The 140304-nt window shown below is 46.3% G+C and overlaps 1 protein-coding gene across 2 annotated transcripts; it reads left to right on the top strand.

Moving 5' to 3' along the window:
* The first annotated feature begins 30762 nt into the window (after nt 1-30762).
* uso1 (USO1 vesicle transport factor) lies at nt 30763-127939 on the top strand. Of its 2 annotated transcripts, XM_072495230.1 has the most exons (24): nt 30763-30907; nt 56205-56291; nt 57568-57632; nt 61503-61582; nt 68885-68988; nt 70125-70227; nt 73911-73966; nt 75474-75594; nt 79085-79263; nt 83396-83536; nt 90692-90780; nt 92288-92442; nt 94679-94884; nt 99173-99193; nt 103980-104090; nt 105801-105919; nt 107484-107665; nt 107759-107880; nt 111347-111482; nt 112608-112786; nt 119442-119519; nt 122738-122854; nt 124494-124709; nt 126723-127939. In XM_072495230.1, the coding sequence occupies exons 1-24, from the start codon at nt 30842-30844 to the stop codon at nt 126792-126794; spliced, it is 2805 nt and encodes a 934-aa protein (XP_072351331.1). In that variant the 5' UTR covers nt 30763-30841; the 3' UTR covers nt 126795-127939. The 2 variants fall into 2 exon arrangements, with proteins under 2 accessions (XP_072351331.1, XP_072351333.1); XM_072495232.1 differs by lacking the exon at nt 99173-99193.
* Nucleotides 127940-140304: the final 12365 nt, after the last annotated feature.

Below are 140304 nucleotides of genomic sequence, written 5' to 3'. Positions count from 1 at the left end.
TGGACTGTGAGCGTGGCCGTACAGTACCCCCGGATCGCTACGCAATGGGATCCGGAAGCCAGGGAGATTTTGTGGTTGGAGGGGTGCATCGTGAGGGAGCAGCGCCTTACCGTATCCGGGTGTATGAAGCTTTTGGTGCTCCCGGAGTCCAGCAGGCAGGAGGTTACATGTCCGTCGACTTTCACGCTGGTGGATGCGTTATCAGGTTATGCGGACGAGACTGGTCGATTGACATGGAGGCGAGTCTTGGTTGGTCGTCGGGCAATGGGACGGCTGGTGAGCCCGGGTCCTGGAATGCTGGTGGTGCCCATGTGCTGAGGGGTAGACAAGATGGCGGCGCCTGAAGATCTTGAGGGTTACAAAATGGCGGCGCCCATGGAACGCACGTTGTGGGGGTGGAACAAGATGGCGGCGCCCATGGAGGGGGGGATGGCGGTGCCCATTGTCCGTGACCGAGGGGGGTGGGGGCGATAGCGGCTACTGAGTGGGCCTGGCACACCGCGAGAAGTGGCCCTTCTTCCTGCAGGCTTTACAAAGGGCAGCGCGGGCCGGGCAGCGTTGGCGGGGGTGCTTCTGTTGGCCGCAAAAATATCATCGGGGGCCCCCGGCATTCGCTGGCTGGCGTGCAGTGCAGGCGTATTGGGTGGGCAGCGCCCCCGCTGGGTCGGCTGTCTGTGGGGTCCACAAAGTGTAGGAGGGGTGCGCCGCGTGGTTGGGGGTGTAGGACTGGACGTTGCGCAGGGCAACCGTCATGGAGAGCGCTAGCATTTTAGTCTCTGCGAGGTCCCTTCTAGGAGTCGCTGCCGTATGAGATCTGACCCAATTCCAGTCACAAAAGCGTCCCGCATAAGGAGGTCTGAGTGTTCCATGGCCATAACGGCCTGACAGTCACAGTCCTGGACTAGTGGGATTAGGGCCCGCCAAAAGTCTTCTATGGACTCACCAGGGAGTTGAGAGCGAGTGGCGAGTGCGTGCCTGGCGAAGAGCGTGTATGTTTTCTGTGCGTAGTTGTCCTTGAGTAGAGTCATGGCTTCGGAGTAGTGAAATGAAATGAAATGAAAATCACTTATTGTCACAAGTAGGCTTCAAATGAAGTTCCTGTGAAAAGCCCCTAGTCGCCACATTCCGGCACCTGTTCGGGGAGGCTGTTACGGGAATTGAACCATGTTGCTGGCCTGCCTTGGTCTACTTTCAAATCCAGCGATTTAGCCCTGTGCTAAACAGCCCATGTAGTTCGGCGCGTCCTGGATTAACGGAAAGACTTTGCAGCTCAACCTGGAATATAAAATCTGAATCTTCTGAGCCTCCGGAACAGGGGTTGGTGCCGCGTTGATATACGCCTCGAAGCAAGCTAGCCAGTGTTGGAAGTCCTTTCTGGCGTCGCTTGAGTGCGGATCCAGCTGCAGGCGATCCGGTTTGATACGGAGGTCCATCCTTAGAAACTGATAGCAATAAATTGAGGCACGATCAATTGGACAAAGACGATAGTTGAATCCAAACTGAGGCTTTATTGCTGTCAGATGTGTGGCCTCCCACAGCAGCTGGCGAAATGGCTACTGGCTGGAGGACACGCATATTTATACAGGCAGGGACTCCCGGCGAACCTGTAGTAGAGGTCCTACCGTACATCACCTAATGCAGGTGCAACAGTGGTTTACCACATCAGGAAATGCGTTTGGGCGGAGAATAGCTTCCAACGGCAAAATCGCAGCACGTGCTGATTTGGCGCCAAATCGCGATTCTCCATCATCTCGAAAACGGTGTCAATGCGTTTCACTCCGTACGTACAGTAGACACAGTGATGTACCGTCAATTACCACGAGACAAGAATGGTGAAACAATCGAGGCTTTATTGCACAAGATGTTGTGCCACCTGGAACCAGAATGGGGGCAGCACAGGAGAGCATACACTTTCATACACCGCCTGCTGGGAGGAGCCAGCAGGCTGGGATTTACTGTGGTACCTGTAATACAGTGGCAGTACCGTAATACATGCAATGTGTTGCTGGTGATGTTTACCACATTCACCCCCTGTTGAAAAAAAGAGTCTGGCGGGGGGTGAAGAAAAACATTACAGATTGAGTCTGTCGGGGGCTCTGACCCTCCGCTGCGATCGCCTCAGTCCTGGTGGTGGTGTGGGCGCCGACGTGGTCACCTGCGACTCAGGGAGCATGTTGGCCTCTCCTTTGTCACCCCTTAGTGGATCCAGTGAGGGGACGGATACTGCTGAGGTGGGGGCTGCGGTGAGGTTAACAGGTGGGAGGGTGGGTGGCGCAGGGGTGAATGAGGCTACCGGGCAGGGAGGAGCAGTGTCAGGTCGGGGGTTGTGGGTGGGGACCCAGCGGGTGCCAGGTCCCGGAGGGAGACTGTGTCCTCTCGCCCGTCGGGGTGTGCCACGTAGGCGTGAAGTGTTGGGTACTCTGATACACAGACGAACCAACACGGTTGCGAATGGTACAACGCAGTTTTATTTCAATTAAGTATTAACATATTAAACTCTGGTATTCAGCACATGGTGAACCTCTGAGTGGCTGGCAATGAGGTCTGTGCCCTGAGCCCGCTCCTGCTCCAGTCCCCAGGAAGTGTCGTGTTCCCTGCTTTGTACTGTGTATGCTCTTGTCCGTGATTGGCTGTCGTGTTTTGTGTGTTGATTGGTACGTTGATCTGTCCACCATTATGTGTGTATGTATGTGCTGTGATGTTCACTTGAATATCATGACAAGGCGTACTGCGGGGTTGCATGGAGAAGGTGGACTTTCTCAACCAAGGGATCCGATTTATGGCTCGTTCTCCCTCTCCACCTGCCCGTTTCCCCGGGGGTTGTAGCTGGTCGTCCTGCTCGAGGAGATGCCCTTGCTGAGCAGGAACTGACGCAGCTCATCAGTCATGAAGGAGGATCCCCGATCGCTGTGGATGTAGGTGGGGAAACCGAACAGAGTGAAGATGCTGTGCAGGGCTTCGATGACTGTGGCAGAAGTCATGTCGGAGCATGGGCTGGCGAAAGGGAACCGGGAGTACTCATCAATCACATTGAGGAAGTACATGTTGCGGTCGGTGGAGGGGAGGGGCCCTTTGAAGTCTATGCTGAGGCGCTCAAATGGGCGGGAGGCCTTCACCAGATGCGCTCTCTCTGGCCGGTAGAAGTGCGGCTTGCACTCTGCGCAGACCTGGCAGTCTCTGGTTACGCCCTGACCTCCTCAATGGAGTAGGGCAGATTGCGGGCCTTGACAGAATGGAAGAACCGGGTGACCCCCGGGTGGCAGAGGTCATTGTGGAGAGCCCGGAGTCGGTCCATTTGTGCATTGGCATGTACCGCGGGATAGGGCATCAGGGGGCTCAATGAGCTTCCCCGGGCGATACAAGATCTTAGTTATAGGTGGAGAGCTCGATCCTCCACCTCAAGATCTTGTCGTTTTTGATCTTGCCCCGCTGCGTATTATCGAACATGAAGGCAATCGACCGTTGGTCAGTGAGGAGAGTGAATCTCCTGCCGGCCAAGTAATGCCGCCAATGTTGCACAGCTTCCACAATGGCTTGGGCCTCCTTTTCGACAGAGGAGTGCCGAATTTCGGAGGCGTGGAGGGTGCGGGAGAAGAAAGCCACGGGCCTGCCCGCCTGGTTGAGGGTGGCGGCCAGAGCTACGTCTGATGCATCGCTCTCCACCTGGAAGGGGAGGCTCTCGTTTACTGCATTGTGGCCTTGGCGATGTCCGCCTCGATGTGGTTGAAGGCCTGGTGGGCCTCAGCCGTCAGGGGAAAAACTGTGGACGTGATGAGTGGGCGGACCTTGTCCGCATCATTAGGGACCCACTGGGCGTAATACGAGAAAAACCCCAGGCATCGTTTCAGGGCCTTGGGGCAGTGGGGGTGAGGGAGTTCCAGGAGGGGGCGCATGTGGTCGAGATCGGGCCCTAGGACTCCATTTTCCACTACGTAGCCAAGGATGGCTGAACTGTTGGTGCGGAACACGCATTTCTCCTTATTGTAGGTGAGGTTAAGGAGTTTGGCGGTATGGAGGAATTTTGGAGGTTTGCGTCATGGTCCTGCTGATTGTGGCCGCAGATGATGACATTATCTAGGTACGGGAAGGTGGCCCGCAGCCCGTACTGGTCAACCATTAGGTCCATCTCTCGCTAGAAGACCGAGACCCCATTGGTGACGCCGAAGGGAACTCTAAGGAAATTAAGTCACAAGTCGTGGTACACATCGGTACCAACGACATAGGTAAGAGAAGGGACAGGGATTTAAAACAGGAATTTAGGGAGCTAGGGTGGAAGCTGAGAGCCAGGACAAACCATGTTGTCATCTCTGGTTTGTTGCCGGTGCCACGTGCTAGCGAGGTGAGGAACAGGGAGAGAGTGCAGATAAACACGTGGCTGCAGGGATGGTGCAGGAGGGAGGGTTTCAGGTACGTGGATAATTGGAGCACATTCTGGGGAAGGTGGGACCTGTGCAGACAGGACGGTTTGCACCTGAACCAGAGGGGCACCAATATCCTGGGAGGGGAATTTGCGACCTGGCTTTTCGGGGGGGTTTGAACTAATTTATCAAGGGGTTGGGAAATGGTGCTGTGCTCCAGAGGCCAGTGTTGAGAGTAGTGAGGTACTGAGGAGGGTATCATGGTCGCAGGAGTGTACCGGCAGACAGAAAGGTGGGTTGAAGTGTGTCTACTTCAATGCAAGGAGCATCCGGAATAAGGTAGGTGAACTTGGAGCGTGGATTGGTACTTGGGACTACGATGTTGTGGTCATAACGGAGACATGGTTAGAACAGGGACAGGAATGGTTGTTGGAAGCTCCGCGGTATAGATGTTTCAGTAAGAGTAGGTAAGGTGGTAAAAGAGGTGGAGGAGTAGCATTGTTTTTAAAAAAAAATACATATTTTATTGAAATTTGTTTTCCCAAACAACAATTCTTCCTCTTACAAAACAAACGCAACAGTAACAATACAGAAATTTTTAACCATACACAAGTAACAAAACCCTCTTAACTATTGACCTAAACTAAACTAGTGGATGAAACTCTCTGTGCTCCCGGAGTCAAAGAGGCAGGTCGTCACGTGCCCGTTGATCTTCACCGTCGTCGTAGCGGTTGCGCGGTTGCAGGGCCGAGACTGATCCAGGGTGATGGAGGCGAGCTGCAGAAGATGTTGGGAGGTCCCGGGCTGATCAGCGGTGGCGGAGGTATCAGCAGGCAGAGAACGGCCAACCGAGCAGGAGTCCTGAGGCGCGGTCCAAAATGGCGCCGAAGATGGCGGCGCCCACGGGGAGCACATGGCTTGGGGTGGAGAAGATGGCGGCACCCCTGGATCACACGTAGGGGGTGGAGCAATGGCGGGCCTGGAAACAGCGGCGACCGACCGGGCCTGGCAAACGGAAACAAAGTGGCCATTCTTCCTGCACCCATTGCAGGTCGCGCTCCGCGCTGGGCAGCGCTGCCTGGGATGTTTGCTTTGGCCGCAAAAATAACACTTGGGCCCCCCCGGAGTTGGCTGGCTGCCACGCGGCGCAGGCTTGCGGTGTATTTGAGTCGGCAGCTGGTGGGGCCCACGATGCCCACGAGGGTGTCGCACGGTCGGGGGTGTAGGCCTCCAGATTACGGGAGGCCTCTTCAAGGGAATTAGCAAGCTGCCTAGTCCCTGCAAGATCGAGCGTACCTCCTTCCAATAGTCGCTGGCGAACGTACATAGACTTCATGCCCGTGACATAGATTGTCATAGAATTTACAGTGCAGAAGGAGGCCATTCGGCCCATCGAGTCTGCACCGACTCTTGGAAAGAGCACCCTACCCAAAGTCCACACCGCCACCCTATTCCCATAACCCAGTAACCTCACCCAACACTAGGGGCAATTTTTTGGACACTAAGGGCAATTTATCATGGCCAATCCACCTAACCTGCACATCTTTGGACTGTGGGAGGAAACCGGAGCACCCGGAGGAAACCCACGCACACACGGGGAGAACGTGCAGACTCCGCACAGACAGTGACCCAAGCCGGAATCGAACCTGGGACCCTGGAGCTGTGAAGCAATTGTGCTATCCACTATGCTACCGTGCTACCCACATAAGCGTCTCTGATTAGTAGTTCGGTGTGTTGGACTGCTGGAACTGCCTGCCAGTCACAGTTCCGACCGAGAATCTGTAGAGCCCACAAGAAATCATCCAGAGTCTCCCCCGGGAGTTGCCGTCTCGTGGCCAGGAGGTGCCTGGCGTACACTTGATTCACCGACATAACGTAATGTCCCTTTAGTAGCGTCATCGCTTCTGTGTAGGTGGGCGCATCCCGGATAAGGGGAAAAATTTCAGGGCTCATCTGTGAGTAGACGACTTGGAGCTTCTGTGGGTCCAAGAGGTCTTCAGTGGCTTTTCTGAGACAGCCTTCGAAGCAGGCTAGCCAGTGGTCGAAGGTGGACGTGGCATTGGCTGCGTGAGGGCTCAGCTCCAGGCGATCAGGCTTGATTAAGATGTTCATCTTTGCCGCTCCCGCCGGCACGGTACACCATGAGCCCGGTGGTGATGGCGGCATTGAAGATCTGGGGTCAGTGGAGAAGGCACAGAGGGGAGGTAGGGGCCTCAGTCTGGACCCCGATACGAAACAACCACAGGTTTGTTCCAGGTAGAATGGATGGAGGGTTTCTAAGCTGGCACAGAGCGGGTATCAAAGGGATGGGGGGCTTGTTTATAGATGGGACATTTGCTAGCCTGAGGGCGCTGGAGGAGAAATTCAGCTTGCCCCCAGGGAATACCTTTAGGTACCTGCAGGTCCGCGCTTTCTTGAAGAAGCAGGTAGTGGAATTTCCGCTGCTACCTGCCCACAGGATACAGGACAGGGTGGTCTCGGGCGTGTTCGTAGGAGACGGAAAGGTATCAGACATATACCAGGAGCTGCAGGAGGCGGAAGAGGCCTCGGAGGAGGAGCTGAAGTGAGGAGCTGGGTGAGGAGCTGGATGAGGGCCTGTGGGCGGACGCCCTGGGCAGGGTCAATTCCTCCTCACCTTGTGCCAGGCTCAGCTTGATTCAGTTTAAGGTGGTACACCGGGCGCACATGACAATGGCAAGAATGAGCAAGTTCTTTGGGGGTGGAGGACAGGAGTGTGAGGTGTTCAGGGAGCCCAGCAAATCATGTCCATATGTTTTGGGCATGCCCGGCATTTAAAGAATTCTGGCGAGGCTTTGCAAAGGCTCTGTCCAAGGTCTTGGACACTCGGGTAAAGCCGAGTCTGGGGATAGCGATATCTGGGGTGTCAGAAGATCCGGGAGTGCAGGAGCCGAAAGGGGCCGGAGTCCTGGCCTTTGCCTCCTTGGTAGCCCGGAGACGGATCTTGCTAATGTGGAGGGACGCGAAACCCCCGAGTGTGGAGACTTGGGTCAGTGACATGGCTGGGTTTCTAGGTTTGGAGAGGATAAAGTTTGCCTTGAGAGGGTCCTTGCTGGGGTTCTCCAGGCGGTGGCAACCGTTCCTTGACTTTCTCGTGGAACATTGAGTGAGGAGGTCAGCAGCAGCAGCAACCCGGGGGGGAGAGGTGGGGGGCAGTATGGGTTGTGGATAGATTTTTCTTGTAAATGGTAGTTATCCCACCTTGTTTTGTTAAGTTGTTAATTCTTTTTTTTTGTTTTTTGTTGCCTTCTTTTAGTAGTGGTTTTGTAAAAATTCTGTAAAATTTTTGAATAAAAACAAGTTTAAAAAAAAAGAAAACCATTTGCAAAAAGAAATGTTCCATTATTTCAGAGAAAAGGAAAGGCAAACCCCAAACCGGCCCATGGTGTACTTTATGGCAGTGTTAAAAATTACCTGCGAGTGGTTCAATATTTACTGTTGTAATTTACTCCAACCTTGAAGAAACTGATCAGAATGAATATGCCAGAGGGAGAAATAAAGTAATAATGAAAAGCAAAAAAAAAAATGTTCATCTTTTAAAATCTTGTGCAATAAATTGATGTACCGTCAATTACCGCGAGGCGAGAATGGTGAAACAATCGAGGCTTTATTGCACAAGATGTTGTGCCTCCTGTGATGTGTTGGGTGTTCTGGATCACAAACAGGTCACCAGCACTGGAAGTGGTGCAACTCTATTGTATTATAAGGTTAACTATATTAACATACTTGAACTGTGGGTAAATGCAATACCAGCTTTAACTGTTGACCCTTGCCTAGTCCTAACCAGGTGATGCACTCAGCACATGGTGAATGTCTGTGATGCAGGCTGTGAGCTCTGTGCTCTGAGCTGGCTGCTACTAGAATGAGTGGAAACTCTCCTGTCCCCTGTCTTTATAGTGCGTGTGCTCTCACTGGTGATTGGCCGCGGTGATGTGTGTGTTGATTGGTCCCACTGCATGTCCATCAGTGTGTGTGTTTATCTGCACCATGATATACTGTGTATATTATGACATCCCCCCTTTTATATAAAGCACATGTGCCTGCGTGACAATAAATATTGTGTAGTGAATGTCCCTGACTATGTGTGTGCGTGTTATTTACACGACTATGTACATGAAGCTAATCTATTTACACGGGAAGGTGCCTGGTGCAGAGAAACAGGGTGTCACACCAGCAACGAAATGAACATTATATACAAACTATTGAACGATGAAACAGGATAACAGAACAGATCAAAGAGTCCAACATCGTAAAACTCATAAGTCAAGTCTCTGAGGTGGGCGACGAATTCTGCTCAAGGGTGGGTCAGGAGCCACCGGCTGAGGAACGAGCTGGGCCACGGCAGAGTGAGGAGGATGCAGAGTATTCGGAATCTCCACATAGTCCAGGTTGGGGACAACAGGAGGGCGTGGCACCGGTGGTGGATCACGTAGTGAGGGTGTAACGAGTCGATTGCGGCCGCGAATGGAACCATCTGGCAGACGAACCAGGAACGAGCGGGGAGCGACCTGCCGAAGAACCACAGCAGTTGCAGACCAGCCACCATCCGGAAGATGGATGCGGACGTTGTCATCCGGCGCCAGGGCAGGGAGATCAGTCGCCCGAGCGTCATGCGCCGCCTTGTGTTGTGCACGAGACTGTTGCATCCGCTGAAGGACCGGAACGTGGTCGAGGTCTGGGACGTGAATGGACGGCACCGTGGTCCTGAGGGTGCGACCCATGAGCAGCTGGGCTGGCGACAGGCCCGTGGAGAGTGGGGCCGAACGATAGGCCAGCAAGGCGAGGTAGAAGTCAGATCCTGCATCGGCAGCCTTGCAGAGGAGCCGCTTGACGATGTGGACGCCCTTCTCCGCTTTGCCATTGGATTGGGGGTACAGGGGACTGGATGTCACATGCACAAAGTTGTACCGCCTGGCAAAGTTGGACCATTCCTGGCTCGCGAAGCAGGGGCCATTGTCCGACATCACAGTGAGTGGGATGCCGTGATGAGCAAAGGGCTCCTTGCAGGCACGGATGACTGCCGATGGTGTGATGTCGTGCAGGCGTACGACCTCCGGGTAGTTCGAAAAATAGTCTACAATCAGAACGTAGTCCCTGCCGAGCGCATGGAACAGGTCAACGCCTACCTTAGGCCAAGGGGACGTGACCAACTCATGGGGCTGTAGGGTCTCACGTGGTTGGGCCGGCTGGAACCGCTGACAGGTGGGGCAGTTGAGCACTGTGTTGGCGATGTCCTCATTGATGCCGGGACAGCACACAGCCTCTCGGGCCCTCCGTCGGCACTTCTCCACGTCAAGATGGCCCTCGTGTAGCTGTTCCAAAACGAGCTGGCGCATGCTGTGCGGGATCACGATGAGGTCCAGCTTCAGGAGGACACCATCGACTACTGCCAGATCATCTCTGATATTGTAGAACTGCGGGCATTGGCCCTTGAGCCACCCGTCCGTCATGTGGTGCATGACACGCTGTTGTAGGGGGTCAGCTGCAGTCTCACGGTGAATGTGGATAAGGCGTTCCTCCGTGGCCGGCAGATTGGAGGCCGTGAAGGCAGACAAACCCCTCTGGGTCACATGGGGTGTTGACTGCCCTGGACAGAGCGTCGGACAGAGCGGCGGATGACAATTGTCTGCATCCGGGAAATCGGACGTGCCTTCTGGAAACAGAGTGTGTACCCGCTGAACGAGGTGCAGGATCTTGACTCAGTGTAGGGGGGCTGAATCGCCCGCATGTCCCTGCGAGTGTGGCGGAATTGTTGGGAGTTGGCAGGTTGAGCTGCTCGACAGCAGGCAGCGTAGTGGCCCATCCTGCCACAGCGGAGGCACTGTCGCGCTTTGGCCGGACATTGCCGCTTTAAGTGGGCAGAGCCACAGTTGCCGCACGTCATGACGTCATGGCGTTCGTTGTGCCACCGCGCATGCGCGGTGCGGTCCTGCATAGAGCGCGCTTGCGCATCCCGTCCCTCTGCGTCGACATCCCCTCTTTTGCCGAGGAAAGCGCGTGAAAAGGCCGCCCTCGTCCGGGCCGCGGGCCGGGAGGAACCTGATCGACTGGACCCGCTCCGACTTGCAGGACCCGTGCCGTGCCGTTTCGGGCGCCTGGATTTGGGGGTACCGGCTGGTCGCTTTCTCATGGAGGACGCAGGTCTCGATGGCAGTCACTCAGGAGCTGCTGGCGTAGGGTGTCCGAGGTGACCCCAAAAACTATCTGATCCCGTATCATGGAGTCGGAGGTGGCCTCATAGCCGCAGGACTGCGCGAGGATACGGAGGTGTGTCAAGTAAGATTGGAAAGGCTCATCCTTACCCTGCAGGCGCTGCCTCGGCCAGGGCCGGGGGGAGTAGTGGGGGTTGGGGGAGGTGGGCTGTGGGGTCAGGTGGATGGGTACTGAACTCCATTGCCGCAGCCGGCAAGGCAGCCATGCAGCTGCGCACACCGCCAACAGCCCACTGTGAACTTAGGGCCACGGGTCATATTGGTGTCCCCCCAGGGCACCCCCCTGCGTGCCCTCTGGCCCCAACCAACCCATCAGCTGTATGGGCGCGTTTCAGCACACCCAGTGGTTGGCTGGGATGAGTGTGTGTGGGGAGTGCAGTGTGTGTGTGTGGCTGGGATGAGTGTGTGTGTGGAGCGTAATGTGTGTGTGCGGCTGGGATGAGTGTGTGTGGGGAGTGTAATGTGTGTGTGCGGCTGGGATGAGTGTGTGTGGGGAGTGTAATGTGCGTGTGCGGCTGGGATGAGTGTGTGTGGGGAGTGCAGTGTGTGTGTGTGGCTGGGATGAGTGTGTGTGGGGAGTGTAATGTGTGTGTGCGGCAGGGATGAGTGTGTGTGGGGAGTGCAGTGTGTGTGGCTGGGATGAGTGTGTGTGGGGAGTGTAATGTGTGTGTGCGGCTGGGATGAGTGTGTGTGGGGAGTGTAATGTGCGTGTGCGGCTGGGATGAGTGTGTGTGGGGAGTGCAGTGTGTGTGTGTGGCTGGGATGAGTGTGTGTGGGGAGTGTAATGTGCGTGTGCGGCTGGGGTGAGTGTATGTGGGGAGTGTAATGTGTGTGTGCGGCAGGGATGAGTGTGTGTGGGGAGTGCAGTGTGTGTGGCTGGGATGAGTGTGTGTGGGGAGTGTAATGTGTGTGTGCGGCTGGGATGAGTGTGTGTGGGGAGTGTAATGTGTGTGTGCGGCTGGGATGAGTGTGTGTGGGGAGTATAATGTGTGTGTGCGGCTGGGATTAGTGTGTGTGGGGAGTGTAATGTGTGTGTGCGGCTGGGATGAGTGTGTGTGTGGGTGTAATGTGCGTGTGCGGCTGGGATGAGTGTGTGTGGGGAGTGTAATGTGTGTGTGCGGCTGGGATGAGTGTGTGTGGGGAGTGTAATGTGTGTGTGCGGCTGGGATGAGTGTGTGTGGGGAGTGCAATGTGTGTGTGCGGCTGGGATGAGTGTGTGTGGGGAGTGTAATGTGTGTGCGGCTGGGATGAGTGTGTGTGGGGAGTGTAATGTGTGTGTGCGGCTGGGATGAGTGTGTGTGGGGAGTGTAATGTGTGTGTGCGGCTGGGATGAGTGTGTGTGGGGTGTGTAATGTGTGTGTGCGGCTGGGATGAGTGTGTGTGGGGAGTGTAATGTGTGTGCGGCTGGGATGAGTGTGTGTGGGGAGTGTAATGTGTGTGTGTGGCTGGGATGAGTGTGTGTGGGGAGTGTAATGTGTGTGCGCGGCTGGGATGAGTGTGTGTGGGGTGTGTAATGTGCGTGTGCGGCTGGGATGAGTGTGTGTGGGGAGTGCAGTGTGTGTGTGTGGCTGGGATGAGTGTGTGTGGGGAGTGTAATGTGTGTGTGCGGCAGGGATGAGTGTGTGTGGGGAGTGCAGTGTGTGTGGCTGGGATGAGTGTGTGTGGGGAGTGTAATGTGTGTGTGCGGCTGGGATGAGTGTGTGTGGGGAGTGTAATGTGCGTGTGCGGCTGGGATGAGTGTGTGTGGGGAGTGCAGTGTGTGTGTGTGGCTGGGATGAGTGTGTGTGGGGAGTGTAATGTGCGTGTGCGGCTGGGATGAGTGTGTGTGGGGAGTGCAGTGTGTGTGTGTGGCTGGGATGAGTGTGTGTGGGGAGTGTAATGTGCGTGTGCGGCTGGGGTCAGTGTATGTGGGGAGTGTAATGTGTGTGTGCGGCAGGGATGAGTGTGTGTGGGGAGTGCAGTGTGTGTGGCTGGGATGAGTGTGTGTGGGGAGTGTAATGTGTGTGTGCGGCTGGGATGAGTGTGTGTGGGGAGTGTAATGTGTGTGTGCGGCTGGGATGAGTGTGTGTGGGGAGTATAATGTGTGTGTGCGGCTGGGATTAGTGTGTGTGGGGAGTGTAATGTGTGTGTGCGGCTGGGATGAGTGTGTGTGTGGGTGTAATGTGCGTGTGCGGCTGGGATGAGTGTGTGTGGGGAGTGTAATGTGTGTGTGCGGCTGGGATGAGTGTGTGTGGGGAGTGTAATGTGTGTGTGCGGCTGGGATGAGTGTGTGTGGGGTGTGTAATGTGTGTGTGCGGCTGGGATGAGTGTGTGTGGGGAGTGTAATGTGTGTGCGGCTGGGATGAGTGTGTGTGGGGAGTGTAATGTGTGTGTGTGGCTGGGATGAGTGTGTGTGGGGAGTGTAATGTGTGTGTGTGGCTGGGATGAGTGTGTGTGGGGAGTGTAGTGTGTGTGCGCGGCTGGGATGAGTGTGTGTGGGGAGTGTAATGTGTGTGTGCGGCTGGGATGAGTGTGTGTGGGGAGTGTAATGTGTGTGTGCGGCTACAGCTTGTCAGCCTCCCGAGTGTCAGTCATGGTCCCGACAAATCCTGCACCGTTTTTCAGTGAAATTGATTGTGTTCCACGTGGCACTGTTGCTAGCCCCTTAAAGCTGGCGGAATCGGTCCAGGTGTGGGGCCAATTTTTCTGTCGTAAAAGTCCACAGATTCTCCGTTAGCGTCAACACTTAGTCTCAGGAAGGGAGAATCCAGCCCATTGCATTTACAATCAGTTTGTAAGTGAGCACAAACTATCAAGTGTTGCCATGAAAATGAAAAGAAAATCACTTATCGTCACAAGTAGGCTTCAAGTGAAGTTATTGTGAAAAGCCCCTAGTTGCCACATTCCGGCACCTTTGGGGAGGCTGTTACAGGAATTGAACCATGTTGCTGGTCTGCTCTTAAAGCCAGCGATTTAGCCTTGTGCTAAACAACCTCTGGAGGAGTGAATGTGCATTTCCGTCTCAAATCCTACCTGTCTCCATCTCGAGAGATTTATATCTGGTCTCACTTTGCCAAAGCAAAGTTTAAATGATTCTCTTCAGAAGATATCTACCAAAGATTGTTTTGAATGAATAGTACACGAGCCAATCTTAAACTACAGAGAAAATGTCTGAGATATCGGGTGGAATTTAATGGAAAAATTCAAAGTTAATTGGTGGAGGTTTTTTCAGGGAGTTTCCCGTTGGCTCAACAAGCAACTTCCCCATCGCTCATTCAATGACACTTAGTCACTTTTTGGGGCCCTGGGCAGTTTCTCACCGGATTGGCCACACTCTTTCAGTTACTTTCAGCACTGGGGAGCTGAATTCAGAGATTGGGCCGCCATTTTGAATGGGTGCCCCGATCTCTAAGTGAGATTGTGGGTCTCCCCACCCATTGGCAATGTCTCCCCATGGGCACTACCTCATGCCCCCAGGGTGAGGACACCCTGCTATGGGGTCCCTAGGAGTGTCCTCACCCTGGGGACAATGGAGGCCCCCCAGTCCCTTCAGCCCTCCACCCCCCCCTTCCAGGACACCCACCAGTCAATCTCCCCAATCTCCCAGAGGCCAGCTCTTACCTGTCCTGAACCTGCCAACCCTCCATTCATGGTCAATCCTTCCCCCACTCGGTTCCTGACCCTTGGCAGAGCCATCCTGGCACCTGGGCACCCGTGCACTGCCATCCTAGCATCCTTGCAGTGCATATGCCAGCTTAGCAGTGCCACGGTGCCTGTATTACAGTAAGAGGGCCAGGGAGCTACCCTGCACTACCCCTGCCCACCCACGGGCCTCCAATGGCCTGGGAGACCCCCCCCCCCCTGGGGACGTTTCGCCTGGTCCATGTTTGTGTGGAACAATACTGAACGGCGCCCGGCTGCAGCTACCCAGGGAGGCTGGTAGATCCCGGGTAAGTCTGCCTGTATAGGTTTGAAAGCTACGTGGATGTGCACCATCTGGTCACGCCCCTTTTGGGCGGGATTCTGATTCTGGCGCCTCCGGGAGTTGGGTATATCCCGTGAGACGTAAAGGCTACCGGGAAGGCCGCGGGAGGCCTCTAGCGGCCGCATTGTGCTCTCGCTCGAGCACAACACTCTGGTAAATCGCACCCAACATATATGAAATATTTATAGTGTGAGACAAGATGTTATTCTCATTTCAAGAGTTGTGTCTGTAATATATGTCATGGTCATCAAAATTATACTGTGTATTGCCTTTTTTAAATTTCCCAATTAAGGGGCAATTTTTTGGGCCCTGGGCAGTTTCTCACCGGATTTAGTGTGGCCAATCCACCTACACTGCACATCTTTGGTTTGTCGGGGGCAGACGCGAGAGGAATGTGCAAGCTCCACACGGACAAATAAACTATCATTTTTCCATTGGGAATACCATTGCCATATTATTCATGTACGGGAAGGCAAGCTGTTCGGGATTTGTGAAAAGGGTAATTGGAGTAAAAGAGTGTGATAATCTAAACTAAAATAAGAAGTGGATGACGGTTCAGCGAGTCAATTTAATGAGGATCTTGACAGATGTTTAATTAGTAATGGGTTAAAGGGTTATGGAGAATGGGCAGGAAAGTGGGGTTGAGGCCGAGAGGAGATTAGCCATGATCGTATTGAATGGCAGAGCGGGCTCGAGGGGCTGAATGGCCGACTCCCGCTCCCAGTTCTTATGTAAGTGGTTGATATGATAATAAACCTAGCGGGACTTCAAACAGATGTTTGCATAAGGCAATAACAGGAGTAGATTTGATTAAACTGATTTAGATTGGATGAAAACTGATTAGATTAAACTGCAGTGGTGATGTTGGGAATGACGTTAAACAGGAAATTAGAGATGCATGGGATAGGGGAATATTGGTGATCATAGGTGATTTTAATCTGCATATAGATTGGGCGAATCAAATTAGCCACAGTAACGTAGAGGAGGAATTCCTGGAGGGTATACGGGATGGTTTTCTTGACCAATATGTGGAGGAACCAACTGGAGAGTAGCGCATCTTAGACTGGTTATTGTGTAATGAGAAGGGAATCATTGCCAATCTGGCTGTACGAGACTCCTTGGGGATGAGTGACCATAACATGATAGAATTTTTTATCAAGATGGAGAGTGAAGTACATTCAAGGAACAAATGGAGGAACTGCTTATTCCTGTGTGGCACAAAAACAAAATGGGTAAGAGGGCCAATCCATGACTTACAAGGGAAATTAGGGATAGTATCCAGCCCAAGGAAGAAGCACACAGATTGGCCAAGGAAAATAATAGGTCTGAGGATTGGGAGCAGTTTATAATTCAGCAAAAAAGTATCAAGGGATTGATTAAGGAAGGGAAAATACAGTACAGAACTAAGCTTGCAGAGAACATAAAGACTGACACTAAGAGGGTGGCATGTGGAGCAGTGGTTAGCACTGGGAATGCGGCGCTGAGGACCTGGGTTCGAATCCCAGCCCTGGGTCACTGTCTGTGTGCAGTTTGCACATTCTCCCCATGTCTGCGTGGGTTTCACCCCCACAACCCAAAGATGTGCAGGTTAGGTGGATGGCCATGCTAAATTGCCCCTTAATAGGAAAAAAATAAATAATTGGGTAATCTAAATTTATTTTTTAAAAAGACTGATGCTAAGAGTTTATACAAGGACATGAGGAGAAAGAGATTGTAGACCCCCTACAGACAGAAACGGGGGAATATATAACAATGGGACAAAGAAATGGCTGAGCAATAATAATAATCTTTTATTGTCACAAGTATGAAGTTACTGTGAAAAGACCCTAGTCGCCACATTTCGGCGCCTGTTCGGGGAGGCTGGTTCGGGAATTGAACCCGCGCTGCTGGCCTTGTTCTGCATCACAAGCCAGCTGTCTAGCCCATACATACTTTGGTTCTCTCTTCACAAAAGAGGACACAAATCAGATACCAGAAATGTTGGAGAATGCAAAAGGGAAGAATTGAGGGAGACCAATATCAGTAGAGAAATGGTGCTAGGGAAATTGATGGGATTGAAGGCTGATAAATCCCCAGAGCCAGAAAATCTACATCCCAGGGTACTGAAGGAGATGGCTCTAGAAATAGTGGATGCATCGGTGGTCATCTTTCAGGATTCTATAGACTCTGGAGCAGTCCCTGTAGATTGGAGGGTAGCTCACGTCACTCCCAATATTCAAAAAGGGAGGTAGAGAGAAAACAGATAGATCAGAAAGCCTCGCGTTGGTAGTGGTGAACATTCTCAAGTCCATTATCAAGGACTTTATAGCGGGGCATTTAGAAAACAGTGGCGGGATCAGTCAGAGTCAGCATGGATTGATGAAGGGGAAATCATGCTGGACAAATCTATTGGAATTCTTTGAAGTGGTAACTAGTAGAGTTCATAAGGGGGAGCCAGTCGATGTGCTAAATTTGGACTTGAAATTAAAAATGAAAATCGCTTATTGTCACAAGTAGGCTTCCAATGAAGTTACTGTGAAAAGCCCCTAGTCGCCACATTCCGGCGCCTGTTCGGGGAGGCAGGTAGGGGAATTGAATCCGCGCTGCTGGCCTAGCTCTGCTTTCCAAGCCGGCTGTTTAGCCCACTGTGCTAAACCAACCCCGTGGCAGAAAGCGTTTAACAAAGTCCCACATAAGATATTATCGTCTAAGATTAAAGCGCTTGGGATTGGGGGAAGTGTATTGAGGTGGACAGAAAACTGGTTGGCAGAAAGGAAACAAAGGGTAAGAATTAATGGGTCCTTTTCAAATTCGCAGGCAGTAACTAGTGGTGTGCCAGAGGGATCGGTGCTGGGACCCCAGCTATTCACAATATATATTAATGATTTGGACGAGGAAGCAAAATGTAACATCTCAAAGTTTGCAGATGATACCAAGTTGGGTGGGAGGGTGAACTGTGACGAGGATGCAGAGATCCTATAGCATGGTCTGGACAGGTTGGGCAAGCGGGCAAATCAATGGCAGATGCAGTATCATTTGGATAAGTGTGAGGTTATTCACATTGGAAGCAAAAACAGGAAGGCCGATTACTACCTGAATGGCTGTAGATTGGAAGAGGGGATTGTGCAGCAGGATCGGGGTGTCCTTGTGCACCAGTCGCTGAAGGTAAGCATGCAGGTGCAGCAGGCGGTAAAGAAGGCAAATGGTATATTGCCCTTCATTGTGTTATGGGTCTGGGTTTACAGAACCCCAAAGTGTTTCATGGAGTTCAACCGGCCCACAACTTTTAATAGATTGTGGTATGGGAAGCACTCCCCAGGTGTGATACAGCAGAAATGGACAAGTGTTTTTTTAAAACAAAACAATGTTTATTCTATGAACTCAAGTTAACCTTTCAAAAACAAACATTGAATATCTTAACACCCATTACTTCAAAGATAACCCCCAAAGACTACAACACTAAATAATCCTTCAAACTGTTCCTTTAAACATTCAAAAGACTTCAAACCTTCAAAAATAAGAACACATCAGGTTACATTTAATATATTTATAGTCTTTGGATTGCAGAAATCAACAGACCAGCTCGGTGTTTCTCCCTGCAGCTCTCAGCAAAACACACAGGTACTCCCAGCTGCTCTCTCAAACTGAAACTCAAAAAAGCAGAAGTAAGCTCAGCTCCCCCCACCCTCTGACATCACTTCAGTAATATGATCAGCTCCATTTCTTAAAGGTACATTGCTTAAACATCCATTCCTTAAAGGTACTCTAACATGACAATTGCGAGAGCTTTCGAGTACAGGAGCAGGGATGCGTAGTTGCAATTGTACAGGGCCTTGGTGAGGCCACACCGAGAATAATGTGTGCAGTTTTGGTCTCCTTCTCTGAGGAAGGACGTTCTTTTTAAAAAATAAATTTAGAGTACCCAATTCATTTTTTCCAATTAAGGGGCAATTTAGCATGGGCAATCCACCTATCCTGCACATCTTTGTGTTGTGGGGGCGAAACCCACACAGACAGGGGGAGAATGTGCAAACTCCACACGGACAGTGACCCAGAGCTGGGATCGAACCTGGGACCTCGGTGCCATGAGACAGCAGAGCTAACTACTGTGCCACCGTGCTGCCCTGAGGAAGGATGTTCTTGATCTCGAGGGAGTGCAGCGAATGTTTACCAGACTGATTCCAGGGATGGCGGGATGTACAAGGAGAGATTGAATCGGTTAGGATTGTTATTGCTGGAGTTGGATGAGGGGAGACCTCACAGAGACTTATAAAATTCTAACTGGACTAGATAGGGTGGGTACAGGGAGGATGTTCTCGATGGTGGGTGTGTCCAGAACCAGGGGTCACAGTCTGAGGATTCGGGGTAGACCATGTCGGACAGAGATGAGGAGACATATCTTCACCTAAAGAGTGGTGAGCCTGTGGAATTCATTACTACAGGAAGTAGTTGAGGCTAAGACCTTGAATACATTCAAGAGGTGGCTGGATATAGCACTTGGGGAGAATGGGATCAAGGTTCCTCCAGTCCGGCCTTATCTCCTTCATCGAGCATTGGAAATTTCAATTCCTCAAAGGTCTTTTGCATATCACACTCACCCGGGGACCCTGTTCTGTACAAATTCATATAAAACTTCTCGAACACCTTATTCACCTTTATCTGTGCTGATACCAACCTCCCTGTTTCATCCTGGACCTGTATAATCTCTCTCGAGGCTGCCTGACCCCTAAGTTGCCCTGTCAACATCCGACCAGCCTTGTCCCCATATTCATACACTGCCCCTCTCGCTCGTCTTAACTGGCGTACAGTTTTCCCAATTGAGAGTAAATCAAACTTCATTTGAAACTCCTTCCTGCTGTTCAATAAGTCCGTTGTTGGTTTCTCTGCATACTTCCCATCCACATTCAAAATTTCATCCACTAACACTTGGTGTTCGTCCCTCACTTTCCTATCCATCTGTGCCTTGTATGAGATAATGTCCCTCTGCAGTACTGCTTTTAGAGCTTCCCAAAGCACTGAACACGAGACCTCCCCATTGTTATTATGCATAATATATTCACCGATAATTTCACTCATCTTTATCAAAAGGCCAAACCTACCAACAATTCCACATCCATCCGCCAAGCTGGTCTTTGAACTGGACCCTTCTCCAAGACTACTTCTACCAAGTGTGAGCACGGTCCGAAATAACGATGGCGGAATATCTGCTTTCCTCACCCTGTTTGAAACTTGATAATATTAATTTGTTGCATTATTGATTTTGTTTGTGCTTTTAAATTGTACGAAACTCCTTTGACGCTGTGCCTTTAAATTGTGCACACGTCTCCTTCGATACTGTGTCTTTAAATTGTACAAGACCCTATTGACGCTGTGCCTTTAAATTGTACAAAACTCCATTGACACTGTGCCTTTAAATTGTACAAGACTCACATGGACTTCTTTGAGAAAAATTAAGCTGTAAGTCCAGAGGTGACTATCTTTGGCATGTCAGAAGATCCGGGAGCCCAGGGGGTGAGAGAGGCCGATGTCCTGGCCTTTGCCTTCCTGGTGACGAATCCTACTAGGATGGAGGGACTCGGAGCCCCCGAAGTCGGGGGTATGGGTTAGTGACATGGCGGGGTTCCTCAGACTCGAGAAAATTAAATTCGCCCTGAGGGGATCGCTGCCCGGGTTTGTCCGGAGGCGGCAGCTGCTCATCGACTTCTTCGAGAAAAATTAAGCATTCAGCAGCGGACAGGGAGTGAGGGGGTGAAATGGGGGGTCGGGTAAGATCAGGAAAACCAGTGAAAAGGGGGCTGGGGAAGGAGGTCCTGTTTGTGGAAGCCATGTTGGCTTGGGTTTGTTACTGGGGGCGGGGGGAGGGGGAGTTGTTGGTTATATTGTTTTGTCGTGGTTGAAACATGATGTTTACAATTGTTAACATTATAAATGCCTTAATAAAATATTTTCTAAAAAAAGATTGCACAAGACTCCTTTGATGCTTAGCCTTTAAATTGTGCAAGGCTGCATTGACGCTGTGCCTTTAAATTGTAAAAGATTACATTGGCACTGTGCCTTTAAATTGTAAAAGATTACATTGGCACTGTGCCTTTAAATTGCGCAAGGCTCCAATGTTCGTGTGCCTTTAAATTGTACAAGGCTGCATTGTTGCTGTGCCTTTAAATTGTACAAGATGCATTGGTGCTGTGCCTTTAAATTGCTCAAGGCCCCATTGTTGCTGTGCCTTTAAATTGTGCAAGGCTCCATTGAGGAAAGAGGACCTGTTTAGAGATTATAAAGAGCTAGGATTCAAATTATAAAACAGGTCCTCAAGGGTCATAATCTCCGGATTACTGCCCGAGCCACGTGCAAATTGGCATAGGGAGGCAAGAATAAGGGAAGTTAACACGTGGCTGAAAGAGTGGTGTGGGAAAGAGGGGTTCCTTTTCATGGGACACTGGCATCAGTTTTGGGACAGGGGGGACCTATACCGTTGGGATGGTCTCCACCTGAACCGAGCTGGGACCAGTGTTCTGGCGAAAAGAATAAATAGGGTGGTCACTAGGACTTTAAACTAAAGATTGGGGGGGAAGGGAAAGTCAGGGAACCAAGAGGTGAAGTAATCAGTGGGAAGCGTAGCTGCTTAAGAATACAAAAAAGCACGAAAAGACAAAACTCAGGAGAGGTTACGATAGTCCCCATCCCACAAAATATGACACAGTGTATGGAAAGGCTCAGTAAACCAAGGTCCACCACACTAAGAAAACAAAAAGGGACGGTCAATAGAGAATTAAAGGTGCTATATTTAAATGCGCGCAGTGTACGGAACAAGGTAGATGAGCTTGTGGCCCAGATTGTGACTGGCAGGTATGATGTGGTAGGCATCACAGAGACATGGTTGCAGGGGGTTCAGGACTGGCATTTAAACATCCAGGGATTCACAACCTATCGAAAAGACAGGGAGGTGGGCAGAGGGGGCGGGGTTGCCTTGTTAATTAGGAATGAAATTAAATCAATAGCACTAAATGACATAGGGTCAGATGATGTGGAGTCTGTGTGGGTAGAGTTGAGGAACCACAAAGGCAAAAAAACCATAATGGGAGTTATGTACAGGCCTCCTAACAGTGGTCAGGACCGGGGGCACAAAATTCACCACGAAATAGAAAGTGCATCTCAGAAAGGCAAGGTCACAGTGATCATGGGGGACTTCAATATGCAGGTGGACTGGGTAAATAATACTGCCAGTGGACCCAAGGAAAGGGAATTCATTGAATGTTTACAGGAGGGCTTTTTGGAACAGCTTGTGATGGAGCCCACGAGGGAACAGGCCATTCTGGACTTAGTGTTATGTAATGAGCCAGACTTGATTAAAGATCTTAAAGTAAGGGAGCACTTAGGAGGCAGTGATCATAATATGGTCGAATTCAATCTCCAATTTGAAAGAAAGAAGGTAGAATCAGATGTAAAGGTGTTACAGTTAAATAAAGGTAACTACAGGGGCATGAGGGAGGAACTGATGAAAATCGACTGGGAGCAGCCCCTAGTGGGAAAGACAGTAGAACAGCAATGGCAGGAGTTTCTGGGAGTAATTGAGGACACAGTACAGAGGTTCATCCCAAAGAAAAGAAAGGTTATCAGAGGGGGGATTAGGCAGCCATGGCTGACAAAGGAAGTTAGGGAATGTATCAAAGCAAAAGAGAAAGCCTATAATGTGGCAAAGAGTAGTGGGAAGTCAGAAGATTGGGAAGGCTACAAAAACAAACAGAGGATAACAAAGAGAGAGATAAGGAAAGAGAGGATCAAATATGAAGGTAGGCTAGCCAGTAACATTAGGAATGATAGTAAAAGTTTCTTTAAATACATTAAAAACAAACGGGAGGCAAAAGTTGACATTGGGCCGCTCCAAAATGACACTGGTAATTTTGTGATGGGAGACAAGGAAATAGCTGAGGAACTAAATAAGTACTTTGCGTCAGTCTTCACAGTAGAAGACATGAGTAATATCCCAACAATTCCGGAGAGTCAGGGGGCAGAGTTGAATATGGTAGCCATCACAAAGGAGAAAGTGCTAGAGAAACTAAGAGGTCTAAAAATTGATAAATGTCCGGGCCCAGATGGACTACATCCTAGAGTTCTAAAGGAGATAGCTGAAGAAATAGTGGAGGCGTTAGTTATGATCTTTCAAAAGTCACTGGAGTCCGGGAAAGTCCCAGAGGATTGGAAAATCGCTGTTGTAACCCCCCTGTTCAAGAAGGGAACAAGGAAAAAGATGGAAAATTATAGGCCAATTAGCCTAACCTCGGTTGTTGGCAAGATTCTAGAATCCATTGTTAAGGATGAGATTTCTAAATTCTTGTAAGTGCAGGGTCAGATTAGGACAAGTCAGCATGGATTTAGTAAGGGGAGGTCGTGCCTGACAAACCTGTTGGAGTTCTTTGAAGAGATAACAAATAGGTTAGACCAAGGAGAGCCAATGGATGTTATCTATCTTGACTTCCAAAAGGCCTTTGATAAGGTGCCTCATGGGAGACTGCTGAGTAAAATAAGGGCCCCGCCGGACTCTTTTTTAACAGGGGGTGAATGTGGTAGTAGAGGTATTACGGCACCTGGTATGCTGGAGCACCATTGGTGGAACCTTATGCTTTCTATTGGTTAAGATGTATGGTAGCTCCACCCTGCTAGGTGGGGGAAAGAGCCTGTGCCGCCCCGGCAGCCCTCATTCTGTACCTGAGCTGCTGGGGGAAACATCTAGCTTATTAAAGCCTTCAGTTGGACTACAACCTCACTTTAGTGGTCATTGATCGTGCATCAATTTAATAAGCTAGTTTAAAAAATAAGGATGGAGCTCTGAATCAAGCCGGAGTGTCTGCAACTCAACCCCCACGCGGCGAACTCAGTGGCAATCTTCAAGCACTGGCTGGCGTGCTTCAAGGGTATCTCGGGACGGCCGAAAACACACCCACGGGAGAACAGAAAATGCAAGTCCTGCACTCAAGGGTGAGCCCAGAGATTTACACCCTCATCAAGGAAGCGGAAGAATTGACGCAGTAATAGAGCTGCTAAAAGGACATTATATTCGCCCGGTAAACCAGGTCTATGCCCGGCACCTGCTAGCAACGAGGCGACAAACCCTTGGGGAATCGCTGGAAGAAGTCTACCGTGCACTCCTGGTGTTGGGGAGAAACTGCAGCTGTCCCCAAGTTTCGGCAAGTGAACACACTGAACTCTTGATCCGGGATGCTTTTGTGGCAGGTATGCTATCCTCACAAATCCGCCAGCGACTGCTAGAAAAAGACACTCTAGGTCTCAAGGAGGCACGGGCCCTTGCAGGCTCCCTGGATGTGGCCTCCAGAAACGCCCGCGCTTACGTTCCCGACCGCGCGGCAGCCCCCTGGGCAGCGTGGAACCCCTCCACAGCCGAACCTGAGACATCCCCCATCCCCCCACAAGCCGGTGCTGCAAGGCGGCCTGGCAACCCCGGGGGGCCCCGCTGCTACTTTTGTGGGCAGGCCAAGCACCCCTGGCAGCGCTGCCCGGCCCGCGCATCCACTTGCAAGGGATGCGGTAAAAAGGGCCATTTCGTGGAGGTATGCCAGGCCCGTGCGGTTGCCGCGGTCTCCGGCGGCGAATGCTGACTGCCAACACAAACCTCTCCATGGTCCCTGTGCGGCCAGCGGGCGCCGCCATCTTCCTCCTCCAGGGCCACGTGCGGCCCCCGGGCGCCGCCAGCTTGCCCCGTGGACCCCACGTTAGAGGGATGGGTGCCGCCATTTTGTGCACCCCCAGCCATGTGCGACCAATGGGAGCCCCCATCTTAGATGAACCCCCAGGACCCCAGCTCGGCTGACCACACACTGGCCGAAGAGAACACGGCTGCGATTAGCCTCGGTGACTCTGGATCAGTCCCGGCCTCAAACACTCTCAACGGCTACAACGACTGTATTTATCAACGGGCACGAGACGTCCTGTCTAATCGACTCTGGGAACACGGAGAGCTTCATACACCCCGACACGGTAAGGCGCTGTTCTCTCCTCGTCCACCCCGTTAATCAAAAAATCTCCCTGGCCTCCAGTTCCCATTCAGTGGAGATAAAGGGGTTTTGTGTAGCAAATCTCACAGTCCAGGGAAGGGAGTTTAAAAATTACCGGCTCTACGTCCTTCCCCACCTCTGCGTGGCCACACTCCTAGGTTTAGACTTCCAGTGTAACCTCCAAAGTCTAACCTTCAAATTCGGCAGCCCTATACCCCCCCTCACTGTCTGCGGCCTTGCGACCCTTAAGGTCGACCCGCCTTCCCTGTTTGCGAACCTCACCCCAGATTGCAAACCCGTCGCCACCAGGAGCAGATGGTACAGTGCCCAGGACCGGATCTTTATTAGGTCACAGGTCCAAAGGCTACTGAGGGAAGGGATCATTGAAGCCAGTAACAGTCCCTGGAGAGCTCAAGTGGTGGTGGTAAAGACCGGGGAGAAACATAGGATGGTCATTGACTACAGCCAGACCATCAACAGGTTTACGCAGCTGGACGCGTACCCTCTCCCCCGCATATCCAACCTGGTAAACAGGATTGCGCATTACAAGGTCTTCTCCACAGTGGATCTTAAGACCGCCTAGCACCACCAGCTCCCCATCCGCACTAGTGACCGCAAATACACTGCCTTCGACGCAGACGGGCGGCTCTATCACTTCTTAAGGGTTCCCTTCGGTGTCACCAACGGGGTCTCGGTCTTCCAGCGCGAGATGGACCGAATGGTTGACCGGTACGGTTTACGGGCAACATTCCCGTATCTCGATAATGTCACCATCTGCGGCCACGACCAGCAGGACCACGACACCAACCTCCGAAAATTCCTCCAGACCGCAAAAATCCTTAACCTTACGTACAACAAGGATAAATGCGTGTTTAGCACCGACCACCTAGCCATCCTCGGCTACATAGTGCGAAATGGAGTTATAGGCCCCGACCCTGAACGCATGCGCCCCCTTATGGAGCTCCCCCTCCCTCACTCTCCAAGGCCCTGAAGCGCTGCCTTGGGTTTTTCAGTTACTACGCCCAGTGGGTCCCCAACTATGCGGACTAGGCCCGTCCCCTGATCCAATCCACAGCTTTTCCCCTGTCGATAGAGGCCCGCCAGGCCTTCAGCCGCATCAAAGCAGACATTGTAAAGGCCACGATGCGCGCCATCGACGAGTCCCTCCCCTTCCAGGTCGAGAGCGACGCGTCTGACGTAGCTCTGGCCGCCACCCTCAACCAAGCGGACAGACCCGTGGCCTTCTTCCCACGTACCCTCCATGCTTCTGAAATCCGCCACTCCTCAGTCGAAAAGGAGGCCCAGGCCATAGTTGAAGCCATGCGGCATTGGAGGCATGACCTGGCCAGCAGGAGATTCACTCTCCTCACTGACCAACGGTTGGTTGCTTTCATGTTCGACAATGCACAGCAGGGCAAGATAAAAAACGATAAGATCTTGCGGTGGAGGATCGAACTCTCCACCTACAACTACGATTGTACCCGGGAAGCTAAATTAACCTCCTGATGCCCTGTCCCGCGGCACATGTGCCACCGCACAAGTGAACCGCCTCCGAGCCCTCCACGAGGACCTCTGCCTCCCGGGGGTCACTCGCTTTTTCCATTTTATCAAGACCCACAACCTGCCCTACTCCATCGAGGAGGTCAGGACAGTCACCAGGGACTGCCAAATCTGCGCGGAGTGCAAACCGCACTTCTATCGGCCAGAGAAAGCTCATCTGATAAAGGCTTCCCGTCCCTTTGAACGCCTCAGCGTGGACTTCAAAGGCCCCCTCCCCTCCACCGAGCGCAACACGTACTTCCTGAACGTGATTGACGAGTACTCCCGGTTCCCATTCGCCATCCCCTGCCCCGACATGACCGCAACCACTGTCATCAAGGCCCTCCATAGCATCTTTGCACTGTTCGGGTTCCCCGCTTACATACATAGTGATAAGGGGTCCTCCTTTATGAGCGACGAACTGCGTCGATTCCTGCTCAGCAAGGGCATCGCCTCGAGCAGGACGACCAGTTACAAACCCCGGGGTAATGGACAGGTAGCGATGGAGAACGGAATGGTCTGGAAGACCGTCCTACTGGCCCTACGGTCCAGGAATCTCCCAGTCTCCCGCTGGCAGGAAGTCCTCCCGGATGCCCGCCACTCCATCCGGTCACTGCTTTGTACCACGACCAACCAAACACCTCACGAACATCTCCTCGTCTTCCCTAGGAAGTCCTCCTCTGGGACCTTGCTCCCGACCTGGCTGGTAGCACCCGGACGCATCCTGCTCCGAAAACACGTGCGGGCGCACAAGTCGGGCCCGTTGGTCGAGAGGGTCCATCTTCTCCACGCTAACCCCCAGTACGCCTGGCGTACCCCGACAGCCGACAAGATACGGTCTCCCTACGAGACCTGCTGCCCACCGGAGCCCCACGCACACCCCAGCCACCAGTCCCACCCTCCCTCCCACCAGGGCACCTTACAGGAGGATCGGTCCTTCCGCTGGCCCCGTCTAGGCCCCCCCCAGCCACCGACGCACCCCGCAGGCGCTCCCTTCCCAGGTCAACCGTTTTCCCCAGCAGCGCCATCTAGGGGTGTCGAAGCTGCCATGGAGACTATGATTTAGTGGCCATTACTGAAACATGGTTAAAAGATGGTCACGACTGGGAGTTAAATATCCAAGGGTATCAGACTATACGAAAGGATAGAATGGACGGTAAGGGCAGTGGTGTAACTTTGGTGTTTAAAGATGGCATCCGGGCAATAGTAAGGGATGATATTGGTGCTATGGAGGACAAGGTTGAATCAATTTGGGTGGAAATGAGGAATAGTAAGGCGAAAAGGTCACTGATAGGAGTAGTCGAGAGGCCACCAAATAGTAACAGGATGGTAGGGCAGGCAATAAGCAAAGAAATAACGGATGCATGTAGAAATGGTACAGCGGTTATCATGGGAGATTTTAATCTGCATATCGATTGGTTTAACCAGGTTGGTAAAGGCAGCCTTGAGGAGGAGTTTATAGAATGTGCCCGGGATAATTTCCTGGAACAGTATGTAATGGAACCTACAAGGGAACAAGCGGTCCTAGATCTGGTCCTGTGTAATGAGGCAGGATTGATTAATGATCTCATAGTTCGGGATCCTCTTGGAAGGAGCGACCACAATATGGTGGAATTTAAAATACAGATGGAGGATGACAAGGTAAAATCAAACACTAGTGTTTTGTGCTTAAACAAAGGCGATTACAATGGGATGAGAGAAGAACTAGCTAAGGTAGACTGGGAGCAAAGAATTCATGGTGAAGCAGTTGAGAAACAGTGGAGAATCTTCCGAGCGATCTTTGACAGTGTTCAGAAAAGGTTCACACCGACAAAAAAGAAAGGCGGTAGAAAGGGGAAAAATCGACCGTGGATATCTAAGGAGGCGAGGGAGAGTATCAAATTGAAAGAAAAAACATACAAAGTGGCAAAAATTAGTGGGAGACGAGAGGACTGGGAAATCTTTAGGGGACAACAGAAAGCTACTAAAAAAGCCATAAAGAAGAGTAAGGTAGACTATGAAAGTAAACTGGCTCAGAACATAAAAGCAGATAGTAAAAGCTTCTACAAATATATAAGACAAAAAAGAGTGGCTAAGGTAAATATTGGTCCTTTGGAAGATGAGAAGGGAGATTTAATAATAGGAGACGGGGAAATGGCTGAGGAGCTGAACAGGTTTTTTGGGTCAGTCTTCACAGTGGAGGACACAAATAACATGCCAGTGACTGATGGAAATAAGGATATGATAGGTGAGGACCTCGAGATGATTGGAATCACTAAGGAGGCAGTATTGTGCAAGCTAATGGGGCTAAAGGTAGACAAGTCTCCTGGCCCTGATGGGATGCATCCCAGAGTGTTAAAAGAGATGGCTAGGGAAATTGTAAACGCACTAGTGATAATTTATCAAAATTCACTAGACTCTGGGGTGGTTCCAGAGGATTGGAAAGTAGCAAACGTGACACCACTGTTTAAAAAAGGAGGTCGGCAGAAAGGGGTAATTATAGGCCGGTAAGCTTAACTTCGGTTGTAGGGAAAATGCTGGAATCTATCCTTAAGGAGGAAATAGCGGGGCACCTGGAGGGAAATTGTCCCATTGGGCAGACGCAGCATGGGTTCACAAAGGGTAGGTCGTGTCTGACTAATTTGGTAGAATTTTTTGAGGCCGTTACCAGTGCAGTAGATAACGGGAGCCAATGTATGTGGTATATCTGGATTTCCAGAAAGCTTTTGACAAGGTGCCACACAAAAGGTTGCTGCATAAACTAAAGATGCATGGCATTGAGGGTAAAGTGGTAGCATGGGTTGAGGATTGGTTAACTAACAGAAAGCAGAGAGTGGGGATAAATGGGTGTTTCTCTGGTTGGGGTCCCTCAAGGATCAGTGTTGGGCCCGCAGTTGTTCACAATTTACATAGACGATTTGGAGTTGGGGACCAAGTGCAATGTGTCAAAGTTTGCAGACGACACTAAGATGAGCGGTAAAGCAAAAAGTGCAGAGGATACAGGAAGTCTGCAGAAGGATTTGGATAGGTTAGGTGAATGGGCTAAGGTCTGGCAGATGGAATTCAATGTTGCCAAGTGTGAGGCTATCCATTTTGGGAGGAATAACAGCAGAATGGATTATTATTTAAACGGTAAGATGTTAAAACATGCTGCTGTGCAGAGGGACCTGGGTGTGCTGGTGCACGAGTCGCAAAAAGTTGGTGTGCAGGTGCAACAGGTGATTAAGAAGGCTAATCGAGTTTTGTCTTTCATTGCTAGAGGGATGGAGTTCAAGACTAGTGAGGTTATGCTGCAATTGTATAAGGTGTTGGTGAGGCCACATCTGGAGTATTGTGTTCAGTTTTGGTCTCCTTACCTGAGAAAGGACATATTGGCACTGGAGGGAGTGCAGAGGAGATTCACGAGGTTGATCCCAGAGTTGAGGGGTTTAGATTATGATGAGAGGTTGAGTAGACTGGGACTGTACTCATTGGAGTTTAGAAGGATGCGGGGGGATCTTACTGAGACATATAAAATTATGAAGGGAATAGATAGCTAGATGCGGGCAGGTTGTTTCCACTGGTCGGGGAAAGCAGAACTAGGGGGCATAGCCTCAAAATAAGGGGAGGTAGATTTAGGACGGAGTGTAGGAGGAACTTCTTCACCCAAAGGGTTGTGAATCTCTGGAATTCCTTGCCCAGTGAAGCAGTTGAGGTGCCTTCTTTAAACATTTTTAAGAAAAAGATAGATGCCTTTCTAAAGAATAAAGGGATTCGGGGATATGGTGTACGGGCCGGAGAGTGGAGCTGAGTCCACAAAGATCAGCCATGATCTCATTAAATGGCGGAGCAGGCTCGAGGGGCCAGATGGCCTACTCCTGTTCCTAATTCTTATGTTCTTATGTTCTTATGAGATCGAAGCCACGCTCCCGGAGTCACAGACGCCCGAGCCTCCACCGGAGTCGCCACCGAAGCTCCGATGATCACAGAGGACGACCAGGGCCCCCGATCGACTGATTGCTTCATTTTAAATTGTAAACTGTAAATTTAAATCTTCAATTGTAAATAGTTATTAGAATTGTAAATAGTTACAAAACAGTGTACGGAGGTATTACGGTACCTCCATAATTAATTCTACCACGTTGCCATGTTTGTAGTATCAGGCCACCACCCCCGCCAGACTCTTTTTTAACAGGGGGTGAATGTGGTAGTAGAGGTATTACGGCACCTGGTATGCTGGAGCGCCATTGGTGGAAACTGTATGCTTTCTATTGGTTAAGATGTATGGTAGCTCCGCCCTGCTAGGTGGGGTATCAGAGCCCGTGCCGCCCCAGCAGCCTTCATTCTGTACATGAGCTGCTGGGGGAAACATCTAGCTTATTGAAGCCTTCAGTTGGACTACAACCTCGCTTTAGTGGTCATTGATCGTGCATCAGCTCCATTGATGCTGTGCCTTTAAATTGTACAAGACTACATTGAACCTGTGGCTTTAAATTGTACAAGGCTGCATTGAAGTTGCGCCTTTAAATTGTACAAGACTACTTTGGCGCTGTGCCTTTAAATTACTCAATGCTTCATTGGTGCTGTGCCTTAAAATTGTGCGAGGCTGCATTGATGCTGTACCTTTAAAGAAATGTGCGCTGCCCCTTTAAGCAGCTGACGAGTCTGAGTGGCGACGTGTGCTGCCACGTCGCCGCGCAGCCGCAGTCGGGGTACCGGCGGCGCCGACACGGCATTTGGAGCGGTGCGCAGGCGCGGCTGCCGGCCGCCGGCCTTGGCTCGGGTGGTGACCGTTGGGCGAACATGAACTTCCTACGCGGGGTGATGGGCGGCCAGAGCGCCGGGCCCCAGCCCAGCGGCGCCGAGACGGTGAGTCCCTGCGGGCCGCCAACCCCGCCCGCACCCAGTCACTCAGCCAGCCAGCCCCTCCGGGGCCTCCCGGCGCCCGGCGCGCTTCACCTACACCCAGGCCCCAGGCCTCGGCCTGGATTTGCTGCTGAGGGAGCGGCTTCACCGCAGCCGGGCTCCGGACCAGCCCGGGCGGCAGGGCAGAGATATGGGAACAGATCCCACTGCGGAGATTAGAATAAACTCAACACGACAGACTGTACCGAGGGAGTGCTGCCCTGTCAGAGTGTCAGTACTGAGGGAGTGCCGCACTGTCAGAGGGTCAGTACTGAGGGAGTGCCGCACTGTCAGAGGGTCAGTACTGAGGGAGTGCCGCACTGTCAGAGGGTCAGTACTGAGGGAGTGCTGCACTGTCAGAGGGTCAGTACTGAGGGAGTGCCGCACTGTCAGAGGGTCAGTACTGAGGGAGTGCCGCACTGTCAGAGGGTCAGTACTGAGGGAGTGCTGCCCTGTCAGAGTGTCAGTACTGAGGGAGTGCCGCACTGTCAGAGGGTCAGTGCTGAGGGAGTGCCGCACTGTCAGAGGGTCAGTACTGAGGGAGTGCTGCACTGTCAGAGGGTCAGTACTGAGGGAGTGCCGCACTGTCAGAGGGTCAGTACTGAGGGAGTGCCGCACTGTCAGAGGGTCAGTACTGAGGGAGTGCTGCCCTGTCAGAGTGTCAGTACTGAGGGAGTGCCGCACTGTCAGAGGGTCAGTGCTGAGGGAGTGCCGCACTGTCAGAGGGTCAGTACTGAGGGAGTGCTGCACTGTCAGAGGGTCAGTACTGAGGGAGTGCCGCACTGTCAGAGGGTCAGTACTGAGGGAGTGCTGCCCTGTCAGAGGGTCAGTACTGAGGGAGTGCTGCACTGTGAGAGAGTCGGTACTGAGGGAGTACTGCACTGTCAGAGGGTCAGTACTGAGGGAGTGCTGCCCTGTCAGAGGGTCAGTACTGAGGGAGTGCCGCACTGTCAGAGGGTCAGTACTGAGGGAGTGCTGCCCTGTCAGAGGGTCAGTACTGAGGGAGTGCTGCCCTGTCAGAGGGTCAGTACTGAGGGAGCGCCGCACTGTCAGAGGGTCAGTACTGAGGGAGTGCTGCACTGTCAGAGGGTCAGTACTGAGGGAGTGCTGCCCTGTCAGAGGGTCAGTACTGAGGGAGCGCCGCACTGTCGGAGGGTCAGTACTGAGGGAGTGCTGCACTGTCAGAGGGTCAGTACTGAGGGAGTGCTGCACTGTCCGAGGGTCAGTACTGAGGGAGTGCCGCTCTGTCAGAGGGTCAGTACTGAGGGAGTGCTGCACTGTCAGAGGGTCAGTACTGAGGGAGTGCTGCACTGTCAGAGGGTCAGTACTGAGGTAGTGCCGCACTGTCAGAGAGTCAGTACTGAGGGAGTGCTGCACTGTCAGAGGGTCAGTACTGAGGGAGTGCTGCACTGTCAGAGAGTCAGTACTGAGGGAGTGCTGCACTGTCAGAGGGTCAGTACTGAGGGAGTGCTGCACTGTCAGAGGGTCAGTCCTGAAGGAGTGCTGCACTGTCAGATGGTCAGTACTGAGGGAGTGCTGCACTGTCAGAGGGTCAGTACTGAAGGAGTGCTGCACTGTCAGAGGGTCAGTACTGAGGGAGTGCTGCACTGTCAGAGGGTCAGTACTGAGGGAGTGCTGCCCTGTCAGAGGGTCAGTACTGAGGGAGTGCTGCACTGTCAGAGGGTCAGTACTGAAGGAGTGCTGCACTGTCAGAGGGTCAGTACTGAGGGAGTGCTGCACTGTCAGAGGGTCAGGACTGAGGGAGTGCTGCACTGTCAGAGAATCAGTACTGAAGGAGTGCTGCACTGTCAGAGGGTCAGTACTGAGGGAGTGCTGCACTGTCAGAGGGTCAGTACTGAAGGAGTGCTGCACTGTCAGAGGGTCAGTACTGAGGGAGTGCTGCCCTGTCAGAGGATCAGTACTGAGGGAGAGCTGCACTGTCAGGGGGTCAGTACTGAGGGAGTGCTGCACTGTCAGAGGGTCAGTACTGAGGGAGTGCTGCACTGTCAGAGGGTCAGTACTGAGGGAGTGCCGCACTGTCAGAGGGTCAGTACTGAGGGAGTGCCGCACTGTCAGAGGGTCAGTACTGAGGGAGTGCCGCACTGTCAGAGGGTCAGTACTGAGGGAGTGCTGCACTGTCAGAGGGTCAGTACTGAGGGAGTGCTGCACTGTCAGAGGGTCAGTACTGAGGGAGTGCTGCCCTGTCAGAGGGTCAGTACTGAGGGAGTGCTGCCCTGTCAGAGGGTCAGTACTGAGGGAGTGCTGCACTGTCAGGGGGTCAGTATTGAGGGAGTGCTGCACTGTCAGAGGGTCAGTACTGAGGGAATGCCGCACTGTCAGAGGGTCAGTACTGAGGGAGTGCTGCACTGTCAGAGGGTCAGTACTGAGGGAGTGCCGCACTGTCAGAGAGTCAGTACTGAGGGAGGGCTGCACAGTCAGAGGGTCAGTACCGAGCGAGTGCTGCACTGTCAGAGGGTCAGTACTGAGGGAGTGCCGCACTGTCAAAGGGCCAGTACTGAGGGAGTGCCGCACTGTCAGAGAGTCAGTACTGAGGAAGTGCCGCACTGTCAGAGGGTCAGTACTGAGGGAGTGCTGCACTGTCAGAGGGTCAGTACTGAGGGAGTGCCGCACTGTCAGAGAGTCAGTACTGAGGAAGTGCTGCACTGTCAGAGGGTCAGTACTGAGGGAGTGCCGCACTATCAGAGGGTCAGTACTGAGGGAGTGCTGCACTGTCAGAGGGTCAGTACTGAGGGAGTGCTGCACTGTCAGAGTGTCAGTACTGAGGGAGTGCCGCACTGTCAGAGGGTCTGTACTGAGGGAGCGCTGCACTGTCAGGGTCAGTACTGAGGGAGTGCTGCACTGTCAGAGGGTCAGTACTGAGGGTGTGCTGCACTGTCAGAGGGTCAGTACTGAGGGAGTGCTGCACTGTCAGATGGTCAGTACTGAGGGAGTGCCGCACTGTCAGAGGGACAGTGCTGAGGGAATGATGCAGTATCAGATAGAAAACTGGTTCGTGCACAAACTAAGCGTACCAATGATGTTTTTACCCCCCTGAAATTCAGGCAGTGATTATTGGGGTACCGCAGTGATTGGAGCTTGAACCCCAGCTATTTATAATATATATTAAGAATTTAACTGATGGAGCCAACTGTAATATCGCCAGATTTTCAGATGACACAATGCTGGGTGGGAGGGTGTGCTGTGTGGATGCAGAGATGCTTCAGTGTGATTTGGACAAGTTGAGTGAGATGGTAGATGCAGTGTAATGTGGATAAATGTGAGGTTATCCACTTTGGTAGCAAAAACACAAAGGCAAGTCATTATCTGATTGGTTGTAGATTGAGAGAGGGGATTGTTGGTCTGCATAGTGAGGGGATTCGAGTAAAGGAGCAGTGATTTCTTGTTGCAATTATACAGGGGCTTGTTGAGGCCATACCTGAATATTCATTGCAGGTTTGGTCTCCTTATCTGAGGAAGAATGTTCTTGCTCAAGCAGGAGTGCAGCACCGGTTTACCAGACTGATGTTTGGGCTGGCTGGATTAACGTACGAGGAGAAGTTGCTTCTGATTATATTCATCGGAGTTCAGAAGAATGGGCGGTGAACTCATAGAAACCTATAATATTCTAACAGGACTAAACAGGGTCGATACAGGATGGTTGTTCCTGATGGTGAGGGGTACAGAACCAGGGGTCACAGATTCAGGGTGGACCATTTAGGACTGACATGAGGAGAAATATCTTCACTCAGAGTGGTACGCCTGAGGAATTCACTACCACAGAAAGTAGTTGAGGCCGAACCATTGTATATTTTCAATAAGGTGTTAGATATCGCTCTTGGGTCAAAAGGGATCAAGGATTTGGGGGGGATGGCAGAGACAGGCTATTGAATTAGATGAATGGCGGAGCAGGCTCGAAGGGCCGAATGGACTCCTCCTGCTCCTGATTTCTATGTTTCTTTGTCAGTATTGAGGGAGCACTGCACTGTTGGAGTGTCGATACTAGGGAGTGCTGCACTGTCGGGACCGAAGGAGCGCCGCACTGTTGGGGGGGTCGGGACCGAGGAAGCGCTGCACTGTCGAGGGGGTCAGGCCTGGGGGAGTGTTGGAGTGTCGATACTAGGGAGTGCTGAACTGTGGGGACCGAGGGAGCACTGCACTGTCGAGGGGTCAGGTCTGAGGGAGGGTCGCACTGTCGGAAGGGTCGGGACTGAGGGAGTGCTGCACTGTCAGGAGGGTTGGGACCGAGAGAGTGCTGCACTGTCGGAGGGTCGGGACCGAGGGAGCGTCGCACGGTCGGGACTGAGGGAGGGTCGCACTGTCGGGACCGACTGAGCATCGCACTGTCGGGAGGGTTGAGACCGAAGGAGTGTCACACTGTCTGGATGGTCGGGTCCGAGGGTGTGCTGCACTGTCGGAGGGTCGGGACCGAGGGAGCGTCGCACTGTCAGGAGGGTCGGGACCGAAGGAGTGTCGCACTGTCTGGAGGGTCGGGACCGATGGAGCATCGCACTGTCGGGAGCGTCGGGACCGAAGGAGTGTCGCACTGTCTGGAGGGTCGGGCGCGTCGCACTGTCTGGAGGGGCGGGACCGTGGGAGCGTCGCACTATCTGGAGGGTCGGGACTGAGGGAGGGTCTCACTGTCGGGAGGGTCGGGACAGAAGGAGCCTCGCACTGTCTGGTGGGTCGGGACTGAGGGAGGACTGCACTGTCGGGAGGGTCGGGACTGAGGGAGTGCTGCGCTGCCGGGAGGGTTGGGACCGAGAGAGTGCTGCACTATCGGAGGGTCGGGACCGAGGGAGCGTCGCACTGTCTGGAGGGTCGGGACCGAGGGAGCGTCGCACTGTCGGGAGGGTCGGGACCGAAGGAGTGTCGCACTGTCTGGAGGGTCGGGACCGAGGGAGCATCGCACTGTCGGGACCGAAGGAGTGTCGCACTGTCTGGAGGGTCGGGCGCGTCACACTGTCTGGAGGGTCGGGACCGTGGGAGCGTCGCACTGTCTGGAGGGTCGGGACTGAGGGAGGACCGCACTGTCGGGACTGAGGGAGTGCTGCGCTGCCGGGAGGGTCGGGACCGAGAGAGTGCTGCACTATCGGAGGGTCGGGACCGAGGGAGTGTCGCACTGTCGGGAGGGTCGGGACCGAGGGAGGGTCGCATTGTCGGTAGGGTCGGGACTGAGGGAGGGTCGCACTGTCGGGAGGGGCAGGACCGAGGGAGTGTCGGAAGGGACGGGACTGAGGGAGTGCTGCACTGTCTGGAGAGTCGGGACCGAGAGAGTGCTGCACTGTCGGAGGGTCGGGACCGAGGGAGCGTCGCACGGTCGGGACTGAGGGAGGGCCGCACTGTCGGGACCGAGGGAGGGCCGCACTGTCGGGACCGAGGGAGCACTGCACTGTCGGGAGGGTCGAGACCGACGGAGCATCGCACTGTCGGGAGGGTTGGGACCGAAGGAGTGTCGCACTGTCTGGATGGTCGGGTCCGAGGGTGTGCTGCACTGTCGGAGGGTCGGGACCGAAGGAGCGTCGCACTGTCTGGAGGGTCGGGACCGAGGGAGCATCGCACTGTCGGGAGGGTCGGGACCGAAGGAGTGTCGCACTGTCTGGAGGGTCAGGAGCGTCGCACTGTCTGGAGGGTCGGGATCGTGGGAGCGTCGCACTATCGGGAGGGTCGGAACTGAGGGAGGGTCGTGACTGAAGGAGACTCGCACTGTCTGGTGGGTCGGGACTGAGGGAGCATTGCACTGTCGGGAGGGTCGGGACCGTGGGAGCGTCGCACTCTCAGAGGGTCAGTACTGACCGAGTGCTGCACTGTCGGGAGGGTCGAGATAGAGGGAGTGTCGCACTGTCTGGAGGGTCGGGACCGAGGGAGTGCTGCACTGTCGGGATGGAGGGTCGATACTAAGGAGTGCTGCAGTGTCTTTGTTATGATTTGGGAATGTGGCATTGTATCAGGTGGTTGTGCTGCGACTGGTGGAGGGATGGACAAGGTGGTGGAGGTATGAGTATTCTTTTGTGGTTGCTGAAGTGGAGATTCTGTTTTGCGTGGAATAAAATTCCTGTAACAACTATTCTGTCCAACTTCATAAGTTTTTTTTTTTTTAACACTTTTTTCTCAATCTTTAAAAGAAATATTGTAATTAAGCAAAGGTTTTCCAATATAAATGCCTTCACAACCATATTCTAGCAATTCCAATATTCCCCCCCCCACCCACCCCCGGCACAAACCTGACCTCAAAAAGAACAAAGAACAATTCCCCCTGATTTCTGCCCCCCCCCCCAACGTAATTTTTTCCAAATGTAAAAACTCCCGCCTGGTCACTTAATTTAGCATGGCCAATCCACCAGTCTGCACATCTTTGGGTTGGGGGGAGGCAAAACCCACGCAGACACGGGGAGAATGTGCACATGGACAGTGACCCGTGGCCGGGATCGAACCTGAGACCTTGAAGCCGTGAGGCAACTGTGCTAACCACCGTGCCGCCCTACAGTGGACACTCCTGTCTCAAGCCTCTCATCAGGTAGAAATCAAACTCAAAGCATTCGTATGAACGCTCGTGGCAGGGGCCCTATATAAGAGCTGCATCCAAGCTATAAATAGAGGCCCAAAGCCAAACCTCCTAAGGATCTCAAACAAATAACTGCACTCCAGTCTATCAAACGCCATTCCCGCATCTAATGAACTAATCATCGTCGGCTAAGGAGCTGGAGAGGGGGACCGAACAACATTAAGCAGCCTCCGCACATTGGCTGACAACTGCCTGCCCTCAACAAACTCCGTATACTCCTCGAATATAACCCTTGGGAGCAGGGCTCCAGACACATAGCCAAGAGCTTCGCCAACAACTTTGCATCTACATTCAATAACTAAATCGGGCGATACGACCCACCCTCTGCCGTATCTTTATCTTTCTTTGAGATCAACGCGACGCCTATGACAATGTGGCTGGCAAACCATCCAAGACATCCAATCCTTTAACATTTCTAACAGTAACGGGGCCAGCTGTCCCACAAACCTCTTGTAGAGTTCGATTGGGGATCCGTCCGGCCCTGGCGCCTTACCTGGCTGCATTAGACCCATGCAATGATAACCTCCTCTCAGATCAGAGGTGACTCCAGTTCCTCCCATCTCTCCTGTTCTACCACTTGGATAGATAAACTATGTGAGAACTCCCAACATTGACAACCCGTCCTTTGGAATCTCCTACTTGGAGAGGTCTCTTTCTCAATCTGACCAATATTTGCTCTCTTTGCTCATCAGTTGTCCAAGCCTTACTCCTCTTTGACCAAGCTCCTCAGAGCTTATGACTTTGAGCTGATAAACTTCCTGATCTATCACCATCCCTTATCCGGTGTCTTGCTTTAATTGATCTCTTCACCCTGACATTCTGTTGCTTTTTTCTCATGTGGGATCTCCTGCTGGGACAAGTCCCATTCCCCTTTTCAACCTTCTCCCCGAGTTGACTCTTCTTCCTCCCTAAGATCCCTTTTCCACATGCAGTCTTTTAAGATATCAATATCATCATCCTACAAGCTGAGACCCTGTAAATTCCTTCGGTAAGCTATATGGACTCTAATATTCCCCCCCCTCCCATGCCTTCCCTCACAATCTTAATAACCTGACAATGCTAGCAGACTTCAGCACTTGCTGCTTTCATTCTACCAAACTTTACACTGTGGAAATGCAGGATCTGCACTACTGCTGTCTGCAGAGACCTAATAATAATAATCTTCATTGTCACAAGTAGGCTTACATTAACACTGCAATGAAGTTACTGTGAAAAGCCCATAGTCAGCACAGAGGGGGCACGGCAGCACAGTGGATAGCACAGTTGCTTCACAGCTCCATGGTCCCAGGTTTGATTCCCGGCTTGGGTCACTGTGCGGAGTCTGCACTTTCTCCCCGTGTCTGTGTGGGTTTCCTCCCACATTCCAAAGACTTGCAGGTTAGGTGGGTTGGCCATGCTAAATTGCCCCTTCGTGTCCAGAAATGTTGGGAGGTGTTACGGGGATAGGGTGGAGGTTTGGGCTTCGGTAGGGTGCTCTTTCCAAGGGCCGGTGCAGACTTACTGGGCCGAATGTAAATTCTATGATTCCGGCACCTGTTCGGGTACAAGAGTTCAGAGTATCCAATTCACCTAACAGCACGTCCTTTGAGACTTGTGGGAGGAAACCGGAGCACCCGGAGGAAACCCACGCAGACTCCACAGACAGTGACACAAACCAGGAATCGAACCTGGGACCCTGGAGCTGTGAAGTAACAGTGCTAACCTCTGTGCTATCGTGCTGCCCACCTACTTCAATTCCCACTGCTGCCGAACACCTCTTCGTATTTTTCAGTCTTCAGGATTTTGGTTGCAATCTTAACAAAGTTAGAGACAAAATTAAATGTTTTTTGGTGAAAGGAGCATTTGATAAGCAAGGTAGCTTATTTGCACTGTCTGTGCATTATTTGCAAAATGTGAGCCCAGAGGTATTGTCTCAATGCTCTGAAATTGAAAGCGATGCCACTTTAACTGTTACCATAAACTGTGACCTCTAGGTTCTTCATTACATTGCACAATGTACTGTGGCCTCCAAATTGCTCTAAGAAACACTGCCCACCATTTTCTGAATTCCCTCCGACAGCCACAATGGAAACACTCTTTCTAACTATCCCGGTGTTGAGTTGGCCTCGAATTATCAGATGGGATAAACCTTCTTCTGCAGAGAAACTAAAAATAAATGATCCCACATGACCATTAATTGAACACTGGCCACTTGAAGGGGACTACTTCAGTCTTTAACACTCTTTGTCTGGTATGCATGGCATTTTTGTCAAATCTCTCCAATTTCCCACCTATCCCTGATGCTCTATATTGCTCCACCCTCTCTTTAAGAGTATAAAACCCATCACGTGTCTCCCCCTCAGTTCTGAAGAAGAGTCAGGTGGACTCAAAGTTAAATTTGCTTTTCTCTCTCTCAACAGATTCTGCCAGACCTGCTGAGTTTTCCCAACATTTTTTGTTTCTATTTCAGATTTCCACCATCCACAGTATTTTGCTTAGATTTTAAAGTTTACATGTGATTGATTTTGCACCCGTTTAGCTGATCAGATAACCTCTTTGCACAGTTTGTGCAGAATCTAAAACTTCTGAATGGGCAGAGGTTATTTAATTTGTCATGGTTTTCAGCACTCCATCAGTGAGGAAGACTCGTCCTGTCCTCACTGTCGAGGAAACTCTGGCTGAATGGTGATTTAAAATAAATTGTCATCAGTGGAATTTGAAAAATGGAGATTCCTTCCATCAGCGTTTTCGTCATCCTTATATTTTTAGGTATGATAGACCATATGTTATTTTCTAACTAAAGGGGTAGACAAATGACCTGCTTCCTTGTTAGCACCAAGTTAGCAACTGCACAGTTCACAGGCAGTTTATGCCTTTGGAAAAGTGCTTGATAACTTTCCTTACCCAATAGGATGGTAGCGCTTACAAAATCAGCAAGATTTGGCATGCTGTACTGTCCTTGTATTGACATGAGGACAAAGAAAGCATCCATGTACTTAAAGGACTGCATGGAGTTGTTTCAGAGATGTGGTTATTTCCTTGAATTTTATGACTCCTTGTTTCTTTACACAAATCGTTGGCATGATCCCTGAACCTGATGGTTGTTTCTTAATTCCTAAATGATCTCTAATTGCAGTTCAGGCATGAATTGAAAACTCCAATCTGTAGTACTCCAGCAATTATATTTATCGTCTCCACATGCACCCTGTCAATGACCCTCAGGATCTTTATACGTTTCAATCAAGTCACCTGCTACTCTTCTGAACTCCAGCAGATACAAACCAGCCTGTTCAACCTTTCCTCAAAAGTTAACCTGCCCTTTCCAGGCATTAGTCTGGTAAACGTTCTCTGAACAGCTTCCAATGCATTTACACGGTGGCACAGTGGTTAGTACTGCTGCCTCACAGCGCCATGGACCCGGGTTCAATTCCAGACTTGGGTGACTATGTGGCGCTTACACATTCTCCCCGCCACTGCGTGGGTTTCCCTCCGGGTGGTCCTGTTTCCTCCCATAGTCCAAAGATGTGCAGGCTACGTGGATTGGCCATGCTAAATTGCCCCGAAGTGTTCAAAGATGTGCAAGTTAGGTAGGGTTGCGGGTTAGGGTGGGGGAATGGATCTCGGTGGAGTGCTCTTTCAGAGAGTCAGAACGGAGATTTACAAAGAGCAGGAGCTGAGTCAGAGCGAGAGTGAGTCAGAGCGGAGATTTAAAAACTGCGGGAACTGAGTCATAGCAGAGGTTTAAAAAGAGCAGGAGCTACAGACGGGGGAAGCTGGTAGCACCAATAGACCTGGGAAAAAATTATGGAGAGCATCAGCTCCATGCAGGCGGGGAAGGCACCGGGACCCGACGGGTTCCCGGCGGACTTCTACAAAAAATTCACACCAGTCCTGGCCCCACACCTAAGGGACATGTTCGCGGACTCACTGGCAGGGGGCACCCTGCCCCCAACGCTAGCGGAGGCCACAATCTCACTAATACTCAAAAAAGATAAAAGAACTGACGGAATGTGGATCATACAGACCCATTTCCCTGCTGAACGTGGATACGAAAATACTCGCAAAAGACCTGGCCAAAGGACTGGAGGGCTGCGTACCAGAGGTGGTCGCAGAGGACCAAACGGGCTTTGTCAAGGGTAGGCAGCTCACAGCGAACATCAGGCGGCTGCTGAATGTGATAATGACCCCCCCGGGGAGAGAACACCAGAGATGATCGCCTCCCTGGACGCAGAAAACGCCTTCAACAGAGTCGAATGGAGCTACCTCCTCGAGGTACTGGAACGTTTTGGGCTAGGAGCAGGATTCACCGCCTGGGTGAGGCTCCTGTACAACGCTCCCAAAGCAAGTGTCCGAACTAACATCACCAGCTCCGAATACTTCCAGCTACACAGAGGAACAAGACAGGGCTGCCTTCTGTTCCCACTCTTGTTCGCGCTAGCGATCAAACCCCTGGTGTTAGCCCTGCTGGATGCAAAAAGCTGGAAGGGAATCCGGAGAGGAGACAGAGAGCACAGAGTCTCACTCTATGCAGATGACCTGCTCCTCTATGTCTCGAAGCCACAGGAGGGACTGAAGTCAATACTGCAAATACTGAAAGAGTTTGGAACCTTCTCGGGCTACAAACTAAACCTGGGTAAAAGCGAGACATTCCCAGTGAACCCAAAAGGGGGAGGGACAGAGCTGAAGGGGCTCCCGTTCAAAACGGCCCAGAACAGATTCCGTTACCTGGGGATCCAAATAGCCAGAGACTGGACACAGATCCACAAGTGGAACCTGACCAGCCTGGTGGAGGAAGTAAGAAAAGACCTTCAATGGTGGGGCTCACTCCCACTCTCCCTGGCGGGAAGAGTGCAGACGATTAAGATGAACGTACTGCTAAGGTTCCTCTTCCTGTTTAGATCCATCCCGATTTTCATCCCCAAGGCCTTTTTCCAAAACATAGACAGGGTAATGTTGGGGCAGCACGGTAGCGCAAGTGGATGGCACTGTGGCTTCACAGCGGCAGGGTCCCAGGTTCGATTGCCCGCTGGGTCACTGTCTGTGCGGAGTCTGCACGTTCTCCCCGTGTCTGCGTGGGTTTCCTCCAGGTGCTCCGGTTTCCTCCCACAGTCCAAATGCGTGCAGGTTAGGTGGATTGGCCATGATAAATTGCCCTTACTGACCAAAAAAAAGGTTAGGAGGGGTTATTGGGTCACTGGGATAGGGTGGAAGTGAGGGCTTAAGTGGGTCGGTGCAGACTCGATGGGCCGAATGGCCTCCTTCTGCACTGTATGTTCTATGTTCTAATCATGGTGTTTGTGTGGGGGGGGCAAGAATCCGAGAATTCCCAAAACGACACTGCAAAGAGGGAAAGTCAGAGGGGGCCTGAGTCTACCAAACGTACAATACTACCACTGGGCAGCAACGGCAGAAGAAATGAGGGGATGGGTACAAGAACCCGACACAGATTGGGTACAAATGGAGGGGGCATCCTGTAAAGGAACAACCCTCCGGGCCCTGGCCACAGCAGCACTTCCATCCTCCTCAACAAGGTACACAATGAGCCCAGTGGTAGCGGCCACGCTGAGAACATGGACCCAGTTGAGACAGCACTTCGGGATAACCAAAATGTCCCTTATAGCCCCCATCTGCGGCAATCACAGATTCCCCCAGCCATGCTAGATACCACCTTCAAAAAGATGGAGGCAGGACGGGGGCACATTGACGGTCGGGGACTTCTACATAGGGTGCAGACACTGGACGGACTGATGAAGTGGAAACTAGCAAGAGGGCAGGAATTGAGACACCTCCAAATAAAACACTTCCTCCGCAAAGAGACAGTAGGGTACCCCGGGGCCCCAGAAAGCACACTACTAGAGGACCTGATAGGCACAAGCAGCGAGAAGGGTGGGGGGGGGGGCTATGTGGGGAAAATATACGGACAGCTACAGGACAGAGTCCGAACACCTCTGGACGGGACCAGACAAAAATGGGAGGACGAACTGGGGACAGAGGTAGGATGGGGACTCTGAAGTGAAGCACTGAGCAGGGTGAACTTCACCTCCTCCTGCGCAAGGCTAAGCCTAATGCAGCTCAAAGTGGTGCATAGAGCGCACCTGACAAAACCCGAATGAGCAGGTTCTTCCCGGAGGTGGAGGACAAATGTGAGCGGTGCCAGAGGGGCCCGGCCAACCACACCCACATGTTTTGGGCTTGCCCCAAGCTTGCTGGGTTCTGGACAGCCTTCTCCGAGGCAATGTCCAAGGTTATGGGGATGAGGGTGAAGCCATGCCCAATAGTGGCAATCTTCGGGGTATCGGAGCAGCCAGAGCTACACATGGGGAAGAAGGCCAACGCCCTTACTTTCGCTTCCCTAATCGCACGCTGGAGAATCCTGCACGGCTGGCGATCGGCAGCACCACCCACAGCTGCAGACTGGCTCGCTGACCTCTCGGAATTTCTCCACCTGGAGAATATTAAGTACGCCATCCGAGGGTCAGAGGAAGGCTTCCTGCATACTTGGGGGCAGTTTGTCGGCCTGTTCCAAAACCTATTTGAGGTCAGCAGCAGTGAGGAGTAAGCCAGGGGGGAAAAAATGGAAGAACCAAAGGACTGCGCAACCCGGTTTGCGGTGCCGGGGGGGGGGGGGGGGGTAGGGGGGAGAAAAATGGGGAAACCGCAAGAGAAGAGGAAGGGTGCTGAAACCAATGGGGGGGGGCGTTGAGGAAGGGGGGGGGGGATATCATAGACCGATCCAGAGGGCAGCAAAATGTACGTACAGTTAGTCAAATGAAGGACTCTCTGTAAAATAAAGCAAATTAGCGCGGGCAAGAAAAATGTAATGTATATAAGTAACAACTGTTTATAAATATGAGAAAAGCCAATAAAAAGATTTTTCAAAAAAAAAGAGCAGGAGCTGGGAGTCACCGGAGATTTAAAAAGAGCAGAGCTGAGGGGGGTTGTTTGCTAATGCTGCTGGGAAGGGTTTAAACTAATGTGGCAGGGGGATGGGAACCAATGCAGGAAGTCAGAGGGCAATCAAGAGGGGATAGAAACAAAAGCTATAAGGAGAGGTTAGATAAACGTGGTCTGTTCTCAGTGAAATGCTGGAGGTTGAGAGGTGATCTGATAGAGGTCTACAAGATTGAGTGGCATGGACAGAGTGGATAGTCAGATGCTCTTTCCGAGGGTAGGAGTGTCAATACTAAGGGACATAGGTTTAAAGTGTGTGGGGAAAAGCTGAGAGATGTGCCAGGCAAGTTTTTTTACACTGGGGTTGGAAATATCTGGAACGCGCTGCCTGGGGAGGTGGTGGGAGCAGGTAAGAGAGCGGCATTTAAGGGGCATCTAGACAAATATATGAATAGGGTGGGAATGGAAGGATACGGACTCCGTAAGTGCATACGGTTTTAGTTTAGGCAGGTACCATGGTCGGCGCAGGCCGAAGGGCCTGTTCCTGTGCTGTATTCTTTTGAGAGTCAGCAGAGATTTAAAAAGAGCGGGAGCTGAGAGTCAGAGCGGAGATTTAAGAAGAGCGGCGCTGAGAGTCAGAGCAGGGATTTAAAAAAAGCAGGAGCTGAGAGTCAGTGCGGAGATTTAAAAAGAGCGGGAGCTGCGAGTCGGAGCGGAGATTTAAAAAGAGCGGGAGCTGCGTGTCAGAGCGGAGATTTAAAAAGAGCGGGAGCTGCGAGTCAGAGCGGAGATTTAAAAAGAGCGGGAGCTGCGAGTCAGAGCGGAGATTTAAAAAGAGCGGGAGCTGCGAGTCAGAGCGGAGATTTAAAAAGAGCGGGAGCTGCGAGTCGGAGCGGAGATTTAAAAAGAGTGGGAGCTGCGAGTCAGAGCGGAGATTTAAAAAGAGAGGAGCTGCGAGTCAGAGCGGGAGCTGCGAGTCAGAGGGGAGATTTAAAAAGAGCGGGAGCTGCGAGTCAGAGCGGAGATTTAAAAAGAGCGGGAGCTGCGAGTCAGAGCGGAGATTTAAAAAGAGCGGGAGTTGCGAGTCAGAGCGGAGATTTAAATAGCGCGGGATCTGAGAGTCAGAGCGGAGATTTAAAAAGAGCCGGAGCTGCGAGTCGGAGCGGAGATTTAAATAGCGCGGGAGCTGAGAGTCAGAGCGGAGATTTAAAAAGAGCGGGAGCTGAGAGTCAGAGTGGAGATTTAAAAAGAGTGGGGTTTGAGAGTCAGAATGGAGATTTAAAAAGTGTGGGAGCTGAATCAGTGGAGATTTAAAAAGAGCGGGAGCTGAGTCAACGGAAATTTAAAAAGAGCAGGAACTGAGAGTCAGTAGAGATTTAAAAAGAGTGGGGTTTGAGAGTCAGAATGGAGATTTAAAAAGTGTGGGAGCTGAATCAGTGGGGATTTAAAAAGAGCGGGAGCTGAGAGTCAGAGTGGAGATTAGAAAAGAGCGGCGCTGAGAGTCAGAGTGGAGATTTAAAAAGAATGAGAGCTGAGTCAGAGTGGTGATTTAAAAATAGCGGGAACTGGGAGTCAGAGGAGATTTGAAAAGAGCGGGAACTGAGAGTCAGAGCGGAGATTTAAAAAGAGTGGGAGCTGAGAGTAAGAGAGGATATTTAAAAGGAGTGGGAGCTGAGAGCCAGAGAGGAGATTTAAAAAGAGTGGAGCTGAGAGTCAGAGCGGAGATTTTAAAAAGGTGGAGCTGAGAGTCAGTGTAGATGTGAAAAGAGCAGGAACTGAGTCAGAGCGGAGATATAAAAAGTGCGGCTGAGAGTCAAAGCGTAGGTTTAAAAAGAGCGGGAACGGAGTCAGAGCGGAGATATAAAAGAGCGGGAGCTGAGAGTCAGAGTGGAGAATTAAAAGGAGTGGGAGTTGAGAGTCCGAACGAAGATTTAAAAAGAGCGGGAGCTGAGAGTCAAAGCGGAGGTTTAAAAAGAGCGGGAGCTGAGAGTCAGAGCGGGGATTTAAAAAGAGCGGAGAATTAAAAAGAGCAGAAGCAGAGGTTTAAAAAGAGGGGGAGCGGAGAGTCAGAGCGGAGAATTAAAAAGAGCGGAAGCAGAGGTTTAAAAAGAGGGGGAGCGGAGGTTTAAAAAGAGGGGGAGCGGAGGTTGAAAAAGAGGGGGAGTGCAAGTTTAAAAAGAGGAGCGCAGAGTCAGAGCGGAGATTTAAAAACTAATGAAATAAAATCGTGATGCAAGACCAGGCAATATGTTTTACCTGCATGATGTGGGAGCTGGTGGACCCCATTGTGGTTCCTAGTGAACACATCTGTGTTGGTTGCTTGATCGACTTCAACCTGAAGTTGATGAGCTCGAGTCTGAGGTTCGGACGCAGCGACACATCAGGGAGGGGGAGTGTTAGTGTTACCTGGATGTTGTGTTTCAAAAGACCAATTACCTTGAATTCAGCCAGTGGTCAGGGACAGATGGGTGTGACAATGAGTGTGGTAAGTAAAGGGATCCAGGAGGTAGGGTTGCAGGAGCCTCAGCCCTTGCCCTTGTCCAACAAGTTTGATATTTGTGCACCCCACGTGGATGAGAGTGTGGACTGAGAGGATGTGGGGTGGGGAGGAGGCGCGGCAGGAAGGTTACAACACTGAGAAGGGGGTGCTCAACGCAGGACTTGAGAGTGTAGTACCTAAATGCGCGCAGTATACGAAACTAGGTAAATGTGCTTGTAATGCACATTGAAATTGGTGGGTGCGATGTTTTGGGCATTACCGAGTCGTGGCTGCAAGGGGATCAGGCTGGATCTAAATATCCAAGGATATGTCTCCTATTGAAAGGACAAGCAGATGGGAAGAGGGAGCAGGAAATGAAATTAAATCGATAGCAAGAAACAATATAGGGTTGGAAAACATTGAATCTGTGTTAGGGGCAGCACGGTGGTGCAGTGGTTAGCCCTGTTGCCTCACAGCGCCAAGGTCCCAGGTTTGATCCCGGTTCTGGGTCACTGTCCGTGTGGAGTTTGCACACACTCCCCGTGTCTGCGTGGGTTTCGCCCCCACAACCCAAAAAGATGTGCAGGCTAGGTGGTTTGGCCACGCTAAATTGCCCCTTAATTGGAAAAAATGAATTGGGTACTCTAAATTTATTTTTTTTAAAGAATTTGTGTGAGTAGAGTTGAGGAATCATAAAGAAAACCCTGATGGGAGTTATGTGCAGGCCCCATAGCAGTAGTCAGGATTTGGGACAGAAAATAAATTAGGAGATAGAAAAGGCATATAAGAAAGGCAACATTACAATAATCATGGGGGCTTCAATATGCAGGTGGACTGGGAAACAGGTTGTTTGCGGATCCCAAGAAAAGGAATTTGTGGAATGTCTACGAGATGGTTTTTTTTTGAACAGCTTGTTGTAGAGTCCACTGGTGAACAGGTAATTCTGGATTGGTGATGTATAATAGAATTATGATGGAACAATATGATAGAATTCACTCTCCAGTTTGAGAGAGATAAGCTAGAATCAGATGCCAACAGTATTACAGTTGTATAAAGGTAACTACAAAGACATGAGGGAGGAGCTGGCCAGAGTTGATTGGAAAAGGAGCATAGCAGGGAAGACAGTGGAACAGCAATGGCAGGAGTTTTTGGGGGTTATTCAGGAGGCACAACAGAAATTCATCCCATGCTAAGGGGAGGACGAGGAAGCCGTGCTGACGAGGGAAGTCAGGGACAGCATAAAAGAAAAAGCATACAAAGTGGCGAGGATTGATGGGAAGCCAGAGGATTGGGAAGCCTTTAAAAGTGAGCAGAGAACAACTAAAAAAGTAATGGTGGGGGGGGGGGGGGGGGGAGAGAGAGAAGATGAAATATGAGTGTAAGCTAGCTAGACAGAAAGCAGAGGGTCGGGTAAATGGGTCCTCCTCTGGCAGGCGAACTGTAACCAGCAGGGTGTTGCAGTGGTCGGTCCTCGGACCTCAATATTTTACAGATGGGTATAGATAGGCTAGGAGATTGGGCCAAAATATGGCAGATGGAGTTTAATGTAGATAAGTGTGAGGTTATCCATTTTGGCTGAAAAAAATAGAAAGGCAAATTATTCTCTAAATGGAAAGCAGTTTCAAAATGCAACTGGGCAGAGGACCTGGGTGTCTTAGTTCATGAATTGCAGAAAGTCGGAATACAGGTACAGCTTGTAAATAAAAAGGCAAATGAAATGCTAGCATTTATTACAAAAGGATTGGAGTGTAAAAGTAGAGAAATGTTGTTGCAGTTGTATAGGGTGTTGGTGAGACCACATCTGGAGTATTGTGTCCAGATTTGATCTCCTTATTTGAGGAAGGATGTGGTGGCACTGGAGGCAGCTCAGAGGAGGTTCGCCAGATTGATTCTGGGGGTGAAAGGGTTGATGTACGAGGAGAGATAAGACCATAAGACATAGGAGTGGAAGTAAGGCCATTCGGCCCATCGAGTCCACTCCACCATTCAATCATGGCTGATTTCAACTCCATTTACCCGCTCTCTCTCCATAGCCCTTAATTCCTCGAGAAATCAAGATTGAACAGTTTGGGCTTATACTCGCTGGAGTTTAGAAGGATGAGAGGGGATCTGATCGAGGTCCATAAAATACTAAATGGGATTGATAAAGTAAACGTAAACCAAATGTTCCCCCTTGTGTGGGAATCTAGAATGAGAGGTCACAGATTTAGGTTGAGAGGTAGTAAATTTAGAACTGAGATGAAGAGGAACCAGGGGGTGGTGAATTTCTGGAACTCGCTGCCCCATAGTGCAGTGGAATCTGAGTCATTAAATGGTTTCAACAAAGATATATATTTTTGATTTTAAAAAAAAAAACATTTAAAGGGCTATGGGCAACAGGAGATGGATTTGAGACCAGGGACAGATCAGCCATGATCTGATTAAATGGCGGAGCAGGCTTGAAGGGCTGAATTGTCTACTTCTGCTTCTAATTCCTATGTAATATAAAGGAAGATTGTCAGAGTTTTTTTTGATATAAAAGATAAGACAGAGGCAAGAATGAACATTGGATCACTAGAAAATGAGTTTGGAGAAGTAGTAATGGGAACAAATGGCCGAGGAACTGAATAGGTACTTTACATCAGTCTTCACGATGGAAGACACCAATGACATACCAGAACTTCAGGAGAATCAGGGGGCAGAGGTGAGCGCAGTGGCCATCACTAAGGAGAAATTCTGGGGAAACTGAAAGGTCTGAAGGTGGATAAATTACCCGGACGGGAGGGACTACACCCCAGGGTTCTAAAAGAAATAGCTGGGAGATTGTGGAGACATTGGTGATGATCTTTCAGGAATCATTGGAGGCAGGAAGGGTCCCAGAGGACTGGAAAGTGGTTACTATAACACCCCTGTTTAAAAAGAGAGGGAGGCAGAAGACAGGACATTATAGGCCGGTTGACCTGACTTGGGTCAACCAACCGGCCAATCTTCGCGATATATGCCGGCCGACTTTCGCGACCCACCATTTTCCCTTACCTTTATTGCTTGGTTCTCGTGATCTCACTTGCTTTGTCATTCAATTTTACATTTCTGTATGGGTTGTTCATCAGAGGCCCTGGATCTCACACCAGCACTGCTTTGTCCTGTTGTGTATTCTCCTGAACTGCTCACACCACAACTGCTTTGTCCTGCTGTGCACTCTCCTGAGCCACGCTCTCCAGCAGGTTTAGTTGTGAGATCGTGGCCTGTTTGTGTCTCTGGCCCTCTCTTCCTTCTTACGAAACGATCCATTCTAAATTTTACAGTCCTGTTGCTGACAAAATGGAAGAATCACCGTCGGCTCAGAGCACGTGACGTCAGTGTTGGGACTCGTGACTTATTCTCTGCTACTTCAGGCAAGAAGACTGCATTGAATTTAAAAAAAAAATCTTCTCCTGGGTCAGTACATTGAGGTCAGGAGGAGGCCGTGTTTCTCGCTGGATTCCGGGTCTGCGCAGTGATGAGCGGCATGTGTAGCCTGCCCGCATTCTGAAAGTCGGTCACGGCCGGCATTTTTAAAATCCGGCTGTTGCGCATTAATTCCCGCGATCGGGAACGCTGCGATGGATGGCTTCGTGACCCTCCCGACACCAGCTCGTGACCCAACTTTGAAAATGACTGTTTTTGGATATATTGAGGATGAGATTGCGGAGTACTTGGAAGTGCATGGTAAAATAGGGCTGAGTCAGCGCGGCTTCGTCAAGGGGAGGTTATACGTCACAAATTTGTTAGAATTCTTTGAGCAGGTAACAAGGAAGTTAGATAAAGGAGAGCCAGTGGACGTGAACTATTTGGATTTCCAGAAAGTGCTGTACAGGCGGCCACTGAATTAGATAAGAGCCCATTGTGTTAGGGAAAAGGTGCTGGCATAGATAGAGGATTGGCTGACTGGCAGAAGGCAGAGAGTGGAGATATAGGGGTATTTTTCTGGATGGCAGCCGGTGACTAGTGGTGTTCCTCAGGGGTCAGTATTGGGACCACAACTATTCATGATATACATTAACGAACTGGAAGAAGGAACTGAGGGCATTGTTGCTAAGTTTTCAGATGATAGATATGTAGAGGGATAGGTAGTGTTAAGGAATTGGGGTGGCTGCAGAAGGACCTGGACAGACTAGAAGAGTGGGCAAAGATGGAATACAATGTGGAAAAGTGTGAGGTTACGCAGTCTGATACGAAGAATAGAGGCATAGACTCTTTTCTAAAGGGGGAAAGGCTCTGAAATCTGAAGCACAAAGGGACTTGGGAGTCCTCTTGAGTTTAACATGTCGGTTCAGTTGGAAGTTGGGAAGGTAAATGCAATGTTAGCCTTCATTTTGAGATGGCTCTAATATAAGGACAGTGAAATACTGCTGAGACTGTATAAGTCTCTGGTCAGACCCCATTTGGACTATTGTGAGCAGATTTGGGCCCCGTACCTAAGGAATCCCCTTATCTCCACTTGTAGGACAAACGAGAACTTGAGGGCACAGCCTCAGACTGAAAGGACAACCCTTTAAATCTGAGATGAGGAGGAATTTTCAACCAGAGGGTGGTGAATCTGTGGAACTCTTTGCTGCAGAAGGCTGTGGAGGCCAAATCACTGAGTGTCTTTAAGACCGAGATAGATAGGTTCTTGATTAATGAGGAGATCAGGAGTTGTGGGAGAAGGCAGGAAAATGGGGATGAAAAACCTATCAGTCATGATCGAATGGCGGAGCAGACCCGATGGATCAAATGGCCTAATTCTGCTGCTATCTCTAATGATCTTTTCTTCTTTTCTCTTTGGTGCCTGCTTATTGTTTGGTTGTTTCTTCCTGGTTGTTTCTGGCTCTTATTTTCTCACAGTATTCACTTGTCCAGCACCCCTGTGTTATGACCTATTGCTCCACGAAGCTGTGCAATTTGTCTTCCACCTCTCCTTGCCCCTGCATCCCCAATTCTTCCAAATCATCATAACTAAAAAAAACTCCCAACAGCTGCGGAATTGGCTGACACCACTATTTGGGGAAAAGAGCCTGCACCTGGAAAAATCTCCTCTTCCCTGTGAAGAGAATACTTGATTCTCTCTAATTGAACCAGTACCTTGCATTATGACCAGATCTTTGGAATGGTGCCTGTACTGTGGATGTTGATAAAACAGCTTTGTTCACCACTTCCTTCCCTGTAACCTGATGTTCGTCATCAAATTCTAGGGAAATCCCATCAACGCCTGCTTTGCCTGAATTGGTAGCCAGCAGATTGGTATCCGCTTCTCTTATGTGCAGGTGCTTGAGAAACCTATTTGCTGTGGGGCAGCCTTGAGAGACTGCATCAGGTCTGTTTTTACTGTTATTGTTTGTCTTCCCTGCTGACCGGTATCTTTTGAGTTGATAAATGGTAGAACTCTTGCGAGTACTGACAGGCAGAGAGATCTGGGCGTGTATGCCCACTGATCACTGAAGTGGCAACGTATGTGGATAAGGTGGTCAAGAAGGCATATGGCATGCTGGCCTTCATTGGTCGGGCCATTGAATATAAAAATTGGCAAGTCATGTTGCAGCTGTACAGGACCTTAATCAGGCCTCATTTGGAATATTGTGTACAATTCTGGTCGCTACACTACCAGAAGGATGTGGATGCTTTGGAGAGGGTACAGAAGCGGTTTACTAGGATGTTGCCTAGTTTGGAGGGCATTAGCTACGAGGAGAGGTTAGATAAACTCTGTCTATTCTCACTGGAACGACAGAGGTTGAGAGGCGATCTGATAAGAGTCTACAAGATTGAGTGGCATGGACAGAGTTCTCTTTCCTAGAGTAGGAGAGTCAAGTACTAGAGGACATAGGTTTAAAGTGCATGGGGAAAAGTTTAGAACAGATGTGCAAGGCAAGTTTTTTTTACACGGAGGGTGATAAATATATGGAACGCGCTGCCTGGGGAGGTGGCGGGAGCAGGTCCGATAGCGGCATTTAAGGGGCACCCAGACAAATATAAGAATAGGGTGGGAATGGAAGGTTAAGGACACCGTAAGTACTTACAGTTCTAGTTTAGGCAGTTACCATGGTCGGCGCAGGCTTGGAGGGCCGAGGTGCCTGTTCCTGTGCTGTATTGTTCCTTGTTCTACCTATTAGGAGTTGTGAAGTGGCAACATCGAGCTTCGGCTCTTGGCCACAAATGTGATTGTTGCTTTGCTGCTCAGAAGAGGCCTTTCACTTGAGGGCGAGTCAATATTCTCCATTGTTTTCCACCATCTTATGAGGAATTGGCTTTCATCAATGAACCCAAAACACTGTTGTCATGTGATCTCCATTTTCCCTGTTTTCTTCAAGGAGCTGATGTGTTGGGTGTTCTGGATCACATACAGGTCACCAACACTTGAAATAGTGCAACACTATTTTATTGAATCATTAACTGTTTAAACATACTCGGACTGTGGGTTAATATGATACTAGCTTTAACTAAAGACCTTTGCCTTGTCCTAACCAGTCAATGCACTCAGCACATGGTGAATGTCTGTGTTGCAGGCTGTGAGCTCTGTCCTCCTAGCTAGCTGCAACTCGAATGAGCGGGAACTCTGATGCCCCCTGTCTTTATAGTGCGTGTGCTCTCGCTGGTGATTGGCTGCGGTGTGTGTGTTGATTGGTCCCACTGTGTGTCCATCAGTGTGTGTCTGCATCATGATATACTAGTGTATATTATGACATCCCCCCTTTTATAAAAAATGTACCTGCGTGGCAATAAATAGTGTATGGTGAATGTTCCTGACTACGTGTGTGTGTGTGAAATATTTACAGGACTATGTACATAAAAACTAAGCTATTTACATGGGAAGGTGCCTGGTGCAGAAAAACAGTGTCACAAGAATAACGAGATGAACACTATATACAAACCACTTGAACGATTAAACGGAAGAACAGAACAAATTAGAAAGTCCATAAGTCCACAAAGTTCACAAATTAATTCTCTGAGGTGGGCAACGAATTCTGGTTGACCGTCAGGGTGGCACACCACTCATCGTCTGGATCGATGCTGTATACTGACAGCGGCTGGTGTCTTTGCTTCGGGGACAGCCTGTTTTTCGTTCCGACACCGACTTGAAAAGGCGCCTTCGGGTCCTCGGTGTCACTGCTATGTGGGAGGTCCGCATCAGACTCGGTGACCGTGGGTTGAATTGCCTGAACATTCCTGCGAGGCTGGCTGAAGCGAGATGAATTGGCAGGCTGAGCTGCTCGACAGAAGGCAGCATAGTGGCCAAGTCTTCCACATCGTAGGCATTGTCGAGGTTTTGCGGGGCATTGCCGCTTTAAGTGGGCGGAGCCACAGTTGCCGCACGTCGTGACGTCAGCACGTTCGTTGCGCCACCGCGCATGCGCGGTGCGGTTGTGCGTGGTGCGCACCTGTGCATTACGATCCTCAACGTCGCCGTCCCCTCGTTTGGTGCGTACAAGCGAGGGAGTCCGCGAAAAGCATGCGAAATGGCCGCCCTCATCCAGGCTGAGGCCCTGGAGGTGCTCAGTCACTTGGACCCGTTCCGCCTCGTGGGGACCTTGCCGCGCCGTTTCAGCCGCTTGTATATGGGATTACCGACTCGTGGCGTTTTCATGTAAGACACAGGTCTCGATGGCGGTCGCTAGGGTGAGTTGCTTTACTTTGAGGAGCTGCTGACGTAGGGGTCCGACTGAACACCGAAAACGATCTGGTCGCATATCATGGAGTAGGAGGTGGGCCCGTAGCTGCAAGATTGCGCAAGGATGCGGAGGTGAGAGAGGATTGGAAAGGTTCATCCTTACCCTGCAAACGCTGCTGGAACACATAGCATTCAAAACTTTCATTCACCTCTACACTGCAGTGAGTGTCAAACTTGAGGAGGACCGTCTTGAACTTCGTCTTATCTTCGTCATCTGCAAAGGTGAGAGAGTTGAAAATGTGGATGGCATGGTCCCCGACCGTGGAGAGGAGAAGAGCAATCTTTCTGGTGTCCGAGGCGCCCTCCCTGTCCGTGGCTTCGAGGAAGAGCTGGAAGCGCTGTTTGAAAATCTTCCAGTTGGCCCCGAGGTTGCCGGCGATGCGGAGCGGCAGCGGCGGGCTGATGTCCATGTTGCAGGATGACGGAATGCTGGCGGAAGGCAGATAACTTGCAGGTAGGTCTAAGAAGTGCTAATATCCCACCACTCCTGCTATCATGATGTGTTGGGTGTTCTGGATCACATACAGGTCACCAACACTTGAAATAGTGCAACACTATTTTATTGAATCATTAAGTGTCCATCAGGGTGTGTCTGCACCATGATATACTGGTATATATTATGACAGGAGCCATTCACTTTCTGTGGTTCAGCAGATGTTGAAAATTATTCTGTAGCCCCAGGAAGGAAATTAAGATGACTTCCAGATTGAGAAGTTGGGTAAAGCGGTAGCAGTTTTTGAGTAAGGATGGGATCCATTTATCTGCTGTCGGTATCCCAGTTGTCCTTTCACAGATTCTGGTGTGTTTTTGGCTTGGAGTTGATAGATGGTGGTTCAAGGCCGATGTCTGGGAGTGGGATAAGATGTCAGGAGCTCGTCATCAGTCAGCCAGTGCTGTTGAAGGTCATGCAATGTGCCAGATTCTTTTGCGTTGTAAACAAGTTTTCGGTCAGGCACAGAAGCCCAGTCTGACAGTTCTGTGTTGTTATTGAGGTACCTCAACATGTGATGTTGGCTGTTAAAGTCATTAACGTAGATGGTTTGATGTGCTGCAGACTGTATTACAATGTTGAACCACAGGTCATTTAGTGGCGTGTAAGACATTTGTGATGGTCAGATTATATACTTTGGAGATGGAGTCAGAGTTATCTGATTTTAAGTCTGCTGTGCCTTTGGTAAGACTTTTCTTGATGTAGATGGCTGGTCATATGTCTTGTTGTCCGTGTTTGCAATGAATCACCAGCCAGGATGTGGGCTAGATGGATGGAGCAGTTCACGAGGTGGGTTTCTTGCTGGATGACGTTCCTGTCGGAGAGTTCCTTTACAAGTAGCTGACATTTTGCCCAGGATAGGCCTTCAGTGTTGAGCTGCTCTATTCTTGTTGCTGGTCCTGTTTCTCTGCTTTGTTGTCTGAGAGTGCAGAATTCATTATCTGAAAAGGAAAGATTGGCAAGGGACATGGCAGTGTGTGAATTGCTCATTCAGAAAGACACCATTGACATGATGGACATCTCCTGTGCTGTAACCATTCTCTGATCCTATGACAGTCAAGTTATAGAAGCTAATCTTAACTGGATTTCAGCAAAGGCTTCCAATTCTTGAATTACATATGCAGTTAAACGAAAATGATTTTGTGATCTTGTCTATGCTTGATCATCACAATGTTATCCTTCCATTTTCTGGAACAGGTTCAGAAGCTGTGTGACAGAGTTGCCTCTTCAACACTATTGGATGACCGCAGAGATGCTGTCCGTGCACTCAAAGCTCTGTCTAAGGTATGCACTTAACTTTTCAGCTATTGGAGCTTTGGAGTCGGTGATTTGACCCCTTGAAATTGCTCCATCGTTCGGTTAGATCATGGTTGATTCTACCTTAATGTCATTTTCCTGCACTATCCCAAAAAATCCAGATTTTTGTTTAAGACAGGTCATTTTAAGGTAGTCTTTCTTGGTGGCCACATAGTTAGTTGCTGGCTTCCAGCAGGAGATGTTTCTGCAGTCTGCAATTTCAGCAAATACACATCACTCTAGGCATTTGATTTTGATCCAAATTGAGTAAAATATACATAATATCGAAATGTACCCCAGGTAATGTTGGTGGAAGTGGGGGAATGGGCAAATTAGCATCAATCATGGAGTGACATCTACTTAAAATTCTACTGCACAGAATCATAGAAGTTTACAGCATGGAAACAGGCCCTTCGGCCCAACCAGTCCATGCCGCCCAGTTTTTACCATTAAACTAGTCCCAGTTGCCCGCACTTGGCCCATAACCCTGTGGCCTGTGTGGCCCAATAAAGGTCTATTCTATGCCTTTATTTATGACTCACATGCCCGTCTCCCACCTTTCTTCCACTCAACCTTCTTTCTTTCTCCATGTCAAGATATTCTTCTATTCTTTTCTCCCACATGCTTGTTGAGATTACCCGTAAATAGCATGTGTGCTATTTAGCCAAACGGATCCATGTGGTACTGCATTCCCCACACACACTCCACTCTCTGTGTGAAGGAGAGTTGCCTAAGTTTCTGTAGGAGCTATGAATGACTATTTTCCTTATGACGCCTTGTTTTGAACTCCTCCATAAATGGAGACATATTCTCTACATCTTCCCTATCAAACCACTTATAATTTTAAAGACCTCTGTTAGGTCACTCCTCTGCCTTTTGTTTGAGCAAAGAGCCCTAGCCTGTTTGACCTTGATGGATGTACTCATTTCTGTTGTCATCCTTATAGTGATTCCGATATACGTATTGTGATGTAGGAAGCAGAAATGCCACAGATCTACATAAATTTAATATTTTAGGAATTCTGTCCTTGTAAATGACCTCCAGTGCTTTGTTTGCATTTTTATGGTTTTGTTAACATGCTCTGGCTTGTAATATTTCACTCTGTCCCCATGATCTCTTTTGTACCACCATCCCATTTAGACTCCTGCCTTCCAAGGATTATATGGCCTCCTCCTCATCATTAAAAAAGACATCTGGAGGAGGAAATGATAAGTGTTTAGATTTTGGTCCTCACAAATGCTTGTTTAATATTTTTGATTTTCAGAAATATCGCCTTGAAGTGGGCAGTCAGGCCATGGAACACCTTGTTAATGTGCTGCAGACAGACCGGTATGTATCTGTTCCTGTACATTACAAAAGCAATTAAATATATGAAACTTCTTGCCTCAAACAACAAGCATGAGCAGGGATGTGTTTAGAAATTGTGCCTTTTTATATTTGGAAGCTAATGAAATACAATTATCTAAATTCACCAGCAAATTGAAACTGGAGAAATACTGAGGGTTATTCTCATGCTTCTGAACAATTATTTGAGAAATGAGTGATGATATTGCTGCATTAACAGCTTGTTTTCTATGTAGATCATGTGCAATTCAGGATTGTATGGAAAGGATACTGCCTCTGATTCCAGTCACATTAACGAGACAAATTTTACAGCTGAGATGAGGGGGGGGGGGCTTTCCGTATAAAATGCTTGCTGTCTATTTCCAACATTTGGTGTGTTTTTGGTTTACTATTTTGCATTGATTTGTCTCCGTATCTTTCGGAAAGTTTTCTGTGGCATAAGTTTTCCTATCACTGCTGTTGTGACCTGTCTGGAAACCGTTACTGCCTACTTTGACCCGGTCAATTTTGAGCTTGGCATGGCATTCAAGAATCCTACCTGGGCACTGATGCACTGTTTTGTGGCTGAAGCAGCACGACAGAGGAGCAAACCAACACAAGCACTACATCACGGATAGTCATATTACTGTAGGAAATCTAAAGCATGTTGGTAGCAGCTGGAAATGTTAAGACCCTGATGTATTTACGTGGTGGTCAAATTAATCCTAATGCATTGCTTTCAAATTCCACCCTGGCAACAGTGGTAATCTCAGAATCTTTGGAATATATGGTGAAGCAAAATTAAAGTGTAGCCATTGACTTTATTATGATTCATTGACTATCTAAAAGTCTAAAGCACTTGATGGTTATCTTATTGTGCAGGAAAGTTGTCCATGCTGTACTGTTTGACAAAAAAATAATTTTATTAAATGAAAACTCGATTGTTTGCGTTTTTCCTCCTTTTTTGAGAGCAAACATAAAGAAATTTTAATGCTATAGTTATTTTAATCTTTTGTACTAACTGCTGTAAGGTAACTTTAAATGGCCAGTGTGAATGTAAGTGAAAGGATGAGTGTATGAAAGAGTGAATAGCTAGGTGGGTGAGTGGGCATGTAGGTTGGGAGAGTGGTTGGAGACTAGTCATGTTGGGTCAGGGGTGGTCGGGTGGTTGATTGGACTGGTCGGATTGTTGGGTCCGGCAGGTTGTTATGGGTCGGGAGGTGAGGTCAGTGAGAGTGATTGGGAGGTCAATTGTGTTGTTACCCTGGAGTTAGACTAGAATTTTTTCTTTCTTATCTTTTTCCTTTTTTCAAAATAAATTTAGAGTACCTAATTCTTTTTTTTCTAATTAAGGGGCAATTTTGCATGGCCAATCCACCTATCCTGAACATCTCTTTGGGTTGTGGGAGTAAGTCCTACGCAGACACGAGGAGACTAGGATTTTTTTTGTCTAATGTTCCCTTGGTAACCATCCAGCCAAAAAAGTCAGAACTGTCCAAAGCCTCTGACTCTTGCTCAAATTTGGAGACTTTTTTGGTAGGTCTCAGGAAGCATGGTAAACACCTTTGGAAATACAAACCTCTTTGGCAATTCCCACCGATCTCCAGTGATCCAGAGACTGGGAGATCTGGGCTATAACTAAGATCTAAGAGACCACCTCTGACCTAGGATTTAGATTAGAGATATGATTCCACAGAGCTGTACTTCAGCTCAGGTGTTCTAGTTTGAGAGGTTTCCAGTATAACTTGGCTACAGATTTTATAAGCAGACTACATTTCATAAACTGAAACTAATGTCTTTTATCCTCCTCAACGTTATGTTTAACAATGAACTCTGACCAGAGCTTTCTTCCAGATGGTCGCAACATCTGTCGGTCCAGAAGGTGGAAAATAGCAACATTTAGATTGTTTTACACAAGCCAAACGACTAACTGGATTTATTTCATAAAATCAAAAAATATCAACCAATATACTGCACAGTACATGAAATATTTGGAAGTGATCCGCAAGGGATTAATTTACATTTCAGAGCATCAGTTTTTCAGTCAAACAGCCCATTTCCGTACATTTCACTGGGGCATTGTTTTAAGATGAAGCAAATCAGTCTGTTGCAGCAGTCTGAAACAACAGTTACAAACTCTTTTCAGATAAAGTTGATGATAACTGACGGAAATGTGGACTGCAAAAAGATTCTATTGAAGATACGTTCCTCTTTGACATCACAAAATAATACCTTTGCAGATTGTACAGCAAACAGCATGTTAAAACAGTCTTAACATTTGGGTAAATAATGAGATATTTTGATTCAGGACTTGCCCCATCCTTGTGACAACTGTACATTTGCATTAGATGATGACGCTCACAGCAGTTAAAACACTAGCCTGCTGAATGCTGCATTTCTTTGCATTTTAATCACTTGCCCTCCTTTATTGTGATTCCTTTGGGAACTAAAATCCCTCCTTGATTCAAACGTTTAAAACCCAACAAAGGGACATTTTCTGTTTCAATCTTCGTTATTCTTGCTAGTTAAATAAAATTACAAACCAAAGGCAGAATTTAGCTGGACACAAATGTCTCCCAATACAAGGCAGCTCCATAGTTTTCCTTATTGCAAAACTATTTGAGTTAATGTTATCAATCAGGATGGGACTGTCAGTTTCTAATTATTAATGTGTTAGTACTGGGGTTTAAGTGATATTGAGGATGTACGATTGTCAAGCCTCATGAAATGTCCACATCCTGTTACTACTGGAAGTCCAAAGTGGAGGTAGAGTTCTGGTTAGACAGTTCTCCAGCCTGTCATCTTGGCACTTGGATTCTGATACAGAACAACAAGGACATAGAGAGATTTATCTCCACCCATCAGAAAATAACTTTGAAACTATTTCTGTTGAGACTTGCAGAATCAAAGACAACCAATGGAAAAGTTGATAAACTTGCTTCAACTACTGTATCCAGTGCCATAAGAAAGCAGGTCTGCTGGGAGGAATAATCTCCTATGCTATAAGCTTCAGTGGTTTGAAACCAAGTTTAAAAACTGCTTGCATTCGTGCTTGGATGTTTTTGATTTTGTCATTTTCTTTGCGTGTATTTGTGAAGTTAGTGCTTCTGTTTCAAAATAGGTCTGTGGAGCTGTTGGTAATAGCAGCCCTTGTACATGTCCATGCGTGGAGTTGTGATCCTTCTACAAACAGATGAATACTCTTGCTATGGTGCCCAGAAACAAAATATGAGATGCAACCTGCTTAATAATTGCAGCATGCATTATTTGAGCCAGTTCAAGCTTGTTATACCTTTGTACTTAATTATCCCACCTGAATGATGCAGATGGAAAGCAGGCCATGTGTTTAATTATTCCAGATAAATGCTTCCTGTATTTTCTGCAGCTGCTAAGTGACTCATTGTTATCTTGATATCATGGGTGGCTATGCATGCCCCTTGGCACCTTGTTGTGGCCATGTTGAGGTCAATATGCTGATGAGGTCTTGAACAGAGTGTTTTTGGTAAACTGTCGAGGAAGTATTTCTTTATAGCAACAATATTAACTTCTTCAGTAAGAAAAGGCTAAGAGCAGTAACTGTTCGTTTTTGTGGTATGAATGGGACATAACTGGCCATTCTATCATCATAACTGGACATTTGTGGATGTTTTCGGACAACATTTTATATATTAAGTACAAAGCAAGATTTAATAAAAAATAAATGGCTTATCAATAATACAAAACAGAAAATGCTGGAAACACTCAGCTGGTCAGGCAATATCTACAGAGTGAGAAACGGTTCACATTTCAGGTCGATGATCTATATTCATAAGTTACCAGTTTGGTTTTCTATGTCTGGGTTTGAAAATATATTTATACTATTTATTCCCTCTCCAGCTCAGACTCTGAAATTATTGGCTATGCATTGGATACTCTATGCAATCTGATCTCCAATGATGTCGAAGAGGAGGAACCAGGTACGGTGGAACATTTCAATACTCTTATCACTTTCCAGCTAACGTTTCTGTACACTGTATCCTTGTGTTGATCGTACCGAAACATTTCTTTGAATTCAATCTGTGCTTTGCTTTTCAACTTGCTTCATTATAAATCATTGACAATAGACCATTTCAAGAGCCTTGATTGAGCTAGGTCTGCCACATGAAAGGAGATTAATGAGTTGTGCATTGAGATTATTGACTAACGACCTTGTATCGGTGTCATGGTTGACTGAAATCAAGATGAGATTTAACTTGAAATAAAATTAGGTTATTTTTATCTCAAGTTAGCTGAAAGCTGTTTTATAACTTAAAATACTAGAGGAGAAGTGCTGGATGAAGTGTTGTTTCATGGGGCGATGGACATAATCATAGCGATATCGGAAATGTATGGCAACAAGAGGCCATTTGGCCCATTGTGTCTGGCAGACGAAAGAGCGACCCATCCCATTCTCACTTTCCAGCTTTTGGTTGTAGCTCTGTAGGTAATGGCATTTTAAGTGCGTATCTATGTTTTAAAAAAAATGTTATTTGGGTTTTTGCCTCTACCACCCTTTCAAACAGTCAGTTCCACAATGTTCCATTTTGCTGCACTTGCCCACAGGAGCACAAAAGGTTAGTTTAAAAAGAAACTTGCTCCTTTAAAATTATTGGGGCAGAACAAAAAGCTCTGAAAGTATTCCAGATCAATACTGTAACACTGTGTATATGGTGCACAAAGGCAGAATTTATCATGCTGTTTGCAATGATCAGGTTTAAAGATTTTTAGTTTTGTTTTTCATCAGTTTTTAAAAAACAGCAAAGCTCCTCATTGACAGAGACATTTAATGAGGTGACAATTATTACCTCAAGATGTAGTATTGTTCTGTGAATTATGGACTTTGTTAAAAGGCCTTTGTCATTGTTTAACTGGCACTAAACATTTGGAGACTGTGGGGAGAAGTAAGCTACAGATGTTTGACGAGATGAGTATGCAGTGTCGGGTGGGAGAGGGTTGCAACGTGAGATGGTGGATCACTAATGGGAGTAGAGTGGGAGACTGTACCAAGGCTGATTCAGTAACTGGGTTGGTGGGTAGAGCCAAGCACTGAATTTGAGGTAGGTCACGTAGGCTGGTGAGGACTGGGTAGGATGCAACCATCGGCCTGGAATGAGGTGGCTGAAAACAGATCGTCGGGAGGTGGGTGGGATCCTGAGATTAAAAGCAATGCACCAGGTAACATTGAAATTAGATCTTTCCCATTCTAAATAAAAACATACAGGTTTGGCAGGATTTTTTTCATTTAAACTTTGACATAAAACAATTACTCAATTGTGGCACAGAAAGTAAGGAAATTATTAGGAATCTTTATATGTCGGTCATCTTAAACAAACATAGATGTGTTTCAAAGTAGAATAACGATTATACACCGTATTATCTAACTACCTGTAAACACCATCGGACATATGCAAATATTCAGAGACTGATCTATTGGTGATTTTTCTCATGATCTCTGGAAAAGTCCCTATTCACCTCTGCCCTTTGCACTTTGAAGTCCGCTATATATTCAAATTCTGATTTGCTTTTGTTCATGTTTCTGTGCCTTTTTCCCCGTTACTTGCTGATACAAAATCTTGTCAAAAACTTGGGAGATGTTTTTCTGAATATATTTTCCTGTTGGTTGTGGCATTAATGGTTTTAGAAACTCAAATATTTAATTAAGTGGTGTATATTTGCTGAATCCATGCGAACAATCTGGGAGAACACAAATTTATTGCAAGAAATATTAAAGTTGCATTTAGTTAAGTAACAGGTATATTCATGAATATATCACTTTCGGTATACAGAAGGGAGATTGCTGCTATTGTTTGATATTGGAATTTCCACATCATAAAGTGGCAATCCAAGATCGATGAAGATGGAATAACAGAGGGCAGGTCCCGCCGCATATATACATGTAGCTTCTAACAAACGTTGCAAATCCGACTGATAAATCTTAAATTGATTTAGTGTACTTCTTAGCACACTCTGGATTGTTCAGCAAGTGCTGCCCAATTGCAGAATCACATCTAACATTAGACATTATGTTCTGAGATTTGCAAGCAGGGGTTGGTTGAGTTCAGTTAGTACTCTGCCTATTCTGAATAACGATGAGACGTGCTGTTTGATACGATCCATATCCAGTTTTGGGACAAATGGCCTACATACCTGACATCGCATCGGCATTGAAATTCATATCCCATATTACTCATTTGTGTGATCGGCAGAACACTTTTTAGGCTCGACAGCAGCATCTTGTTAGTGGAAAATACTGCTCATGTTGTCATTCCATATTAGCGGTGTGAAACAGCTTGAGAAACTTTACCCTCCCAGAGTAATTTGAGGCAGACTGGGCACTTTTCAGGTCCAGCAGTTGTGGCCGTGGGCCTATTCATGAGTACACATGGCACACAGCAAGCAATAATCTGACTGATTGGGTTAGACATTATCCTGCAGGATAGCTTTGATGTGCCCTATTTCAGCGTCGAGCTTGCACAGTGCGCCAATGGCTCGAGCCCTATTGCAAGGTTGCCGATAAGACCAATCTTGTAGCAAATGGAGCTGGAAGAATCCCAACGTTTATATTGACCAAATTTCCCTTTGAAATTTGGAATTCTTGCATCATCCTGAAGCGTGCTAGACTAAAAGCTTCAGTATGTACTTTTCAGCAGTATTCAAATCCTGTACTAAATAACTTGGGTGTTTTGTATGATTTCCGTTTGGTGCTGAGCATCAGAGGGTAATCATGTTGGGTAAGCCTGAAGACCTGAAGCATTTTTCTCCCCTCGACTAATCTTCGTCATTTGAAACACTATGCGCACAAATAGGAAAAATTTGGGAATAATGTGATCTTTAAAAGTAGCATGATTTTTTTTTTTCCCCAAAGTGCTTTTATTTCTAAATTTGTATTCTGGCATGCTTCATCGCCATATTTGTTTTGAGCATCAGTGCTTCAGCATGTCTGCTGCAAACAATTCTTTGCATTTGTGACAATCTGTTTTGTCTCAATTGATGTTTCTTCTCTTTCATGTATAATTCAGCAGATGAATCTGAAGGTAAAACTTTAATTTTGTACAGCGCTGCTTCAAATAAATTTGCAAATTAAAATTACATTTCAAGTTTAACAACCTGCACAAACCTTGAATGCGGACTTATTAGCTGGGCTAATGGCTTTTTGGTTTTTCTTTGAAGGTGAGGGTGCATCTAATCCTAATAGAAAAAGCAGCTAATAACAATTAGCAAAGATAACTAAATTTGGTCTGTGGGCCCATGCCCAACTCTTCTGAAAATGCATGTTTTTTTCTCATAAACTAATACTCTTGGTATGAAAGGCTAATCAGGTAACAAATTATTTAGAAATGTTGTCTTCAGAACCAGCTCAATCACTAATCTTAAAGTAGAACAAAGCTTTCGACATTAAGTAGGTATGTTTTGAGAATTTGGATTTACATGACTGTCAGTACATTGTGTGAGGTGACTAGCTAAACACTTTTCGATGGTGGATTTATATTTTTGGATGTATATGCACAGGATGGTAGATATTTTACGCACAAAATGAATTGAGCGATTTTGTTTTGGATTTGAATATTTCCTGGCAATCCAATATTGAAAGAGAGCTAGGGGAATTTGAGATTTAAAGCTTTTAAAATAAGTACTGATTTATATAGAAATCTGAGCAATCTGGTTGAGCATAAGTAACAATCTGTTTCTAGAACATAGAACATACCGTGCAGAAGGAGGCCATTCGGCCCATTGAGTATGCACCGACCCACTTAAGCCCTCACTTTCACCCTATTCCTGTAACCCAATAACCCCTCCTAACCTTTTTGGTCACTAAGGGAAATTTATCATGGCCAATCCACCTAACCTGCATGTCTTTGGACTGTGGGAAGAAACCGGAGCACCCGGAGGAAACCCACGCAGACACGGGGAGAATGTGCAGACTCCGCACAGTCAGTGACCCAGCGGGGAATCAAACCTATGACCCTGCCGCTGTGAAACCACGGTGCTATCCACTTGTGCTACCGTGCTGCTTCTATTGGACAAGAGCTTTTCATTTACAACCTTATTTTTCTCACCTGATTCTTTAATTTCCTCCTTTTTCGCTTAATTTCTTAATCTTTCCATGTTGAAGGCCTTTGCTACTGCTAGAAATACTGGGCTTGTCCAGACTGTATAGAATTCTGTCCTCTTTGTTTGATGTAGCAAAACAATAGAAATGCTGAGATTTACCGCTGCCTTGGCAGGTAACTGCAACATCATGATTCCGAGACAGGTAGTTGGCGCGATGCAATTTTGAGTCTGAGCCTCGCGAGTATTAGTTTAAATGCAGGAGAGTCAATAGACCTGTCTAATCCGGAGGAGATTGTACTAACACTGGTGAGACTGATCTGTACAAACCCATGTACAATTTTATACAAGAAAAGACTGCAGGTGCTAAATCTTTAAATACAATCAGATTTTATTGCCTCTCCGTTTGGTCAGTTTGAAGGTCAGGTCTGTTTTTACTTATTCGTTCATGGGACATGGGCGTTGCAGGCTGTGCCAACATTGATTGCCCATCCCTAATTGCCCTTGAGGGGCAGTTAAGAGTCAACCACATTGCTGTGGGTCTGGAGTCACATGTAGGCCAGACCAGGTATTGACGGCAGATTTCCTTCCCTAAAGGACATTAATGAACCAGATGGGTTTTTACAAAAATCGACGATGGTTTCATAGTCGTCATTAGACTTTTAATTCACGATTTTTATTGAATTCAAATTTCACCATCTGCAGTGGCGGGATTTGAACCTGTGACCCCAGAGCATTACTCTGGGTTTCTAGATTACTAGTCCAGTGACTGCAGTTGGTAGAGAATGAAAACCAGGGACCCCAACCGCGTAGTTGCCTTGGCTGGAGAGAGAGAGAATGTGATTGGTAGGAATGGAGAATGGAGTCCAAAGCCGTAGAGGGATATAAGGAATTGGGTGAGAATGCCATAGGAAGAACAGGATGGGGATGACATAGGGAAGGTGGGTGAGATGATGGAATTGGTCAAGTGTGGCAGAATGGCAGGGAAACCTTATTTGATACTCAAAAGCTATTCTTTTTGCAAAAAATGAAAATTCACTAGATTTGAATGTAAAACTTCCAGGAAGGATGTAAGATGAGTTAAAAGACAACATCAGCATTGATTCTATAATTGAAGAGGTTGGTAATAGTCTATACCTTCGAGCTTCTGTACGGTCGAATTCCAATGGGCATGTTACCACCCAGACTTAGATTTAAGGGGAGACAGTTATAATGTTGTGAAGGAATTTTGATCCTAACGAAGCACTTTGCTCAGGAGCAAGATTGGTAGGAAGCTTTTCTTTCAGGTGCTGAAATTCTAACAAGCAGATTGCAGTGAAATAGTGATTATTCTTCACATATCATTGAGCCCATCAGATGTAAACTTATCTTTTAAACTGTGGAGAAAACCGTTCCCAATTAAATTTCCACATTGTATAACTATAAAGTAGTCACAAGGCTAGACTCTTGTTAAAATTTTTATTTCTAAGTCTGTTTTTACATTCCTAGGTCTGTTTTACACATTGGACTGCTTTGTATAGCTTTTCCCAGAATGAGAACTTCTGACTCTGTTAAAGCTTTAATGAAAAACAAAAAATTCTGTGTGTAAAGAAAAACTGAGTAATGATACTAAGTTGACTGCAAATGTTATAATGGGTCGCTGCTAGTTTGAATAAAACACTGGGAAATGCTGGAAGCACTCAGAAGGTTAGTCAGTGTCTGTGAACCGAGGAAGGTCAGGTAAATCTTTTTGACCTGTTAATCAAAACTCAATTTTGGATGCAATGATAATTAGGGTCACATTCCATTGTCTTTCCTGCTGTTAATATATCTGCAATAAGCCAAATGTATAATAGAATCGAATTGCAGTCAGAATTCATTGGGAGTTAATGTAACTGTTTTGCTAAGAAATGAGGAAGATTCATAAACCTGTGTAAATCACTGGTTACGCTCCTGCTGGAGCATTCTCTCAAATAGGCGCCGCACCGTAGGATGTCCGGGTATAGGAGACAGTACAGAGGAGTTCTATTTGAATGATACCAGGGATGAGGGAATTCAGTTACCCGGAGACACTGGAGAAGCCGAGATTGTTCTCCTTTATAGCAGAGGAGATTAACAGGAGGTTAATAGTGGTGTTTGAAATTGAAGGATTGCAGTGACAAAAGCATTGACAGCCAAAGGACACAAGATGCTGGAGAAAAAACAGGGGTGGAAGAAAATATTGTTTACTGAGTGAGTTATGATCTGGAATGCGCTGCCTCTAAAGGCTGTGGGCAACAATAAATTTCCAAGGGGAATTTGGTGATTGACTTGAAAAGGGAAAAATTGCATGGCTCTGGGGAAAGAAGGTGGTGGGGAGTGGGACTAATCCGAGTTCTTGCAAAGAACTGGCACAAGCATGATAGACTTGGTGGCCTTGTTGTGTGCTATGATTCCGATTCTCCTCAACCTCAGTGCAGGTAATTGCTGTCTTTTCTTTTATTCATTCATGTGATGTCACGGACTAGGCCAGCAATTACTGCCCATCCCTGATTTGCCCTTGAGACGGTGGTGGTGAGCTGCCTTTTTGAGCCGCTGCAGTCCATGTGGCATAGGTATACCCACGATGCTGTTAGGGAGGGTGTTCTAGGATTTTGACCCAGCGACAGTGAAAGAATGGCGATTTCCAAGTCAGCATGATGAGTAGCTTGTCGGGAACTTGCAGATGTGTCTGCTGCCCTTGTCCTTCTCGATGGTAGCTTTCATGCCTTTGGACGGTGCTGTTGTGGGAGCCTTAATGGCCGGTTACTAACAATTAATCATTTTAAGGAGCGAAATCATGCTCTGGAAGTAGTCCCATTTGCAGGTAATACAAATTTGCACGTCGTGCACACCGCAAACTGAAAACAGTGTTTCTGTTACCTTTCTACCACTTTTTTCAAATACCATAGGGATGTTTTAACATGAATTTGAATTCTTCCCAAATTCAAAGACCTTGATTGTTAAAACCTGGTAAATTCTATTGTGTATTTACAAACCTTTTTGATCTTTAAATATTTAGCCTTTTTCATATTGCTGTGCTGTCCTTATTGTTTAATGATTTTCTATTATAACAGCTTCTTCCTTCTAATTGTACTTGCCTCATTTCTAAATTGTGGTGGTACCCAAGTCTAGTCCTCTGACTTGACGTCACACTTGATTTCTTTTCCCTCCTATTTTTTATCTTTTTGCAGAGGAGAATGCCCAGAAGACCAATTCTGATGATCTGGCTGGGCAGTTCGCAGAGATTTATATCAAAAACCAAGAAAATCTAACCCTACTGTTATCTTTGTTGGAGGTGAGTTTTCGGATTCCATTTTTAAGAAAAGTATTCCATCACACTCCTGACTTCAGCCTTGTAGATGGTGGACAGCGGGGGGAGTTACTCGCTACAGAATTCCCAGCCTCTGACCTGCTCTTGTAGCCACAGTATTTATATGGCTGGTCCAATTTAGTTTCTGGTCAATCGTAACCCCCCCCCAGAATGTTGATAGTGGGGAATTCAGTGATGTTAATGCCATAGCAAGGGACAATGGTTAGATCCTCTCTTGTTGAAGATTGACTGGCACTTGCGTGGTGTGAATGTTGCTTGCCACTTATCAGCCCAAGCCTGGGTATTGTCCAGGTCTTGCTGCACATGGGTGCAGTCTGTTTCATTACCTGAGGAATTGCGACTGATGATACTGAACATTGTGCGATCATAAGTGAACGTTCTCACTTCTGACCTCAATGATAGAAGGAAGTTCATTGATGAAGCAGCTGGAGATGGTTGGCCTCGAACACTTTCCAGCAGCGATGTGCTGGGGCTGATGAAATATATTGTATCATCACTTGGGCATTTAATTTAAAACGCTATGAACTAGTAAATTACTTTTCCCCTATTTTGTGCAATTCTAAGTTGCTGCAGTTTCATGGAATTTATTGATTGAATCAGTCTACAAATTTACTGTTAAACCAGGTGTAGAGAAAAGCAATTGCACAGTTTTGGGAGAAATGTGTTTCCTTTTCAGGAGAGAGAGCTTGGCTTTCTTACTGTGCTTGTAGAGTATGCATGTTAAAAGTTTGTCTTATGTGGGATAATTAGGTGACTTTTCCATCGATATTGCAATGCTGTCTGTAAACTTTGCAAACCTAAAGACGATTCACCATTTTTCTTTTGCTCCCATCACCTGCTGTTTCATTGCCACTACCTCTCTGTGTTTCCCAAACTCCACCCTCCACGGGTCCCACTCAGCAATCTGCTCAATTGGATGCAATGAAATGAGCTCTGGCACATTAGTCTGCAACTAGCCATAATATCAGACTGCTGACTGTCTATTTAGTGTTCAGTTTATCTCCTGACAGGTTTTTTTATGGCAGCTGCACTTTGTTATAATATATCGCAAACTTTTCATGGTTTTTAACATGTCAAACTCAACTTTTGTTTTGTTTCAGGAGTTTGATTTTCATGTGCGTTGGCCTGCAGTGAAACTTCTAACTGCCCTTTTAAAAAACCAGGGTCCGCAAGTTCAGCAGATTATCCTCGTCAGCCCATTGGGTAAGGGTCTGGTTTACTCTGAATAGTGCACAAGAGGTAAAAGTTGAACAAGCTGAAAGTATTGTATGAAAGAAACCTCATAAACTCAAAACAACATTAAACTCAGCAAGTGCAATTGTTAATGTCATCCATGTTGATGGCCCAAATCAAGATAAAGTTAAAATTCACTCCCATGTCCATTTGAAGTGTAATATTTTCGATTACTGACGCCAAAATTGTCATACTTTTTTTTTAAAAGGACGAAAATAATCAAATGGGGTGGCTTAACATTTAACAAAAAGAACACCGTCTCATTGAATCTTCATCAGAAAGTTGTATATTATAGATATACTGCCTGCTGATTTATTTTAATATTGGATTATTTTTCTTCTGCTAAATTATGTATAATTTGTTCAGTAACATAAATCTAAAACTTAGATCTTGGAACTTTGTGATTGTGTGAAAAGTTTAAGTTCTTGTCTACCCCACGGATTCCGTTGTTATCAACTCAATGCCCATGAAGAGAAAATGTTTCACCATCTAGTGTTAGAAACATAGAAACATAGAATTTACAGTGCAGAAGGAGGCCATTCGGCCCATCGAGTCTGCACCGGCTCTTGGAAAGAGCACCGTACCCAAGCCCACACCTCCACCCTATCCCCATAACCCAATAACCCCACCCAACACTAAGGGCAATTTTGGACACTAAGGGCAATTTGTCATGGCCAATCCACCTAACCTGCACATCTTTGGACTGTGGGAGGAAACCGGAGCACCCGGAGGAAACCCACGCACACACTGGGAGAACCCAAGCCGGGAATCGAACCTGGGACCCTGGAGCTGTGAAGCAATTGTGCTAACCAATATGCTACCGTGCTGCCCACATAGTTAGACATAGATGCGATATATGGGTAGATGAGGACTTGCAATTTGTCAACAAATCTGCCCACTGGAGATTGATCCGGATTCTCTTATTGAACTGGGACAGTTCCATTTAACAAATCCCGAATGGAACACCTGATTTACCCAACCTTTACGAAGCCGTACCTGGTTGTCACTTGAGCACGGCGGCACAGTGGTTAGCACAGCTGCGTCACAGCTACAGGACCCCAGGTTCGATTCCTGCTTGGGTCACTGTCAGTGCGGAGTCCCCACGTTCTCCCCGTGTATGCGTGGGTTTCCTCCGGGTGTTCCGGAAGTTTCCGCCCACAGTCCAGAGATGTGCAGGTTAGGTGGATTGGCCATGATCAATTGTCCTTAGAGTTGAAAAGGTTAGGTTGGGTTACTGGGTTATGGGGATAGGGTGAAGTCGTGGCCTTAAGTAGGGTGCTCTTTCCAAGGGCCGGTGCAGACTTGATGGGCAGAGTGGCCTCCTCCTGCACTGTAAATTCTATGAAATGGGTCTCCTGCAACAGCACCACGTTGGCCCTCATTCTTTAAATACGCAAAAGCTCTTGCCTGTTAGACTGGGCCTCCTAACCCATGGACAGTCATGTCACCAGCCGGATCGGGGGGCTCTCACCCCCTTGCCCCCAGTCACTGTCAGCCAACTGCGCTCTCCCCTTCCCAGAAACCTCCCAACCACTTCCTCTTGAAACCTGCCTCAACAGGTTCGTGAGCGGCAGCCCCCTCCCCCCACCTCGCTCCTATTACTCACCACTGCAGCCCCCTCAACCAGAGTTCCCCTCCCCCACTCAAACAAAAGAGTCAAAACATCTCCAACCACCCTACTGTCTCGAAGCAACCCCACTAAAACATAGCCCCCCCCCCCCCCCCCCGATCTACCATCCCCACCAAGTACCCATATGCAAATTCAGGGCATCAAAACATCTAGACTAATAAAAATAATACAGGAAAATACAACTTCATACAAGATTTGTCCCCCCCCACCCAACAGCAACAAAGTCTCTCTTCCACCATACTCAACCCAGTCCCAGTCCTTCCTCGGCATTTTCGCAAAACTCCATTGGCCTCGGGGGGGCCCCTTCACGCCCTCGGGCAGCCCCATAATACTCAAATTCTGCCGCCGCGATCTATTCTCACTGTCCTCCACCTTTGGGCTTTGATGCCCTTATTTTTGTTCTCCACCTTGGCCAGTTCAGCTTCTAGCGAGGCGAGGTGGTTGCTATGCCTCATCCACCCCCTTCAGCACTTCACCCTCCTCCCACACCGCCTCCAATGTTCTTCCAGATGTCTCCCTTTATCGGGGTCAACAGACCGTCCACTGAATGCAGCCCCACCCAACGAGCTTGCCTCTGTCATCTTCCCTGCCAATGCACCTTTCGCTGTACTTGACCCTGCCGGCAGACTGGCGTTCGTATCCTCCCTCCCAATATTCCTTCACTGGCTCTTGGACATTCTTTGGCAACTAAAGAAGAAAGACATGTTGCTTAAGATTCCCCCCCCCCCCCCCCCCCCCCCCCCCCCCAAAATGGGTGATAAAGGACCAAAACCCAGGACTCTAGCGGGGGAGCTACCCAACATGCGACCTCCTCCTACATGTCGTCACCGGAAATACATCGTTCCCAAATATTGAATGACTATTGTTTTGTGCTCCATCCCCTGTACATTGATATCTATAGCTATCTATGATTTGTTCATTTGAGGTATATTTTTGTGAAAGATAGAAAATCTCAATAAGTAGGCATTTAAAAAAAGCGATGGGGCAGAATAGAGCAAATTTTTCCTTGCACCTAATCACACCTGGGAATGTCTGATCTGAGTGGTGGGGATCCAGAAAGAAAAGTCGGTTTCCCACACAAATATCCTTACATTGGGAACAAATTAACAATTTCAAAAATTAATACTAGACCAAAGTTTCTTCTCGTCAAAAGTGTTCTTTTGGACATAGTTGCCAGAATCCAGGAAGAAAATCAGACACAGGAGGTCAAACATGGCGATGAAAATGTGCACGCAGTGTTGGTGTTGATCAAGGGCTGAGGGACATGTTGCTTATGAGTTGGCTGAGAGAGTTGCAAGATGGATTCAAACCAAGGGCTTGATGCCCAGAAACTGAAGTACAACTTGCACAAGCATTCCCCAGCCTGAACTTGGCTGCCCCCTGCTACCAAATATGTTGCAATCTACTGACTTCACCTAATCATCTCTTCCTCATATATAAGGCTCACTCCGATCATCATCTTGCTTAATATGAGCCCTGTTATCTTTGTACTGCTGTCGACTATAACCTACTGAATCCCTAAAATTCACCACGTCTCTCTTCCTAACATCAATTTGTTCAATAAAACTGAGAGATTTGATCGCAAATTATGTTGTTGAAGGGTAAATACATATGTATGATTCAAAATCATATGGCCAGGTTGTTAAATATAAAGTTACGTAGCTCTGCACAAGTACACTATTTTAAAGCCATCAAAGGAATCCTGAAAGAAGCTTAATAGACAGCTTTAAAACAAACTGTATCACAGACCAAAAATTGGTCAAGGAATGTGAAACATTATGATGAACACACAGAATTACAAATTTCGGCCATATGTAGTTTAAGATCCACAAACAAATATTGAACTTGCAGAGGAGAGTGTGTGTATATTCAGTGTGAATACACTTTTGAACAAAATGTGAGCAGTTGGGGGATTGTCTGTAGCAATAGGTTGCCTTTGAAGATGCTGTACAATTTTGCATGAGGTATTGAATAACTGATTCTTTTTCAGAAAGTATTATTAACTGTGAGCATTAATGTACAGGTGTGTCCAGGATGATGGATTTGCTTGCAGATTCCAGAGAAGTAATTCGCAATGATGTAAGTATCCTCTCTTTGAACCACCTTCAACATACCAGCCAAAACTGGAAAGAAAACATGAGTGACTGCATATATAGAAGCAGTTTTTAATGTTTGGTTAATGTGGGTTCAGAATAACTTTCCTGAGAAATGGGGTAGACTGGTATAAGATATTTATATTTGAAGTAATGAAGAGGGATTGAAATTAGAGATTAAGCCGAGGAGCTGTTGCTAAATTTCTACAGACCGCTTTCAATGGAAACTTGATTTGGTTAGTGGTGGCCCAAAACCTCCTGGTCCCCTAGCATCGCGTTTAGGTGGTACCCCCCCCCCCGGCCTGCCCGCAGGAGACCCACTTCACCAGTCTGCCACTGGAACACAAGTTTTCACCACAGCCGTTGCACAGAGCCTATGAAGTTTGTAATGAGGACCAATGATGACTCTCACTTTTCCTCCAATGAAATGATAATCTACCCGTCCTTCATTATATGAAAACTATTTGTATTTAGTTTGAGTGAATCAGTGCAAACAAATCTCAGCATTTCATTTCAGGAGAGATGGTATTTGATATACCATAAGACCATGAGACATAGGAGCAGAATTAGGCCACCCGGCCCATTGAGTGCTCCGCCATTCAATCTTGGCTGATATTTTTCTCATCCCCAATGTAGTGACACGTTCTCTGGCTGTTTGCATTTGTTTCTTATTATGTTGCATTATCAGAGTTGAATCTGGGGTTCTGAAATTCAGTGTCCGTGACCAGATGAATTCAATGAGACTAAACTGCCAATTTTTGTGCCACGGTGATGCACTCCAAATTGTAATACAGACTGTTTCAGTAGGATATTATTTGTCCTCCTTGTACTTCCTCAAGGACATCGAGCTGACCTAGCAGAACAGTGGTGATTCAGCTCCTAGTTCGTTTTTTTACATTTGAGGATTTGCTTTCAACATTGGTTATAAGGCATCTATGATTGAACACAGTTGTGTCACGCATGGCTTACTACCTTCAGCTAACTGTAACATTTCTGACCACGCAGAAGTCTTAGTCATTTAGTAATTGTAATATGTTCAGTAGGTTTGCCCTGAACAATCCTTTTGTGTTTTCGGTGCTTTTGAAATATCAACAGCATGCAATCACGAGTATTAGGTGTGCTATTCATAGTTTACCCATTTAAAAAAATTCACCCTTTTAGGAATGGTTTTATTTCCGCTTTTTAAACCAAAGTATTTTCCTGTGATTTCTCATTCACAAAGCCATCTCTTCTCTGGTGAAGTGAAGGTTTGTGCTTTCAAAGCTTTAAAGGATAGTGCACTGAATCTTCTACCATGATGCGGCCCCACATTTATTTATAATCTTGAATCTAGTTCATGTTTATCTGGCTTAGGGTTTTAGCGAAACTATAAAGCAGCTATTGATATTTTATCTCCAGTTTGATGGTGCGGCTAAAATAGCCAAGGGTGGGAGAGAATGAAGATTTTAAAAAGGAAAGGTAGTAAAAAGATCTTCTATTTTTTTTCCTCCCAGGGTCTGCTGTTGCTGCAACAATTAACAAAAGCCAATGCGGCCATTCAGAAGATTGTAGCTTTTGAAAATGCCTTTGAACGCCTGCTGGATATTATCACTGAAGAAGGGATGAGTGATGGAGGTAACCCTAAACCTAAACATTTAGCGAATTAACAAGTTTCCTGCAAACTAAAGCCTGCCACAGATATTTATTTTTCAATTGCATGGTTATAAAAATCTTACCTTTAACTTGCTGAAGTTGCAATGGAGTTTGCTAGTGAATCTACCTTTCATTTCAGCAAAGTAATTTGAAGCTGGAAGTCCTTCGACTGTGATGTATTCTTTCTTTCACGTTGAATTGGAATATTTCTGACTCTGCGAATCTTGCCGTTGCTGCACTCTTGTAGAATCAGTGCTGCATATTGTGTGGTAATTAGTTGTAATTTAACAAGCTCACAGAGCAGAGTGAGGGGATGGTGGACGCAATTACAATTTTGCAGAGGAGACATTGCAGAAACATCTGAAATTGGACTACAATTGTTGGTGTTGGCTATTATTTGATGGTAAATGGTGCTGAAGAAGCTATTCGCACTTATCGTAGGGCCTTGGCCGTTTACATCTGTGCAAATCGAGAAAAAGAGGAGGATCTGAATATAATTTTCCAAAAATCCGTCGAAGGGAAACTATGATGTGTCATCAACATAAAGGACAAGGTTACGTCAGAAGATTATAGGGACACAATTGCCAAGCATTTCAAGTAATGTTAATCAAGACTAATCAATGTTGAAATAAAAACTAGGTGCTGGAGAAACCCGGCAGGTCTAGCAGCATCTGTGGAGAGAGAGAGGGAAACAGAGGTAACGATTCGAGTCCAGTGTGACTCTTCAGTTAGCATTTGTCTTGAAAGGCAGTTTGCGTGCTATAGATATAAATAAAAACCATATATGTAAAAAAAAAAAAAACTGAAGCTCATGGGGCTTTTGTTCATTTTCAAAAATCACTTCAGGCATCACAAGAGAATTGACGGCAAAGGAAATGCCCTATAGTGAGAAAGAGTAGAAAGTTGTAAAGTGACTGACAGGATGGCAGACTCGATGGGCCGAATGGCCTCCTTCTGCACTGTAAATTCTATGAATCTATGAATGGTAAGCGGTAGCCATAAATGACTATGTGGGTTTGGCTATTACCGTTCACAAAACCAACCCGAACTTGGGCATTGAGGGAGCAATGTTAAAATTTGTTGCCACTGATTCTTGAAGATTTGTATATAGAATCATAGAATTTACAGTGCAAAAGGAGGACATTCAGCCTATCGAATCTGTGCCAGCCCTTGGAAACTGCACTTAAATTAAGCCCACACCTCCACCTCATCCCCGTAATGCAGTAACCCCTTTTTGGACAACACGGCCAATCCACCTAACAGCACGTCTTTTGGGTCTTGTGGGAGGAAACCGGAGCACCTGGAGGAAACCCACACAGACACAGGGAGAACATGCAGACTCCGCACAGAGAGTGGCCTGGGAGCCTGGAGCTGTGCTACCGTGCCATCCCTAATATTGACTGGGAATGTACCAGACTGCAGGAAGACACCAAGGCAGTGTAGCCAGATCGATGGATGGAATGCAGATGAAATAGTGCAGAAAATTTTGAAATTATAAATTTTTGCTTTCAAGAACAGAGGAGGGATGTACACTGTAAAGGGATTGGCAAGAGCAGTTTATCCTTGTATGGATCCATAAGTCACTAAAGCAGGGGGAGTATGTAAAGGCAGTGAAAGGGGAAAATAAGTTTTTTTAATTGATTCATGAAATGTGGTGGTTACAGGCAAGGCCAGCATGCATTGCCCTTGGTGGTGGTGACTGCGAGTGGATTGCCAGGCCATTTCTGAGGACAATTCGTCAGTCATATTGCTGTGGGTCTGGAGTAACATATAGGCTGGACAGTAGTTTTCCCAAAAGTCATTAGTGAACCAGATGGGTTTTTACAACATGGTTATCATTGCTGTTGAAAGATTTTATTCCAGATTTATTTAATTAAATGGAAATTCTCCTACCTTAACAAGCGTCTCTGTGTCATTCATCCAGGCCTCTGGATTTTCTAACCCAGTAACATAACCACCATGCCACCATTTACCATCAGCATAAAATAGAAATAAAAGCTAAATGTTTACAAGACCTGTAAATTGTGATAGCGAATGATGGATGTCACACTATAAGAAGAATAGTCAAAATGCAATGTAAATTGATTAAGGTTTTATTAGAGGTGAGAGATTGCAGCAGGGAGATTTCAGAAGTTAGGAATTTTTTTCATCAAGTTGACTGATGGCCTGATAGATTCCTTAAAGTTGATGAAATGGTTCTGATTGTGTAAATGGTAGTAATTGATTTTGATGATAACCAGAGAGGGCAGCACGGTGGCGCAGTGGGTTAGCCCTGCTGTCTCACGGCGCCGAGGTCCCAGGTTCGATCCCGGCTCTGGGTCACTGTCCGTGTGGAGTTTGTACATTCTCCCTGTGTTTCGCCCCCACAACCCAAAAGATGGGCAGGCTAGGTGGATTGGCCACAATAAATTGCCCCTTAATTGGAAAAAATAAATTGGGTACTCTAAATTTCAAAAAAAAAAAATGATGATGATAACGAGAGGGCACACATTTGTGATTAAAGACATAACTTAAGATATCAAAAGCATAGTTTTGGTCAACATTGCCAGCACATCATTAGTGATTTGTTCAATCTTTCCCACAATATATCCATCTACGGTGATTATGTCTGGCTGGCAACCTGTGAAACATGGGCACTCCTTACTTCCTCAAAGTGACATTTTATTTTTAAAAAACACATACAAACATGTAGCTTGGTAATCGTAATGGAAAGTGTTTGTTCCAGATCCTCTGTTTCCACTACATGATGTTGGGTGAACTTCTAAAGAAATAGCTGCGTTTTGCAATGGTTATTGACCCGTTATCCTAGTCTATCCCGCCCATTAGATATGATTGAAATGATCCCATTCTAAAATGGGCAAAATCCTCTACGCTGCTAATTCAGATAATCTGCAGATAGATTATTGAGACCTTCCAAGCCTCTTTTAAAATAATCTTTATTGGTGTCACAAGTAGGCTTACATTAACATTGCAATGAAGTTACTGTGAAAAGCCCCGAGTCGCCACATTCCCACACGTGTTCGGGTACACGGAGGGGGAATTCAGAATGTCCAATTCACGTAACAAGCCCGTCTTTTGGGACTTGTGGGAGGAAACCGGAGCCCCCGGAGGAAATTCACGCAGACACGGGGAGAACGTGCAGACTCTGCACAGACAGTGACCCAAGCTGGGAATCACACCTGGGACCCTGGAGCTGTGAAACAACCACTGTGCTACTGTGCCGCCCAATCTGGACCTGGACTTTTCTCCTCTGGCAAAAATACACATCTGCACAGTCGTACAATTAATTTTAGTCATCAATGCTGAATAATCGTTTGATAAACTTCTGCCCCTTAATTTACCAAAGCACCCACATGGATTTTCTGCCAAAAGAAATGTCAGTCCTATAATTTTGAGTTTTGTGAAATTTAGGGCACTTTATGACTTAATAAATTGCCATTTCTTAAGTGTCAAACTGCTTTGTGTCTTTTAGGCATTGTGGTTGAAGATTGTCTTTTGCTGCTGCTCAACTTGATGAAGAACAATAGTTCAAATCAGAATTTTTTCAAGGAAGGTTCATACATTCAACGCATGAAACCTTGGTTTGAGGTTGCTGAAGACAATTCTGGTTGGTCTGCACAGAAAGTGACAAATCTTCACCTGATGCTGCAGGTAAGCAAATGAAATGTTATACAATACTGAATAAAATCCTCTTGATGCAGCAAAGTACTGCCGAGTCATTTAGTTATTTTTCAAGCGTAGTCACTCTTCTATTGTTAGTAAGTAGACCAGTTAATTTACCTCCAGCAAGGTCTCATTAAACAGCGATGATGCAAACATGTAGTTACTCTGTTTTTATAATTGAAAGGTGAATGTTGGCCAAGACATTGGCAAAAACGTCTGGCTCTTTGACACAATATCCTTTAGAACCAGCTGAAAAGGCAGATGGGGCCTGGGCTTAACCTCTGTATTGAAAGGCAATATGTCCAACAATGCAGTCGTCACTCTACTTCTCTTGCCATTGCATTGATTTATTCAGCCATGCCACTTTCTAGCGGCCTGGAATCTTTGACTATCTAATTCTAGTATCCATTACTTTGCTAGAGACTGAATTGTCCTGACTGATAACCCAACATTGTTACTATCTTGTCCACGGAAACAATGGTTTCATTATTTGATGTAATTACAGAGTGATAGCTCAGCTCATGTGAGCTGTGCGACCCATTCCATCAATTACTTTTCATGTCCTGAAATCTACCTGAAGGTCATCAGATATTAACATAATTTTTGTAGGTTGTCATGATTTGTTTAAAGAAAACAAAGCCACAAAAGATGAATTCATGTCATTGCAATTCCACATTGATTTTACTTTAACCATTGATGCTTAAATTTCTCTGAACTGAAGTTTTCCGTGGATATTTCCAAATATATCTGCCATTAAACTTTGTAAATTGGTGCAATGTTCATGAGTTCCTTTTCATAAAATTGAGAACTCGGGCAAACTTTTGTGAAAATGACTATAATGTAGAACTTTTTAGTGAGGTGCACTGCTTCAGAAAATATTTTTTTAATATCTGATTTTTAAAATCTAATAGATGCATAAAACATACAAATACTCTCCTGGCACTAGTCATCCTGCAGAATGTGAGAATCGAGCTTTAGACCTGTGCTGGTCCATTTTACTGTGCACATCATTCTAATGAGTAGTTTGGATATTGTTATGGGCCAGGGCTTAGAAACTCCAAAGTATCATGAAGCTCACCTGACCTATAACTGTTACGTTGAATTTGGTTGGGATGAGCACATTAGCCTTCACTTCAGGTGTGATTCATCAGACTTCCTAGGTGCTTTTATCAAAACAAAGTTTATTATAAGAATGTAGCTAACATATATAAACCAGTTAGCAAGAATTTATCAATTACAAACATGAAAAAACGCACAGCAGCTACAGTAATCTATGTATATAACTCTTAATGAATCCCCCTTAGCTGTTCCAATTCAATAAAAATCCAATAAAACCAAAACCCCTGTCAAGGGCGTGGCCCAGCACACTGTAATCTCACTGGAATGGGGTGGTCCTTTTCCTGAGATTCTGGTCCAGTTTCCAACCAACAGATTCAAAGCTCCTTCCAGAAAGCAACTCTGGCTTTGAGATTACCAATGTGCTTTCCATTCACTGGAACAGCTTTAAAATAAAACGGAGAAAACAGGAAAACTTCCTGCAACTTAACACGGTGCTGCTTCTTCTGCGGTCCAAACGAACAAACCAAAAAACGGAACCCCGTCTCACCTGACAGCCACAGCCCAGCTCCACCCACAAATGACATCACTGAAGCCGTGCTACAAGCCATGTGGTCGAACAAAACCTTTCTTAAAAGGACACTCGCATGACAGTATTCATTGCTGAAGGTCTCCCTACAGCATGTTTGTTTAATTTGTCTTATTTTTACGATTTCTGCATCAACCACTTGCTACATTGCAGCACTGAAACTTCCCAAGTATTTGGTCTGATTTAAGTAGCAAGTGAATTAGACCATAAGATATGGGAGCAGAATTAGACCATTCACCCCATCGAGTCTGCTCTGCCATTGGATCATGGCTGATATGTTTCTCATTCCCATTCTTCTGTCTTATTCCCATAACCCCTGATCCCCTTATTAATCAGGAACCGTTTCCCTCTGTCTTAAAGACGCTCAGTGAATTGGCCTCCACAGCCTTCTGCGGCAAAGAGTTCCTCAGATTCACCACTCTCGGGCTGAAAAAATTCCTCCTCCACCTTTGTTTTAAAGGATCGTCCCTTCAGTCTGAGGCTGTGCCCTCGGGTTCTAGTTTTTCCTACAAGTGGAAACATTCTCTCCACATCCACTCTATCTAGGTGTCGTAGTATTCTATAAATTTCAATAAGATCCCCCTCCCCTCATCCTTCTAAACTCCAATGTATACAGATCCAGAGTCCTCAACTACTCGTATGACAAGCCCTTCATTCTGGGGATCATTCTTGTGAACTTCCTCTGGACCCTCTCCAAGGCTAGCAGATCCTTCCTTGGATATGGGGCCACAATATTCCAAATGGGGTATACCCAGAGACTTTTCCAGCTTCAGCAGTACATCCCTTCTCTGTATTCAAGCCCTCTAGGAGTGAATGCTAACATTGCATTTGCCTTCCGAACTTCCAACTGAACCTGCACGTTAACTTTAAGAGGTTCCTGAACTCGGACCCTTCAGTCCCTTTGTGCTTCAGATTTCCGAAGACCGTTCCCATGTAGAAAATTGTCTATGCCTCTTCTTTCTAACAAAGTGCATAACCTCACACTTTTCCACGTTGTATTCCATCTGACACTTCTTTGCCCACACTCCTGGCCTGTCCAATTCATGTTTTTAGCAGTGGAGGTGGAGCCAGAGAATTAAACAGCTGGAAAAGGGAGAGCAGCTTCAGAGTGAGAAACATCTCACCTGAAAGATGGCACTTCGAAAGTGCAGCACTCCCTCAGTACTTCACTGTAGTGTCCGCCTTGAATTTTGTGCTCCAGTCCTGAAGTGAGAATTAAACTCAACCTTCCGACTCAGATGTTTAGAGTGCCACAAACCATGTCATGGCTGTCATCCACACTACCCTCTAACCAAAATCACCTATGATGATGCGGCACCTTTCCCATACACCCAACAGACCATGTCTCTTGATACTCTGCTACCTACATTCCAGTGACAAGAGCCCACGTAGAAAACTGCACTGATTTAGCATTGTGGCAAGCTTCTCGACCACAACTGATATGGGGTGGTGGTGGGAGTATCATGGTGATATGTAAAGTTGCTCCTCTTGAGATTGGAGCTGAATTGCATTATAGCATTAGTGGGTGGAGTATCTTGGCATCCAATCATGTTGAACCTGACCCGGGACTACCTCGTGTTGAGGCAATGTGCTGAAAATAGAAGGTGTTATTTTTCTCATCACTCTCAAGGCTTTTGTCATGACTTATGTGGGAGATGATGATGATGTGGTAATGTCACTTGACTAGTAATCCAGAGGCCCAGGTTAATGTTCTCTGAACATGGTTTCAAATCCAACCACAGCAGTTGGTGGAATTTAAATTCAATTAATAAATCTGGAATTGAAAGCCAGTCTCAATAATGGTGCCATAAAATCATCATCAATTGTTGTAAAGAGCCATCTGCTTCACTAATGCCCTTTAGGGAAAGAAATCTGCTGTCTTTACCTGGTCTGGCCTACTTGTAACTCCAGACTCTCAGCAACGTGATTGATTACGTTTCTGTATCGATGTGCCCAGGTCCAATTCCATCAATCTCCCCAGTTGTTTGTTGATGTTTCTAACCGTGAGGTGGTTAGTGTTCTGCTCCGCCAGGCATCTACCTGATGCATCACAATTTATTTCGCTTTCTGAAGAATTGCTCATCTGCTTTCCTCCCCACATCGAATCGCTAACTACCCAAATCCACATCAGTATCTCTAGAATGCAGTTCTTAAATAACCCCATCAGCGTCTCTATCTTTTAACTGATGCATTTACCAATACATTTAAGGAACAGACGATTTTAAATTTTATGCTTCTAAAGAGATGTCATTCAGACTTTGAAAGCTTGCTCGGGAGAGTTAGTTAATTTTATATTTTGGGATACTGCCTGCAACTAAAGCTTCAAAGTATATTTCCTGAGCGTTGCAAATGTGGCTGACTTAAAGAACAAATCCAGCTAACGAGAATTCCTGAACTGTTCTCTGTTCTATTCCTGGATTCCATCTGTGGAGTTCATTGATTGAAATTTCCTGTGATTTTTTTTTTTAACCTCAGTTAGTGAGAGTGCTGGTGTCTCCTGTGAATCCTCCTGGTGCCACGAGTAATTGCCAAAAGTCAGCATTCCAGTGTGGCTTGTTACAGCAGTTGTGCATAATCCTGATGGCAACTGGAGTTCCTGCTGACATTCTCACTGAGGTAAGTTGCATATCATTCGCAGCACAGACACTTAGCTCCTCAGCGGCACCTGGGTCTCTCCCATCTTGGGTCACCTCTATCAGATTACATAAATTGTAGAAGTTAAATTAAAATTTTCGTCAAGCAACATTCCTGAAAGTGACCATGCAGTTTGACAAAGGGTTACTAGCGACAATGATTATTTGTTGTACGAGCATAATACTAAAATATTACTGAATGTAATTTCAGTTTTTTGTATGTTGTGGACTTGAGCATTAAAAGCGTAGTTTTTCGTCAGTGGTAGGACTGCAATATTAAAGATATTGTGTTAATATTTTTGAATAAATTGCTATTGTTGGAAGGTGGAACTTTTAAGTGCAGTGCGTTCCTTGAAATTTTCCATGGGAAACGTAGGAAGACCCCATGATTGTACAGCCAGTACTTGTAGTCAAATCCCAGTCCCGGGCAGCTTTGTCACAGAATATCAATGTCCTGCTCCTCTTCACCTGAAGGCAGGAGAGAGATGGAAGCAACTGGGATACTCGTTGTCAACTTGTTTTCAGGAGGAGAAAAATGTTGGATTTTCATGGAAAGGAAGGTGTCCAATTTTAAAACATGAGCAGATCTTCTGAAGCCAGACCAGGCCGATGAGAACTATACAAAAGAGGAGAAGGAGTACATCATCTTTGACGCATTGAACCTGCTCCTCCATAAGAGGGATTCTCTAGCAGCAAGAGATGACTTTTGCGAACCCAACTTTCCAGTGCATGAACCTTGATTTAATATTACGACTAGCTTCCTTCTTAAGACTGACAAACATGTTGGGGGGTGATGGTGGAAATGGATTATTGTATAATGCTGGATTGCTTTTATAGGGTTAGAGGAAAGAACAATACAGCACAGGAACAGGCCCTTTGGCTCTCCAAGCCGGGACCGGTCATGATACTGTTAAGTAATGGGTTAAGAGACATTGCAATTAGTTCCCGTACCAGCCTCCCCGAACAGGCGCTGGAATGTGGCGACTAGGGGCTTTTCACAGTAACTTCATTTGAAGCCTACTTGTGACGATAAGCGATTTTGATTTTCATTTCATTTCAGTTGTCTCATTTATGTTAAGTATCCATTAATTGACACTGATGTGTAAAGGGGCTTCAGGTGGCCTCTGTCAGGTGATGTATCGTGAGAGTTTTGTGCAAAGGCTGTTGGAAGGAAATAAATGTGTTTGTGGAAAAGGAACAGAACTTTAGACTCTTCATATCACAGCAACTAAAACGTCTAACAATTGGTAGCAGAGGATGGTTGCTGTGTAAATGTGAAGGGTTGAAAGATACAACTTTTCCAGATCAAACCAAGGAGTGAGTCAGGGAAAAAAAAAGGGATATATGGCTGAACCGAGGATAAAGATGGCTGGATATGTCTATCCTCCCCTGAAAGGGAATCGTACGACCAATGGAGAAGTGTGGATTAAGGTAACTGCTTTGGGAAAGAGAAAACAAGGTATGGCATTGGCTCTTTCTCTACCATATGGCAGTAAAATCCGAAACAAAGTGCTTTCTGAGCTGGAATTGGAAGAGTTAGACTCAGAAGAAGGTCTGGAGACTTTATTACATTATATGGATTGGATTGGATTGAATTTGTTTATTGTCACGTGTACCGAGGTACAGTGAAAAGTATTTTTCTGCGAGCAGCTCAACAGATCATTAAGTACATGGGAAGAAAAGGGAAGAAAAGAAAATACATAATAGGGCAACACAACATATACAATGTAACTACATAAGCACTGGCATCGGATGAAGCATACAGGGGTGTAGTGTTAATGAGGTCAGTCCATAAGAAGGTCATTTAGGAATCTGGTGACAGTGGGGAAGAAGCTTTTTTTTGAGTCTGTTCGTGCGTGTTCTCGGACTTCTGTATCTCCTGCCCGATGGAAGAAGTTGGAAGAGTGAGTAAGACGGGTGGGAGGGATCTTTGATAATGCTGCCCGCTTTCCCCAGGCAGCGGGAGGTGTAGAATGAGTCAATGGATGGGAGGCAGGTTTGTGTGATGGACTGGGCGGTGTTCACAACTCTCTGAAGTTTCTTGCGGTCCTGGGCCGAGCAGTTGCCATACCAGGCTGTGATGCAGCCCGATAGGATGCTTTCTATGGTGCATCTGTAAAAGTTGGTAAGGGTCAATGTGGACATGCTGAATTTCCTTAGTTTCCTGAGGAAGTATAGGCGCTGTTGTGCTTTCTTGGTGGTAGCGTAGACTTGGGTGGACCAGGACAGATTTTTGGAGATGTGCACCCCTAGGAATTTGAAACTGCTAACCATCTCCACCTCGGCTCCGTTGATGCTGACAGGGGTGTGTACAGTACTTTGCTTCATGAAGTCAATGGATATGGATAAGATTTATAAGAAAGATGACTTGTTAAGTGCGTATGAAGCATGGTCGGATTTTGATAAGTTCCGTAAAATGGAGGATATCTCCATGGAAGGCTATATAATGGAATTTGGCAGACTATATAAAAGACTGCAGAAACACAACCTGGAATTTCCACCGTCTGTGTTGGCCTTTAAATTGCTTGACTGTGCTAGAGTGCGCAACATGGATAGCCTCCTGGTTTTGACAGGAGTTCAGTTTACTGATAAGGATACCTTATTCGAACAGATGACAAAAGCTTTACAAATATTTCTGGGGAAACATTCGATTCCGATGGCTCTGATGACCCAAATAGGTCAGCGTGCAATAAGGCAGAAAATGGAAGACTATAGAAGGAGACCGTTAAAAGGAAATTATGAAGACATAAACCCAGTTAGAACCTACAATAGGAAGATGAACCCCAGACATGCATGGGGCATGATAAATCGATGTTTTCGATGTGACTCTCAATATCATTATGCTTTCAACTGTCCAACTCGTTATGATAGAGTGCTTGAAGCGACACATGGCACGGAAGAGTCAGAAGAGGAAAGAGATAGTGACCAGAAAAAAGGCATTGTCCTATTGACGAGCAGTTTTACGCCGGTAATGAGGGTGTTGGTTGCAGAATCCTTCAACTGTGCTGTATTGGACAGTGGCTGCACATCTACTGTGTGTGGAATTGACTGGTTAAAATGTTACCTGGACTCTTTGAATGCTGAAAATCGTAACAAGGTTAAGGAATTTGAAAGTTCCACAAGTTTCAGGTTTGGGGATGATAATACTCTGAAGTCGCTGAAAAGAGTAGTGATCCCTTGCAATATTGCCGGAGTGAATCATTTCATGAGCATGGATGTTGTATCAAGTGAGATACCTTTGCTTCTGAGCAGACCGTCGATGAAGAAAGCACACATGAAACTGGATATGGAGCAGGATAAGGCAACAGTTTTTGGAAAGACGGTGGACTTACAATTTACACAGTCGGGACACTATTGTATTCCATTACTGACAAATAATATTTCAAGTAGAGTGGTTAAGGATGTGTTAATGGCAGTTGAAAATGGGACTTTAGCTGATAAAAAGCTTGTGGTATTAAAACTGCATAGGCAATTTGCACATCCGTCTCCTCGGAGGCTGAAACATTTATTAAAGGATGCAGGGGTAAGGAATGACGACTATACTAAACTGATAGAACAGGTTAGTGACCGCTGTGAAGTTTGTAGGAAGTACAGAAGGACACCAGCACTACCGATAGTAACCCTACCTTTGGCCAGGGATTTTAACGACATTGTGGCCATGGACCTTAAGATCTGGGTTAAAGCAAATAATATATTTATTTTGCATTTTGTAGATTTAGCAACCAGATTTAGTCAATCAACGATTGTACGAAGTAAAGAAAAGAGAGTAATTCTGGATCAAATCGTGGAAAAATGGATAGGGACAGGAATGGGTCCACCGGCAAAATTCCTTACGGACAATGGGGGAGAATTTGCTAATGATGAGTTTGGGGATATGTGTGAAAACATGAATATCAGAGTTATGCATACGGCTGCAGAAAACCCATTTGGTAATGGCGTCTGTGAAAGAAATCATGCTGTCATCGATGACATGCTTCGGAAAATTTTGGCAGATCGACCAAATTGCAGGCTAAATTCGGCTTTAGCATGGGCAGTACATGCAAAAAATTCATTGCAGATGGGTGGGGCTATAGTCCTTATCAATTAGTGTTTGGTAGAAATCCTAAAATTCCGTCCATTTTGGATGACCAGCCTCCAGCTTGGGAGGGGACTACAATTAGCTCTGGTTTTGCTGAACCTTTAAATGCATTACATAGCAGTAGAAAAGCTTTTTTGGAAGCAGAAGTCTCTGAAAGAATTCGCAGAGCTTTTAAGACATAACGTACGGCCATCAGATGCCATTTTTCAGCAAAGAAGCATGGTATACTATAAGAGAGACAATTCTAATGAATGGAAAGGCCCAGGGAAGATCATAGGCATAGATGGCAAAACAATTATTTTGCAACATGGTAATCAAACTGTTAGGGTACATTCATCAAGGATAATGGGTACAGAATACAAATTTTCAAATTTAGACAGAGCAGACAGACATGACGAGGAACCAGAGTCATCTGGTATGCATGTGTTTCTGTGGAGGAACACAGCACTTCTGATGAATTAGAACAGGCCATTTTTCCAAAAGGGCAATTGCCAAAAGCTGGTACAAAAGTGACATACTTGCCTGAAGGGTCTAGTCAATGGAAGGATGCAACTGTTATTAGTAGAGCAGGGAAGGCCACTGGAAAGTATAAACATTGGTTGAATGTACAGCATTCAGGGGAAGGAGTCAAGACAATGGATTGGGAAAACGAAGTTCAAAAATGGAGGGCACAGAAACGCAGTGCCGGTTCAGATAGTACATCAGATAGTGAACAGGTCCGCAGGAAAAGGTCAAGAACTATTGAAAGGACATCCCACAGCAGAAGGGAAAGATCAAGCAGTAGCAGTACAGAATGAGATACCAGGCGGGAGAGGGGACGTAGTTTATCAAGATCTCGGAACATGAGTAAGACTACGAATACTAATAGGAGTAGAAGCCCACATGCACGTGAGATTTTGGTGGCTTCAAATAAATTAGATGAAAAAGTTATCAAAGAAGCTAGACAGCAAGAATTGCATAGTTGGAATGAATTTGGGGTATACACGGAAGTACCGGATAGGGGACAAAGAGCTCTATCCCACAGATGGATTTGCACGGAAAAGGTTCTTCCGGATGGAACTTATAAGGCAAAGGCCAGGCTTGTGGCAAGGGGATTTGAAGAAATCTTAGAAGATCAGGATTTAAGGGTAGATTCACCTCCAGCAGGAAAGGTTATTTTAAAGATCTTCTTGGCTCCATCAGCCACAAAGGCATGGGAATGCAAATCTATAGATATAAAAGCTGCCTTTTTGCAGGGGCATCAGCTCCAGAGAGACATTTTTCTCCGTCCTGAAGAAGCAGCTAACATAGAAGGGGTACTCTGGAAGTTGAACAAATGTGGATTAAATGATGCATCTAGAGTCTGGTATTTTTCGGTAAGGTCAGTTTTGTTAAAGTTAGGCTGTTGCCAGTTGAAAGCAGATCCTGCAATGTTTTACTGGCACTATAAAGGAAATCTTTCTGGCATTTTTATGATGCGTGTCGATGATTTTTTTTGTGGGGTGGGACTAGTGATTTTGAAGCTATTGTAATCTCTGGTTTGAGGAAAGAATTCAGGGTTGGAAGTCAGGCTTCCGATGCATTTAAATATATTGGACTGGAAATTGGACAGACTAAGTAAGGGGCAACTTTATGTCAGCAATTTTATTTGGAAAGCATCAGCCCAATAGCAATTAGTCGTGGCCGAGTTTCACAAAAAGACACAATGGTTTCAAAGATAGAAAAAGTGCAACTGCGAAGTTTAATTGGGCAACTGAACTGGTTAGGTAGACAGACTAGACCGGATGTGAGTTTTGATGTCTTAGAGTTACAAAAATGAATGATCCCAAAGTGGAAGACATAATAAGAGCAAATAAAGCGTTGGCCAAACTAAAAATGTAGGAGTATGTTTTGAAGTTCCTGGTTTTAGGTGACCTTAGGCACTTGAAACTCATAGTTTATAGTGCTGCGTCCTACACAAATTTATGTGATGGGGTTTCAAGCGCAGGAGGTTTTATAATTTTCCTTTTGGGGAACAATGGTAAATTTTGCCCGCTTGTGTGGGAAACAAATAAAATAAGGAGAGGTAAAAAGCACTTTGGCTGCTGAGACGTTAAGCCTTGTTGAGGCGGCGGATATGGCCTTTTATGTAAGTATGATATTGACAGAAATTTTGTGATTACGGGATTTGGGTAATATACCTATTGACTGTCACATTGACAATAAATCCCGGTGGGAAAATGTGCACTCTACAAAAAGTGTCAATGAAAAGAGGTTACGGATAGACATCGCAAGTTTGAAGCAGATGTTGGACCGAGGGGAAATAACAAAAATTAAATGGGTCGACAGGAGCTATCAACTGTCAGACTGTTTTACGAAAAGAGGGGCAAGTTCACAGAAATTTTTGGATATTGTTAATGAAGGGCGGCGCTTGTTTCTGTGACTTTTTTTTTTCTCCAAAAAGAAAAGGGGGAAACCATGTGTGTGTTTTTGAGTTTCTTGAAATTTTGTTTTCACCTAATTATTTTTTTCTCCAAGGAAGAGGAGACTGTTAAGTAATGGGTTAAGAGACATTGCAATTAGTTATCTCATTTATGTTAAGTATCCATTAATTGACACTGATATGTAAAGGGGCTTCAGGTGGCCTCTGTCAGGTGATGTATAGTGAGAGTTTTGTGCAAAGGCTGTTGGAAGGAAATAAATGTGTGTTTGTGAAAAAGGAACAGAACTTTAGACTCTTCATATCACAGCAACTAAAACGTCTAACAGATACCAACCTTGGCCAAAACACTCGGCACTTCCTTGTGCCGTCCTATCCATCCTATCCTATCCATGTATTTGTCAAGATGCCTTTTGAACACCGTTAAAAGGCATCTGTCGGTGGAACTTCTTAGCATCTAGTGTCGTACTTGACCTGGGCGTACCTCATGTTGGGGCTATGGGCTTAGAATAGTAAGTGTTCTTTTGCTTCTCACCATCATCCATCACCTGGATCTCAAAATACATTTACAATGTATGCTTAACAACCTGGTTGTTGTAGCGTAGAGTATATTTAAGTACCCGTGATATTTGATTTTTAATTTGTCTTTTGTATTTCTATAGACCATTAACACAGTATCCGAAGTCATCAGGGGCTCCCAGGTAAACCAGGATTATTTTGCTTCTGTGAATGCACCTTCCAATCCACCAAGGTAAGCAGATTTTTTTTTTTTAAACCCTCAAAAGGGTTTTACTAAATGCTGGTTTGCTGAAGTGTCCAAAACTACCGTGTTGTAAATCTTGACCCCGAATGCAGAAATTGTGCATTTTCATTTTGATCATTTTTGTCAATTAAATCACACAAATAGATTGTAAACATGTTGAGCCTGTGAAAGTGTTTACATTTTAGAGTTCATGTTGCATCATTTTGTCCACTTCAAATTGAACGTTCCATCACATAAGTTTTTTATTGTCACTGAATGTAGTGCAACTTATTTTTTATGACTAGAAGGTACAAGTCAGTCTGTATTATCCTCCTGTATTTGTACTGACTACGTCAACCCAGGCAATGTGTGCATTATATTGATTTGGTGAAATACTAGTGCCAACTTCAAGCTGTACAGGACATTCATTAAATTGATTGGATTGGTTTTGTGAGTCAATAATAATATCAAGGTCTTCTGTTATATAATGCAGATGATGCTCTGAAGTTTGGACATGTTGAATAATGCTAGCTTTCGGCACTACAAGTGACAGTGTGATGAAATCCATAACAACCTGAACAGTCGCTTGGTAGTACAGAATTTGAATATTGTCCTGATGCGTGCAAGATAAAAAATTTCAACAACGTCTCTCTTTTCAGCAATATAATGTTTTGCATTCATTGCTGCATTGTGCACGTTGTAGACAAAAAAGTTCTGGACCTCCCCTGAACATTGAGAGAGTATCTTAACTGTTTTCACCTCACTAAAGAAAGAAAAGCAGCAATGAGATCTCAGAGAGGCAGTTATCAATTAATGATCATCTTTATTATCACATGTAGGCTTACATTAACACTGCAATGAGGTTACTGTGAAAAGCCCCGAGTCGCCACATTCCGCCGCCTGTTCGGATACACTGAGGGAGAATTCAGAACGTCCAAATTACCTAACAGCACCTCTTTCGGGACTTGTGGGAGGAAACCGGAGGAAACGCACGCAGACACAGGGAGAACTTGCAGACTCCACACAAACAGTGACCCAAGCCGGGAATCGAACCCGGGTCCCTCGTGCTGTGAAACAACAATGCTAACCAATGCTACCGTGCTTCCCACGCTTTAGAGATGCTTTTTGAAGGTAGGTATGGAGGTGCAGTGGTTAGCACTGCTGCCTCATGGAGCTGAGGACCCGGATTCAGTCCCGGCCCCGGGTCACTGTCCGTGTGGAGTTTGTACATTCTCCCCGTGTCAGCGTGGGTCTCACCCCCACAACCCAAAAAGATGTGCAGGGTAGGTAGATTGGCCACGCTAAATTGCCCCTTAATTGGCTGGGGGAAAAGAATTGGGCACTTAAAATTTTCAAAAAGAGCTGCTTTCTGAGCTTGACCCAGTGTTGACTTGTTGCATTGTTACATTCTCTGTCCAATGTCAGCCTATACTTGGTGTTCTTGAAATTTCAAGAAAGTTGTGTTCTTGAAATTTCCTTTTTTGAAGTTTATAAAATAAATCCTTTTCCAACACAGACCTGCAATTGTAGTGCTTCTGATGTCCATGGTAAATGAAAGGCAGCCATTTGTCCTGCGTTGTGCCGTCTTGTACTGTTTCCAGTGCTTCTTGTACAAAAATCAGAAAGGACAAGGAGAGATTGTTGCCACACTTCTTCCAGCAACTATTGATGGTACGTTTTCCTGCTCGCACAGTTTCCGGGACATGTCAGTAGCTGAGAAACTTCTGTGTAGGCTGTGATATTCAGATCCTTGAAATGAAAGGATAAGTTACCAAAACCTTCCTTTTCTTGGAAGAAAGAAAAAAGATATGGGGCGAAATTCTCCCGAAACGGCGCGAGGTCTGCCGACTGGCACCCAAAACGGTGCCAATCAGACGGGCATCGCGCCGCCCCAAAGGTGCGGAATGCTCCGCATCTTTGGGGACCGAGCCCCAACATTGAGGGGCTAGGCCGACGCCGGAGGAATTTCCACCCCGCCACCTGGCGGAAACGGCCTTTGTTGCCCCGCCAGCTGGCGCGGAAATGACATCTCCGGGCGGCGCATGCGCGGGAGCGTCAGCGGCCGCTGACAGTTTCCCGCGCATGCGCAGTGGAGGGAGTCTCTTCCGCCTCCGCCATGGTGGAGACCGTGGCGGAGGCGGAAGGGAAAGAGTGCCCCCACGGCACAGGCCCCCCCGCGGATCGGTGGGCCCCGATCGCGGGCCAGGCCACCGGGGGGGCACCCCCCGGGGCCAGATCTCCCCCGCGCCCCCCCCAGGACCTCCGAGCCCGCCCACGCCGCCTTGTCCCGCCGTTCAAAAGGTGGTTTAATCCACGCCGGCGGGACAGGCAATTTATCGGCGGGACTTCGGCCCATCCGGGCCGGAGAATCCAGCGGGGGGGCCCGCCAACCGGCGCGGCGCGATTCCCGCCCCCGCCGAATATCCGGTGCCGGAGACTTCGGCAACCGGCGAGGGCGTGATTCACGGCGGCCAACGGCCATTCTCCGACCCGGCGGGGGGGTCGGAGAATGACGCCCCAGGAGTCTGAAAGGTGCATAAAAAAGAAAGAGAGGATGCTGAGCAATTATGTTGGATCATTTTGTTTCCAATTTTGGGTGCATTCCTTGAGGGAGGATGTCAGGGCCATAGGAAGGTTTAAGAAGAGATTCATCTTGATGGCGACTGGGATGAGAGCATTCAGTTATGTGGAGACCAGGAAAACTGGGCTTCTTCCATTAGAACACCAAAGTTCACAGGACATCCTTTAGAAGTTTTCAGAATTACGTGGGACTTTGGAACAGTAAATGGCAAACAATTATTTCCACTAGTTGGGAGATGGAGGATAAAGAACAAAGAAAAGTACAGAACATAACAGGCCCTTCGGCCCTCCAAGCATGCGCTGACCATGCTGCCTGTCTAACCTAATACCGTCTACACTTCTGGGATCTGTATCCCTCTAGTCCCATCCTATCCATGTATTTGTCAAGACGCCCCTTAAATGTCACTAACGTATCTGTTTCCACCACCACCTCCGGCAGCAAGTTCCAGGCACCCACTATCCTCTGTGTAAAAAAAAAAAAAAAAAAGCTTCCCTTTCACATCTCCTCTAAACCTTGCTCTCGCACCGTTAATCTATGCCCCCGAGTAATTGACTCTTCCATCCTGGGGAAAAAAAACTCTATCCACTTTGTCCAAGCCCCTCATAATTTTGTAGACTTCTATCAGGTTGCCCCTCAACCTCTGTCGTTCCAGTGAGAACAAAGTGACTTTATCCAACCTCTCCTCATAGTTAATGCCGTCCATACCAGACAACATCCTGGTAAACCTCTTCTGTACCCTCTCCAAAGCCTCCACATCCTTCTGGTAGTAAGTTGTTAAGTTTGAGATTAACATTGAAAGAGAAAAGTTCAACAGAAGTTCTATTACGTGGAGGATTGTTTGGTTTGAGATGCTCCACCAGCAACAGTTACAGAAACTGATTTAAAGGGGAACTGGATGAATATTTTAAAAAGATAAACACTGAAGGGAAAAAACCAGGGAACAGGGCTCAGTCGCCAAATAACACTTTCCTGTGAAATTGATTCTTAGAATTACAGCACAGGCAAAATCATTACGAACTGCTCAATTTGAGCCTTCTTCTCAAACCTCACAACTCTACATAGCATCAACTGTAAGCAAGGTTGTTTTTATTAAGGTACAGTTGAAAGTATGCATCTTGTTAATACAACAGAATTTCCACTAATAAATCTTCGGTCTCTGTGGAATTGTACATTCTCGGATGTATTGTCATCAACCAACATTTTTGGCCAAAAAATATGTTGCCCTTCAAGAATAGCAGAGTTCCATTTTTATTCAGGTCTCATCCCAGTTCATGGTAATTTATACATTATTCAAACTTGATGAGGCATTTTGCTTTCTTTATTTAGCCAATTCCATCTCAGCTGGCCAGCTGCTCTGCGGGGGCCTCTTCTCTACAGATTCACTCTCTAACTGGTGTGCTGCTGTGGCACTGGCACATGCCCTGCAGGATAACTCCATCCAGAAGGAACAGTTGCTCCGGGTACAGCTGGCAACCAGCCTTGGAAATCCTCCGGTATCTTTGCTCCAGCAATGTACCAACATCCTGTCTCAGGTACGAGGTTGTGGATGTTACTAACCGTAATTGAATTCTGGGTTCCTGAGCTATGACCCAGGCTAACGTTTGAATTCCCTGTATTAATATTCAGCATTTTGGGAAATCGCCGATTCATCATAGAGCAGAGTGTTGGTGCTGCACCGTGTTTACTTCCACCCTGTGCATTCATTGTAATTTTGGTGCAATTTTGTGCTCTTATTGAAGGTTTTCGGGGAGTTGAATAATTTTCTATCAGGAAAGGTGGAGCTACATGACCTTTGGACTAAGCTGAAGAAAATACAAACTGATGACATTTCCAAATGGGAAGTACTTGAGAGAGGAGGGAAGTCACCTGCCTGTGCAGTGTATGGTTATAAAGGTGTTACCCAGATTTATCATTGTTCACAGAGTGGGGATGGAGATCAGTTTCTTAACTTTTTTTAGAGACTTCAATTTACAGTTTTTGAATTGCTATGAAACTCTCCAGCTGCTGGCAATGTGAGAACATTTCATGGGGCTGGTGAGTGAAGCTTTTGAGGATCGGACTGACTGTGTCCATCACAGCAATGTTACTCTGCACTGATGCCATTTTGGCATCACTGGGTGTAAACTGACAACTTGTAAAACCATTTGAGGTTCGAGAGCTTGTTCTTCCTGTTGGAGCAGAGGCGGGTTTAAGGATTAAACTTTCATCCTGGAAATGTTACCCGTCTCCCCAGAGCGAGCGTGTTGGCACTTTGTGAGATCCTTTCACTCGTGAGATCAGAATTCAGCCCAAGGCCTGAGCAATGAGTGGTCATTTCAGCTCAATGTACTTGACCCGCACAGAACACTCATTCTGCTCTTACCTACCTATGAGTCGTGCTGCAGGAGGGCTGCCCGAATATATTTTATACGGTTTCTTTAAGTGATGTGTTCCCAGAATTAATAGTTAGTTTTTCTCCAAGATCCAAGACACTACCCGAAGGATGTGGACGCTTTGGAGAGGGTGCAGAGGGGGTTTACCAGCATGTTGCCTGGTATGGAGGGTGTTAGCTGTGCGGGCAGGCTGAATAGATTCGGACTGTTTTCATTCGAGGGGTGACCTGGTAGAGGTCTACAAGATTGGGAGGCATGGATAGAGTGGATGGGCAGGCACTCTTTCCCAGGATAGAGGGGTCAGTGACTGTGGGGCATAGGTTTAAGGTCCGTGGGGCAGGTTTAGAGGAAATGTGCGAGGCAGTTTTTTTACGCAGAGGGTGGTGAGTGCCTGGAACGCGTTGCCAGGGGAGGTTGCGGAAGCAGATACATTAACGGCGTTCCAAAGGCATCTTGACAAACACATGGATAGGACGGGTATAGAGGGATACGGCACAAGGAAGTGCTGAGAGTTTTGGCCAAGGGTGGTATCATGACCGGTACAGGCTTGGAGGGCCGAAGGGCCTGTTCCTGTGCTGTATGGTTCTTTTGTTTTATTTTAAGGACTGCAGTTAATTGTAGTTTACATCTGTGATTAACGTATTAAATCTTTTTGTCGAAGTGCATTAATGACGAATGTTGAGGTGCATAGCTGCGATGTGTTTTACTGAGTTATAAAATACAGGCGGGAGAAAGGGCTGTTAGGTCATACTGGTACAGTTACATGTGGGAGGGAGCTCATGAAGCGCATAACTGAATTTACTACTGAATCTCTGCAGGAATACTGGAGTTGTGTATCATGCTTCAATTAAGTATTCCAGGTACTCTATATCCATTTCCAAAAGGGTAAAACTAACTATTCTATAATTGGAAGCTTTGTTTAACATTGGTGTTTATGACACAGCCCGTGGTTTATATCCAAAGACTCCCGAGATTGAGGTTTCCCTCTTTTCTTGTGTATCCGTGCAGCAAAGCAGTGTATGGTTTGTGAAATGTCAATTTCTGCATGCCTGTGATATATATTTGTAGGGGCCTATAATTTGGAGTTATTGCTGGTGGTAAATGTGTCGACAACAATTATATTTGAGATATATAAATAAGGCAGGAGAATAACTTTCATTGTTCTGTGCAGGACTTGAAAGAGTCCATTTATTTTCAGTCTAAATTGCGGATAATACAGAAGCAAGCTTGGGTCACCATTCTATCCAAGTAAATGATTATGCAGCTAAAGGCAATTTCTAAACAATGTCACCAGCCTGTCCAGTAAAATTGTTTCCTAAACACTCTTTTATATTGCCCGTTAAATTACTTGGCTTGTTTCCTGTAAACCGTACAGCCTTTTGGTTTATTTGATACAGTTTTGTTTGTCCATCAATATTAAAGTAATTAGCATCAAAGTGAAAAGTTCCTGGAAGCCCATGAGTAAGAGATGGGACTGGGAGTCCGGAGACATTCAAAAGTGAGAGAAAAAAAATCAGGGAAACCAGCTGAGTGAGAAATGCAAAATTAATCTCCCAATAACCAGTTGAAGGTGAGGGTGGAACTGGGAAAAAAAAACCTGGAAAATCAGCTCCAGACTGCCACCCACTGGCCACTGCCTGCAATTGTATCGCAGTTTGGCAAATTGGTGGGAAATGTGGACGTCGGTGCAGAATGTCCTGCAGAAATAGGAATAAGAAAGTGAGAAGACAGCAGGAACTTTGGATGTGCACTTCTGCTACACTCCTAGGCTGTTCAATCTTAGTCAAAACGTAGTTATTCATAGAATCCCCGCAGTGCAGAAGGAGACTATTCAGCCCATAGAGTCTGCAGCGGCTCCCGAAGGAACACCCTGTCTAGACCCATTTTATCCCTGTAACCCCACCTAACCTTTTGGACACTAAGGTGAAATTTAGCATGGCCAATCCACCTAACTCACACATCTTTGGATTGTGGGAGGAAACCCATGCAGACTCTTTCATGCACAGGTTGCCACTTTGGTCCATAATGTGCCCTACTCTTTCCCTGGTTACCCCTTGGCCTTCATATACTTATAAAACATATTGGGATTTACAGTTATTTTCCCCGCCTGTGTCTTCTTGTTCTCTCTTCACTCTCCTGATTTAACTTTTATTTCTGGTCCATCTTTGTCCTTTTCCTTAACTACCTTAAATCTTATGGTCACAATCACTGATTTTAATTAGTCTGTCCACTGGTTCTATTTTTAACCGCAGCCAGCGAAGCTTTCCTGCCTCCTCAACCCTATGTCATTGAACTCTCCCTATCACCATTTCAATTCCTCTGTGATCAGTCCCTCCTAACCGCTGCTGTAAAACAGAACCTGCAGCTTTGCATTCAGATTTTTAGTCAGCTGCGGCAGAGACAGTTTTTCCTCCCGGCCCATGTGATTGGAAACAAAAAGTTTACATTATAAATCACCTTTTCACAATCGCAAGAATCATCGTCACTCGAATTGTGGCCATTGTTGCAATGTCGAAAATGCAGTAGCCAATCTGTGCACAGCAAGCTCCCACGGACGGCATTGCAGTAATGCCCAGATCATCTGTTTTAATGGCGTTTGAAGTTAAAAGGACCAGTGTGTCCGTGAAAAGGCCCCAAGTCAGTTCACACATGTACTTGTGTCATGGCATGGCAACCTTCAGACTTACACCACCTGTGCACTGTGTGCATGCTGGCACTTCTGTTCAATCCAGGAATTGTGGTGCAGTACAGGCAATTGTCCAGTTCTTTTGCTCATCTGTAGGACTATCGGAGGAGGCCATTAGCTTCTCTATGTAGTTTTACCATGCTCCAATGGCAATCCAAAGATTTTGATGTTGGAGGCAGCGATTATCCCTCAAAAAGAAGTTTTGCAGTTGCTGCCACGCCTGCAGGTATTGACAGATGTAAACCGGAAGGCAATGGCTAGTCCTCCTGGGATCTAACTGCCCCACCTAGATCTGCATCGCCCCGTGTAGCCCTCCCAATGGGCAAGGTCTGCAGCCTGGTAAAGTAGCACTGTGCTGAATAAGTCGCCATTTCGACAGGAACGCAAACCAGATTTATATTTCCTACGGAAACTAGCCAGTAATGTAAAAGTGGAATAAAAAACAAAAATGCTGGAAATACTCAGCAGGTCGGGCAGAATCTTTGTAGAGAGAAAGAGTCCATGCCAGCAGAAGAATTCTGAAAGCTGAAACAGTTGGAAATACACGGGGGTCAGACAACCGGTTTGGGGAAAACAATTAAAAGTCTCACAAGAAATAGCAGCACATTCGACCCTTCAAGCACCGCTCTGCGACTTTCAGGAATAAAAAGAGGTTATGACCTTGCGCATCTTGGAAGTACCAGCTTTAACATGAGAAAATTGATTAAAATGATTATTTTAAGTCTTTTTTTATGTTACTTATTTTTGCTGTATGATTTACAGGGAGATAAGATCAACAGACGGGTAAGTTATTTGGCACAGAGACCGTTTGCTTGTTGCAGCAGGGATCTTTTCTCTTGCCTTGAATTGAGCTATTTTCTCTAACTGCATTGAGTGATTGAAGCACTGTCCTGGGTTTCTGTGTTCTATGTTTAGGTTGTTTGGGCTCTGTGTAACATGGGAGTTTACATTGAGTTTCTTTTTGTGTATTTGCGAGCGAGCATAACTGGTAAGAAAGAGGAGTTGGCTTTCTCACTGATCTTCCTTTCCTCAAGGGGGCAGCGTGCAATAAGAAATGAGTTTTTTTTTCCCAGTGTCAAAAGGGTTATTGGATGATGGATCACGGGGCTGTGCAGGAAAACCTGCACTGTGGGCTAAATTGGATAGATCTTTCAAAGGCATGACATGCCAAACTACCCTGTCTACTGCCTCGACATGTCTGGTACAGACGATTGATGCTGAGATCTGGATTACCCGTGTCTGTACAATACAGGCCTCGCTTATCATAGAATTAGAATTTACAGTGCAGAAGGCCTCGTGAGTAATTGAGAATTCCTACTCCTGCACAGCTAGACAAAACCATTACCCATTTAAACATGCAACAGCCCCGTGTACAGTTCACTTGGATTCACATTAAACCATATGGCGATTGAATAACGGCAACTTGGCACTAACATAATGTAGATTTTTGATGTTGGTCTTTTTCTCTTTCTGTTTGTGCTGCTTGTTCATTCCAGGCACATATCTGCAATTTAAATGTGAACATATCAGTTGTTACTAAGCTCCAGTCGTTTGCTTTTTGCCAATTCCCTGCACAGACTGACCATCTGGTGCATACAGGGCAGTTTCACCCCGTGGCTGTTGTGGGTTGCACTGGCACTGACCTTGAGATTAATGCATGTTGGAATAGTTGGAGGGACCAGCACTCTGCAACCCAACATATAATTGATATGCGGGTACTTGATACAAGTGTGTAACACAAATAATCTTGGAAAATGGAGCATTCTTGCAGCACTAACATTCCATTCGAGCCCATTTTTGCAGGTATTTTTAAGCTAATTTATTTTCCCCCATCGCTGTGGCTGGGTATGCAATTGTATTTGTTAAACCATAACCACTGTTGGTGCAGCATTTTGTGTTTTGCTGTGTATTAATAATCCTTGGTGGCTGAATGGCTTTTGGGTGGGTGTTTCTTGTGCTACACTGGGGAGTGGTGATTGGCAGATTTGTCGCTGCTTGCGGTTGTCATTTGATGGTCACCTGTCTGCAAAACGTTGCTGCTTCAAATTGATGTAAGCCAGTTTTAAGATATTAATTGCTTCCCTGCTTGGTTGTGCTGCTTCACTGCTGACCTCTCCTGCGGTGTATCCTAATAAAAATAAATTGCAGGAAAATATGAAGCAAGTTATTGATAGAGACTGGTGTGTTAGACAACTCAAAACATCGGTCATATCACCACTGCAGCAAAATCTGGGCCATGAAATTTGGATTTGATGATCTGTCAGAAAGATAAAGCTGTTATTAAGGGTTCATCTTCTGGACCATCAACTTATATAATTCTAGACATCTCTTTTTGTAACTAGTTCAGACATCTCCAAGTACTTGACAGAGCATTAACTTATCTGATATGCTTAATGTACTTTCACATACAGTCTGCTTATAATTCAAAGCCTAATTCAAATGATCTGATCTAATTTTTTCTCAAATTCCTAATTTCCTGTATTGCTCACATGGCTGAATACAAATTATTGAATAACTCAATTGTTTTAGCACAAAAAATGACTTTCAATCAGCAGGATTAGACTGCACAAGCAGTCTTAGGGAAGCAAATTCCATATTCTAGAGTCCTGGTATTTGAAATATTTCAGTCTAATATTATTTCAGTTGTTTAGGGGGGGTAAAAAACAAATGGCTAACTCTTGGACGGACGCTTGGCAAAGATTCTGCTGTTTGCTGGCAAAATTGAATACTTTTTCCCCCTGCAAGAATCAAATTCACAGCCATGGAAGTGATACCTATCAGTGCTCTTATATATAATATGCTATATCCATGCAATTTCTCTTGTATTAGCAGAGATGGGGTGAACTCACTCACTTGGATGTACATAGAGAAAATGGGCCAGGCTTGGTGAAGGAAAGAACATGTCTTACATGGTTTGACCATGCGTGCGGTTCGACCATGCGTGCGGTTCGACCATGCGTGCGGTTCGACCATGCGTGCGGTTGACCATATTTTCAGGTTGCCTCATGTTTCACCATTTAAAATATTTCAGTTTAACTTGTGCCAAATTAGGGGAGGAACTATCAATTACATCATACTTAAATGATAAGGAACTCAATATATATGATGATCTATCACCACCTGTTTCTGAGGCTTATGTGGAGGCATTCTCTGTCCCTGGAGCTGATGGCCATCTTCGTAGTGAAATGTAGAACATGTCAACAGTTAAACATTGTGGCTTAGTACAAAATATGCATTATGCAATTTAATGTTGGAGTTGACAATTACATGAAATAAGGACGCCATTTAAGATAGTGGTCCGGATTTTCTTTTCGTTGAGGGTGGTTAGTCTGTGGCATTCCCTTCCCCAGAGAGCAGTGGAGGCTGCTGGGTCATTGAATATAGTCAAGGTGGGGTTAGGGAGATTTCTGATAGACAAATTAATCAAGGGTTATGGGGTTCAAATGTCGAAATGGAGTTCAGATAAACCATGATCTTGTCAAATGACAGAGCAGTCTTAGAATTTATAGAATTGCAATAGTGCAGAAGGAGGCCGTTTGGCCCATCGGGTCTGCCCCGACCCTCTGAAAGAGCACCCCACCAAGAGGCAATTTAGTGCAGCCAATCCACCTAACCTGCACGTCTTTGAACTTTGAGAGGAAACCGGAGCACCCGGAGGTAACTCATACAGACGGGGAGAAAGTGCAAACTCCACACAGACTGTCACCCGAAGTCTGAATTGTATCCGGGTCTCTGGTGCTGTGAGGCAACAGTGCTAACCACTGTGCCGCTCCCGTCTTGAATGACAGAATGGCCTACTCCTGTCCTGAGTCCTGTGTTCCTATAAGTGTTAACTGACTAATTCAGGTTTTGTAATCTGATCTTGGACTCACCAAATTTTGCAACTGGCTGTCAGTTGGCTCTCGATTTTGGAACAGTAGCAATTTGAGTTGCACTTCATTAGAATGAACTTTCCTAACCAAAAGAACAGAAACAGGAATTTAAAGATGTGTTTTGAAAGATTGAGCAGGCTGAGGTCTTTTCTTTAAGGTAGAGCCAACTGAGGGGTGACCTGATGGACGTCTTTGAAGATCTTGGAAATGTTTGATGGGGCCAAATTAAAAAGAAGCATTTGGACTTGTGGGGATATCCAAAACCCAAGGTTCTAAATATAAAATACCCAATAATAAACTCAACAGGGAATTCAGGAGAAACTTCCAGGGAGTGGTGAGACTGTGGAAAGCATTACCACAGGGAGTGGGTTGAGCTGATTAGTATGAATGCATTTCAGGACAATTTGGATAAGAATAGAGGGACAAAGGATTAGAAGTATATGTTGATAGGGATTGATAACTATGATGGGCGTACCATCACTGGCATGGACCAGTTGGGCTGTATACCCTGCTTGTGTTTACTCAACTTTACTCCATTTCTTTTGGGCGTCATCTCCAATTCCAGTACCTGTTACATCTTGGATCATCCTTTTTGTATGAGTTTTGTGCTGCGCAGCTGGGTCTGTCTTTCATCTCAGCAACAACATATTTATATAACCCCCCCCCCCCCCCCCCCCCACTAATAGAGTGAAATGTCCCAAGATGCTAAGTAACAGTAATTTCCAGTTAAGTAACCCTTTCAAAGCTGTGATGTTAATAAGGTGGCTTGATGGAACAAGCTCTGTATAAGGACACTTGTCTCAGCAATTGTAAACACCTTCAGCCCGCTGCCTGGGTGTAGGTCAGGTGTTGATGTCAAAAGTTCTCCACCCCTTTGAATGTGAATATGGGAAAGAAGGGAGTGAATAACTCATTAACCTTGCATCAGAAGACTTGTTTGCCAAGCAAGATGGTCTACTGATAGTCCAATGATTAGGCTGGATTATTAGCCTGTATTATTGTGTGATGGTAAATTGTACTGATCGAGCAAACCCTGATTGTGAACTGGTGCTTGGCATGTTAACTTGCTGTGGAAACATCAGCTTAATTTGTTGGTGATGTTACTTGGGCTGGTTTAGCACAGTGGGCTAAACAGCTGGCTTGTAATGCAGAACAATGCCAGCAGCGCGGGTTCAATTCCCGTACTGGCCTCCCTGAACAGGCGCTGGAATGTGGCGATGAGGGGCTTTTCACAGTAACGTCATCGAAGCCTACTTGTGACAATAAGCGATTATTATATTATTACCAAGTTCTTTCTCAGTCCACATTGGCTCGCAGAGGTGGGAGTGTGGAAAACACAAATTTCTGATTCTGATCAGAAAGCTGTGGTTCTAATCCTGGGTTACACTATGTTTAGATACTGGGCAAATGGATATAGAGGACTGTTGGAGCTGTACTGCTGTTGCACATCCAGAATATATCTAAAGCTAGATCCAAACCTGCAATAGATATCCTTCCTTTAACTTTTGTACAGTTTAGAATTAATGGGTCTTTAACCAGACCAGTAATATTGTTTTCACAGCTTTGCTCTATCCTCCAGCACTAAATATTATAATTGGTTGTATTACAGACTATCTGACAAACCCAATTAACAGCTCCAAGCTTTCACTTGAAATTTAGAACCGTATCATTGCTAACGTTATGCTGTTCAAATTCAGGGAAGCAAGGTCCAGACGCGGGTTGGCCTGTTGATGTTGCTGTCCACATGGATGACCAACTGTCCTATCGCTGTGACTCACTTCTTACACAACCAGACAAATGTCCCTTTTGTATCCTTTTGTGGGTTGTTTTCAAGAGTTGGAATGATCAGTTGAACGCTTGAGGATAAGTATTATGGTCCCAGACCAGACCCCAACAGTGGCTAGGATACTGGCCCAATATTTTAATTTTGTAAGACTGAGGAAAGGATACTTGGCTCCAAGAGTGATTGCACGAAGAAATAGAGATAAGGTGTATTAAAAACAAACTTTTTACAAATTTGTTCAGGGGATTTGTTGCCCAACCCAGAGGGCATTTAAGAGTCAACCACATTGCTGTAGGCCAGACTAGGTAAGGTCGGCAGATTTCCTTTCCTAAAGGACATAAGTGAACCCACATGGGTTTTTACAGCAATCAACAATGGTTTCATGGCCATTCCTGGACCTTTAATTCCAGACTTTTAAAAATTGAATTCAAATTGACCAATCTGTCATGGTGGGATTCGAACCCATGTCCCCAGAGCATCACCCTCTGGATTACTAGTCCAATGACAATACCACAGTGCCACTGCCTCCCCATTACTATTAGTGAAGATGTATTACAATCTTTTAACTTCATATCAGCAAATAGCTTACAATTACCTGTTAAACTATAGTACTCGATACAGTGAATACAACACCCTTAATTGGTATCTTTATTCCCACTTAAACAACAAGAAAATAAACCATCTCTGCTCTCAATCCACCTTAAATACCAATGGCACAGAGGAATACTTCGAGATATTCTTTGAGAAAGAGATCTTTTGACACTGCTTTACTGAAGAGATCTGACTCCTGTCAAAAATTCTGTCTGTATGTCTTCAAAGGTTGTTTCAACTGGCTTGTTGCAGCTCCCTTGTCCTCTGCCAAGTCTGCACTGCTTTAAACTCTGTTAATCTCTTTAACTAAACTGCAGAGAGCAAAACCTGACTTGCGGTCCCCGCTAAACCCAGTACAGAACTGAACTGAAAATGCTTTCTCAAAGATCCTGATGCCGTAGCTCCACCTAGCAGTGACATCATCTCACCAAGCTGAAAGTAAATCAACCCCTTAATCAAAACAAAATTGCACAAGCCCAAACTTTTTACGATGGTTAATTGCACCTTTGGCTCCTAAACAAGAAAATAAACCATCTCGGCTCTCAGTCCACCTTAAATATCAATGGCACAGAGAGATACTTTGAGATATTCTTGTCTTTCAAACCAAGATTCTTTTAAAACGTGATTTCAGCAGTCAAACACACTCTAACCTAGGCTTTTAACCCTTACTTCATCAAATGCTTATAACATATCTGAAATTCCTACATTCGTCACAAGAAGTATAGATGAGTGCACTGAATCTAGTTATATGCATGCCACTTTGCGTAGCTGTTACTTTAACATTGCATTTGTGCATAGGAGGTGGTATATGTTCCAGCGAGGATGATGCTTTCTTTGTGTGTTTCAGTTTTATTTTGAGCTTGTACCCTTTTATCTCAGAATCATATTCATATTCCTTTGGCCATATTTTTCTTGTTGCTTTGTTTGTGTTCTTCATCTCTCATTTAGTAGAAAAACGTTGTGATGCACATTATAAATAAATGGCAATAAAGATCTTTAATCGGAAAATAAAATTCTAAATATGTTTCCTGCACTATACTTGCTGAAGAGAAATACTTACTGAATAAGCACTCCATTTTTACTTTCCTAACCACTTTATTTCCAAGTTGCTGGTTTTAAGATTGGCCTTGACGACATTCTTCAGTTAACTGCACAGATATCGGAGAACCTTGGGGAAGAGGAACAACTCGTGCAAGGTCTCTGTGCCCTTCTGTTGGGCATCTGTATCTACTACAACGAGAACTCGCTGGAGAACTACACTAAGTAAGTGGTTCCACAATCCTTGAGTGCAGAACAAGTCCAAGGAATTTGATTAGTTGCAAACACCCTATGTGGAACGGGTTTTTTTAAAAATTGGAACGAAGTTTTACCACCTGAAAGAGGTCGTGAATTGATAATCTAGTTTTTAATTTGGAATTGTTTTCAAATGGAGTTAATGTTGAAAACTTCTTTGATTTCTTTTTGCTTGCTGGGAATTATTTAATCCAAAGAATGGGGTTGGTTGGACACCTGAGAAAGCAAGAAATGTGTTCTGATAAGAATCCTGAGTTGGGCTACCCCCCAAGTTGCCCCACCACCCCAAACTGCATTTCCAAATTTCTGTTTTCTCTCTGTCTCGATATTAATTATTTTCTGACGAGTGCCGAATGGAGCACTAATATGTATTTGGTTATATCTTCATTATTTTTTTTTATTATTTGAGGGCAGAATTTATCCAGCTAGTTAACATGTTCGACCTGCATTGCCTATCCTGTAGATTAGTTTATAATTCATGTTAATAACCCCCAAGATCCAGATGTTGGAATGAAACCATAAAGCCTCAGCAGGCTTGCTGATTGCATTACGTTTTGAGCCCTGAACCATTGATGATTTCAGTTGATTGAGAAAGCTGATGTATCCCAGAGATCCCCTGAGAGACTGGTCTTTCTGTGTTATTGATAATCTTCATTGTCTTCATCTTCATAGTATCGATAGTAACAAGTTGTTGCTAGCTTCAGAAGAGTTTCCTGAAAAACACCTCGCGGTCTCCAATACTACTGCTGGGGCAATGTCTTACAGTCTTTCGTCATTTGATGTTTCTGGTATCTTCTCCATTCCTTATAATTCCAGTATTAAAGTGAAAGCAACCATGTCTAGTTTCCATTATTTGAAACCAGCCCGAGTGTGGTCTGGCAGACTGGGGAGACATTACATCAGACGGGGAGACATTACATCCGGCGGGGAGACATTACATCCGGCGGGGTGACATTACATCAGGTGTCCTGCTCGCCCTTGGACCAACTGAGTGCCTTAAGTAGCTAATTAATGGTTACTTGAAAACTGCCTCCTGCGATGGGTGCCCAGCTTGCATGGCAATCTGATGGCCTTGTTGCAGGCTGAGGATGGGGTGCCTCCTACTTCGGCCCTCTGTGCTGCAACGTGGAACCCTCCACCCTGCAGAACCCTGCCACCAACCCTTCTCATCCGGGCCTGCCAGTCTGGCCTGAGCGAAACCCTGGATTCATTCTCTTGATGTCCAGCTACGTGGCCGCTCTTTGATGGGACCTGCCTATAGTCCCAGCAGTGGCCACCACTCCCAGTGGCGCTGCTGGGACCAGACAGTTGCCAACCATCTGATTGTCTGGCAGCAACAGTCTTGCCATGAGCCAGTTAACAGCTTGATGACCATAAAACCAGCTTGGGGCTTCCCAACCACATGTGACTGGATTGCCCCAACCAGGGATGAAGCCACGACCGCCACCTCAGAATGACAATCTGGTTATTTTAATAAGCGGTCTTCACTGTATTAACTACTTGAGAAGTTCAACTTATTCCTCTCTTCATATAGGGAAAAGCTAAAACAACTAATAGAGAAGAGAATCGGGAAAGAAATTTTCATTGAGAAGTTGGCTTACATCAGCAAACACGAGCTGTACTCGCGAGCTGGCCAGAAACCCCAGCCCAGCTACAACAGCCCAGAGCAAATGCTGTTTGACCATGAGTTCACCAAATTAGTTAAAGAATTAGAAGGTAAACTTGGCATTTTCACTTCATGTATCACCTCACCCTCTGCCCACTCCCCATTGCCCCTCAACCAATGTTTCAATTTCTGTTCCCAATCAGTTCTTATAACAAAGGCCGTCCAAAAATCCAGTGAGGATGAGAAGAAGGAAGAGGAAGTGAAGAAGTCTTTGGAGCAACATGACAGTATAGTGAATCAATACAAGGAACTGATCCGCGAACAGGTTAGGATAACTTTACACCAATATAAATTGTCGTTGAACACTAATTAAAGATTTTGTTTTTATTCGTTCATGGAATGTGAGGGTCGCTGGCTAGGCCACCACTTGCTGCCCATCCCTAATTGCCCCAGAGAAGGTGGTGGTGAGCTGCCTTCTTGAACCATCGCAGTCCATCCACGGTACTTACACCCACAGTGCTGTTAGGGAGGGAGTTCCAGGATTTTGACCCAGTGACAGTGAAGCGATGTTGATATATTCCAGATCAGTATAGTGCGTGGATTGGAGGGGAACTTACGGTTGGTGGTGTTGCCATGTATGTGCTGCCCTTGTCCTTCTAGGTGGTAGAGGTTGTGGGTTTGAAAGGTGCTGTCCAAGGAGCCTTGGTGAGTTGCTGCAGTGCATTTTGTAGATGGTACACACAGCTGTCACTGTGCATTGGTGGTGGAGGAAGTGAATGTTTGTGGGTGGAGTGCCACCCAGAGGTTGGATGCTGTTGAGCTTCCTGTGTGTTGGTGGAGGTGCACTGATTGAGGGAAGTTCCATCACAATCCTAATTGTGCCTTGTAGATGGTGGACAGGCTTTGGGGAGTCGGGAGGTAAGCTGCAGGATTTCTATCCTCTGACCTGCCCTTGTAGCCACAGTATTTATATGGCTGGTCCAGTTCAGTTTCTGGTCAGTGGTGACCCTCAGAATGTTGATGGTGAGGATTCAGCAATGATAATGACATTGCATGTCGAGGGGCGATGGTTAGATTCCCTCTTGCTGAAAATGGTCATTGCCTTGCACTTGTGTGCCATGAATGTTACTTGCTGCTTGTTTGGTTAGTTCTTACTGACATTTGGACTTGAGCCACAAATGGTGCTGAACATCAGCGAACATCACAATTGTGACATTATGATGGAAGGAAAGTTATTGATGAAGCAGCTGAAGATGGTTGGACCTAGAACATTATCTGGAAGATTTACTCCAGTGATGTCCTGGGACTGAGATGATTTACCGACAACAACTGCTGCCATCTTCCTTTGTGCGAGGTATAACTGCAACTAGTGATGAGTTTTCCTTCTGATTTCCATTGACTTCAGTTTTGCTCGAGCTCCTTGATGCCACACTCTATCAAATGCTGCCTTGGTGTCAAGGGAAGTCACCTCACATCACCTGGAGATTAGATCTTATGACCAGGTTTGAACCAAGGCTGTAATGAGATCAGGAGCTGAGTGACTCTGGCGGAACCCAAACTGAGCGTCAATGAGCAGGTTATTGCTGAGTAAGTGCCACTTGATAGCACTGTTGATGACTCCTTCCATCACCTTACTGATGATGAGAGTAGACTGATTGAGTGGCAATTGGCTGAATTAGATTTGTCCTGTTTCTGGTGTACAGGACACAACTAAGCAATTTTCCAGGTTCCTGGTTAAATGCCAATGTTGCAGCTGAACTTGAAAAGCTTGGCTGGAGCATGGGTCTTAGTATTATTACTTGAATATTGTCAGGGTCCATAGCTTTTGTAGTATCCAGTGCCTTCAGCCATGTCTTGGTATCATGTGAAGTGTATCGAATTCGATGAAGACTGGCATTTGTGACGCTGGGGACCTCCAGAGGAGGCCGGGGTGGATTGTTACAAATGCTTCAGCCTCATCTTTTGTACTGATGTGCTGGGCTCTCCCATCATTGGGCATGGGGATATTTGTCAAGGGTCCTCCTCCAGAGAGTTGTTTAATTGTCCACCACCAAGCATGGCAGGGTGTGACAGGACTGCAGAGCTTGAATCTGATCTGTTGGTTATGGGATCGCTTAGCTCTGTCTATCACTTGCTGCTTATGCTGTTCGGCACACAAGTAGTCATCTGTTGTAGCTTCAGCAGGTTAACACCTCATTTTTAGCGATGCCTGGTGCTGCTCCTGGCCTGCCTTCCTGCAATCTTTATAGAACCAGGGTTGGTGGTAATAATCTTTATTGTCACAAGTAGGGTTACATTAACACTGCAATGAAGTTACTGTGAAAAGTCCCTAGTCGCCACATTCCGGCGCCTGTTCGGGTACACTGAGGGAGAATTCAGAATGTCCAATTCATCTAACAAGCCCGTCTTTTGGGACTTGTGGGAGGAAACCGGAGCAAACCCACGCAGACACGGGGAGAACGTGCAGACTCCGCATAGACACAAGCCGGGAATCGACCCTGGAGCTGTGAAGCAACAGTGCTACCCACTGTGCTACCGTCCTCCCAATGGTAGAATGAGGGATAGGCCAGGCCATGAGGTTAAAGATTATGTTTGAATACAATTCTGCTGCATAAGTGCATAGGGCTAAAGTGATGCCCCGCCCTGAGTTGCTAGATCTGTTCAAAATCTATCCCACCGTACTAATGCCACATATTTCTGCTGGGTCTGTCCTGCCGGTGAGACAGGACATACCCAGGGATGGTGATGGTGGTGTCTGGGACATTACCTGTAAGGTATAATTCTGTGAATATGACTAAGTCTGCTGCACGAGTAGTCTGTGAAACAGCTCTGCCAATTTTGGAACAAGCTATATGCTGGGGAAGAGAGGTTTGCAGGGTTCCGATGTGGCCAGATCAGGCAAGGACAGCAGATTTCCTTGCCTAAAGGAATTTGTGAACCAGATAGGTTTTTACAACAATGGTCATCTTTGAATGTAATCAATAAAAACCTGGAATGAAAATTCCACCATCTGGAATTCTAACCCAAGTCCCCGGAGCATTATTAGTCCAGTCACAATACCACTGCCTCCAACCAGGGAAACAGTGTGGAAATATTGTGCCTCTGGCAGCTCTTCAAAGATTCAGTTGCTTGCAGGTGGTCTAGGATGGAATACTTCATGAAGACATTGACAGCTTTTGTAGGGATGTGAAACTAGAATATTTTTCCTATGCAGTAGTTGTCAGTGTCAGTAAGCTCAGTAACCAAAGGGCAAAGACAGAAGGGGATTAACAAATGAGCCAGTAGGGACATGAGGAAAACCTTTTAGGCAGTGTGTTTTTTTTAATATAAAGTGTCCAATTCTTTCTTTTTCCAATTAAGGGATAATTTAGCGCGGCCTATCCACCTACCCTGCACATCTTTGGGTTGTGGGGATGAGACCCACGCAGACACTGGGAGAATGTGCAAACTCCACACGGACAGAGGTTGAGATCAAACCCAGGCCCTCGGCGCCGTGAGGCAGCAGTGCTAACCACTGCGCCACCGTGCCGCTCTTAGGCAGTGAGTGGTTAAGATTTCAAATGCACTGCTTGAAATTGTGGGGGAAGCAGATATACCAATAACTTACAAAAGAAATTGGACAAATACTTGGAAGGGAAAACATTTGCTTGATTATGGGGAAAGAGCAGGGCAAGTGGGGCTTGTAGGTATCTCTGCCAAAGGGCTGGCCAGACACGATGTTGTATAATGTGATGATTCTATGGTAGATAGATGTAAATATAATAAAATTTGACCATCATCTTTCATTACAGGATATGCAGCTGAATGAATTGAAGAAACAAGTAACTGCCTTAACCAATCAGAATGAACAGGGTCAAACAACGATATCGCAGCAGACGTCCCAGATTCAGCAGTTACGGGACCAGTACAATCTTCTCAAAGTACAAGGTATGATACGGGGTGAGACAATCCCACCTCCTTTTCTCTCGCTAATAGCCAAGGCTTACGCAGATGTGAGAAGTGCAGATTTTCAGAAATACAGGGGGACAGTTACGATGTCACTTGCTTTTCCTCCCCTTTCCCCCTCTCTTGGCTATAAAGCACTTTTTAAAAAGAAAAACGGCTTATCCATTCTAACCATATTCATAACTAATTTTTAGATTTGTCTGAATTATAAGCACATGGAATGCTTGCTAATCAACAGACATAAAGTATGATTCTTTTTGGACAGGATTATCGACGGTATGGAGAGCCCACAATCATGTTTTGTTTCTAATTGTCGATAATTAAGGGTACATTTTGAAACCATTTTTTATTGTGTAAATAATTGTCCCAGAAAATAAATGTCCTGGGAACTAGATCTTTCACCATTTGGAAACAACAAGCTGGTTAAATTGCCATACCTTTCCTCCCCGCCAAAGAAAGAGTTGCTTTTAGGATTAGAACATAGAACATACAGTGCAGAAGAAGGCCATTCGGCCCATCGAGTCTGCACCGACCCACTTCAACCCTCACTTCCCCCCTATCCCAATAACCCCTCCTAACCTTTTTGGTCACTAAGGGAAATTTATATTGGCCAATCCACCTAACCATTGCCTGACCATTCAGTGGGAATATGTTTATCTTCCAGGAGTGCGATTGTTTTCTTGCATTTTTGAGCCGCGATATTTTCTTCTTGACTTTTTTTTTAATGTCTTCATTCCCATTTTCAAGTTGAGCATTTTTGATAAGAAAGCCAACCACCTGACATGCAGACTGCAACGGCGCTGCCTCCAAATCCAAACAACATTCAAGCATGTCGAAGTCGATTCTTAGAAGCTTAACTGGTGCAGGAGAAAGAAAAAGTGGCAAATAAAAATGAGGCCATCTGTAAACTTGAAAGGGCAGTTGGAATGTTTCAGTTCTTGTTAACGCATTGCGAAGCTCAACTGCCGACCTCCCTTGCATTTTGTTCTTCTACATTTCACTGTCAACATGGTACCCATACATTCAAGTTGTGTTGCAGGGTGACATTGCAGACCTTGCTTTGATTATTACAAGTTCGGGCAGTCACTAGTTAATTTTGTCTCTTAGGTAAACCCCTAGAGAGCCAACATCACATTCACAACGAGGCAGCACAGATCAATGGCATCCAGCCCAAGGCTGACACCGAGGAAATTGGAAGGTTACGAGAAGAGATCGAAAAGCTGAAGAAGCAGCATGTCGTATTAGAAGGACAGCTGGCAGAAAAGGAGTCCGTGATTGATAAACTGGTACAAACTGTTTGGCATTTTATCCTTTTGAATATAACACTTCTCACTGGCTTCTGGTTTACACTGTGGATCAGATTGCATGCGAGAACAGATCTGCCACCCAGAACATCCCCCCAGCAGCAGTGATTGTATTGTTAATGATGAACTGAAAATCTGGCATCTGTTCAGTGGTATTTTCAGAATTTTACAGCATAGAAGCATTCCACTGAGCCCAACAGGTCTACATCAGTGTTTGAGTCTCCTTCCACTTAATTCATCTTACCAAAATTGCATATTCCTTTATCCCCTCACGTGTTATTCAGCCTTCCCTTCAATGCCTAGATGTTATTTACCTCAATTACTCCCTGTGGTATTGCGTTCCACCTTTGCCCCACCCTCTGAGTCTGGGAGGATCGGTTAACCGTTTCTGTTCATACCTGATCTCTAAATATGAAGTGGAGATGCCGGCGTTGGACTGGGGTGAGCACAGTACGAAGTCTTACAACACCAGGTTAAAGTCCAATAGGTTTGTTTCAATATCACTAGCTTTCGGAGCGCTGCTCCTTCCTCAGGTGAATGAAGAGGTCTGTTCCAGAAACATATATATAGACAAATTCAAAGATGCCAGACAATGCTTGGAATGCGAGCATTAGCAGGTGATTAAATCTTTACAGATCCAGAGATGGGGTAACCCCAAGTTAAAGAGGTGTGAATTGTGTCAAGACAGGACAGTTGGTAGGATTTCGCAGGCCAGATGGTGGGGGATGAATGTAATGCGACATGAATCCCAGGTCCCGGTTGAGGCCGCACTCATGTGTGCGGAACTTGGCTATAAGCTTCTGCTCGGCGATTCTGCGTTGTTGCGCATCCTGAGGGCCGCCTTGGAGAACGCTTACCCGGAGATCAGAGGCTGAATGCCCTTGACTGCTGAAGTGTTCCCCGACTGGAAGGGAACATTCCTGCCTGGTGATTGTCGCGCGATGTCCGTTCATTCGTTGTCGCAGCGTCTGCATGGTCTCGCCAATGTATCCCGCTTCGGGACATCCTTTCCTGCAGCGTATGAGGTAGACAACGTTGGCCGAGTCGCACGCGTATGTACCGCGTACCTGGTGGGTGGTGTTCTCACGTGTAATGGTGGTATCCATGTCGATGATCTGGCACGTCTTGCAGAGATTGCCATGGCAGGGTTGTGTGGTGTCGTGGTCACTGTTCTGAAGGCTGGGTAGTTTGCTGCAAACAATGGTTTGTTTGAGGTTGCGCGGTTGTTTGAAGGCAAGTAGTGGGGGTGTGGGGATGACCTTGGCAAGATGTTCATCTTCATCGATGACGTGTTGAAGGCTATGAAGGCTTGTGGTAAAGTGAAGTGCTGAGGTGACCGTCCTTGATGGAGACAAGTGTGTCCAAGAATGCAACTGATTTTCGAGAGAAGTCCATGGTGAGTCTGATGGTTGGATGGAACTTATTGATGTTCTCGTGTAGTCGTTTCAGTGATTCTTCGCCGTGGGTCCAAAGGAAATAAATGTCATTGATGTATCTGGTGTATAACGTCGGTTGAAGGTCCTGTGCGGTGAGTAGGTCTTGTTCAAACTTGTGCATGAAGATGTTGGCGTATTGGGGTGCAAATTTGGTCCCCATGGCTGTTCCGTGCGTCTGGATGAAGAACTTGTTGTCGAAGGTGAAGATGTTATGATCCAGAATGAAGCGGATGAGTTGCAGAATTGCGACTGGAGATTGGCAGTTGTCGGTGTTGAGTACTGATCTCTCCAAAATCAGTTGCATTCTTGGACACACTCGTCTCCATCAAGGACGGTCACCTCAGCACTTCGCTTTACCACAAGCCCACGGATAACATCACGATGCTCCACTTCTCCAGCTTCCACCCTAAACACATTAAAGAAGCCATCCCCTATGGACAAGCTCTCCGTATACACAGGATCTGCTCAGACGAGGAGGAGCGTAACAGACATCTACAGACGTTGAAAGATGCCCTTGCACGAACGGGATCTGGTGCTCGACTCATCGATCGACAGTTCCAACATGCCACAGATAAAAACCGCACCGACCTCCTCGGAAGACAAACATGGGACACAACCGACAGAATACCCTTCGTCGTCCAGTACTTTCCCGGAGTACTCGGCCAACGTTGTCTACCTCATACGCTGCAGGAAAGGATTTCCCGAAGCGTGGTGCATTGGCGAGACCATGCAGACGCTGCGACAACGAATGAACGGACATCGCGCGACAATCACCAGGCAGGAATGTTCCCTTCCAGTCGGGTAACACTTCAGCAGTCAAGGGCATTCAGCCTCTGATCTCCGGGTAAGCGTTCTCCAAGGCGGCCTTCAGGACGCGCGACAACGCAGAATTGCCGAGCAGAAACTTATAGCCAAGTTCCGCACACATGAGTGCGGCCTCAACCGGGACCTGGGATTCATGTCGCATTACATTCATCCCCCACCATCTGGCTTGCGAAATCCTACCAACTGTCCTGGCTTGTCTCGGAGCGGCTGCAGGGCATTCTGGAGGGGGAGGGTGAACAGCCAGCTGTCGTGGTGCATATAGGCACCAACGATATAGGTAAAAAACGGGATGAGGTCCTACAAGCTGAATTTAGGGAGTTAGGAGTTAAACTAAAAAGTAGGACCTCAAAGGTAGTAATCTCAGGATTGCTACCAGTGCCACGTGATAGTCAGAGTAGGAATGACAGGATAGCTAGGATGAATACGTGGCTTGAGAGATGGTGCAAGAGGGAGGGTTTCAAATTCCTGGGACATTGGGACCGGTTCTGGGGGAGGTGGGACCTGTACAAATCGGACGGTCTGCATCTGGGTGGGACCGGAACCAATGTTCTCGGGGGTGTGTTTGCTAGTGCAGTTGGGGAGGGTTTAAATTAATGTGGCAGGGGGATGGGAACTGATGTAGGAAGTCAGTGGGAACAGAAACAAAAGGCAGGAAGGGAGAGTGTGTAAAGCATGACCTGAGAAAGCAGGGCAGAGAGCAAGGAAGGTCTACATTAAACTGCATTTATTTCAATGCAAGGGGCCTGACGGGCAAAGCGGATGAACTCAGGGCATGGACGGGCACATGGGACTGGGATATTATAGCTATGACTGAAACATGGCTAAGGGAGGGGCAGGACTGGCAGCTCAATGTTCCGGGGTACAGATGCTATAGAAAGGATAGAACAGGAGGTAAGAGAGGAGGGGGAGTGGCGTTTTTGGTTAGGGAGAACATCACGGCAGTACTTAGAGGGGATATATCCGAGGGTTCGCCCACTGAGTCTATATGGGTGGAACTGAAAAATAAGAAGGGAGAGATCACCTTGGTAGGACTGTACTACAGGCCCCCAAATAGTCAGCGGGAAATTGAGGAGCAAATATGTAAGGAGATTACAGATAGCTGCAAGAATAATAGGGTGGTAGTAGTAGGGGACTTTAACTTTCCCAACATTGACTGGGACAGCCATAGCATTAGGGGCTTGGATGGAAAGAAATTTGTTGAGTGTATTCAGGAGGAATTTCTCATTCAGTATGTGGATGGACCGACTAGAGAGGGGGCAAAACTTGACCTCGTCTTGGGAAATAAGGAAGGGCAAGTGACAGAAGTGCTAGTGAGAGATCACTTTGGGACAAGTGACCATAACTCCATTAGTTTTAAGATAGCTATGGAGAATGATAGGTCTGGCCCAAGAGTTAAAATTCTTAATTGGGGCAAGGCCAATTTTGATGGTATCAGACAGGAACTTGCAGAGGTAGATTGGGGGAGACTGTTGGCAGGCAAAGGGACGGCTGGTAAATGGGAGGCTTTTAAAAATGTGTTAACCAGGGTGCAGGGTAAGCACATTCCCTTTAGAGTGAAGGATAAGGCTGTTATAAGTAGGGAACCCTGGATGACTCGAGATATTGAGACTCTGGTCAAAAAGAAGAAGGAGGCATATGACGTACATAAGCAACTGGGATCAAGTGGATCCCTTGAAGAGTATAGAGATTGTCGAAATAGAGTTAAGAGGGAAATCAGGAGGGCAAAAAGGGGACATGAAATTGCTTTGGCAAATAATGCAAGGGAGAATCCAAAGAGATTCTACAAATACATAAAGGGGAAAAGAGTAACTAGGGACAGAGTAGGGCCTCTTAAGGATCAACAAGGGCATCTATGTGCAGAGCCACAAGAGTTGGGTGAGATCCTGAATGAATATTTCTCATCGGTATTCACGGTGGAGAAAGGCATGGATGTTAGAAAACTAAGGGAAATAAATAGTGATGTCTTGAGAAGTGTGCATATTACAGAGGAGGAGGTGCTGGAAGTCTTAAAGCGCATCAAGGTAGATAAATCCCCGGGACCTGATGAAATGTATCCCAGGGTGTTGTGGGAGGCTAGGGAGGAAATTGCGGGTCCCCTAACAGAGATATTTGAATCATCGGCAGCCACAGGTGAGGTGCCTGAAGATTGGAGAGTGGCGAATGTTGTGCCCTTGTTTAAGAAGGGCAGCAGGGAAAAGCCTGGGAACTACAGACCGGTGAGCCTAACGTCTGTAGTAGGTAAGTTGCTCGAAGATATTCTGAGAGACAGGATCTACAAGCATTTAGAGAGGCAAGGACTGATTCAGAGCAGTCAGCATGGCTTTGTGCGTGGAAAATCATGTCTCACAAATTTGATTGAGTTTTTTGAGGGGGTGACCAAGAAGGTAGATGAGGGCAGTGCAGTAGACGTTGTCTACATGGACTTTAGCAAAGCCTTTGACAAGGTACCGCATGGTAGGTTGTTGCAGAAGGTTAAAGCTCACGGGATCCAGGGTGAGGTTGCCAATTGGATTCAAAATTGGCTGGACGGCAGAAGGCAGAGGGTGGTTGTAGAGGGTTGTTTTTCAAACTGGAGGCCTGTGACCAGTGGTGTGCCTCAGGGATCGGTGCTGGGTCCACTGTTATTTGTGATTTATATTAATGATTTGGATGAGAATTTAGGAGGCATGGTTAGTAAGTTTGCAGATGACACCAAGATTGGTGGCACAGTGGATAGTGAAGAAGGTTATCTAGGATTGCAACGGGATCTTGATCAATTAGGCCAGTGGGCCGACGAATGGCAGATGGAGTTTAATTTAGATAAATGTGAGGTGATGCATTTTGGCAGATCGAATCAGGCCAGGACCTACTCAGTTAATGGTATGGCGTTGGGGAGAGTTATAGAACAAAGAGATCTAGGAGTACAGGTTCATAGCTCCTTGAAGGTGGAGTCGCAGGTGGACAGGGTGGTGAAGAAGGCATTCGGCATGCTTGGTTTCATTGGTCAGAACATTGAATACAGGAGTTGGGACGTCTTGTTGAAGTTGTACAAGACATTGGTACGGCCACACTTGGAATACTGTGTGCAGTTCTGGTCACCCTATTATAGGAAGGATATTATTAAACTGGAAAGAGTGCAGAAAAGATTTACTAGGATGTTGCCAGGACTTGATGGTTTGAGTTATAAGGAGAGGCTGGATAGACTTGGACTTTTTTCCTTGGAGCGTAGGAGGCTTAGGGGTGATCTTATAGAGGTCTATAAAATAATGAGGGGCATAGATAAGGTAGATAGTCAACATCTTTTCCCAAAGGTAGGGGAGTCTAAAACTAGAGGGCATAGGTTTAAAGTGAGAGGGGAGAGATTCAGAAGGGCAATTTCTTCACTCAGGGTAGTGAGTGTCTGGAATGGGCTGCCAGAGGTAGTAGTAGAGGCGGGTACAATTGTGTCTTTTAAAAAACATTTAGATAGTTACATGGGTAAGATGGGTACAGAGGGTTATGGGCCAAGTGCGGGCAACTGGGACTAGCTTAATGGTAAAAACTGGGCGGCATGGACTGGTTGGGCCGAAGGGCCTGTTTCCATGCTGTAAACGTCTATGATTCTATGATTCTATTGACACAATTCACACCTCTTTAACCTGGGGTTACCCCATCTCTGGATCTGTAAAGATTTAATCACCTGTTAATGCTCGCATTCCAAGCATTGTCTGGCATCTTTGAATTTGTTTATATACATGTTTCTGGAACATACCTCTTCATTCACCTGAGGAAGAGAAGCGCTCCGATAGCTAGTGATATCGAAACAAACCTGTTGGACTTTAACCTGGTGTTGTAAGACTTCTTACTGTGCTAAATATGAATGCATATCAAGGAATCTTTGACATTGGCAGAGGAAATTAATAAGAAAGCTTATGGGATACTTGGCTTAGTAGTAGGTTCCACTGGACTTTATTCAATACCCGTTGCCTATTCTTCCCGATTGGGAGACTGTGCTATTAACAGTGCTCTCTTCATATATTTTTAAAAAATAGGAGTCGACTATATTCAAAAAGGCTCCACAATTCAATATGATCCATGACTGACCTACTGCCTTAACCCCACTTTCCTGCCCGCTCTTCATCCCTCGATTCCCAAGAGATAAAAGAGAAGTGTCTGAACCCTGGTGTTTCTGTGGGCCGTAGTTTCTGCTCTAATTGCAGATTGATGTTTTGGCAACGGTGATTAGTTTATACACTTTGTGAATTTTAATTTAATGGCAGAAAGTGCATTTTTAAGTTGTATCTGACTGTGTCGGAGTTTGATCAGTCTGCACCAATTAACATTGCATCATAGCTCTGTACGGTAGAAAGTGCAAAGTAGATAAGCAACTGAGCTATCTGGTTTAACTGATTTTATAGAGGACTATTCAGACAACCGGAAACGCAGCTGAAGTCTACACGAATATTGCTGGTGAACATTCAACAGAACTGTGCAAGGTAGAGATTCTTTCCTGTATGTTGTTTATAAATGTGCACGTTGTATGTGGAGTTTTAAACTCCTGAGGGCATGCCATTAGAATTAGGTTTTTGATCTTTCTCATCTAATATAGCTGGCCAGTAATAATTCAGTCTTTTTAATAGCTTCATTAATAGTTATTTGTTACACAAAGATCACTCAAACTCTTTTAGAGAATCTGTCAAATATCATGGATATTGTCGGTTGGGAGCCATTTATTATCTTCCCTAAAGGTCCTAGGGCTGTGATTTAATTGCTGTTAACTGCTGCCATTAGCAAGTTCATTTTTAACCTATTAATTTTCTCAGATTGCAGGAGCTGCGCAAACGGGGTTTTTTTGGTTTTGCAAAGCCTCAAGCTTTTGCTTTCTTTAATTCAAGATTCTTCAATATCCGTTTCCTTTATCGCTCAGACTATCCAGAAAAATCAACTAAGTAGCCAGTGATCCGCTATCAGGTCTCAGCCATCTTGTTCTGAGCTGGTTAGTGTGAGCTGTACAACAGCTCTTTCTTTCAGTCTCTGGGGTTGCACTGAGACCTGGACTTGATACTTTCAGATATTTTAGATGGTGCCTGGTGTTGAATCACATCTCTAAATCCACCCCTTAGCGCTCCATGGTAAGGGGGTGTGATAGGACCTCATTCCACCTGATGTGGTAACATGCCATTTGGAAAAAGCATATTCAGCAATACAGGTACATGACGTCTTGCACAGGGTAGTATGTGGATTTTCTAAAAATTGGAAATCTAGCATGGTAATTACTTTTTTGATATATTCTGAAAATATATAACCATCTCATGAAAATCTCCTTGATCTGTCTTTTAAAAAAAAAAAAAGGGGGCCCATTTTTACACCCTCACCATTTGGGTAATGTCCAGTCAAGGGGTGTGTCCCATCAGTGCCAGTTTTGGAAGTCTGAGGTTGTTATATCATGCAGCTTAGGGGATTGAATCAGCCCTCTATTCTGTAAAGGGACATGGCCAAGTAAACGCAGGTCCACTTTAACTGTACAATCAACACAAAACCCAATTGTGTAACTAGATTTTATCTTTCCAAACTTGAATTATGAAATAAAAGCCAAGAAAAATGCTTTTGTGTACAGCAAGCCCATTGGCTCTGGAAAGAGAGAAAAAAATACAAGGTAACGTTGAGCGTAAACCCCGAACTTGGATTGTTTCTGAAGAAATCTTTTGAACTATTGGATAGTTCTGCCACGAGCGATTAGCCAACTAATTTGCGATTAGTTGGAGCCAGTGCATTACGAGCACCTCACAAAGCTTTTATATACCAGGAAAGGTGTGAGTGATGACTTCTGTACCATTGCCACAACATTGTGAAGAATATTGATTTGGGTGATTTTTAAAAAAAAAAACGAATCCCATGTATTGTGACAAAAATTAATCCAGCAATTTCTAGAAATTACAGCCACCACTGCAATCTTTAAAAGCACCACGAGTGTTAGCTGTATGATTACCTTTGCACACAAAAGGAGTTTGACACCTTAAACCCAAGTGCAGACACATGTCACAGAGATTAGCAAACCTTCAGACGAAGGCTCAGAGAATCCGGTAAGAGATAGATATCACCCTGATGAGATTTAGGCCTGGCTGTGCTTCTGAAATAATGTGCTCCAAAAAAACCCTAACTTCAGTAACCCCCCGCAAATACACCCGATGTAAGTTTTCTTCCTTGTTCTTAAAGTGCTGCTTCTTTCTGGAATTTCTCTCTGTTGCCCATTCGGCATGTGGGACTAGACTTGGTGTTTTTGAGACCAAGTGTGGTGGTGGCAGCTCTTTCCCACTTGGCCAGCATGGCAGGATTCTAGACCAGATTCTATGTTTGGAATCTTAATTATGCACAGGCAAGTCCCCCAACAAATCTCCTGGCGGTCCAGCAGCTGATTTGTCAGCCAGCTGGTGGGTTTGTGATTCCTGGTGTGATATTTATATATCAGTCCAGCACACGCACATCGCTTCCTCCAACCCACCTGTCTTCACCAGACCCTGCAGGATGTCAGCAACCCAGAGAGAAAAGGCTGGCAGCCTGACTTCAATTCATCTACTCTTCCCCCCCCCCCCCCCCCCCCCCCCCCCCCCACACGCACACACACACACACACACACACACACACACACACACACAAACCCATCACCTGTGTGGTGCCCATGCCCCACTTTGGACATTTACCCACTGTATCTGGGGTCTTTCTGTACCCCTTTCCATCAAACAATGTGGTATTCCTTTGATCCCTTTGTTTCTGAGCGTTGAGATTTAGCTTCCCTACCCTCAGTCTTTCAATGTTCGTCACCTCCATCCACCGCCTTGCCCCACCTCTCTCCTTGCCGATTGCCCCCTTTGTCTTTGGCAGCTACCTTAATGAGCATTCATGAGGTGCAGTTGCCGTTCACACCACCAGCCAGAGGGAAGACTGACCTGCCATTACGTGATTTGCACTGTGATTTTATGCTGGTGGGTTTCTGGCATTTTAATTCCCATTAGAGTCTCCCCTCCTTGCCACCAGGGGAGAATTCCACTCCAAGCTTCTGCTGCTCAAAATGGGAGTAAATAAGTACTGGCTGATTTATCTAATATGGTGTCGCTAGATAAAATGTAGATCCTGTCCGAGTCCTTAACTCTCTTTGACCGATATCATTAGTTGATGTAAGAAGTTGCATTCAAAAAGTAAGGAAGCCTATCGACAGTCGGTAATCTAACGTTTTCTTAACTGATCCCCGATTGAGCATAGAAGCCCTAAACACATTGCAATGTGTCGAACCATTGTAAAGATTTTCAGCAGTTCCAGAATAATCTTTAATTTAGATCAACCTCTGCTCAAAGCAGTTTTATTTCTCTCATTGGGCATGGGGAGATTTAGTATCTCCCAAACACCACTGAACAATTTGCCAGCATTTGTTGCCCAACCTTAACACAAGAGCAAGGCTGGAGGCACGTTGCTTACAACTGCTGGTAGCAGGAACGTTACAGCTTTAGAACACCTTCTATCAATAACTGTGATGTCTTGTGCAGAAAAATTTTAAACTACGGTATCATTGAAACTTTCAACTTTTTAACTTCACTGAAACGTTTATATTCATTGCTACAAGCCTGTAAAGAAGGATAATGGCCACGCATTTTTTTTTTGTGAATTAATTTACAATAATTTAAACTTGTTCACTTGCAATTTGACACCCTATTTAAAGCCTGTCGCCACAGCAGAAGCAGCATCCGGGGACAATGACAGTGCTGCTGCATTGATGAAGATCACACAGCTCGAAAGCAGATTAACAGCATTGGATGATGAAAATCAAAAGTTAAAGGTAGGTTATAAATGAGTCCATTATGTCTATTTCTAGCTATTTATTCAACAGTACCACATTTAAATTAAAATGCTTATTATGCAGGTGTTGTTTGAATTGTGTTATGGTTGTGGTTTATTCTAAATGTCATGTGTTGGGCTGCTTTCTTATATTACTAGTCTTGCATTTTTAAACATCAAAGTGCACATACATTCAGTTATAATAATGCAAGATCAGGCTTTTACTGAGACAGTACACTGTGGGCACAATTCTCCCAATGGTTGTGTAATTTTGGGCGGGTTTGGCAGGGTGTTCCCTGCCTGTTTTTTGGGTGAGACCCAGACCAGCATTCACCCACACAGTCATTTTTTTGTGCCTTGTGGCGTTTCTCCCTGGTCTAGCCCGCACCTAAAAATGTCTTCATCAGCAGGGAGTTGACCTTGCCGACACCGGCTCCACCGAGATTTTGAAAGGATGCCCTGATCTCTAAGTGAGCTTTGAGGGTCTCCCATACCCACGCACCCAGTGAGGGCGTGATCCAGATTGCAGCGGGTGCCCCAGGTCAGGGCTTGGGTGCGGTTTTGCGCCAGTTGAGAAGCCCGTTTTGGACCTCTCCTGTAATGCACCTCGTACGCCTGAATCGGCGCCGGGCGCAACAGAGAGGACAGACCACAGCCTATATGTTCCAGTTTGTTTGATCTGCTGAATCGTACCTACAATTCCAGTATGTGAATAATATACAGTAGCTCACTCAACTTTCATAATAATTCTAACATTGATCTCTCCTTTCAGTATATACTACCCCTAAATCAAAATACATTAAAGATACATACAGTGACATTGGAATAACAACTGGAGCTGGCAAAATTCACTTAGTTCCACGCAATCTATTCTAAACCTTTTTCTGCCATGGAAATATTGCTTGTGCAAATGCTTTCTATAATTTTATTATTATAAATAAAAGTGATCAGATTACCATCTAATAATAATTATAATCTTTATTATTGTCACAAGTAGGCTTACATTAACACTGCAATGAAGTTACTGTGAAAAGCCCCTAGTCGCCACATTCAGCGCCTGTTCGGGTACACAGAGGGAGAATTCAGAATGTCCAATTCACCTAACAAGCACGTCTTTCGGGTCTTATGGGAGGAAACCGGAGCGCCTGGAGGAAACCCACGCAGACACGGGGAGAACGTGCAGACTCCGCACAGTCAGTGACCCAAGCCGGGAATCAAACCCGGGTCCTTGGCGCTGTGATGCAACAGTACTAACCGCTGTGCTACCGTGTCGCTCATCTTCCAAATCACCAACCATCACGAAGCAACAGTGCTAACCACTGTGCTGCCGTGCCGCCCATCTTCCAAATCGTCAGAACCATCACTCATCTGATTACCCTTTACTCAAGGGGAGTTAGAGATTGGCAATAAATACTGGCCTTGCTAATGGTGCTCACATCCTAAAGATGAATATGAAAAGCCCTTTAAGTTTTGAACACCTGTAGCAAACTTGCCTGTTAATCGTCTTGGCTCTAATGACACGATCTTCATACACCTCTAATTATGGTCAGTACAGGGAATGTGGTATGAGACTGCAGGCTAGGCCGTTTACTAACATTTAAGCTTCATGTTGAATTGTTCTGTTCAATTCGTATGCACAGGATCAGGTAAAGCTCTTGACCGACGAGAAAAAGACCCTCTATCAACAGCTTGCCTCAACAAACAGTACCGTTGCCATTCTTGAAACTGACAAGAGAAAACTTCAGCAAGAAGTGACGGAATCAAAGAAAGAGCAGGATGATCTGTTGGTACTTCTCGCAGACCAGGATCAGAAAATCTTTGCATTTAAGAACAAGCTCAAAGAGCTTGGAGAACCAGTATGTATGACGTAACAGCATCAATATTTTAATGACTACATGGGTTTTTGCTGTCCCAGTGAATATGGATGAGGTACAAACTTTGTACATGTTTCATCTGGCCCTTCATTTACAGCAACAAATCTGAAATTGCTCTAATTAAAGCTCGACAATGAGCATGTTCAGGCTAATGCACTGTAAACACCAGAAACCTAAGTCACCGTGACTATTTAAGTTTATTTAAAATGCATATTTATCAGTAATGTCATATTTGCACTAAGCCAATTGGAAATAAATTTGTTATTCTGATTCAGAAATTAAACTTAAATGGCCTTACGCAGTCGGATTATAATCATTACAGTTGAGTCGAATTTTAGATGGTTAAAACATTTAGAAAGGGGTTTGCTACAAGGAAAGAGGGCGTTAGTGCCAGTACGACAAGTTAATAAAGCATAGGGGATCTTTTGCTCTATAATGAGAGGCATGGTGTACAAAACCCAGCAAGTTATGCTTCTTTTACTAGAGCAGCCCCAGCTGGAGTATTTATTGTGGCCAATTCTGGACACCACTTTAGGAAGGACATGAAGGTTTGGACCGGGTACGGAAGCAATTTACCAGAATGGTTCCAGGATGAGAGATACAATTACTTGGATAGACTGGAAAGGCTATTCTCCTTCGAGCATAGAGAGCTAATAGTGGATTTGCTCAAAATATTTAAAATCATGAAGGTTTAGTTGGAGCGAATGGGGAAGAAACTCTTGCTAGTGGCTGAATGTTACCAGTTGACACTGATTTGAGGCAGTTGGTAAACGAACTAGAGTCGACATGTAGCTACAGTTTGGAGTATACTGCCTTGCTGGTCAGTGGTAACTTTTGAATGCAACCTGGGAAAGCTGCTTGAAGGAAAGAAAATATCAGGATATGAGGAAAGAGTATGAGAGTGGGACCAACTGCAGTGCTCTTCAAAATGGTAATCTCCTTTGCTGTACTATTTTATGTTTATGTGAAGATGTTTCCACTGAGGGAGTCTAGAACTTGGGAGTCACAAATGTACAAGGGTCAACAAAAACGAGAGGTCACAGATGTAGGTTAAGAGGCGGTAGATTTAAAACTGCCATGAGGAGGAACTCCTTCTCTCAGAGGGTGTTGAATTTGTGGAACTCGCTGCTTCATAGTGCAGTGGAGTCAGAATCATTAAATGGTTTACAGAAGGAGATAGATATATTTCTGTTTTTAAAACGGGTGAAAGGGATATGGGGAACAGGTGGGGAGGTGGATTTGAGACCAGGAAGAGATCAGCCAGGATCTGATTGAATGACGGAGCGGGCTCAAGGGGCTGAATTGCCGACTTCTGCTCCTAATTCCTATATAATAAATCCAAGAGGGAATTCAGAAGAAGCTTATTTTCCCAAATGTGGAGAGAATGTAAAACTTGCTGCAACGGGGAGTGATTGAGGCAAATAGTATGCATGTGTTAAAGGGGAAGCTCGATACACGGAGAAAGGAACAGAAGGATAGGGTGAGATGAAGCAGGGTGCGAGGGAGGAGGCTCGTGTGGAGAATGGACTTGTAGATCTAAATGGTTTAAGTCTTAAATTTTGCATAATTTACAGACAAATAAAAAAAAGCGCCAGTAGTACGTTGGGCATAATTGTAAGAATAATAATATAATATTATAATATAATAATTGCTTATTGTCACAAGTAGGCTTGAATAAAGTTACTGTGAAAAGCCCCTAGTCGCCACATTCCGGCGCCTGTTCGGGAAGGCCAATACGGGAATTGAACCCGTGCTGCTGGCATTGTTCTGTGTTACAAGCCAGCTGTTATTAATTATTCAAGCCAGCTGAATATTCGATTTTAAAAAGCACTTTGCTTAAGTTTGGGAATGTGAAGTTTAATTAGGAGAATGATTTTGAGCTAATTTGCGGTTGCCATTATGCGCACCATGTTTTTACTGTAAAATCCAATCTTTATTTTGTACCAATTGGAGCTATGTCGTACGATGACAAACACTACCTATTGTTTTGTACAGGTTGAGGATGAAGATGACCTGGAGTCTGCTGACCAAGAAGATGATGATGACGATGATGATGAACTGAGCTAATTGTATTACGATTACACAAAGGCAGAACCAGGAAATAAAATGTAAAGATGGTCAAGGCTTCTATTACCACAAAGTGCATAATGTAGAAGCCGAGTTAACAATGTTTTGTTTTTCTTTTGGAAAGGGTTTTTGAAATAAGTTTAATTGTATCTTCTACCAGTTAACATAAGTTTGCTTAGCAGGTAGGAGAGAAACTTTTAATTTTTAAAGTATTAAAGTTTTAACAAAGCAAAGTTGTTTTCCTCCATTTAAGGGAAAAAATAAATTGAAAGCATTCCCCCCCCCCCCCCCCCCCCCCCCCCATGGTACACTAAGCAGTAACTCACTGTCAGAGTGAAGAATAGATCGCCAACTTTAGTCTACAGTTATGCCTGCATTATGGAAATCTACACTCGAGCAATATTGCAATATGTTGTATTTTCTAGAGAATGCATTTATTGTGGGAGGTCTCAGACCAACTCGGAGTTTAAAAACAGCCCTTGAAAAGAAAATGGCTAAATGTCAGATATGAATCTGAGCAAATAGATGTCCTGCACAAGTCTCCTGTGATGAGAATGGATTGAATCTTAATAGCTGCATTTCACCAGTTATTTCATTGATTTACATAAACCACTGTATCCATCAATTGTGAGAGAATGTGTTGTAGGAGTGAAATGTGGGGCATTTATCTTGCTGACCTTTGCGTTGTTGGTATGAGGCATTGTGTCTTCAGTTTAGATCGCAGGCACCAACGTTCGGTGGCCTTTCTGAATTGAGGCCATGAGCTGGGAAGCGACTGAGCTGGTCATCACCTGATTTGCATCAGTCTGTCATTCACAGAGGATTTAGTGTGCCTTTACATTATTCAAAAGCTGTGTTCTGTCCCTCAAATTCAACAACGCATGGAAATGTGTGCTGTGAAGTTAACAACTGAACAACATTTGAACAGTTTGGAATTACAGGTATTGCATTAATGTCGATTATTATTTGCAGACAATGCCACAGACAAAGATTTATTTCTACATTAGCTATATTGCTAATACCAGATCCTGTATGATTTATATAATTTATTGGCTGTTATGCCAAAATTGGAATAAAATGAGATAGTACACTTTATAGAAAAAGAATGTAATTGTGTTTTGGAAATAAAGTTCATATCTAGGATATTTCAGATAAATGTTTTCATTAGTTTCATGCAGTGGAATTTTATACCATTCTATCGTATGCGATTTATCAGAATGCTATTTCCTTTTGGACCTGACCGGAATTACAAGAGAAGTTTGAAATCTTATAGCCGTTTTTCTCTCTCTCTCTCTCTATCTCTATATTTCTCACATCCTTTAAAACATTTCTCGAAACCTGCTATTTGGGTCAAACGAACAAGTCACATGCCCTCGTGTCAATCTCTTATGAAGCACCTTGGGATGTTTTGCTATAATAGGATGGTTACAGTACAGGATGAAGCCATTTGGCCTATGTCTGTGCTGGCTCTCTGAAGGGGCAATTCACCTAGTGCAATTCTCTTGCCTTCTCCCCTTAGCCCTGCACATTCTTCCATTGCAGATAATGATCCAAATCTCTCTTCAATGCCTTGATTAAATCTGCCTCCACCACACTGTCAAGTAGCGCATTCCAGATCCTAACCGCTCTTTGCATGGAGAGGTCGGTCTTCTTGTCGCCATTGCTGCTTCTGCCAATGATCTCAATCAGTGCCCTCTGGTTCTCAATTCTTCCTCCGATGGGAACATTTTCTCCCCATCTATTTTGTCCAAACATCTCATGATTTTGAATATCCCGATCAAACCTTCTCCAACAATCCCAACTTCAATAAACGCTAAAATGAGATCGATCTGACCTGAAGCTATCCGTTCAAAACCACGAGGTACTGTGAACGATCAATCGCTGAATTGCTTTTAGTCACAATCTGTGACCTTGTGGCACAGAATCTCTCCCTCTCTCTCCCCCTCTCTCTCTCTCTCTCTACCAAAGCCTCCGAACCAGGGGACCAACCTTGATGGAATGTGACGTGTAGGAGAGCATGCCAGGAGCAATACCAGGCTAAACAGTGAAGTGGCAGACTGGTGAAGCGATAACACAGAACAATGTGCATGCTGATCAGAACCAGTATGTATTACAATCCCAGATCAGACACCAACAGTGGCTCGGACACGGGACAGAAACACAAATATTTTATTTTAATTTTGTCAGACTGTGGAACAGATACCTTGCTCCAGGAGTGATTACACACAAAATGGGGATATGATATATTAAAACAAACTTTATCACTAATACAGTAGTAAAACATCTTTAACATCGCACAAGAAAAATAACTTACAATTACCCCTTAAACAATGCTAATCAATGCAGTGCCACAATGACCCTTAACTGCTGTCTTTATTCCCACTCAAACAACAAAGTACCCATCTCCGCTCTCAATCCACTGTTAAATACTACTAGCACTCAGGAATACCTGCTTTACAGATGTTCCTTCAGACTGTTTTAAAAAAGAGACCAGAGTCCTGTCAGAACCATGCAGAAAATCTTCCGTTTCTTCAGAAGGTGCGTTTCAGCTCACCTAATCAGACTAATATAAAACTGTTTGGAAAGAAACTGCTAATCCGTTATGTTTAACTGAACTGCAGTGAGAGCAGATGCTGGAATTCTGCTCACAGCTTCATCTAATATTCGACTACAGCTGCTTTTCTGCAAAATTGCTGATATCTTGGCTCCAATCAGTAACTACATCATTGACGGTGCTGCCAAGTGACACTCACCAGTAACAGCTCACCGATGCTCGGATTGGATTCCATCAGGATTATTCAGCTCCAAGCCTCATTACAGCCTCGATCCAAACGTGTGCAAAAGAGCTGAATTCCAGAGGTGAGATAAGAGTGACAACACTTGACAGCAAGGCAGTTTTTGATCAAATGTGACACCTGGGAGGTCAGTAAAATTCAAGCCGATGGGAATTAGGGGAAACACTCTCCACTAGTTGGAATCAAACCTATCACAATGGATGATGACTGGTTATTTGTGATCAATCAATGCCAATCAGGACACCGCTGTTAGGAGTTCCTCAGTGACCTAGGCCCATCCACCTTTGGATTCCTCATAAGGTCAGAAGTTTGATGATCGCACGGTGTTAAATTTCACTTGTAACTCTTCGGGTACTGAAGCAGTCCTTAACTGCATGGAACAAGACCTAGACAACATTCAGGCCTGGGCTGTTAAGTGGCAATTAACATTCGTACCACACAAGCACCAGGTGATGACCATCTCCAACAGAAAAGAACCTAACCATCTTCTCTTGACATTCATTGGCATTATGCTGAATTCCTCGCCACCAATGAACATAGAAAATACAGCACAGAACAGGCCCTTCGGCCCACGATGTTGTGCCGAACTTTTGTCCCAGATTAAGAACAAAATCAATCGTAATCCATGTACCTATCCAATAGCCGCTTGAACGTCCCTAATGTTTCCGACTCAACTACTTCCACAGGCAGTGCATTCCATGCCCCCACTACTCTCTGGGTAAAGAACCTGCCTCTGACATCCCCCCCCCCTAATATCTTCCACCCTTCACCTTAAATTTATGTCCCCTTGTAATGGTTTGTTCCACCCGGGGAAAAAGTCTCTGACTGTCTATTCCCCTGATCATCTTATAAACCTCTTATCAAGTCGCCCCTCATCCTTCTCCATTCTAATGAGAAAAGGCCTAGCACCCTCAACCTTTCCTCGTAAGACCTACTCTCCATTCCAGGCAACATCCTGGTAAATCTCCTTTGCACCTTTTCCAAAGCTTCCACATCCTAAAATAAGGCGATTAGAACTGTACACAGTACTCCAAATGTGGCCTTACCAAGGTTTTGTACAGCTGCATCATCACCTCATGGCTCTTAAATTCAATCCCTCTGCTAATGAGACGAGGAATAGGGACAGAGAGGAGTTGAACACGTGGCTGGAGGGAGGGTTTCAGATTTCTGGATAATTGGGGCTCATTCTGGGGTCGGTGGGACCTCTACAAACGGGATGGTCTGCACCTGGACCAGAGGGGTACCAATATTCTGGGGGGGAAATTTGCTAATGCTCTTCGGGAGGGTTTAAACTAGCTCAGCAGGGGCTTGGGAACCTGAATTGTAGCTCCAGTATACAGGAGTATGAGAGTAGTGAGGTCATGAGTAGGGTTTCAAAGTTGCAGGAGTGTACCGGCAGGCAGGAAGGTGGTTTAAAGTGTGTCTTCTTCAATGCCAGGAGCATCAGGAATAAGGTGGGTGAACTTGCGGCATGGGTTGGTACCTGGGATTTCGATGTTGTGGCCATTTCGGAGACATGGATAGAGCAGGGACAGGAATGGTTGTTGCAGGTGCCGGGATTTAGATATTTCAGTAAGCTCAGGGAAGGTGGTAAAAGAGGGGGAGGGGTGGCATTGTTAGTCAAGGACAGTATTACGGTGGCAGAAAGGACGTTTGATGAGAACCCGTATACTGAGGTAGTATGGGCTGAGGTTAGAAACAGGAAAGGAGAGGTCACCCTGTTAGGGGTTTTCTATAGGCCTCCGAAAAGTTCCAGAGATGTAGCGGAGAGGATTGCAAAGATGATTCTGGATAGAAGCGAAAGTAACAAGGTAGTTGTTATGCGGGACTTTAACTTTCCAAATACTGACTGGAAACGCTATAGTTCGAGTACATTAGATGGGTCCGCTTTTGTCCAATGTGTGCAGGAGGGTTTCCTGACACAGTATGTAGATAGGCCAACGAGAGGCGAGGCCATATTGAATTTGGTACTGGGTAATGAACCAGGACAGGTATTAGATTTGGAGGTAGGTGAGCACTTTGGTGATCGTGACCACAATTCGATTACGTTTACTTTAGTGATGGAAAGGGATAGGTATATACCGCAGGGCAAGAGTTATATCTGGGGGAAAGACAATTATGATGCGATGAGGCAAGACTTAGGATACACCGGATGTAGAGGAAAACTGCAGGGGATGGGCACAATGGAAATGTGGAGCTTGTTCAAGGAACAGCTACTGCGTGTCCTTGATAAGTATGTACCTGTCAGGCAGGGAGGAAGTGGTCGAGCAAGGGAACCGTGGTTTGCTAAACCAGTCGAAACACTTGTCAAGAGGAAGAAGGAGGCTTATGTAAAGATGTGACATGAAGGTTCAGTTAGGGCGCTCGAGAGTTACAAATTAGCTAGGAAGGACCTAAAGAGAGAGCTAAGAAGAGCCAGGAGGGGACATGAGAAGTCTTTGGCAGGTAGGATCAAGGATAACCCTAAAGCTTTCTATAGATATGTCAGGAATAAACGAATGACTAGGGTAAGAGTAGGGCCAGTCAAGGACAGTAGTGGGAAGTTGTGCTTGGAGTCCGAGGAGATAGGAGAGGTGCTAAATGAATATTTTTCGTCAGTATTCACACAGGAAAAAGACAATGTTGTCGAGGAGAATACTGAGATTCAGGCTACTCGACTAGAAGGGCTTGAGGTTCATAAGGAGGAGGTGTTAGCAATTCTGGAAAGTGTGAAAATAGATAAGTCCCCTGGGCTGGATGGGATTTAACCTAGGATTCTCTGGGAAGCTTGGGAGGAGATTGCTGAGCCTTTGGCCTTGATCTTTAAGTCATCTTTGTCTACAGGAATAGTGCCAGAAGACTGGAGGATAGCAAATGTTGTCCCCTTGTTCAAGAAGGGGAGTAGAGATAACCCCGGTAACTATAGACCAGTGAGCCTTACTTCTGTTGTGGGAAAAATCTTGGGAAGGTTTATAAGAGATAGGATGTATAATCTGGAAAGGAATAATTTGATTAGAGATAGTCAACACAGTTTTGTGAAGGGTAGGCCGTGCCTCACAAACCTTATTGAGTTCTTTGAGAAGGTGACCAAACAGGTGGATGAGGGTAAAGCAGTTGATGTGGTGTATATGGATTTCAGTAAAGCGTTTGATAAGGTTCCCCATGATCGGCTACTGCAGAAAATACGGAGGCATGGGATTCAGGGTGATTTAGCAGTTTGGATCAGAAATTGGCTAACTGGAAGAAGACAAAGGGTGGTGGTTGATGGGAAATGTTCAGACTGGAGTCCAGTTACTAGTGGTGTACCACAAGGATCTGTTTTGGGGCCACTGCTGTTTGTCTTCTTTATAAATAACCTGGAGGAGGGCGTAGAAGGATGGGTGAGTAAATTTGCAGATGACACTAAAGTCGGTGGAGTTATGGACAGTGCGGAAGGATGTTACAAGTTACAGAGGGACATAGATAAGCTGCAGCGCTGGGCTGAGAGGTAGCAAATGGAGTTTAATGCAGAAAAGTGTGAGGTGATTCATTTTGGAAGGAATAACAGGAAGACTGAGTACTGGGCTAATGGTAAGATTCTTGGCTGTGTGGATGAGCAGAGAGATCTCGGTGTCCATGTACATGGATCCATGAAAGTTGCCACCCAGGTTGAGAGGGTTGTTAAGAAGGCGTACGGTGTGTTAGCTTTTATTGGTAGAGGGATTGAGTTTAGGAGCCATGAGGTCATGTTGCAGCTATACAACACTCTGGTGCGGCCGCATTTGGAGTATTGTGTGCAATTCTGGTCGCTGCATTATAGGAAGGATGTGGAAGCATTGGAAAGGGTGCAGAGGAGATTTACCAACATGTTGTCTGGTATGGAGGGAAGATCTTATGAGGAAAGGCTGAGGGACTTGAGGCTGTTTTTGTTAGAGAGAAGAAGGTTAAGAGGTGACTTAATTGAGGCATACAAGATGGTCAGAGGATTGGATAGGGTGGACAGTGAGAGCCTTTTTCCTCGGATGGTGATGTCCAGCATGAGGGGACATACCTTTAAATTGAGGGGAGATAGATATAAGACAAATGTCAGAGGTAGGTTCTTTACTCCGTGTGTAGTAAGGGCGTGGAATGCCCTGCCTGCAACAGTAGTGGACTCGCCAACACTAAGGACATTCAAATGGTCATTGGATAGACATATGGACAATAAGGGAATAGTGTAGATGGGCTTTAGCGTGGTTTCACAGGTCGGCGCAACATCGAGGGCCGAAGGGCCTGTACTGCGCTGTAATGTTCTATGTTCTAATGAACGCTAGCACACCATAGGCCTTCTGCACAGCACTATCCACTTGAGTGGCAACTTTCAAAGATCTATGAACATAGACCCCAAGATCTCTCTGCCCCTCCACATTGTGAAGAACCCTACCGTTAACCCTGTATTTCGCATTCATATTTGTCCTTCCAAAATGGACAACTTCACACTTTTAAGGGTTAAACTCCATCTGCCACTTCTCAGCCCAGCTCTGCATCCTATCTATGTCTCTTTGCAGCCGACAACAGCACTCCTCACTATCCACAACTCCACCAATCTTCGTATCATCTGCAAATTTACTGACCCACCCTTCAACTCCCCCATCCAAGTCATTAATGAAAATCACAAACAGCAGAGGACCCAGAACTGATCCCTGCGGTATGCCACTGGTAACTGGGATCCAGGCTGAATATTTGCCATCCACCACCACTCTCTGACTTCTATCGGTTAGCCAGTTCGTTATCCAACTGGCCAAATTTCCCACTATCCCATGCCTCCTTACTTTCTGCAGAAGCCTACCATGGGGAACCTTATCAAATGCCTTACTAAAATCTATGTACACTACATCCACTGCTTTACCTTCATCCACATGCTTGGTCACCTCCTCAAAGAATTCAATAAGACTTGTGAGGCAAGACCTACCCCTCACAAATCCCTGCTGACTATCCCTAATCAAGCAGTGTCTTTCCAGATGCTCAGAAATCCTATCCCCCAGGACACTTTCCATTACTTTGCCTACCACCGAAGTAAGACTAACTGGCCTGTAATTCCCAAGGTTATCCCTAGTCCCTTTTTTGAACAGGGGCACGACATTCGCCACTCTCCAATCCCCTGGTACCACCCCTGTTGACAGTGAGGACAAAAAGATCATTGCCAACGGCTCTGCAATTTCATCTCTTGATTCCCATAGAATCCTTGGATATATCCCATCAGGCACGGGGGACTTGTCTATCCTTAGGTTTTTCAAAATGTCCAACACATCTTCCTTCCTAACAAGTATCTCCTCGAGCTTACCGTCTGTTTCACACTGTCCTCTCCAACAATATGGCCCCTCTCATTCGTAAATACTGAAGAAAAGTACTCGTTCAAGACCTCTCCTATCTCTTCAGACTCAATACACAATCTCCCACTACTGTCCTTGATCGGACCTACCCTCGCCCTAGTCATTCTCATATTTCTCACATATGTGTAAAAGGCCTTGGGGTTTTCCTTGATCCTACCCGCCAAAGATTTTTCATGCCCTCTCTTAGCTCTCCTAATCCCTTTCTTCAGTTCCCTCTTGGCTATCATGTATCCCTCCAGCGCCCTGTCTGAACCTTATTTCCTCAGCCTTACATAAGTATCCTTCTTCCTCTTAACAAGACATTCAACTTCTCTTGTCAACCATGGTTCCCTCACTTGACCATCTCTTCCCTGCCTGACAGGGACATACATATCAAAGACACGTAGTATCTGTTCCTTGAACGAGTTCCACATTTCAATTGTGTCCTTCCCTGACAGCCTATGTTCCCAACTTATGCACTTCAGTTCTTGTCTGACAGCATTGTATTTACCCTTCCCCCAATTGTAAACCTTGCCCTATTGCATGCACCTGTCCCTCTCCATTACTAAAGTGAAAGTCACAGAATTGTGGTCACTATCTCCAAAATGCTCCCCCACTAACAAATCTATCACTGCCCTGGTTCATTACCAAGTACCAAATCCAATATGGCTTCCCCTCTGGTCGGACAATCTACATACTGTGTTAGAAAAGCTTCCTGGACACACTGCACAAATACCACCCCATCCAAACTATTTGACCTGAAGAGTTTCCACTCAATATTTGGGAAGTTGAAGTCACCCATGACTACTACCCTGTGACTTCTGCACCTTTCCAAAATCTGTTTCCCAATCTGTTCCTCCACATCTCTACTGCTATTGGGGGGCCTCTAGAAAACTTCCAACAACGTGACTGCTCCTTTCCTATTTCTGACTTCAACCCATACTACCTCAGTAGGCAGATCCTCCTCGAACTGCCTTTCTGCAACTGTTATACTATCTAATTAACAATGCCACCCCCCACCCCACCTCTTTTACCACCCTCCCTAATCTTATTGAAACATCTATAACCACGAACCTCCAACAACCATTTCTGCCCCTCTTCTATCCAAGTTTCCATGATGGCCACCACATCGTGGTCCCAAGTACCAATCCATGCCTTAAGTTCACGCACCTTATTCCTGATGCTTTTTGCGTTGAAGTATGCACACTTCAACCCATCTCCGTGCCTGCAAGTACTCTCCTTTGTCAGTGTTCCCTTCCCCACTGCCTCATTACACGCTTTGGCATCCTGAACATCGGCTACTTTAGTTGCTGGATGACAAATCCGGCTCCCGTTCCCCTGCCAAATTAGTTTAAACCCTCCCGAAGAGTACTAGAAAACCTCCCTCCCAGGATATTGGTGCCCCTCTGGTTCAGATGCAACCTGTCCTGCTTGTACAGGTCCAACCTTCCCCAGAATGCGCTCCAATTATCCAAATACCTGAAGTCCTCCCTCCTACACCATTCCTGCAGCCATGTGTTCCACTGCACTCTCCCCCTATTCCTAGCCTCGCTATCACGTGACACTGGCAACAAACCAGAGATGACAACTCTGTCCTGGCTTTTAACTTCCAGCCTAACTCCCTAAACTCGTTTATTACCTCCACACCCCTTTTCCTACCTACGTCGTTGGTGCCAATGTGCACCACGACTTCTGGCTGCTCCCCCTCAAGGATCCTGAAGACACGATCCAAGATATCATGGACCCTGGCACCCGGGAGGCAACAAACCATCCGAGAGTCTCGCCCGTGCCCACAGAACCGCCTGTCTGTACCTCTAACTATTGAGTCCCCTATAACTAGTGCTCTCCTATTCTCCCCCCTTCCCTTCTGAGCCGCAGAGCCAACCTCGTGCCAGAGACCCGGTCAGCCTACCCCTGCTAGGTAATCCCCCCAACAGTATCCAAAGCGGTTGTTGAGAGGAACAACCACATGGGATCCCTGCACTGACTGCTTCCTCCTCTTCCCACCTCTAGCTGGTGTTGCTAACTTTCTCCTTGGTTCAATTGCTCTTTTATTATCTTTGCTCTCGCGTCGAGTAATGATCAATAACCCAATACACCGATTAGGAAGATTCAAATCAAAGCACATTTATTATACACAGTAATCGCTACTCATGCACAAATTCTACGTCTAGGCTACTTCTACAACTAACAGGCCTATACTTAACTTCGTCTGGCCCACCAGGTCAAGGGAACAAATGGCCTTTCGTTCGGGTTCTGAGCCTGCGGGATTCGAAGTTGGTACGGATTGGTAGCTAGGAGCGTCTATCTCGTAGCGAGCATTGAATTAAGACTTACTTCTGTCGGGGGTCACTGCACCGGTCACAGTCAATGTTGTTTCGTGTTGCTGGGTGACCCGGGCAGGACGCAGAGGTGAAGAGAGCGATTTGAACTTGGGGCTTAACTCTTATAGTCCCCAGGGGCTTCCCGCCTTTCCGGGCGGACCCTGTACCTGGTCTCAAGTGATTGGACTTTGTCCCAATCGCTTGGTTCGATTTCTCCAATACTGGAGTGGTTCCCTGATCGATGGGCGGTCTTGAGGGGCTCATTCACCTCCTTTGTGTTGGCTCCTGCTGGCGCCGAGGAGTCTGGCTTTGCTTTGTGTGTCCAAAATGTTACTTTTTGTTCCCTGGGATTGCTCATCAGTATGCAGATGGCTGCTACTTTGTTATGCTGATGGTCGCTGGTATCGATGTTGTCTGGCCTTTGCAGAGGTAAATACACAGCAAACCTGCAGCTGCTGGTTTTTGTCTTGTTGGCTGACTTTCCCATCAGCCTTTGCCGTTCGCCATTTTAAATCGGGAGTTGGCCAATTTAGGTGGCTACACTGTTACCCAGCTACCTTTGTTCTCAGGTGTAACTATGTCCCTGTGGCTTCTATCTATCACCCCCTCAGCTTCCCGAATGATCCTCAGTTCCTCCAGCTCCAGTTCCCTAGCACGGTCTGTGAGGAGCTGGAGATGGCTGCACTTCCCGCAGGTGAAGTCAGCAAGGACACCGGTGGTCTCCCTTACCTTGAACATTCTGCAGGAGGAACATTCCACTGCCCTAGCTGCCATCACCTCTACTTAGTCTCCCAGTAAAAAAAAGAAGACAAAAAGTAAATAACTTACCTGCTCACAGCACTGAGTCTTTTTTCAGGTTAGAGGAGGAGGGAGGGTGGGAGACACGACACGTGTAGTGTCTCGGGTTTCCTCACCGTTCAAATTTATTGGGTAATACAACCTTCCCAGGTCTCCCCACGGCCGACTTCCGGTTTCCTGCTCCGAAAAGGTAAGTTGAAAATCAAAAACTCAGCTTACCTTCCAGCTCACCCCTCCAAGAATCGCTCCCCTCTCTGCCCACTCCTCTGGAAGAATGACCCTGGAGCTGGTCGTTAAGCAGAAATTGAACTGAACCAGCCATATGAAACTGGCTACGAGAGGAGGGCAGAAGGTTGGGAGTTCCGTGGCGAGTAACTCACCGCCTGATTCCTGGGCGGCGAATGTGGAGAAGGTGCGGAGCTGGGTCAGAGAGGTTGATTCCCAGTGGGTCAGAATGGAGGAGAGTTTGTGTGGGGGGGTCGGGATTGAAGGCGCCAGCAACAGCGCCGCTCCTGATAGCCCTGGGGAAATACTCAGGGGGTCCGGTAATAATAGCTTCATTGAGAATTTGGAGGCAGTTTCGCCAACACTTCGGGTTGGGGGCAAGGTCAAGGGAAATGCCGATTCGGGGGAACCACAGATTTGAGCCAGGGAAGTGGGATGGAAATTTTCGGACATGGGAGGAGAAGACATTTAAGACACTAAAAGATTTGTTTCTTAGGGGTCGGTTTGCAGGATTGAAGGAGTTGGAAGCGAAGTATGGGCTGGAGCAGGGGGAAATGTTTAGATACATGTAGGTTTGAGATTTTGACAGAAAGGAGATACAGAGCTCCCGGTGGAGCCGGCCCCTCCACATTCCTGGAGGAGGTGCTGACGACAGGGGGACTGGAGAAGGGGGTCGTGTCGGTGGTTTACGGAGCTATTTTGGAAGGAGAAGGCACCACTGGAAGGGATCAAAGCAAAGTGAGAGGAAGAGTTGGGAGAGGATATGGAGGAGGGGTTCTGGTGTGAGGTGCTCCGGAGAGTGAATGCCTCCACCTCGTGCGCGAGGTTGGGGCTGATACAGCTGGAGGTGGTGTACAAAGCACATCTCACGAGGGCGAGGATGAGACGATTCTTTGAAGGGGTAGAAGATGTGTGTGAACGTCGCCGGGGGGGGGGGGGGGGGGGGGGGTCGCTAATCACGTTCATTTGTTTTGGTCCTGTCCAAAGCTGGAGGATTACTGGAAGGAGGTGTTTAGGGTAATCTCTAAAGTGGTGCACGTGAAACTGGACCCGGGCCCTCGGGAGGCCATATTCGGGGTGTCGGACCAGCTGGGGCTGGAAACGGGTGCAGAGGCAGATGTTGTAGCCTTCGCCTCGTTGATCGCCCGAAGGCGGATCCTGATGGGTTGGAGAGCGTGGGGGGGACCTGCTGGAATTCTTGACTCTTGAGAAGGTTAAGTTTGAACTGAGGGGAAGGATGGAGGGGATCTACAATTCATGGGCATTATTCATTATGCACTTTCAAGAACTGGATAACATCAAACATTATTTGGGGTGGGGGGTGGATGGGAGGGTTGGGGGGAGGGGGACCGTGTGTGTGTTAATGGTGACTATGGGTGACTTCCGGTTGCGGCTATGCGGAGCTAAGTCGCACATTTGGCAGCTCTCGCAAAAAACGGACTTTTGGGCTCTTTTCAGGGCCCCCAACGGAATTTCTTCAACGTTTCCCGCGGTGGGAAGGAGAGTACAACAATTCCCCAATAGTATATGGCTTTTACCAGGAGCGGGGCGACTAAAAAAGTGGTGGTGGACCCGAAGAAGGTGCGAGGGAAGAAGAACAAAATGGCGGCGGGCGGGGACCAGGCAGCATGAATGCAGTGGGCGCAGGAGCAACAGGAGGGTATCCAGCGCTGCTTCAGGGATGAAAGCTTCTATTGATAAGCTGCTGGAGACACAGATGGCCCAGGGGGTGACGATCCGCGAGGGCCGACAAAAGATCTCCGACAACGAGGACGAGATCTTAGCCCTGGCGGTAAAGGTGGAGGCGCATGAGGCGCTCCACAAGAAATGGCAGGAGCGGTTCGAGGAGATGGAGAATCGGTCGAGACGGAAGAATCTGCGGATTCTGGGCCTCCCGGAGGGGCTGGAGGGGCTGGACGTGGGGGCCTATGTGGTCACCATGTTGAACTCGCTGATGGGAGCGGGGTCCTTCCAGGGGCCCCTGGAGCTGGAAGGGGTGCATAGAGTGCTGGCGAGGAGGCCCAAGGCTAACGAGCCTCCGCGGGCGGTGCTGGTGCAG

This window comes from Scyliorhinus torazame, chromosome 3 (assembly GCF_047496885.1).
Source record: "Scyliorhinus torazame isolate Kashiwa2021f chromosome 3, sScyTor2.1, whole genome shotgun sequence".
NCBI lineage: Eukaryota > Metazoa > Chordata > Chondrichthyes > Carcharhiniformes > Scyliorhinidae > Scyliorhinus > Scyliorhinus torazame.
Note: the sequence above shows the minus strand (reverse complement) of the source record. Positions and strands in the feature narration are given on the sequence as shown.

What these genes read in the sequence shown, in the direction of transcription:
- uso1 (XM_072495230.1), top strand. Translation starts at nt 30,842, where the DNA reads ATGAACTTCCTACGCGGGGTGATGGGCGGCCAGAGCGCCGGGCCCCAG. An exon ending in ATTAGTTAAAGAATTAGAAG is followed by an intron (nt 107,666 to 107,758) that starts GTAAACTTGGCA and finishes GTTCCCAATCAG; the next exon opens with TTCTTATAACAAAGGCCGTC. An exon ending in ATTCAACAGAACTGTGCAAG is followed by an intron (nt 119,520 to 122,737) that starts GTAGAGATTCTT and finishes CCCTATTTAAAG; the next exon opens with CCTGTCGCCACAGCAGAAGC.